The sequence below is a fragment of the Schistocerca americana genome, chromosome 6 (assembly GCF_021461395.2).
Source record: "Schistocerca americana isolate TAMUIC-IGC-003095 chromosome 6, iqSchAmer2.1, whole genome shotgun sequence".
Classification (NCBI taxonomy): Eukaryota; Metazoa; Arthropoda; class Insecta; order Orthoptera; family Acrididae; genus Schistocerca; species Schistocerca americana.
This window is the reverse complement of record NC_060124.1, coordinates 545,678,052-545,822,230: the sequence shown is the minus strand read 5'-3', so window position 1 is coordinate 545,822,230 and position 144,179 is coordinate 545,678,052.

The window sequence follows — 144,179 nt, the reverse complement described above, 5'->3', positions numbered from 1 at the left end:
TACAGTAAACCTGAAGTGAAGCATCGGAATCTAAAACTGGACTCACAGGAGAGGGTAAAATCATAGAACGTTAGAGTGTCAGTCCTCGTGTACTTATGTCGGCATTGTGCCTTTTGTATTAAATTCGGAGGTAATTTCTGTGTTTCATCGTCAATAAGAAGGTCCAAGGGATACAGTAAACCTGAAGTGAGGCTTCGGAATCTAAAACTGGACTCACAGGAGAGGTTCAAATCATAGAGAGTTAGAATGTCAGTGCTCTTGTACTTAAGTCGGTGTTGTGCCTTTTGTATTGAATTTGGAAGTAATTTCTGTGTTTCATCATCAATGAGAAGGTCCAAGGGATACAGTAAACCTGATGTGAAGCATCGGAATCTGAAACCCAACTCACAGGAGAGGTTCAAATCATAGAAAGTTAGAGTGTCAGTCCTCTTGTACTTAAGTCGGCATTGCGCTTTTTGTATTAGATTCGGATGCAATTTCTGTGTTTCATCGTCTATAAGAAAGTCCAAGGGATACAGTAAACCTGAAGTGAAGCATCGGAATCTAAAACTGGACTCACAGGAGAGGTTCAAATCATAGAGAGTTAGAGTGTCAGTCCTCTTGTACTTAAGTCGGCATTATTCCTTTTGTATTAAATTTGGAAGCAATTTCTGTGTTTCATCTTCAATAAGAAGGTCCAAGGGATACAGTAAACCTGAAGTAAAGCATCGGAATCTAAAACTAGACTCACAGGAGAGGTTCAAATCATAGAAATTTAGAGTGTCAGTCCTCTTGTTCTGAAGTCTGCATTGTGCCTTTTGTATTAAAATTGGATGCAATTTCTGTGTTTCATCGTCAATATGAAGGTCCAAGGGATACAGTAAACCTGAAGTGAAGCATCGGAATCTAAAGCTGGACTCACAGGAGAGATTCAAATCATACAGAGTTAGAGTGTCAGTCCTCTTGTACTTAAGTCGGCATTGTGCTTTTTGTATAAAATTCGGATGCAATTTCTGTGTTTAATCGTCAATAAGATGGTCCAAAGGGATACAGTAAACCTGAAGTGAAGCATCGGAATCTAAAACTGGACTAACAGGAGAGGTTCAAATCATCGAGAGTTAGAGTCAGTCCTCTTGTACTTTAGTCGGCATTGTGGTTTTTGTATTAAATTCGGATGCAATTTCTGTGTTTCATCGTCAATAAGAAGGTCCAAGGGATACAGTAAACCTGAAGTGAAGCATCGGAATCGAAATCTGGACTAACTGGAGAGGATCAAATCATAGAGAGTTAGAGTGTCAGTCCTCTTGTACTTAAGTCGGCTTTGTAACTTTTGTATTAAATTTGGATGCAATTTCTGTGTTTCATCTTCAATAAGAAGGTCCAAGGGATACAGTAAACCTGAAGTGAAGCATCGGAATCTAAAACTGGACTTAAAGGAGAGGTTCAAATCACAGAAAGTTAGTGTGTCAGTCCTCTTGTACTTAAGTCGGCATTGTGCCTTTTGTAATAAATTCGGATGCAATTTCTGTGTTTAATCGTCAATAAGAAGGTCCAAGGGAAACAGTAAACCTGAAGTGAAGCATCGGAATCTAAAACTGGACTCACAGGAGAGGTTCAAATCATAGAATGTTAGTGTGTCAGTCCTCTTGTACTTAAGTCGACATTGTGCCTTTTGTATTAAATTCGGATGCAATTTCTGTGTTTCATCGTCAATAAGAAGGTCCAAGGGAAACAGTGAACCTGTAGTGAAGCATCGGAACCGAAAACTGGACTCACGGGAGAGGTTCAAATCATAGAAAGATAGAGGGTCAGTCCTCTTGTACTTCAGCCAGCATTGTGCCTTTTGTATTATATTCGGATGTAATTTCTGTGTTTCATCGTCAATAAGAAGGTCCAAGGGAAACAGTAAACCTGAATTGAAGCATTGGAATCTAAAACTGGATTCACAGGAGAGGTTCAAATCATAGAATGTTAGTGTGTCAGTCCTCTGGTTCTTAAGACGGCATTGTGCCTTTTGCATTAAATTCCGATGCAATTTCTGTGTTTCATCGTCAATAAGAAGGTCCAAGGGATACAGTAAACCTGAAGTGAAGCATCGGAATCTAAAACTGTACTCACAGGAGAGGTTCAAATCACAGAAAGTTAGTGTGTCCGTCCTCTTGTACTTAAGTCGGCATTGTGCCTTTTGTATGAAATTCGGATGCAATTTCTGTGTTTCATCGTCAATAAGAAGGTCCAAGGGAAATAGCAAACCTGAAGTGAAGCATCGGAATCTAAAACTGGACTCACAGGAGAGGTTCATATCATAGCAAGTTATTGTGTCAGTTCTCTTTACTTAAGTGTGCATTGTGCCTTTTGTACTAAATTCAGATGCAATTTCTGTGATTCATCGTCAATAAGAAGGTCCAAGGTATAGAGTAAACCTGAAGTGAATAATCGGAACTTAAAACTGGACTCACAGGAGAGGTTCAAATCATAGAAAGTTAAGAGTGTCAGTCTTCTTGTACTTAAGTCGGCATTGTGGCTTATCGTCAATAAGAAGGTCCAAGGGATACAGTAAACCTGAAGTGAAGCATCGGAATTTAAAACTGGACTCACAGGAGAGGTTCAAATCACAGAAAGTTAGAGTGTCAGTCCTCTTGTACTTAACTCGGCATTGTGCCTTTTGTATAAAATTCGGATGCAATTTCTGTAATTCATCGTCAATCAGAAGGTCCAAGGGAAACAGTAAACCTGAAGTGAAGCAACGGAATCAAAAGCTGGACTCACATCAGAGGTTCAAATCATAGCAAGTTAGTGTGTCAGTTCTCTTGTACTTATGTCGGCATTGTGCCTTTTGTATTAAATTCGGATGCAATTTCTGTGTTTCATCGTCAATAAGAAGTTCCAAGGTATAGTGTGAACCTGAAGTGAAGGATCGGAACTTAAAGCTGGACTCACAGGAGAGGTTCAAATCATAGAAAGTTAGAGTGTCAGTCCTCTTGTACTTAAGTCGGCATTGTGCCTTATCGTCAATAAAAAGGTCCAAGGGATACAGTAAACTTGAAGTGAAGGTCCAAGGGATACAGTAAACCTGAAGTGAAGCATCGGAATCTAAAATAGGACTCACAGGAGAGGTTCAAATCATAGAATGTTTGTGTGTCAGTCCTCTTGTACTTAAGTCGGCATTGTGTATTTTGTATTGAATTCGGATTCAATTTCTGTGTTTCATTGTCAATAAGAAGGTCCAAGGGAAACAGTAAACCTGAAGTGAAGCATCGGAATCAAAAACTGGACTCACAGGAGAGGTTCAAATCATAGAAAGTTAGTGTGTCAGTCCTCTTGTACTTAAGTCGGCATTGTGCCTTTTGTATTAAATTCGGAGGCAATTTCTGTGTTTCATCGTCAATAAGAAGGTCCAAGGGATACAGTAAACCTGAAGTGAAGCATCGTAATCTAAAACTGGACTCACAGGAGAGGGCAAAATCATAGAAAGTTAGAGTGTCAGTCCTCGTGTACTTATGTCGGCATTGTGCCTTTTGTATTAAATTCGGAGGTAATTTCTGTGTTTCATCGTCAATAAGAAGGTCCAAGGGATACAGTAAACCTGAAGTGAGGCTTCGGAATCTAAAACTGGACTCACAGGAGAGGTTCAAATCATAGAGAGTTTGAATGTCAGTGCTCTTGTACTTAAGTCGGTGTTGTGCCTTTTGTATTGAATTTGGAAGTAATTTCTGTGTTTCATCAGCAATGAGAAGGTCCAAGGGATACAGTAAACCTGATGTGAAGCATCGGAATCTGAAACTGAACTCACAGGAGAGGTTCAAATCATAGAAAGTTAGAGTGTCAGTCCTCTTGTACTTAAGTCGGCATTGTGCTTTTTGTATTAAATTCGGATGCAATTTCTGTGTTTAATCGTCTATAAGAAAGTCCAAGGAATACAGTAAACCTGAAGTGAAGCATCGGAATCTAAAACTGGACTCACAGGAGAGGTTCAAATCATAGAGAGTTAGAGTGTCAGTCCTCATGTACTTAAGTCGGCATTATTCCTTTTGTATTAAATTTGGATGCAATTTCTGTGTTTCATCGTCAATATGAAGGTCCAAGGGATACAGTAAACCTGAAGTGAAGCATCGGAATCTAAAGCTGGACTCACAGGAGAGATTCAAATCATACAGAGTTAGAGTGTCAGTCCTCTTGTACTTAAGTCGGCATTGTGTTTTTTGTATAAAATTCGGATGCAATTTCTGTGTTTCATTGTCAATAAGATGGTCCAAAGGGATACAGTAAACCTGAAGTGAAGCATCGGAATCTAAAACTGGACTAACAGGAGAGGTTCAAATCATCGAGAGTTAGAGTGTCAGTCCTCTTGTACTTAAGTCGGCATTGTGCCTTTTGTATTAAATTCGGATGCAATTTCTGTGTTTCATCGTCAATAAGAAGGTCCAAGGGAAACAGTAAACCTGAAGTGAAGCATCGGAATCTAAAACTGTACTCACAGGGGAGGTTCAAATCATAGAATGTTAGTGTATCAGTCCTCTGGTTCTTAAGACGGCATTGTGCCTTTTGCATTAAATTCGGATGCAATTTCTGTGTTTCATCGTCAATAAGAGGGTCGAAGGGATACAGTAAACCTGAAGTGAAGCATCGGAATCTAAAACTGTACTCACAGGAGAGGTTCAAATCACAGAAAGTTAGAGTGTCTGTCCTCTTGTACTTAAGTCGGCATTGTGCCTTTTGTATTAAATTCGGATGCAATTTCTGTGTTTCGTCGTCAATAAGAAGGTCCAAGGGAAATAGTAAACCTGAAGTGAAGCATCGGAATCTAAAACTGGACTCACAGGAGAGGTTCAAATCATAGCAAGTTAGTGTGTCAGTCCTCTTGTACTTAAGTGTGCATTGTGCCTTTTGTATTAAATTCAGATGCAATTTCTGTGATTCATCGTCAATAAGAAGGTCCAAGGTATAGAGTAAACCTGAAGTGAAGGATCGGAACTTAAAACTGGACTCACAGGAGAGGTTCAAATCATAGAAAGTTAAGAGTGTCAGTCTTCTTGTACTTAAGTCGGCATTGTGCCTTATCGTCAATAAGAAGGTCCAAGGGATACAGTAAACCTGAAGTGAAGCATCGGAATTTAAAACTGGACTCACAGGAGAGGTTCAAATCACAGAAAGTTAGAGTGTCAGTCCTCTTGTACTTAAGTCGATGTTTTGCCTTTTGTATTGAATTTGGATGTAATTTCTGTGTTTCATCATCAATGAGAAGGTCCAAGGGATACAGTAAACCTGATGTGAAGCATCGGAATCAGAAACTGAACTCACAGGAGAGGTTCAAATCATAGAAAGTTAGAGTGTCAGTCCTCTTGTACTTAAGTCGGCATTGTGCTTTTTGTATTAAATTCGGATGCAATTTCTGTGTTTCATCGTCTATAAGAAAGTCCAAGGGATTCAGTAAACCTGAAGTGAAGCATCGGAATCAAAAACTGGACTCTCAGGAGAGGTTCAAAACATAGAGAGTTAGAGTGTCAGTCCTCTTGTACTTAAGTCGGCATTATTCTTTTTGTATTAAATTTGGATGCAATTTCTGTGTTTCATCTTCAATAAGAAGGTCCAAGGGATACAGTAAACCTGAAGTAAAGCATCGGAATCTAAAACTGGACTCACAGGAGAGGTTCAAATCATAGAAATTTAGAGTGTCAGTCCTCTTGTTCTGAAGTCTGCATTGTGCCTTTTGTATTAAAGTTGGATGCAATCTCTGTGTTTCATCGTCAATATGAAGGTCCAAGGGATACAGTAAACCTGAAGTGAAGCATCGGAATCTAAAACTGGACTAACAGGAGAGGTTCAAATCATCGGGAGTTAGAGTGTCAGTCCTCTTGTACTTAAGTCGGCATTGTGCCTTTTGTATTAAATTCGGATGCAATTTCTGTGTTTCATCGTCAATAAGGAGGTCCAAGGGATACAGTAAACCTGAAGTGAAGCATCGGAATCTAAAGCTGGACTCACAGGAGAGATTCAAATCATACAGAGTTGAGTGTCAGTCCTCTTGTACTTAAGTCGGCTTTGTAACTTTTGTATAAAATTTGGATGCAATTTCTGTGTTTCATCTTCTATAAGAAGCTCCAACGGATACAGTAAACCTGAAGTGAAGCATCGGAATCTAAAACTGGACTCACAGGAGAGGTTCAAGTCATAGAAAGTTAGAGTGTCAGTCCTCTTGTACTTCAGTCGGCATTGTGCCTTTTGTATTAAATTTGGATGCATTTTCTGTGTTTCATCGTCAAAAAGAAGGTCTAAGGGATACAGTAAACCTGAAGTGAAGCTTTGGAATCTACAAGTAGACTCACAGGAGAGGTTCAAATCATAGAGAGTTAGAGTGTCAGTCTCTTGCACTGAAGTCGGTATTGTGCTTTTGTATTAAATTCGGATGCAATTTCTGTGTTTCATCGTCAATAAGAAGGTCCAAGGTATACAGTAAACCATAAGTGAAACATCAGTATCTGAAACTGGACTCACAGGAGAGGTTCAAATCATAGAGAGATAGAATGTCAGTCCTCTTGTACTTAAGTCGGAATTGTGCTTTTTGTATTAAATTTGGATGCAATTTCTGTGTTTCATCGTCAATAAGAAGGTCTAAGGGATACAGTAAACTTGAAGTGAAGCATCGGAATCTCAAAGTGGACTCACAGGAGAGGTTCAAATCATAGAAAGTTAGAGTGTGAGTCCTCTTGTACTTATGTCGGCATTATGCCTTTTGTATTAAATTTGGATGCAATTTCTGTGTTTCATCGTCAATATGAAGGTATAAGTGATACAGTAAACCTGAAGTGGAGCATCGGAATCTAAAACTGGACTCACAGGAGAGGTTCAAATCATAGAGTGTTAGAGTGTCAGTCCTCTTGTACTTAAGTCGGCATTGTGCCTTTTGTATTAAATTTGGATGCAATTTTTGTGTTTCATCTACAATAAGAAGGCCCAATGGATACAGTAAACCTGAAGTGAAGCATCGGAACCTAAAACTGGATTCACAGGAGAGGTTGAAATCGTAGAGAGTTACAGTGTCAGTACTCTTATATTTAAATCGGCATTACGCCTTTTGTATTAAATTTGGGTGCAGTTTCTGTGATTCATCGTCAATAAGAAGGTCAAGGAATGGAGTAAACCTGAAGTGAAGCATCGGAATCTAAAACTGAACTCACAGGGGAGGTTCAAATCATAGAGAGTTAGAGTGTCAGTCCTCTTGTACTTAAGTCGGTATTGTGCCTTTTGTATTGATTTCGGATGTAATTTCTGTGTTTCATCATCTATAAGAAGGTCCATGGGATACAGTAAACCTGATGTGAACCATCGGAATCTAAAACTGGAATCACAAAAGAGGTTCAAATCATAGAAATTTAGAGTGTCAGTCCTCTTGTTCTTAAGTCGGCATTCTGCCTTTTGTATTAAATTAGGAGGTAATTTCTGTGTTTCATCGTCAATAAGAAGGTCCAAGGGATACAGTAAACCGGAAGTGAAGCATCGCAATCTAAAACTGGACTCACAGGAGAGGTTCAAATCATAGAGAGTTAGAGTGTCAGTCCTCCTGTACTTAAGTCGGCATTAAGCCTTTTATATTAAATTTGGATGCAATTTCTGTGTTTCATCGCCAATAAGAAGTTCTAAGGGATACAGTAAACCTGAAGTGAAGCAACGGAATCTAAAACTGGACTCACCGGAGAGGTTCAAATCGTAGAGAGTTAGAGTGTCAGTCCTCTTGTACTTAAGTCGGCTTTGTGCCTTTTGCACTAAATTTGGATGCAACTTCTGTGTTTCATCGTCAATAAGAATGTCCATGGGATACAGTAAACCTGAAGTGAAGCATCGGAATCTAAAACTGGACTCACAGGAGAGGTTCAAATCATAGAAAGTTAGAGTGTCAGTCCTCTTGTACTTAAGTCGGCATTGTGCCTTTTGTATTAAATTCGGATGCAATTTCTGTGTTTCATCGTCAATAAGAAGGTCCAAGGGATACAGTAAACCTGAAATGAAGCATCGGAATCTAAAACTGGACGCATAGGACAGGTTCAAATCAAAGAGAGTTAGAGTGTCAGTCCTCTTGTACTGAAGTCGGCATTGTGCCCTTTGTATTAAATTTGGATGCAATTTCTGTGTTTCATCTTCAATAAGAAGGTCCAAGGGATACAGAAAACCTGAAGTGAAGCATCGGAATCTAAAACTGGACTCACAGGAGAGGTTCAAATCATAGAAAGTTAGAGTGTGAGTCCTCTTGTACTTATGCCGGCATTGTGCCTTTTGTATTAAATTTGGATGCAATTTCTGTGTTTCATCGTCAATAAGAAGGTCCAAGGGATACAGTAAACCTGAAGTGAAGCATCGGAATCTAAAACTGGACTCACAGGAGAGGTTCAAATCATAGAAAGTTAGAGTGTGAGTCCTCTTGTACTTATGTCGGCATTGTGCCTTTTGTATTAAATTCGAATGCAATTTCTGCGTTTCATCGTCAATATGAAGGTATAAGGGATACAGTAAACCTGAAATGAAGCATCGGAATCTAAAACTGGACTCACAGGAGGGGTTCAAATCATAGAGAGTTAGAGTGTCAGTCCTCTCGTACTTAAGTCGGCATTGTGCTTTTTGTATAAAATTCGGATGCAATTTCTGTGTTTCATCGTCAATAAGAAGGTCCAAGGAATACAGTAAACCTGAAGTGAAGCATCGGAATCTAAAACTGGACTCAAAGGAGAGGTTCAAATCATAGAAAATTAGAGTGTCAGTCCTCTTGTACTTAAGTCGGCATTGTGCGTTTTGTATTAAATTCGGATGCAATTTCTGTGTTTAATCGTGAATAAGAAGGTCCAAGGGATACAGTAAACCTGAAGTGAAGCATCGGAATCTAAAACTGGATTCACAGGAGAGGTTCAAATCATAGAGAGTTAGAGTGTCAGTCCTCTTGTACTTATGTCGGTATTGTGCCTTTTGTATTGATTTCGGATGTAATTTCTGTGTTTCATCATCTATAAGAAGGTCCATGGGATACAGTAAACCTGATGTGAAGCATCGGAATCTAAAACTGGACTCACAAAAGAGGTTCAAATCATAGATATTTAGAGTGTCAGTCCTCTTGTTCTTATGTCGGCATTGTGCCTTTTGTATTAAATTAGGAGGTTATTTCTGTGTTTCATCGTAAATAAGAAGGTCCAAGGGATACAGTAAACTTGAAGTGAAGCAACGCAATCTAAAACTGGACTCACAGGAGAAGTTCAAATCATAGAGAGTTAGAGTGTCAGTCCTCTTGTACTTAAGTCGGCATTGTGCCTTTTGTATTAAATTCGGATGCTATTTCTGTGTTTCATCGTCAATAAGAAGGTCCAAGGGATACAGAAAACCTGAAGAGAAGCATCGGAATCCAGAACTGGACTCACAGGAGAAGTTCAAATCATAGAGAGTTAGAGTGTCAGTCCTCTGCTACGTAAGTCGGCATTGTGCCTTGTGTATTAAAGTTGGATGCAATTTCTGTGTTTCATCTTCAATAAGAAGGTCCAAGGGATACAGTAAACCTGAAGTGAAGCATCGGAATCTAAAACTGGACTCACAGGAGAGGTTCAAATCATTGAAAGTTAGAGTGTCAGTCCTCCTGTACTTAAGTCGGCATTAAGCCTTTTATATTAAATTTGGATGCAATTTCTGTGTTTCATCGCCAATAAGAAGTTCTAAGGGATACAGTAAACCTGAAGTGAAGCAACGGAATCTAAAACTGGACTCACCGGCGAGGTTCAAATCGTAGAGAGTTAGAGTGTCAGTCCTCTTGTACTTAATTCGGCTTTGTGCCTTTTGCATTAAATTTGGGTGCAACTTCTGTGTTTCATCGTCAATAAGAATGTCCATGGGATACAGTAAACCTGAAGTGAAGTATCGGAATCTAAAACTGCACTCACAGGAGAGGTTTAAATCATAGAGAGTTAGAGTGTCACTCCTCTTGTACTTAAGTCGGTGTTGTGCCATTTGTATTGAATTCGGATGTAATTTCTGTGTTTCATCATCAATGAGAAGGTCCAAGGGATACAGTAAACCTGATGTGAAGCATCGGAATCTGAAACTGGACTCACAGGAGAGGTTCAAATCATAGAAAGTTACAGTGTCACTCCTCTTGTACTTAATTCGGCATTGTGCCTTTTGTATTAAATTCGGATGCAATATCTGTGTTTCATCGTCAATAAGAAGGTCCAAGGGATACAGTAAACCTGAAGTGAAGCATCGGAATCTAAAACTGGACGCACAGGACAGGTTCAAATCAAAGAGAGTTAGAGTGTCAGTCCTCTTGTACTGAAGTCGGCATTGTGCCCTTTGTATTAAATTTGGATGCAATTTCTGTGTTTCATCTTCAATAAGAAGGTCCAAGGGATACAGAAAACCTGAAGTGAAGCATCGGAATCTAAAACTGGACTCACAAAAGAGGATCAAATCATAGAAATTTAGAGTGTCAGTCCTCTTGTACTTAAGTCGGCATTGTGCATTTTGTATTAAATTCGGAGGTAATTTCTGTGTTTCATCGTCAATAAGAAGGTCCACGGGATACAGTAAACCTGAAGTGAAGCATCGGAATCTAAAACTGGACTCACAGGAGAGGTTAAAATCCTAGAAAGTTAGAGTGTCAGTCCTCTTGTACTTATGTCGGCATTGTGCCTTTTGTATTAAATTCGGAGGTAATTTCTGTGTTTCATCGTCAATAAGAAGGTCCAAGGGATACAGTAAACCTGAAGTAAGGCTTCGGAATCTAAAACTGGACTCACAGGAGAGGTTCAAACCTTAGAGAGTTAGAGTGTCAGTCCTCTTGTACTTAAGTCGGTGTTGTGCCTTTTGTATTGAATTCGGATGTAATTTCTGTGTTTCATCATCAATGAGAAGGTCCAAGGGATACAGTAAACCTGATGTGAAGCATAGGAATCTGAAACTGAACTCAAAGGAGAGGATCAAATCGTAGAGAGTTAGAGTGTCAGTACTCTTGTATTTAAATCGGCATTGTGTCTTTTGTATTAAATTTGGATGCAACGTCTGTGATTCATCGTCAATAAGAAGGTCCAAGGAATAGAGTAAACCTGAAGTGAAGCATCGGAATCTAAAACTGGACTCACAGGAGAGGTTCAAATCGTAGAGAGTTAGCGTGTCAGTACTCTTGTATTTAAATCGGCATTGTGTCTTTTGTATTAAATTTGGATGCAATTTCTGTGTTTCATCTTCAATAAGAAGGTCTAAGGGATACAGTAAACCTGAAGTGTAGCATCGGAATCTAAAAGTGGACTCACAGGAGAGGTTCAAATCATAGAGAGTTAGAGTGTCAGACCTCTCGTACTTAAGTCGGCATTGTGCTTTTTGTATAAATTTCGCATGCAATTTCTGTGATTCATCGTCAATAAGAAGGTCCAAGGGATACAGTAAACCTGAAGTGAAGCATCGGAATCTAAACCTGGTCTCACAGGAGAGGTTCAAATCATAGAGAGTTAGAGTGTCACTCCTCTTGTACTTAAGTCGGTGTTGTGCCTTTTGTATTAAATTCGAATGCAATTTCTGTGTTTCATCGTCAATAAGAAGGTCCAAGGGATACAGTAAACCTGAAGTGAAGCATCGGAATCTAAAACTGGACTCACAGGAGAGGTTCAAATCGTAGAGAGTTAGCGTGTCAGTACTCTTGTATTTAAATCGGCATTGTGTCTTTTGTATTAAATTTGGATGCAATTTCTGTGTTTCATCGTCAATAAGAAGGTCTAAGGGATACAGTAAACCTGAAGTGTAGCATCGGAATCTAAAAGTGGACTCACAGGAGAGGTTCAAATCGCAGAGGGTTAGAGTGTCAGTCCTCTTGTACTTAAGTCGGCATTGTGCTTTTTGTATTAAATTCGGATGCAATTTCTGTGTTTCATCGTCAATAAGAAGGTCCAAGTGATACAGTAAACCTGAAGTGAAGCATCGGAATCTAAAACTGGACTCACAGGAGAGGTTCAAATCATAGAGAGTTAGAGTGTCAGACCTCTCGTACTTAAGTCGGCATTGTGCTTTTTGTATAAATTTCGCATGCAATTTCTGTGATTCATCGTCAATAAGAAGGTCCAAGGGATACAGTAAACCTGAAGTGAAGCATCGGAATCTAAACCTGGTCTCACAGGAGAGGTTCAAATCATAGAGAGTTAGAGTGTCACTCCTCTTGTACTTAAGTCGGTGTTGTGCCTTTTGTATTAAATTCGAATGCAATTTCTGTGTTTCATCGTCAATAAGAAGGTCCAAGGGATACAGTAAACCTGAAGTGAAGCATCGGAATCTAAAACTGGACTCACAGGAGAGGTTCAAATCGTAGAGAGTTAGCGTGTCAGTACTCTTGTATTTAAATCGGCATTGTGTCTTTTGTATTAAATTTGGATGCAATTTCTGTGTTTCATCTTCAATAAGAAGGTCCAAGGGATACAGTAAACCTGAAGTGAAGCATCGGAATCTAAAACTGGACTCACAGGAGAGGTTCAAATGGTAGAGAGTTAGAGTGTCAGTACTCTTGTATTTAAATCGGCATTGTGTCTTTTGTATTAAATTTGGATGCAATTTCTGTGATTCATCGTCAATAAGAACGTCCAAGGAATAGAGTAAACCTGAAGTGAATCGTCGGAATCTAAAACTGGACTCACAGGAGAGGTTCAAATCACAGAGAGTTAGAGTGTCAGTCTCTTGCACTTAAGTCGGTATTGTGCTTTTGTATTAAATTCGGATGCAATTTCTGTGTTTCATCGCCAATAAGAAGGTCCAAGGGATACAGTAAACCATTAGTGAAACATCGGTATCTAAAACTGGACTCACAGGAGAGGTTCAAATCATAGAGAGTTAGAGTGTCAGTCCTCTTGTACTTAAGTCGGCATTGTGCTTCCTGTATTAAATTTGGATGCAATTTCTGTGTTTCATCGTCAATAAGAAGGTCTAAGGGATGCAGTAAACCTGAAGTGAAGCATCGGAATCTAAAAGTGGACTCACAGGAGAGGTTCAAATCGCTGAGAGTTAGAGTGTCAGTCCTCTTGTACTTAAGTCGGCATTGTGCTTTTTGTATTAAATTCGGATGCAATTTCTGTGTTTCATCGTCAATAAGAAGGTCCAAGAAATACAGTAAACCTGAAGTGAAGCATCGGAATCTAAAACTGGACTCACAGGAGAGGTTCAAATCATAGAGAGTTAGAGTGTCAGTCCTCTTGTACTTAAGTCGGCATTGTGACTTTTGTATTAAATTTGGATGCAATTTCTAAGTTTCATCTTCAATAAGAAGGTCCAAGGGAAACAGTAAACCTGAATTGAAGCATCGGAATCTAAAACTGGACTCACAGGAGAGGTTCAAATCATAGAAAGTTAGAGTGTGAGTCGTCTTGTACTTATGTCGGCATTGTGCATTTTGTATTAAATTTGGATGCAATTTCTGTGTTTCATCGCAATATGAAGGTATAAGGGATACAGTAAACCTGAAGTGAAGCATCGGAATCTAAAACAGGACTCACAGGAGAGGTTCAAATCATAGAGAGTTAGAGTGTCAGTCCTCTCGTACTTAAGTCGGCATTGTGCTTTTTGTATAAAATTCGGATGCAATTTCTGTGTTTCATCGTCAATAAGAAGGTCCAAGGGATACAGTAAACCTGAAGTGAAGTATCGGAATCTAAAACTGGTCTCACAGGAGAGGTTCAAATCATAGAGAGTTAGAGTGTCAGTCCTCCTGTACTCAAGTCGGCGTTGTGCCTTATGTACTAAATTCGGATGCAATTTCTGTGTTTCATCGTCAATAAGAAGGTCCAAGGGATACAGTAAACCTGAAGCGAAGCATCGGAATCTAAAACTGCACTCACAGGAGAGGTTCAAATCGTAGAGAGTTAGCGTGTCAGTACTCTTGTATTTAAATCGGCATTGTGTCTTTTGTATTAAATTTGGATGCAATTTCTGTGTTTCATCGTCAATAAGAAGGTCCAAGGGATACAGTAAACCTGAAGTGAAGCATCGGAATCTAAAACTGGACTCACAGGAGAGGTTCAAATCGTAGAGAGTTAGAGTGTCAGTACTCTTGTATTTAAATCGGCATTGTGTCTTTTGTATTAAATTTGGATGCAATTTCTGTGATTCATCGTCAATAAGATGGTCCAAGGAATAGAGTAAACCTGAAGTGAAGCATCGGAATCTAAAACTGGACTCACAGGAGAGGTTCAAATCGTAGAGAGTTAGAATGTCAGTCCTCTTGTACTTAAGTCGGCATTGTGCCTTTTGTATTAAATTCGGATGCAATTTGTGTGTTTCTTCGTCAATAAGAAGGTCCAAGGGATACAGTAAACCTGAAGTGAAGCATCGGAATCTAAAATTGGACTCACAGGAGAGGTTCAAATCATTGAGAATTAGAGTGTCAGTCCTGTTTTACTTAGGTCGGCATTGTGACTTTCGGAATAATTTCGGATGCAATTTCTGTGTTTCATCGTCAATAAAAAGGTCCAAGGGTTACAGTAAACCTGAAGTAAAGCATCGGAATCTAAAACTGGACTCACAGAAGAAGTTCAAATCATAGAAAGTTAGAGTGTGAGTCCTCTTGTACTTATGTCGGCATTGTGCCTTTTGTATTAAATTAGGAGGTAATTTCTGTGTTTCATCATCAATAAGAAGGTCCAAGGGATAGAGTAAACCTGAAGTGAAGCATCGGAATCTAAAACTGGACTCACAGGAGAGGTTCAAATCATAGAAAATTAGAGTGTCAGTCCTCTTGTACTTAAGTCGGCATTGTGCGTTTTGTATTAAATTCGGATGCAATTTCTGTGTTTAATCGTGAATAAGAAGGTCCAAGGGATACAGTAAACCCGAAGTGAAGCATCGGAATCTAAAACTGGATTCACAGGAGAGGCTGAAATCGTAGAGAGTTAGAGTGTCAGTACTCTTATATTTAAATCGGCATTACGCCTTTTGTATTAAATTTGGATGCAATTTCTGTGATTCATCGTCAATAAGAAAGTCCAAGGAATAGAGTAAACCTGAAGTGAAGCATCGTAATCTGAAACTGAACTCACAAGAGAGGTTCAAATCATAGAGAGTTAGAGTGTCAGTCCTCTTGTACTTAAGTCGGTATTGTGCCTTTTGTATTGATTTCAAATGTAATTTCTGTGTTTCATCATCTATAAGAAGGTCCATGGGATACAGTAAACCTGATCTGAAGCATCGGAATCTAAAACTGGACTCACAAAAGAGGTTCAAATCATAGAAAGTTAGAGTGTCAGTCCTCCTGTACTTAAGTCGGCATTAAGCCTTTTATATTAAATTTGTATGCAATTTCTGTGTTTCATCGTCAATAAGAAGTTCTAAGGGATACAGTAAACCTGAAGTGAAGCAACGGAATCTAAAACTGTACTCACCGGAGAGGTTCAAATCGTAGAGAGTTAGAGTGTCAGTCCTCTTGTACTTAAGTCGGCTTTGTGCCTTTTGTATTAAATTTGGATGCACTTCTGTGTTTCATCGTCAATAAGAATGTCCAAGGGATACAGTAAACCTGAAGTGAAGCATCTGAATCTAAAACTGGACTCACAGGAGAGGTTCAAATCATAGAGAGTTAGAGTGTCAGTCCTCCTGTACTTAAGTCGGCATTGTGCCTTTTGTATTAAATTCGGATGCAATTTGTGTGTTTCATCGTCAATACGAACGTCCAAGGGATACAGTAAACCTGAAGTGAAGCATCGGAATCTAAAACTGGACTCACAGGAGAGGTTCAAATCATCGAAAGTTAGAGTGTCAGTCCTCTTGTACTTAAGTCGGCATTGTGCCTTTTGTATTAAATTCGGATGCAATTTCTGTGTTTCATCGTCAATAAGAAGGTCCAAGGGATACGGTAAACCTCAAGTGAAGCATCGGAATCTAAAACTGGACTCACAGGAGAGGTTCAAATCATAGAAAGTTAGAGTGTCAGTCCTCTTGTACGTAAGTCGGCATTGTGCCTTTTGTATAAATTTGGATGCAATTTCTGTGTTTCATCGTCAATAAGAAGGTCCAAGGGATAGAGTAAACCTGAAGTGAAGCATCGGAATCTAAAACTGGACTCACAGGAGAGGTTCAAATCGTAGAGAGTTAGAATGTCAGTCCTCTTGTACTTAAGCCGGCATTGTGCCTTTTGTATTAAATTCGGATGCAATTTGTGTGTTTCTTCGTCAATAAGAAGGTCCAAAGGATACAGTAAACCTGAAGTGAAGCATCGGAATCTAAAATTGGACTCACAGGAGACGTTCAAATCATTGAGAATTAGAGTGTCAGTCCTGTTTTACTTAGGTCGGCATTGTGCCTTTCGGAATAATTTCGGATGCAATTTCTGTGTTTCATCGTCAATAAGAAGGTCCAAGGGATACAGTAAATCTGAAGTGAAGCATCGGAATCTAATACTGGACTCACAGGAGAGGTTCAAATCATAGAAAATTAGAGTGTTAGTCCACTTGTACTTAAGTCGGCATTGTGCCTTTTGTAATAAAATTCGGATGCAATTTCTGTGTTTCATCGTCAATAAGAAGGTCCAAAGGATACAGTAAACCTGAAGTGAAGCATCGGAATCTAAAACTGGATTCACAGGAGAGGTTGAAATCGTAGAGAGTTAGAGTGTCAGTACTCTTATATTTAAATCGGCATTACGCCTTTTGTATTAAATTTGGATGCAATTTCTGTGATTCATCGTCAATAAGAAGGTCCAAGGAATAGAGTAAACCTGAAGTGAAGCATCGGAATCTGAAACTGAACTCACGGGAGAGGTTCAAATCATAGAGAGTTAGAGTGTCAGTCCTCTTGTACTTAAGTCGGTATTGTGCCTTTTGTATTGATTTCGGATGTAATTTCTGTGTTTCATCATCTATAAGAAGGTCCATGGGATACAGTAAACCTGATGTGAAGCATCGGAATCTAAAACTGGACTCAGAGGAGAGGTTCAAATCATAGAAATTTAGAGTGTCAGTCCTCTTGTTCTTTAGTCGGCATTGCGCCTTTTGTATTAAATTAGGAGGTAATTTCTGTGTTTCATCGTCAATAAGAAGGTCCAAGGGATACAGTAAACCTGAAGTGAAGCATCGCAATCTAAAACTGGACTCACAGGAGAGGTTCAAATCATAGAGAGTTAGAATGTCAGTCCTCTTGTACTTAAGTCAGCATTGTGCCTTTTGTATTAAATTCGGATGCTATTTCTGTGTTTCATCGTCAATAAGAAGGTCCAAGGGATACAGAAAACCTGAAGAGAAGCATCGGAATCTAAAACTGGACTCACAGGAGAGGTTCAAATCATAGAGAGTTAGAGTGTCAGTCCATTTCTACGTAAGTCGGCATTGTCCCTTTTGTATTAAATTTGGATGCAATTTCTGTGTTTCATCTTCAATAAGAAGGTCCAAGGGATACAGTAAACCTGAAGTGAAGCATCGGAATCTAAAACTGGACTCACAGGAGAGGTTCAAATCATAGAAAGTTAGAGTGTCAATCCTCCTGTACTTTAGAAAGCATTAAGCATTTTATATTAAATTTGGATGCAATTTCTGTGTTTCATCGTCAATAAGAAGTTCTAAGGGATACAGTAAACCTGAAGTGAAGCATCGGAATCTAAAACTGGACTCACAGGAGAGGTTCAAATCATAGAGAGTTAGAGTGTCAGTCCTCTTGTACTTAAGTCCGCATTGTGCCTTTTTTATTAAATTCGGATGCAATTTCTGTGTTTCATCGTCAATACGAAGGTCCAAGGGATACAGTAAACCTGAATGAAGCATCGGAATCTAAAACCGGACTTACAGGAGAGGTTCAAATCATCGAAAGTTAGAGTTTCAGTCCTCTTGTACTTAAGTCGGCATTGTGCCTTTTGTATTACATTTGGATGCAATTTCTGTGTTTCATCGTCAATAAGAAGGTCCAAGGGATAGAGTAAACCCGAAGTGAAGCATCGGAATCTAAAACTGAACTCACAGGAGAGGTTCGAATCATAGGGGTTTAGAGTGTCAGTCCTCTTGTACTTAAGTCGGTATTGTGCTTTTTGTATTGAATTCGGATGTAATATCTGTGCTTAATCATCAATATTAAGGTCCATGGGATATGGTACACCTGATGTGAAGCATCGGAATCAAAAACTGGACTCACAAGAGAGGCTAAAATCATAGAATGTTAGAGTGTCAGTCCTCTTGTACATGAGTCGGCATTGTGCCTTTTGTATTAAATTCGGAGGTAATTTCTGTGTTTCATCGTCAATAAGAAGGTCCAAGGGATACAGTAAACCTGAAGTGAGGCTTCGGAATCCAAAACTGGACTCACAGGAGAGGTTTAAATCATAGAGAGTTAGAGTGTCACTCCTCTTGTACTTAAGTCGGTGTTGTGCCTTTTGTATTGAATTCGGATGTAATTTCTGTGTTTCATCATCAATGGGAAGGACCAAGGGATACAGTAAACCTGAAGTGAAGCATCGGAATCTAAAACTGGATTCACAGGAGAGGTTGAAATCGTAGAGAGTTAGAGTGTCAGTACTCTTGTATTTACATCGGCATTACGCCTTTTGTACTAAATTTGGATGCAATTTCTGTGATTCATCGTCAATAAGAAAGTCCAAGGAATAGAGTAAACCTGAAGTGAAGCATCGGAATCTGAAACTGAACTCACAGGAGAGGTTCAAATCATAGAGAGTTAGAGTGTCAGTCCTCTTGTACTTAAGTCGGTATTGTGCCTTTTGTATTGATTTCGGATATAATTTCTGTGTTTCATCAACTATAAGAAGGTCCATGGGATACAGTAAACCTGATGTGAAGCATCGGAATCTAAAACTGGACTCACAGGAGATGTTCAAATCATAGAAATTTAGAGTGTCAGTCCTCTTGTTCTTTAGTCGGCATTGTGCCTTTTGTATTAAATTAGGAGGTAATTTCTGTGTTTCATCGTCAATAAGAAGGTCCAAGGGATACAGAAAACCTGAAGAGAAACATCGGAATCTAAAACTGGACTCACAGGAGAGGTTCAAATCATAGAGAGTTAGAGTGTCAGTCCTCTTCTACGTAAGTCGGCATTGTGCCTTTTGTATTAAATTTGGATGCAATTTCTGTGTTTCATCTTCAATAAGAAGGTCCAAGGGATACAGTAAACCTGAAGTGAAGCATCGGAATCTAAAACTGGACTCACAGGAGATGTTCAAATCATAGAAAGTTAGAGTGTCAGTCCTCCTGTACTTAAGTATGCATTAAGCCTTTTATATTAAATTTGGATGCAATTTCTGTGTTTCATCGTCAATAAGAAGTTCTAAGGGATACAGTAAACCTGAAGTGAAGCAACGGTATCTAAAACTGGACTCACCGGAGAGGTTCAAATCGTAGAGAGTTAGAGTGTCAGTCCTCTTGTACTTAAGTCGGCTTTGTGCCTTTTGTATTAAATTTGGATGCAACGTCTGTGTTTCATCGTCAATAAGAAAGTCCAAGGGATACAGTAAACCTGAAGTGAAGCATCGGAATCTAAAACTGGACTCACAGGAGAGGTTCAAATCATAGAGAGTTAAAGTGTCGGTCCTCTTGTACTTAAGTCCGCATTGTGCCTTTTTTATTAAATTCGGATGCAATTTCTGTGTTTCATCGTCAATACGAAGGTCCAAGGGATACAGTAAACCTGAAGTGAAGCATCGGAATCTAAAACTGGACTCACAGGAGAGGTTCAAATCATCGAAAGTTAGAGTGTCAGTCCTCTTGTACTTAAGTCGGCATTGTGCCTTTTGTATTAAATTCGGATGCAATTTCTGTGTTTCATCGTCAATAAGAAGGTCCAAGGGATACAGTAAACCTGAAGTGAAGCATCGGAATCTAAAACTGGACTCACAGGAGAGGTTCAAATCATAGAAAGTTAGAGTGTCAGTCCTCTTGTACTTAAGTCGGCATTGTGCCTTTTGTATTAAATTTGGATGCAATTTCTGTGTTTCATCGTCAATAAGAAGGTCCAAGGGATAGAGTAAACCTGAAGTGAAGCATCGGAATCTAAAACTGAACTCACAGGAGAGGTTCGAATCATAGGGATTTAGAGTGTCAGTCCTCTTGTACTTAAGTCGGTATTGTGCTTTTTGTATTGAATTCGGATGTAATATCTGTGCTTCATCATCAATATTAAGGTCCATGGGATATGGTATAACTGATGTGAAGCATCGGAATCAAAAACTGGACTCACAAGAGAGGTTAAAATCATAGTATGTTAGAGTGTAAGTCCTCTTGTACATAAGTCGGCATTGTGCCTTTTGTATTAAATTCGGAGGTAATTTCTGTGTTTCATCGTCAATAAGAAGGTCCAAGGGATACAGTAAACCTGAAGTGAGGCTTCGGAATCCAAAACTGGACTCACAGGAGGGGTTCAAATCATAGAGAGTTAGAGTGTCAGTCCTCTTGTACTTAAGTCGGCATTGTGCCTTTTGTATTAAATTCGGATGCAATTTCTGTGTTTCATCGTCAATACGAAGGTCCAAGGGATACAGTAAACCTGAAGTGAAGCATCGGAATCTAAAACTGGACTCACAGGAGAGGTTCAAATCATCGAAAGTTAGAGTGTCAGTCCTCTTGTACTTAAGTCGGCATTGTGCCTTTTGTATTAAATTCGGATGCAATTTCTGTGTTTCATCGTCAATAAGGAGGTCCAAGGGATACAGTAAACCTGAAGTGAAGCATCGGAATCTAAAACTGGACTCACAGGAGAGGTTCAAATCATAGAAAGTTAGAGTGTCAGTCCTCCTGTACTTAAGCCGGCATTGTGCGCTTTGTATTAAATTCGGATGCAATTTCTGTGTTTCATCGTCAGTAAGAAGGTCCAAGGGATACGGTAAACCTGAAGTGAAGCATCGGAATCTAAAACTGGACTCACAGGAGAGGTTCAAATCATAGAAAGTTAGGGTGTCAGTCCTCTTGTACGTAAGTCGGCATTGTGCCTTTTGTATAAATTTGGATGCAATTTCTGTGTTTCATCGTCAATAAGAAGGTCCAAGGGATAGAGTAAACCTGAAGTGAAGCATCGGAATCTAAAACTGGACTCACAGGAGAGGTTCAAATCGTAGAGAGTTAAAATGTCAGTCCTCTTGTACTTAAGCCGGCATTGTGCCTTTTGTATTAAATTCGGATGCAATTTGTGTGTTTCTTCGTCAATAAGAAGGTCCAAGGGATACAGTAAACCTGAAGTGAAGCATCGGAATCTAAAATTGGACTCACAGGAGAGGTTCAAATCATTGAGAATTAGAGTGTCAGTCCTGTTTTACTTAGGTCGGCATTGTGCCTTTCGGAATAATTTCGGATGCAATTTCTGTGTTTCATCGTCAATAAGAAGGTCCAAGGGATACAGTAAACCTGAAGTGAAGCATCGGAATCTAAAACTGGACTCACAGGAGAGGTTCAAATCATAGAAAGTTAGAGTGTGAGTCCTCTTGTACTTATGTCGGCATTGTGCCTTTTGTATTAAATTTGGATGCAATTTCTGTGTTTCATCGTCAATATGAAGGTATAAGGGATACAGTAAACCTGAAGTGAAGCATCGGAATCTAAAACTGGAGTCACAGGAGAGGTTCAAATCATAGAGAGTTAGAGTGTCAGTCCTCTCGTACTTAAGTCGGCGTTGTGCTTTTTGTATAAAATTCGGAGGTAATTTCTGTGTTTCATCGTCAATAAGAAGGTCCAAGGGATACAGTAAACCTGAAGTGAGGCTTCGGAATCCAAAACTGGACTCACAGGAGAGGTTTAAATCATAGAGAGTTAGAGTGTCACTCCTCTTGTACTTAAGTCGGTGTTGTGCCTTTTGTATCGAATTCGGATGTAATTTCTGTGTTTCATCATCAATGGGAAGGACCAAGGGATACAGTAAACCTGAAGTGAAGCATCGGAATCTAAAACTGGATTCACAGGAGAGGTTGAAATCGTAGAGAGTTAGAGTGTCAGTACTCTTGTATTTAAATCGGCATTACGCCTTTTGTATTAAATTTGGATGCAATTTCTGTGATTCATCGTCAATAAGAAAGTCCAAGGAATAGAGTAAACCTGAAGTGAAGCATCGGAATCTGAAACTGAACTCACAGGAGAGGTTCAAATCATAGAGAGTTAGAGTGTCAGTCCTCTTGTACGTAAGTCGGTATTGTGCCTTTTGTATTGATTTCGGATGTAATTTCTGTGTTTCATCAACTATAAGAAGGTCCATGGGATACAGTAAACCTGATGTGAAGCATCGGAATCTAAAACTGGACTCACAGGAGATGTTCAAATCATAGAAATTTAGAGTGTCAGTCCTCTTGTTCTTTAGTCGGCATTGTGCCTTTTGTATTAAATTAGGAGGTAATTTCTGTGTTTCATCGTCAATAAGAAGGTCCAAGGGATACAGTAAACCTGAAGTGAAGCATCGCAATCTAAAACTGGACTCACAGGAGAGGTTCAAATCATAGAGAGTTAGAATGTCAGTCCTCTTGTACTTAAGTCAGCATTGTGCCTTTTGTATTAAATTCGGATGCTATTTCTTTGTTTCATCGTCAATAAGAAGGTCCAAGGGATACAGAAAACCTGAAGAGAAGCATCGGAATCTAAAACTGGACTCACAGGAGAGGTTCCAATCATAGAGAGTTAGAGTGTCAGTCCTCTTCTACGTAAGTCGGCATTGTGCCTTTTGTATTAAATTTGGATGCAATTTCTGTGTTTCATCTTCAATAAGAAGGTCCAAGGGATACAGTAAACCTGAAGTGAAGCATCGGAATCTAAAACTGGACTCACAGGAGAGGTTCAAATCATAGAAAGTTAGAGTGTCAGTCCTCCTGTACTTAAGTATGCATTAAGCCTTTTATATTAAATTTGGATGCAATTTCTGTGTTTCATCGTCAATAAGAAGTTCTAAGGGATACAGTAAACCTGAAGTGAAGCAACGGTATCTAAAACTGGACTCACCGGAGAGGTTCAAATCGTAGAGAGTTAGAGTGTCAGTCCTCTTGTACTTAAGTCGGCTTTGTGCCTTTTGTATTAAATTTGGATGCAACTTCTGTGTTTCATCGTCAATAAGAAAGTCCAAGGGATACAGTAAACCTGAAGTGAAGCATCGGAATCTAAAACTGGACTCACAGGAGAGGTTCAAATCATAGAGAGTTAAAGTGTCAGTCCTCTTGTACTTAAGTCCGCATTGTGCCTTTTTTATTAAATTCGGATGCAATTTCTGTGTTTCATCGTCAATACGAAGGTCCAAGGGATACAGTAAACCTGAAGTGAAGCATCGGAATCTAAAACTGGACTCACAGGAGAGGTTCACATCATCGAAAGTTAGAGTGTCAGTCCTCTTGTACTTAAGTCGGCATTGTGCCTTTTGTATTAAATTCGGATGCAATTTCTGTGTTTCATCGTCAATAAGAAGGTCCAAGGGATACAGTAAACCTGAAGTGAAGCATCGGAATCTAAAACTGGACTCACAGGAGAGGTTCAAATCATAGAAAGTTAGAGTGTCAGTCCTCTTGTACTTAAGTCGGCATTGTGCCTTTTGTATTAAATTTGGATGCAATTTCTGTGTTTCATCGTCAATAAGAAGGTCCAAGGGATAGAGTAAACCTGAAGTGAAGCATCGGAATCTAAAACTGAACTCACAGGAGAGGTTCGAATCATAGGGATTTAGAGTGTCAGTCCTCTTGTACTTAAGTCGGTATTGTGCTTTTTGTATTGAATTCGGATGTAATATCTGTGCTTCATCATCAATATTAAGGTCCATGGGATATGGTATAACTGATGTGAAGCATCGGAATCAAAAACTGGACTCACAAGAGAGGTTAAAATCATAGTATGTTAGAGTGTAAGTCCTCTTGTACATAAGTCGGCATTGTGCCTTTTGTATTAAATTCGGAGGTAATTTCTGTGTTTCATCGTCAATAAGAAGGTCCAAGGGATACAGTAAACCTGAAGTGAGGCTTCGGAATCCAAAACTGGACTCACAGGAGAGGTTTAAATCATAGAGAGTTAGTGTGTCACTCCTCTTGTACTTAAGTCGGTGTTGTGCCTTTTGTATTGAATTCGGATGTAATTTCTGTGTTTCATCATCAATGGGAAGGACCAAGGGATACAGTAAACCTGAAGTGAAGCATCGGAATCTAAAACTGGATTCACAGGAGAGGTTGAAATCGTAGAGAGTTAGAGTGTCAGTACTCTTGTATTTAAATCGGCATTACGCCTTTTGTACTAAATTTGGATGCAATTTCTGTGATTCATCGTCAATAAGAAAGTCCAAGGAATAGAGTAAACCTGAAGTGAAGCATCGGAATCTGAAACTGAACTCACAGGAGAGGTTCAAATCATAGAGAGTTAGAGTGTCAGTCCTCTTGTACTTAAGTCGGTATTGTGCCTTTTGTATTGATTTCGGATGTAATTTCTGTGTTTCATCAACTATAAGAAGGTCCATGGGATACAGTAAACCTGATGTGAAGCATCGGAATCTAAAACTGGACTCACAGGAGATGTTCAAATCATAGAAATTTAGAGTGTCAGTCCTCTTGTTCTTTAGTCGGCATTGTGCCTTTTGTATTAAATTAGGAGGTAATTTCTGTGTTTCATCGTCAATAAGAAGGTCCAAGGGATACAGAAAACCTGAAGAGAAACATCGGAATCTAAAACTGGACTCACAGGAGAGGTTCAAATCATAGAGAGTTAGAGTGTCAGTCCTCTTCTACGTAAGTCGGCATTGTGCCTTTTGTATTAAATTTGGATGCAATTTCTGTGTTTCATCTTCAATAAGAAGGTCCAAGGGATACAGTAAACCTGAAGTGAAGCATCGGAATCTAAAACTGGACTCACAGGAGATGTTCAAATCATAGAAAGTTAGAGTGTCAGTCCTCCTGTACTTGAGTATGCATTAAGCCTTTTATATTAAATTTGGATGCAATTTCTGTGTTTCATCGTCAATAAGAAGTTCTAAGGGATACAGTAAACCTGAAGTGAAGCAACGGTATCTAAAACTGGACTCACCGGAGAGGTTCAAATCGTAGAGAGTTAGAGTGTCAGTCCTCTTGTACTTAAGTCGGCTTTGTGCCTTTTGTATTAAATTTGGATGCAACGTCTGTGTTTCATCGTCAATAAGAAAGTCCAAGGGATACAGTAAACCTGAAGTGAAGCATCGGAATCTAAAACTGGACTCACAGGAGAGGTTCAAATCATAGAGAGTTAAAGTGTCAGTCCTCTTGTACTTAAGTCCGCATTGTGCCTTTTTTATTAAATTCGGATGCAATTTCTGTGTTTCATCGTCAATACGAAGGTCCAAGGGATACAGTAAACCTGAAGTGAAGCATCGGAATCTAAAACTGGACTCACAGGAGAGGTTCAAATCATCGAAAGTTAGAGTGTCAGTCCTCTTGTACTTAAGTCGGCATTGTGCCTTTTGTATTAAATTCGGATGCAATTTCTGTGTTTCATCGTCAATAAGAAGGTCCAAGGGATACAGTAAACCTGAAGTGAAGCATCGGAATCTAAAACTGGACTCACAGGAGAGGTTCAAATCATAGAAAGTTAGAGTGTCAGTCCTCTTGTACTTAAGTCGGCATTGTGCCTTTTGTATTAAATTTGGATGCAATTTCTGTGTTTCATCGTCAATAAGAAGGTCCAAGGGATAGAGTAAACCTGAAGTGAAGCATCGGAATCTAAAACTGAACTCACAGGAGAGGTTCGAATCATAGGGATTTAGAGTGTCTGTCCTCTTGTACTTAAGTCGGTATTGTGCTTTTTGTATTGAATTCGGATGTAATATCTGTGCTTCATCATCAATATTAAGGTCCATGGGATATGGTATAACTGATGTGAAGCATCGGAATCAAAAACTGGACTCACAAGAGAGGTTAAAATCATAGTATGTTAGAGTGTAAGTCCTCTTGTACATAAGTCATCATTGTGCCTTTTGTATTAAATTCGGAGGTAATTTCTGTGTTTCATCGTCAATAAGAAGGTCCAAGGGATACAGTAAACCTGAAGTGAGGCTTCGGAATCCAAAACTGGACTCACAGGAGGGGTTCAAATCATAGAGAGTTAGAGTGTCAGTCCTCTTGTACTTAAGTCGGCATTGTGCCTTTTGTATTAAATTCGGATGCAATTTCTGTGTTTCATCGTCAATACGAAGGTCCAAGGGATACAGTAAACCTGAAGTGAAGCATCGGAATCTAAAACTGGACTCACAGGAGAGGTTCAAATCATCGAAAGTTAGAGTGTCAGTCCTCTTGTACTTAAGTCGGCATTGTGCCTTTTGTATTAAATTCGGATGCAATTTCTGTGTTTCATCGTCAATAAGGAGGTCCAAGGGATACAGTAAACCTGAAGTGAAGCATTGGAATCTAAAACTGGACTCACAGGAGAGGTTCAAATCATAGAAAGTTAGAGTGTCAGTCCTCCTGTACTTAAGCCGGCATTGTGCGCTTTGTATTAAATTCGGATGCAATTTCTGTGTTTCATCGTCAGTAAGAAGGTCCAAGGGATACGGTAAACCTGAAGTGAAGCATCGGAATCTAAAACTGGACTCACAGGAGAGGTTCAAATCATAGAAAGTTAGGGTGTCAGTCCTCTTGTACGTAAGTCGGCATTGTGCCTTTTGTATAAATTTGGATGCAATTTCTGTGTTTCATCGTCAATAAGAAGGTCCAAGGGATAGAGTAAACCTGAAGTGAAGCATCGGAATCTAAAACTGGACTCACAGGAGAGGTTCAAATCGTAGAGAGTTAGAATGTCAGTCCTCTTGTACTTAAGCCGGCATTGTGCCTTTTGTATTAAATTCGGATGCAATTTGTGTGTTTCTTCGTCAATAAGAAGGTCCAAGGGATACAGTAAACCTGAAGTGAAGCATCGGAATCTAAAATTGGACTCACAGGAGAGGTTCAAATCATTGAGAATTAGAGTGTCAGTCCTGTTTTACTTAGGTCGGCATTGTGCCTTTCGGAATAATTTCGGATGCAATTTCTGTGTTTCATCGTCAATAAGAAGGTCCAAGGGATACAGTAAACCTGAAGTGAAGCATCGGAATCTAAAACTGGACTCACAGGAGAGGTTCAAATCATAGAAAGTTAGAGTGTGAGTCCTCTTGTACTTATGTCGGCATTGTGCCTTTTGTATTAAATTTGGATGCAATTTCTGTGTTTCATCGTCAATATGAAGGTATAAGGGATACAGTAAACCTGAAGTGAAGCATCGGAATCTAAAACTGGAGTCACAGGAGAGGTTCAAACCATAGAGAGTTAGAGTGTCAGTCCTCTCGTACTTAAGTCGGCGTTGTGCTTTTTGTATAAAGTTCGGATGCAATTTCTGTGTTTCATCGTCAATAAGAAGGTCCAAGGGATACAGTAAACCTGAAGTGAAGCATCGGAATCTAAAACTGGACTCACAGGAGAGGTTCAAATCATAGAAAGTTAGAGTGTCAGTCCTCTTTACTTAAGTCGGCATTGTGCCTTTTGTAATAAAATTCGGATGCAATATCTGTGCTTCAACGTCAATAAGAAGGTCCAAGGGATACAGCAAACCTGAAGTGAAGAATCGGAATCTAAAACTGGATTCACAGGAGAGGTTGAAATCGTAGAGAGTTAGAGTGTCAGTACTCTTATATTTAAATCGGCATTACGCCTTTTGTATTAAATTTGGATGCAATTTCTGTGATTCATCGTCAATAAGAAGGTCCAAGGAATAGAGTAAACCTGAAGTGAAGCATCGGAATCTGAAACTGAACTCACAGGAGAGGTTCAAATCATAGAGTGTTAGTGTTTCAGTCCTCTTGTACTTAAGTCGGTATTGTGCCTTTTGTATTGATTTCGGATGTAATTTCTGTGTTTCATCATCTATAAGAAGGTTCATGGGATACAGTTAACCTGATGTGATGCATCGGAATCTAAAACTGGACCCACAAAAGAGGCTCAAATCATAGAAATTTAGAGTGTCAGTCAACTTGTTCTTAAGTCGGCATTGTGCCTTTTGTATTAAATTAGGAGGTAATTTCAGTGTTTCATCGTCAATAAGAAGGTCCAAGGGATACAGTAAACCTGAAGTGAAGCATCGCAATCTAAAACTGGACTCACAGGAGAGGTTCAAATCGTAGAGATTTAGAGTCTCAGTCCTCTTGTACTTAAGTCGGCATTGTGCGTTTTGTATTAAATTCGGATGCAATTTGTGTGTTTCTTCGTCAATAAGAAGGTCCAAGGGATACAGTAAACCTGATGTGAAGCATCGTAATCTAAAACTGGACTCACAAAAGAGGTGCACATCATAGAAATTTAGAGTGTCAGTCCTCTTGTTCTTAAGTCTGCATTGTGCCTTTTGTATTAAATTAGGAGGTAATTTCTGTGTTTCATCGTCAATAAGAAGGTCCAAGGGATACAGTAAACCTGAAGTGAAGCATCGCAATCTAAAACTGGACTCACAGGAGAGGTTCAAATCATAGAGAGTTAGAGTGTCAGTCCTCTTGTACTTAAGTCGGCATTGTGCCTTTTGTATTAAGTTCGGATGCTATTTCTGTGTTTCATCGTCAATAAGAAGGTCCAAGGGATACAGTAAACCTGAAGTGAAGCATCGGAATCTAAAACTGCACTCACAGGAGGGGTTCAAATCATAGAGAGTTAGAGTGTCAGTCCTCTTGTACTTAAGTCGGCATTGTGCCTTTTGTATTAAATTCGGATGCAATTTCTGTGTTTCATCGTCAATACGAAGGTCCAAGGGATACAGTAAACCTGAAGTGAAGCATCGGAATCTAAAACTGGACTCACAGGAGAGGTTCAAATCATCGAAAGTTAGAGTGTCAGTCCTCTTGTACTTAAGTCGGCATTGTGCCTTTTGTATTAAATTCGGATGCAATTTCTGTGTTTCATCGTCGATAAGAAGGTCCAAGGGATACAGTAAACCTGAAGTGAAGCATCGGAATCTAAAACTGGACTCACAGGAGAGGTTCAAATCATAGAAAGTTAAAGTGTCAGTCCCCTTGTACTTAAGCCGGCATTGTGCGTTTTGTATTAAATTCGGATCCAATTTCTGTGTTTCATCGTCAATAAGAAGGTCCAAGGGATACGGTAAACCTGAAGTGAAGCATCGGAATCTAAAACTGGACTCACAGGAGAGGTTCAAATCATAGAGCGTTTGAGTGTCAGTCCTCTTCTACGTAAGTCGGCATTGTGCCTTTTGTATTAAATTTATAAGCAATTTCTGTGTTTCATTTTCAATAAGAAGGTCCAAGGGATACAGTAAACCTGAAGTGAAGCATCGGAATCTAAAACTGGACTCACAGGAGAGGTTCAAATCATAGAGAGTTAGAGTGTCAGTCCTCTTGTACTTAAGTCCGCATTGTGCCTTTTTTTATTAAATTCGGATGCAATTTCTGTGTTTCATCGTCAATACGAAGGTCCAACGGATACAGTAAACCTGAATGAAGCATCGGAATCTAAAACTGGACTCACAGGAGAGGTTCAAATCATCGAAAGTTAGAGTGTCAGTCCTCTTGTACTTAAGTCGTCATTGTGCCTTTTGTATTAAATTCGGATGCAATTTCTGTGTTTCATCGTCAATAAGAAGGTCCAAGGGATACGGTAAACCTGAAGTGAAGCATCGGAATCTAAAACTGGACTCACAGGAGAGGTTCAAATCATAGAAAGTCAGAGTGTCAGTCCTCTTGTACTTAAGTCGGCATTGTGCCTTTTGTATTAAATTTGGATGCAATTTCTGTGTTTCATCGTCAATAAGAAGGTCCAAAGGATAGAGTAAACCTGAAGTGAAGCATCGGAATCTAAAACTGAACTCACAGGAGAGGTTCGAATCATAGGGATTTAGAGTGTCAGTCCTCTTGTACTTAAGTCGGTATTGTGCCTTTTGTATTGAATTCGGATGTAATATCTGTGCTTCATCTTCAATATTAAGGTCCATGGGATACGGTATACCTGATGTGAAGCATCGGAATCTAAAACTGGACTCACAAGAGAGGTTAAAATCATAGAATGTTAGAGTGTCAGTCCTCTTGTACATAAGTCGGCATTGTGCCTTTTGTATTAAATTCGGAGGTAATTTCTGTGTTTCATCGTCAATAAGAAGGTCCAAGGGATACAGTAAACCTGAAGTGAGGCTTCGGAATCCAAAACTGGACTCACAGGAGAGGCTCAAATCATAGAGAGTTAGGGTGTCACTCCTCTTGTTTTTAAGTCGGTGTTGTGCCTTTTGGATTGAATTCGGATGTAATTTCTGTGTTTCATCATCAATGAGAAGGACCAAGGGATACAGTAAACCTGAAGTGAAGCATCGGAATCTGAAACTGAACTCACAGGAGAGGTTCAAATCATAGAGAGTTAGAGTGTCAGTCCTCTTGTACTTAAGTCGGTATTGTGCCTTTTGTATTGATTTCGGATGTAATTTCAGTGTTTCATCAACTATAAGAAGGTCCATGGGATACAGTAAACCTGATGTGAAGCAACGGAATCTAAAACTGGACTCACAAAAGAGGTTCAAATCATAGAAATTTAGAGTGTCAGTCCTCTTGTTCTTAAGTCGGCATTGTGCCTTTTGTATTAAATTAGGAGGTAATTTCTGTGTTTCATCGTCAATAAGAAGGTCCAAGGGATACAGTATACCTGAAGTGAAGCATCGCAATCTAAAACTGGACTCACAGGAGAGGTTCAAATCATAGAGAGTTAGAGTGTCAGTCCTCTTGTACTTAAGTCGGCATTGTGCCTTTTGTATTAAATTCGGATGCTATTTCTGTGTTTCATCGTCAATAAGAAGGTCCAAGCGATACAGAAAACCTGAAGAGAAGCATCGGAATCTAAAACTGGACTCACAGGAGAGGTACAAATCATAGAGAGTTAGAGTGTCAGTCCTCTTCTACGTAAGTCGGCATTGTGCATTTTGTATTAAATTTGGATGCAATTTCTGTGTTTCATCTTCAATAAGAAGGTCCAAGGGATACAGTAAACCTGAAGTGAAGCATCGGAAACTAAAACTGGACTCACAGGAGAGGTTCAAATCATAGAAAGTTAGAGTGTCAGTCCTCCTGTACTTAAGTCGGCATTAAGCCTTTTATATTAAATTTGGATGCAATTTCTGTGTTTCATCGTCAATAAGAAGTTCTAAGGGATACAGTAAACCTGATGTGAAGCAACGGAATCTAAAACTGGACTCACCGGAGAGGTTCAAATCGTAGAGAGTTAGAGTGTCAGTCCTCTTGTACTTAAGTCGGCTTTGTGCCTTTTGTATTAAATTTGGATGCACTTCTGTGTTTCATCGTCAATAAGAATGTCCAAGGGATACAGTAAACCTGAGTGAAGCATCGGAATCAAAAACTGGACTCACAGGAGAGGTTCAAATCATAGAGAGTTAGAGTGTCAGTCCTCTTGTACTTAAGTCGGCATTGTGCCTTTTGTATTAAATTTGGATGCAATTTCTGTGTTTCGTCGTCAATAAGAAGGTCCAAGGGATACAGTAAACCTGAAGTGAAGCATCGGAATCTAAAACTGGACTCACAGGAGAGGTTCAAATCATAGAAAGTTAGAGTGTCAGTCCTCTTGTACATAAGCCGGCATTGTGCGTTTTGTATTAAATTCGGATGCAATTTCTGTGTTTCATCGTCAATAAGAAGGTCCAAGGGATACGGTAAACCTGAAGTGAAGCATCGGAATCTAAAACTGGACTCACAGGAGAGGTTCAAATCGTAGAGAGTTAGAATGTCAGTCCTCTTGTACTTAAGCCGGCATTGTGCCTTTTGTATTAAATTCGGATGCAATTTGTGTGTTTCTTCGTCAATAAGAAGGTCCAAGGGATACAGTAAACCTGAAGTGAAGCATCGGAATCTAAAATTGGACTCACAGGAGAGGTTCAAATCATTGAGAGTTAGAGTGTCAGTCCTGTTTTACTTAGGTCGGCATTGTGCCTTTCGGAATTATTTCGGATGCAATTTCTGTGTTTCATCGTCAATAAGAAGGTCCAAGGGATACAGTAAACCTGAAGTGAAGCATCGGAATCTAAAACTGGATTCACAGGAGAGGTTCAAATCATAGAAAGTTAGAGTGTGAGTAATCTTGTACATATGTCGGCATTGTGCCTTTTGTATTAAATTTGGATGCAATTTCTGTGTTTCATCGTCAATACGAAGGTATAAGGGATACAGTAAACCTGAAGTGAAGCATCGGTATCTAAAACTGGACTCACAGGAGAGGTTCAAATCATAGAGAGTTAGAGTGTCAGTCCTCTCGTACTTAAGTTGGCGTTGTGCTTTTTGTATAAAATTCGGATGCAATTTCTGTGTTTCATCGTCAATAAGAAGGTCCAAGGGATACAGTAAACCTGAAGTGAAGCATCGGAATCTAAAACTGGACTTACAGGAGAGGTTCAAATCATAGAAAGTTAGAGTGTCAGTCCTCTTGTACTTAAGTCGGCATTGTGCCTTTTGTAATAAAATTCGGATGTAATTTCTGTGTTTCATCGTCAATAAGAAGGTCCAAGGGATACAGCAAACCTGAAGTGAAGCATCGGAATCTAAAACTGGAATACAGGAGAGGTTGAAATCGTAGAGAGTTAGAGTGTCAGTACTCTTATATTTAAATCGGCATTACGCCTTTTGTATTAAATTTGGATGCAATTTCTGTGATTCATCGTCAATAAGAAGGTCCAAGGAATAGAGTAAACCTGAAGTGAAGCATCGGAATCTGAAACTGAACTCACAGGAGAGGTTCAAATCATAGAGAGTTAGTGTGTCAGTTCTCTTGTACTTAAGTCGGTATTGTGCCTTTTGTATTGATTTCGGATGTAATTTCTGTGTTTCATCATCTATAAGAAGGTCCATGGGATACAGTAAACCTGATGTGATGCATCGGAATCTAAAACTGGACTCACAAAAGAGGTTCAAATCATAGAAATTTAGAGCGTCAGTCAACTTGTTCTTAAGTCGGCATTGTGCCTTTGCAATTAAATTCGGATGCAATTTCTGTGTTTCATCGTCAATACGAAGGTCCAAGGGATACAGTAAACCTGAAGTGAAGCATCGGAATCTAAAACTGGACTCACAGGAGAGGTTCAAATCATCGAAAGTTAGAGTGTCAGTCCTCTTGTACATAAGTCGGCATTGTGCCTTTTGTATTAAATTCGGATGCAATTTCTGTGTTTCATCGTCAATAAGAAGGTCCAAGGGATACAGTAAACCTGAAGTGAAGCATCGGAATCTAAAACTGGACTCACAGGAGAGGTTCAAATCATAGAAAGTTAGAGTGTCAGTCCTCTTGTACTTAAGCCGGCATTGTGCGTTTTGTATTAAATTCGGATGCAATTTCTGTGTTTCATCGTCAATAAGAAGGTCCAAGGGATACGGTAAACCTGAAGTGAAGCATCGGAATCTAAAACTGGACTCACAGGAGAGGTTCAAATCATAGAAAGTTAGAGTGTCAGTCCTCTTGTACGTAAGTCGGCATTGTGCCTTTTGTATAAATTTGGATGCAATTTCTGTGTTTCATCGTCAATAAGAAGGTCCAAGGGATAGAGTAAACCTGAAGTGAAGCATCGGAATCTAAAACTGGACTCACAGGAGAGGTTCAAATCGTAGACAGTTAGAATGTCAGTCCTCTTGTACTTAAGCCGGCATTGTGCCCTTTGTATTAAATTAGGATGCAATTTGTGTGTTTCTTCGTCAATAAGAAGGTGCAAGGGATACAGTAAACCTGAAGTGAAGCATCGGAATCTAAAATTGGACTCACAGGAGAGGTTCAAATCATTGAGAATTAGAGTGTCAGTCCTGTTTTACTTAGGTCGGCATTGTGCCTTTCGGAATAATTTCGGATGCAATTTCTGTGTTTCATCGTCAATAAGAAGGTCCAAGGGATACAGTAAACCTGAAGTGAAGCATCGGAATCTAAAACTGGACTCACAGGAGAGGTTCAAATCATAGAAAGTTAGAGTGTGAGTCCTCTTGCACTTATGTCGGCATTGGGCCTTTTGTATTAAATTTGGATGCAATTTCTGTGTTTCATCGTCAATATGAAGGTATAAGGGATACAGTAAACCTGAAGTGAAGCATCGGAATCTCAAACTGGACTCACAGGAGAGGTTCAAATCATAGAGAGTTAGAGTGTCAGTCCTCTCGTACTTAAGTCGGCGTTGTGCTTTTTGTATAAAATTCGGATGCAATTTCTGTGTTTCATCGTCAATAAGAACGTCCAAGGGATACAGCAAACCTGAAGTGAAGCATCGGAATTTAAAACTGGACTCACAGGAGAGGTTCAAATCATAGAAAGTTAGAGTGTCAGTCCTCTTAAACCTAAGTCGGCATTGTGCCTTTTGTAATAAAATTCGGATGCAATTTCTGTGTTTCATCGTCAATAAGAAGGTCCAAGGGATACAGTAAACCTGAAGTGAAGCATCGGAATCTAAAACTGGACTCACAGGAGAGGTTCAAATCATAGAAAGTTAGAGTGTGAGTCCTCTGGCACTTATGTCGGCATTGGGCCTTTTGTATTAAATTTGGATGCAATTTCTGTGTTTCATCGTCAATATGAAGGTATAAGGGATACAGTAAACCTGAAGTGAAGCATCGGAATCTCAAACTGGACTCACAGGAGAGGTTCAAATCATAGAGAGTTAGAGTGTCAGTCCTCTCGTACTTAAGTCGGCGTTGTGCTTTTTGTATAAAATTCGGATGCAATTTCTGTGTTTCATCGTCAATAAGAACGTCCAAGGGATACAGCAAACCTGAAGTGAAGCATCGGAATCTAAAACTGGACTCACAGGAGAGGTTCAAATCATAGAGAGTTAGAGTGTCAGTCCTCTTGTACTTAAGTCCGCATTGTGCCTTTTTTTATTAAATTCGGATGCAATTTCTGTGTTTCATCGTCAATACGAAGGTCCAAGGGATACAGTAAACCTGAATGAAGCATCGGAATCTAAAACTGGACTCACAGGAGAGGTTCAAATCATCGAAAGTTAGAGTGTCAGTCCTCTTGTACTTAAGTCGTCATTGTGCCTTTTGTATTAAATTCGGATGCAATTTCTGTGTTTCATCGTCAATAAGAAGGTCCAAGGGATACGGTAAACCTGAAGTGAAGCATCGGAATCTAAAACTGGACTCACAGGAGAGGTTCAAATCATAGAAAGTCAGAGTGTCAGTCCTCTTGTACTTAAGTCGGCATTGTGCCTTTTGTATTAAATTTGGATGCAATTTCTGTGTTTCATCGTCAATAAGAAGGTCCAAGGGATAGAGTAAACCTGAAGTGAAGCATCGGAATCTAAAACTGAACTCACAGGAGAGGTTCGAATCATAGGGATTTAGAGTGTCAGTCCTCTTGTACTTAAGTCGGTATTGTGCCTTTTGTATTGAATTCGGATGTAATATCTGTGCTTCATCTTCAATATTAAGGTCCATGGGATACGGTATACCTGATGTGAAGCATCGGAATCTAAAACTGGACTCACAAGAGAGGTTAAAATCATAGAATGTTAGAGTGTCAGTCCTCTTGTACATAAGTCGGCATTGTGCCTTTTGTATTAAATTCGGAGGTAATTTCTGTGTTTCATCGTCAATAAGAAGGTCCAAGGGATACAGTAAACCTGAAGTGAGGCTTCGGAATCCAAAACTGGACTCACAGGAGAGGCTCAAATCATAGAGAGTTAGGGTGTCACTCCTCTTGTTTTTAAGTCGGTGTTGTGCCTTTTGGATTGAATTCGGATGTAATTTCTGTGTTTCATCATCAATGAGAAGGACCAAGGGATACAGTAAACCTGAAGTGAAGCATCGGAATCTGAAACTGAACTCACAGGAGAGGTTCAAATCATAGAGAGTTAGAGTGTCAGTCCTCTTGTACTTAAGTCGGTATTGTGCCTTTTGTATTGATTTCGGATGTAATTTCAGTGTTTCATCAACTATAAGAAGGTCCATGGGATACAGTAAACCTGATGTGAAGCAACGGAATCTAAAACTGGACTCACAAAAGAGGTTCAAATCATAGAAATTTAGAGTGTCAGTCCTCTTGTTCTTAAGTCGGCATTGTGCCTTTTGTATTAAATTAGGAGGTAATTTCTGTGTTTCATCGTCAATAAGAAGGTCCAAGGGATACAGTATACCTGAAGTGAAGCATCGCAATCTAAAACTGGACTCACAGGAGAGGTTCAAATCATAGAGAGTTAGAGTGTCAGTCCTCTTGTACTTAAGTCGGCATTGTGCCTTTTGTATTAAATTCGGATGCTATTTCTGTGTTTCATCGTCAATAAGAAGGTCCAAGCGATACAGAAAACCTGAAGAGAAGCATCGGAATCTAAAACTGGACTCACAGGAGAGGTACAAATCATAGAGAGTTAGAGTGTCAGTCCTCTTCTACGTAAGTCGGCATTGTGCATTTTGTATTAAATTTGGATGCAATTTCTGTGTTTCATCTTCAATAAGAAGGTCCAAGGGATACAGTAAACCTGAAGTGAAGCATCGGAAACTAAAACTGGACTCACAGGAGAGGTTCAAATCATAGAAAGTTAGAGTGTCAGTCCTCCTGTACTTAAGTCGGCATTAAGCCTTTTATATTAAATTTGGATGCAATTTCTGTGTTTCATCGTCAATAAGAAGTTCTAAGGGATACAGTAAACCTGATGTAAAGCAACGGAATCTAAAACTGGACTCACCGGAGAGGTTCAAATCGTAGAGAGTTAGAGTGTCAGTCCTCTTGTACTTAAGTCGGCTTTGTGCCTTTTGTATTAAATTTGGATGCACTTCTGTGTTTCATCGTCAATAAGAATGTCCAAGGGATACAGTAAACCTGAGTGAAGCATCGGAATCAAAAACTGGACTCACAGGAGAGGTTCAAATCATAGAGAGTTAGAGTGTCAGTCCTCTTGTACTTAAGTCGGCATTGTGCCTTTTGTATTAAATTTGGATGCAATTTCTGTGTTTCGTTGTCAATAAGAAGGTCCAAGGGATACAGTAAACCTGAAGTGAAGCATCGGAATCTAAAACTGGACTCACAGGAGAGGTTCAAATCATAGAAAGTTAGAGTGTCAGTCCTCTTGTACATAAGCCGGCATTGTGCGTTTTGTATTAAATTCGGATGCAATTTCTGTGTTTCATCGTCAATAAGAAGGTCCAAGGGATACGGTAAACCTGAAGTGAAGCATCGGAATCTAAAACTGGACTCACAGGAGTGGTTCAAATCGTAGAGAGTTAGAATGTCAGTCCTCTTGTACTTAAGCCGGCATTGTGCCTTTTGTATTAAATTCGGATGCAATTTGTGTGTTTCTTCGTCAATAAGAAGGTCCAAGGGATACAGTAAACCTGAAGTGAAGCATCGGAATCTAAAATTGGACTCACAGGAGAGGTTCAAATCATTGAGAGTTAGAGTGTCAGTCCTGTTTTACTTAGGTCGGCATTGTGCCTTTCGGAATTATTTCGGATGCAATTTCTGTTTTTCATCGTCAATAAGAAGGTGCAAGGGATACAGTAAACCTGAAGTGAAGCATCGGAATCTAAAACTGGATTCACAGGAGAGGTTCAAATCATAGAAAGTTAGAGTGTGAGTCCTCTTGTACATATGTCGGCATTGTGCCTTTTGTATTAAATTTGGATGCAATTTCTGTGTTTCATCGTCAATACGAAGGTATAAGGGATACAGTAAACCTGAAGTGAAGCATCGGTATCTAAAACTGGACTCACAGGAGAGGTTCAAATCATAGAGAGTTAGAGTGTCAGTCCTCTCGTACTTAAGTCGGCGTTGTGCTTTTTGTATAAAATTCGGATGCAATTTCTGTGTTTCATCGTCAATAAGAAGGTCCAAGGGATACAGTAAACCTGAAGTGAAGCATCGGAATCTAAAACTGGACTTACAGGAGAGGTTCAAATCATAGAAAGTTAGAGTGTCAGTCCTCTTGTACTTAAGTCGGCATTGTGCCTTTTGTAATAAAATTCGGATGTAATTTTTGTGTTTCATCGTCAATAAGAAGGTCCAAGGGATACAGCAAACCTGAAGTGAAGCATCGGAATCTAAAACTGGATTCACAGGAGAGGTTGAAATCGTAGAGAGTTAGAGTGTCAGTACTCTTATATTTAAATCGGCATTACGCCTTTTGTATTAAATTTGGATGCAATTTCTGTGATTCATCGTCAATAAGAAGGTCCAAGGAATAGAGTAAACCTGAAGTGAAGCATCGGAATCTGAAACTGAACTCACAGGAGAGGTTCAAATCATAGAGAGTTAGTGTGTCAGTTCTCTTGTACTTAAGTCGGTATTGTGCCTTTTGTATTGATTTCGGATGTAATTTCTGTGTTTCATCATCTATAAGAAGGTCCATGGGATACAGTAAACCTGATGTGATGCATCGGAATCTAAAACTGGACTCACAAAAGAGGTTCAAATCATAGAAATTTAGAGCGTCAGTCAACTTGTTCTTAAGTCGGCATTGTGCCTTTGCAATTAAATTCGGATGCAATTTCTGTGTTTCATCGTCAATACGAAGGTCCAAGGGATACAGTAAACCTGAAGTGAAGCATCGGAATCTAAAACTGGACTCACAGGAGAGGTTCAAATCATCGAAAGTTAGAGTGTCAGTCCTCTTGTACATAAGTCGGCATTGTGCCTTTTGTATTAAATTCGGATGCAATTTCTGTGTTTCATCGTCAATAAGAAGGTCCAAGGGATACAGTAAACCTGAAGTGAAGCATCGGAATCTAAAACTGGACTCACAGGAGAGGTTCAAATCATAGAAAGTTAGAGTGTCAGTCCTCTTGTACTTAAGCCGGCATTGTGCGTTTTGTATTAAATTCGGATGCAATTTCTGTGTTTCATCGTCAATAAGAAGGTCCAAGGGATACGGTAAACCTGAAGTGAAGCATCGGAATCTAAAACTGGACTCACAGGAGAGGTTCAAATCATAGAAAGTTAGAGTGTCAGTCCTCTTGTACGTAAGTCGGCATTGTGCCTTTTGTATAAATTTGGATGCAATTTCTGTGTTTCATCGTCAATAAGAAGGTCCAAGGGATAGAGTAAACCTGAAGTGAAGCATCGGAATCTAAAACTGGACTCACAGGAGAGGTTCAAATCGTAGACAGTTAGAATGTCAGTCCTCTTGTACTTAAGCCGGCATTGTGCCCTTTGTATTAAATTAGGATGCAATTTGTGTGTTTCTTCGTCAATAAGAAGGTCCAAGGGATACAGTAAACCTGAAGTGAAGCATCGGAATCTAAAATTGGACTCACAGGAGAGGTTCAAATCATTGAGAATTAGAGTGTCAGTCCTGTTTTACTTAGGTCGGCATTGTGCCTTTCGGAATAATTTCGGATGCAATTTCTGTGTTTCATCGTCAATAAGAAGGTCCAAGGGATACAGTAAACCTGAAGTGAAGCATCGGAATCTAAAACTGGACTCACAGGAGAGGTTCAAATCATAGAAAGTTAGAGTGTGAGTCCTCTTGCACTTATGTCGGCATTGGGCCTTTTGTATTAAATTTGGATGCAATTTCTGTGTTTCATCGTCAATATGAAGGTATAAGGGATACAGTAAACCTGAAGTGAAGCATCGGAATCTCAAACTGGACTCACAGGAGAGGTTCAAATCATAGAGAGTTAGAGTGCCAGTCCTCTCGTACTTAAGTCGGCGTTGTGCTTTTTGTATAAAATTCGGATGCAATTTCTGTGTTTCATCGTCAATAAGAACGTCCAAGGGATACAGCAAACCTGAAGTGAAGCATCGGAATTTAAAACTGGACTCACAGGAGAGGTTCAAATCATAGAAAGTTAGAGTGTCAGTCCTCTTAAACCTAAGTCGGCATTGTGCCTTTTGTAATAAAATTCGGATGCAATTTCTCTGTTTCATCGTCAATAAGAAGGTCCAAGGGATACAGCAAACCTGAAGTGAAGCATCGGAATCTAAAACTGGATTCACAGGAGAGGTTGAAATCGTAGAGAGTTAGAGTGTCAGTACTCTTATATTTAAATCGGCATTACGCCTTTTGTATTAAATTTGGATGCAATTTCTGTGATTCATCGTCAATAAGAAGGTCCAAGGAATAGAGTAAACCTGAAGTGAAGCATCGGAATCTGAAACTGAACTCACAGGAGAGGTTCAAATCATAGAGAGTTAGTGTGTCAGTCCTCTTGTACTTAAGTCGGCATTGTGCCTTTTGTATTGATTTCGGATGTAATTTCTGTGTTTCATCATCTATAAGAAGGTCCATGGGATACAGTAAACCTGATGTGATGCATCGGAATCTAAAACTGGACTCACAAAAGAGGTTCAAATCATAGAAATTTAGAGTGTCAGTCAACTTGTTCTTAAGTCGGCATTGTGCCTTTTGTATTAAATTAGGAGGTAATTTCTGTGTTTCATCGTCAATAAGAAGGCCAAGGGATACAGTAAACCTGAAGTGAAGCATCGCAATCTAAAACTGGACTCACAGGAGAGGTTCAAATCATAGAGATTTAGAGTGTCAGTCCTCTTGTACTTAAGTTGGCATTGTGCCTTTTGTATTAAATTCGGATGCTATTTCTGTGTTTCATCGTCAATAAGAAGGACCAAGGGATACAGAAAACCTGAAGAGAAGCATCGGAATCTAAAACTGCACTCACAGGAGAGGTTCAAATCATAGAAAGTTAGAGTGTCAGTCCTCCTGTATTTAAGTCGGCATTAAGCCTTTTATATTAAATTTGGATGCAAATTCTGTGTTTCATCGTCAATAAGAAGTTCTAAGGGATACAGTAAACCTGAAGTGAAGCAACGGAAACTAAAACTGGACTCACCGGAGAGGTTCAAATCGTAGAGAGTTAGAGTGTCAGTCCTCTTGTACTTAAGTCGGCTTTGTGCCTTTTGTATTAAATTTGGATGCAACGTCTGTGTTTCATCGTCAATAAGGAAGTCCAAGGGATACAGTAAACCTGAAGTGAAGCATCGGAATCTAAAACTGGACTCACAGGAGAGGTTTAAATCATAGAGAGTTAGAGTGTCAGTCCTCTTGTACTTAAGTCCGCATTGTGCCTTTTGTATTAAATTCGGATGCAATTTCTGTGTTTCATCGTCAATACGATGGTCCAAGGGATACAGTAAACCTGAAGTGAAGCATCGGAATCTAAAACTGGACTCACAGGAGAGGTTCAAATCATCGAAAGTTAGAGTGTCAGTCCTCTTGTACTTAAGTCGGCATTGTGCCTTTTGTATTAAATTCGAATGCAATTTCTGTGTTTCATCGTCAATAAGAAGGTCCAAGGGATACAGTAAACCTGAAGTGAAGCATCGGAATCTAAAACTGGACTCACAGGAGAGGTTCAAATCATAGAAAATTAGAGTGTCAGTCCTCTTGTACTTAAGCCGGCATTGTGCGTTTTGTATTAAATTCGGATGCAATTTCTGTGTTTCATCTACAATGAGAAGGTCCAAGGGATACGCTAAACCTGAAGTGAAGCATCGGAATCTAAAACTGGACTCACAGGAGAGGTTCAAATCATAGAAAGTTAGAGTGCCAGTCCTCTTGTACTTAAGATGGCATTTTGCCTTTTGTATTACATGCGGATGCAATTTCTGTGTTTCATCGTCAATAAGAAGGTCCAAGGGATAGAGTAAACCTGAAGTGAAGCATCGGAATCCAAATCTGTACTCACAGGAGAGGTTCGAATCATAGGGATTTAGAGTGTCAGTCCTCTTGTACTTAAGTCGGTATTGTGCTTTTTGTATTGAATTCGGACATAATTTCTGTGCTTCATCATCAATAAGAAGGTCCATGGGATACGGTATACCTGATGTGAAGCATCGGAATCTAAAACTGGACTCACAAGAGAGGTTAAAATCATAGAATGTTAGAGTGTCAGTCCTCTTGTACATATGTCGGCATTGTGCCTTTTGTATTAAATTCGGAGGTAATTTCTGTGTTTCATCGTCAATAAGAAGGTCCAAGGGATACAGTAAACCTGAAGTGAGGCTTCGGAATCCAAAACTGGACTCACAGGAGAGGTTCAAATCATAGAGAGTTAGAGTGTCACTCCTCTTGTACTTAAGTCGGTGTTGTGCCTTTTGTATTGAATTCGGATGTAATTTCTGTGTTTCATCATCAATGAGAAGGACCAAGGGATACAGTAAACCTGATGTGAAGCATCGGAATCTGAAACTGGACTCACAGGAGAGGTTCAAATCACACAAAGTTAGAGTGTCAGTCCTCTTGTACTTAAGTCGGCATTGTGCCTTTTGTATTAAATTCGGATGCAATTTCTGTGTTTCATCGTCAATAAGAAGGTCCAAGGGATACAGTAAACCTGAAGTGAAGCATCGGAATCTAAAACTGGACTCACAGGAGAGGTTCAAATCATAGAAAGTTAGAGTGTCAGTCCTCTTGTACTTAAGCCGGCATTGTGCGTTTTGTATTAAATTCGGATGCAATTTCTGTGTTTCATCGTCAATAAGAATTTCCAAGGGATACGGTAAACCTGAAGTCAAGCATCGGAATCTAAAACTGGACTCACAGGAGAGGTTCAAATCATAGAAAGTTAGAGTCTCAGTCCTCTTGCACGTAAGTCGGCATTGTGCCTTTTGTATAAATTTGGATGCAATTTCTGTGTTTCATCGTCAATAAGAAGGTCCAAGGGATAGAGTAAACCTGAAGTGAAGCATCGGAATCTAAAACTGGACTCACAGGAGAGGTTCAAATCGTAGAGAGTTAGAATGTCAGTCCTCTTGTACTTAAGCCGGCATTGTGCCTTTTGTATTAAATTCGGATGCAATTTGTGTGTTTCTTCGTAAATAAGAAGGTCCAAGGGATACAGTAAACCTGAAGTGAAGCATCGGAATCTAAAATTGGACTCACAGGAGAGGTTCAAATCATTGAGAATTAGAGTGTCAGTCCTGTTTTACTTAGGTCGGCATTGTGCCTTTCGGAATAATTTCGGATGCAATTTCTGTGTTTCATCGTCAATAAGAAGGTCCCAGGGATACAGTAAACCTGAAGTGAAGCATCGGAATCTAAAACTGGACTCACAGGAGAGGTTCAAATCATAGAAAGTTAGAGTGTCAGTCCTCTTGTACTTAAGCCGGCATTGTGCGTTTTGTATTAAATTCGGATGCAATTTCTGTGTTTCATCGTCAATAAGAAGGTCCAAGGGATACGGTAAACCTGAAGTGAAGCATCGGAATCTAAAACTGGACTCACAGGAGAGGTTCAAATCATAGAAAGTTAGAGTGTCAGTCCTCTTGTACTTAAGACGGCATTTTGCCTTTTGTATTAAATTCGGATGCAATTTCTGTGTTTCATCGTCAATAAGAAGGTCCAAGGGATAGAGTAAACCTGAAGTGAAGCATCGGAATCTAAAACTGAACTCAGTGGAGAGGTTCGAATCATAGGGATTTAGACTGTCAGTCCTCTTGTATTTAAGTCGGTATTGTGCTTTTTGTATTGAATTCGGATGTAATATCTGTGATTCATCATCAATAAGAAGGTCCATACCTGATGTGAAGCATCGGAATCTAAAACTGGACTCACAAGAGAGGTTAAAATCATAGAATGTTAGAGTGTCAGTCCTCTTATACATGAGTCGGCATTGTGCCTTTTGTATTAAATTCGGAGGTAATTTCTGTGTTTCATCGTCAATAAGGAGGTCCAAGGGATACAGTAAACCTGAAGTGAGGCTTCGGAATCCAAAACTGGACTCACAGGAGAGGTTCAAATCATAGAGAGTTAGAGTGTCACTCCTCTTGTACTTAAGTCGGTGTTGTGCCTTTTGTATTGAATTCGGATGTAATTTCTGTGTTTCATCGTCAATAAGAAGGTCCAAGGGATACAGTAAACCTGAAGTGAAGCATCGGAATCTAAAACTGCACTCACAGGAGAGGTTCAAATCATAGAAAGTTAGAGTGTCAGTCCTCCTGTATTTAAGTCGGCATTAAGCCTTTTATATTAAATTTGGATGCAAATTCTGTGTTTCATCGTCAATAAGAAGTTCTAAGGGATACAGTAAACCTGAAGTGAAGCAACGGAAACTAAAACTGGACTCACCGGAGAGGTTCAAATCGTAGAGAGTTAGAGTGTCAGTCCTCTTGTACTTAAGTCGGCTTTGTGCCTTTTGTATTAAATTTGGATGCAACGTCTGTGTTTCATCGTCAATAAGGAAGTCCAAGGGATACAGTAAACCTGAAGTGAAGCATCGGAATCTAAAACTGGACTCACAGGAGAGGTTTAAATCATAGAGAGTTAGAGTGTCAGTCCTCTTGTACTTAAGTCCGCATTGTGCCTTTTGTATTAAATTCGGATGCAATTTCTGTGTTTCATCGTCAATACGATGGTCCAAGGGATACAGTAAACCTGAAGTGAAGCATCGGAATCTAAAACTGGACTCACAGGAGAGGTTCAAATCATCGAAAGTTAGAGTGTCAGTCCTCTTGTACTTAAGTCGGCATTGTGCCTTTTGTATTAAATTCGAATGCAATTTCTGTGTTTCATCGTCAATAAGAAGGTCCAAGGGATACAGTAAACCTGAAGTGAAGCATCGGAATCTAAAACTGGACTCACAGGAGAGGTTCAAATCATAGAAAGTTAGAGTGTCAGTCCTCTTGTACTTAAGCCGGCATTGTGCGTTTTGTATTAAATTCGGATGCAATTTCTGTGTTTCATCTACAATGAGAAGGTCCAAGGGATACGCTAAACCTGAAGTGAAGCATCGGAATCTAAAACTGGACTCACAGGAGAGGTTCAAATCATAGAAAGTTAGAGTGCCAGTCCTCTTGTACTTAAGATGGCATTTTGCCTTTTGTATTACATGCGGATGCAATTTCTGTGTTTCATCGTCAATAAGAAGGTCCAAGGGATAGAGTAAACCTGAAGTGAAGCATCGGAATCCAAATCTGTACTCACAGGAGAGGTTCGAATCATAGGGATTTAGAGTGTCAGTCCTCTTGTACTTAAGTCGGTATTGTGCTTTTTGTATTGAATTCGGACATAATTTCTGTGCTTCATCATCAATAAGAAGGTCCATGGGATACGGTATACCTGATGTGAAGCATCGGAATCTAAAACTGGACTCACAAGAGAGGTTAAAATCATAGAATGTTAGAGTGTCAGTCCTCTTGTACATATGTCGGCATTGTGCCTTTTGTATTAAATTCGGAGGTAATTTCTGTGTTTCATCGTCAATAAGAAGGTCCAAGGGATACAGTAAACCTGAAGTGAGGCTTCGGAATCCAAAACTGGACTCACAGGAGAGGTTCAAATCATAGAGAGTTAGAGTGTCACTCCTCTTGTACTTAAGTCGGTGTTGTGCCTTTTGTATTGAATTCGGATGTAATTTCTGTGTTTCATCATCAATGAGAAGGACCAAGGGATACAGTAAACCTGATGTGAAGCATCGGAATCTGAAACTGGACTCACAGGAGAGGTTCAAATCACACAAAGTTAGAGTGTCAGTCCTCTTGTACTTAAGTCGGCATTGTGCCTTTTGTATTAAATTCGGATGCAATTTCTGTGTTTCATCGTCAATAAGAAGGTCCAAGGGATACAGTAAACCTGAAGTGAAGCATCGGAATCTAAAACTGGACTCACAGGAGAGGTTCAAATCATAGAAAGTTAGAGTGTCAGTCCTCTTGTACTTAAGCCGGCATTGTGCGTTTTGTATTAAATTCGGATGCAATTTCTGTGTTTCATCGTCAATAAGAATTTCCAAGGGATACGGTAAACCTGAAGTCAAGCATCGGAATCTAAAACTGGACTCACAGGAGAGGTTCAAATCATAGAAAGTTAGAGTCTCAGTCCTCTTGCACGTAAGTCGGCATTGTGCCTTTTGTATAAATTTGGATGCAATTTCTGTGTTTCATCGTCAATAAGAAGGTCCAAGGGATAGAGTAAACCTGAAGTGAAGCATCGGAATCTAAAACTGGACTCACAGGAGAGGTTCAAATCGTAGAGAGTTAGAATGTCAGTCCTCTTGTACTTAAGCCGGCATTGTGCCTTTTGTATTAAATTCGGATGCAATTTGTGTGTTTCTTCGTAAATAAGAAGGTCCAAGGGATACAGTAAACCTGAAGTGAAGCATCGGAATCTAAAATTGGACTCACAGGAGAGGTTCAAATCATTGAGAATTAGAGTGTCAGTCCTGTTTTACTTAGGTCGGCATTGTGCCTTTCGGAATAATTTCGGATGCAATTTCTGTGTTTCATCGTCAATAAGAAGGTCCCAGGGATACAGTAAACCTGAAGTGAAGCATCGGAATCTAAAACTGGACTCACAGGAGAGGTTCAAATCAAGAAAGTTAGAGTGTCAGTCCTCTTGTACTTTAGCCGGCATTGTGCGTTTTGTATTAAATTCGGATGCAATTTCTGTGTTTCATCGTCAATAAGAAGGTCCAAGGGATACGGTAAACCTGAAGTGAAGCATCGGAATCTAAAACTGGACTCACAGGAGAGGTTCAAATCATAGAAAGTTAGAGTGTCAGTCCTCTTGTACTTAAGACGGCATTTTGCCTTTTGTATTAAATTCGGATGCAATTTCTGTGTTTCATCGTCAATAAGAAGGTCCAAGGGATAGAGTAAACCTGATGTGAAGCATCGGAATCTAAAACTGAACTCAGTGGAGAGGTTCGAATCATAGGGATTTAGACTGTCAGTCCTCTTGTATTTAAGTCGGTATTGTGCTTTTTGTATTGAATTCGGATGTAATATCTGTGATTCATCATCAATAAGAAGGTCCATACCTGATGTGAAGCATCGGAATCTAAAACTGGACTCACAAGAGAGGTTAAAATCATAGAATGTTAGAGTGTCAGTCCTCTTATACATGAGTCGGCATTGTGCCTTTTGTATTAAATTCGGAGGTAATTTCTGTGTTTCATCGTCAATAAGGAGGTCCAAGGGATACAGTAAACCTGAAGTGAGGCTTCGGAATCCAAAACTGGACTCACAGGAGAGGTTCAAATCATAGAGAGTTAGAGTGTCACTCCTCTTGTACTTAAGTCGGTGTTGTGCCTTTTGTATTGAATTCGGATGTAATTTCTGTGTTTCATCGTCAATAAGAAGGTCCAAGGGATACAGTAAACCTGAAGTGAAGCATCGGAATCTAAAACTAAACTCACAGGAGAGGTTCAAATCAAAGAGAGTTAGAGTGTCAGTCCTCTTGTACTGAAGTCGCCATTGTGCCCTTTGTATTAAATTTGGATGCAATTTCTGTGTTTCATCTTCAATAAGAAGGTCCAAGGGATACAGTAAACCTGAAGTGAAGCATCGGAATCTAAAACTGGACTCACAGGAGAGGTTCAAATCATAGAGAGTTAGAGTGTCAGTCTTCTCGTCCTTAAGTCGGCATTGTGCTTTTTGTATAAAATTCAGATGCAATTTCTGTGTTTCATCGTCAATAAGAAGGTCCAAGGGATACAGTAAACCTGAAGTGAAGCATCGGAATCTAAAACTGGACTCACACGAGAGGTTCAAATCATAGAGAGTTAGAGTGTCAGTCCTCTTGTACTTAAGTCGGCATTGTGCCTTTTGTATTAAATTCGGATGCAATTTCTGTGTTTGATCGTCAATAAGAAGGTCCAAGGGATACAGTAAACCTGAAGTGATGCATCGGAATCTAAAGCTGGACTCACAGGAGAGGTTCGAATCGTAGAGAGTTAGAGTGTCAGTACTCTTGTATTTAAATCGGCATTGTGTCTTTTGTATTAAATTTGGATGCAATTTCTGTGATTCATCGTCAATAAGAAGGTCCAAGGAATAGAGTAAACCTGAAGTGAAGCATCGGAATCTAAAACTGAACTCACAGGAGAGGTTCAAATCATAGAGTGTTAGAGTGTCAGTCCTCATGTACTTAAGTCGGTATTGTGCCTTTTGTATTGAATTCGGATGTAATTTCTGTGTTTCATCATCTATAAGAAGGTCCATGGGATACAGTAAACCTGAAGTAAGGCTTCGGAATCTAAAACTGGACTCACAGGAGAGGTTCAAATCTTAGAGAGTTAGAGTGTCAATCCCCGTGTACTTAAGTCGGTGTTGTGCCTTTTGTATTGAATTCGGATGTAATTTCTGTGTTTCATCATCAATGAGAAAGTCTAAGGGATACAGTAAACCTGATGTGAAGCATCGGAATCTGAAACTGAACTCACAGGAGAGGTTCAAATCATAGAAAGTTAGAGTGTCAGTCCTCTTGTACTTAAGTAGGCATTGTGCTTTTTCTATTAAATTCGGATGCAATTTCTGTGTTTCATCGTCTATAAGAAGGTCCAAGGGATACAGTAAACCTGAAGTGAATCATCGGAATCTAAAACTGGACTCACAGGAGAGGTTCAAATTATAGAGAGTTAGAGTGTCAGTCCTCTTGTACTTAAGTCGGCATTATTCCTTTTCTATTAAAATTGGATGTAATTTCTGTGTTTCATCGTCAATATGAAGGTCCAAGGGATACAGTAAACCTGAAGTGAAGCATCGGAATCTAAAACTGGACTCACAGGAGAGGTTCAAATCATCGAGAGTTAGAGTGTCAGTCCTCATGTACTTAAGTCGGCATTGTGCCTTTTGTATTAAATTCGGATGCAATTTCTGTGTTTCATCGTCAATATGAAGGTATAGGGGATACAGTAAACCTGAAGTGAAGCATCGGAATCTAAAACTGGTCTCACAGGAGAGGTTCAAAACATAGAGAGTTAGAGTGTCAGTCCTCTCGTACTTAAGTCGGCATTGTGCTTTTTGTATAAAATTCGGATGCAATTTCTGTGTTTCATCGTCAATAAATAGGTCCAAGGGATACAGTAAACCTGATGTGAAGCATCGGAATCTAAAACTGGTCTCACACGAGAGGTTCAAATCATAGAGAGTTAGAGTGTCAGTCCTCTTGTACTTAAGTCGGCATTGTGCCTTTTGTATTAAATTCGGAGGTAATTTCTGTGTTTCATCGTCAATAAGAAGGTCCAAGGGATACAGTAAACCTGAAGTAAGGCTTCGGAATCTAAAACTGGACTCTCAGGAGAAGTTGAAATCTTAGAGAGTTAGAGTGTCAGTCCTCTTGTACTTAAGTCGGTGTTGTGCCTTTTGTATTGAATTCGGATGTAATTTCTGTGTTTCATCATCAATGAGAAGGTCCAAGGGATACAGTAAACCTGATGTGAAGCATCGGAATCTGAAAATGAACTCACAGGAGAGGTTCAAATCATAGAAAGTTAGAGTGTCAGTCCTCTTGTACTGAAGTAGGCATTGTGCTTTTTGTATTAAATTCGGATGCAAATTCTGTGTTTCATCGTCTATAAGAAGGTCCAAGGGATACAGTAAACCTGAAGTGAAGCATCGGAATCTAAAACTGGACTCACAGGAGAGGTTCAAATCATAGAGAGTTAGAGTGTCAGTCCTCTTGTTCTTAAGTCGGCATTATTCCTTTTGTATTAAAATTGGATGTAATTTCTGTGTTTCATCGTCAATACGAAGGTCCAAGGGATACAGTAAACCTGAAGTGAAGCATCGGAATCTAAAACAGGACTCACAGGAGAGGTTCAAATCATCGAGAGTTAGAGTGTCAGTCCTCTTGTACTTCAGTCGGCATTGTGCCTTTTGTATTAAATTCGGATGCAATTTCTGTGTTTCATCGTCAATAAGAAGGTCCAAGGGATACAGTAAACCTGAAGTGAAGCATCGGAATCGAAATCTGGGCTAACTGGAGAGGATCAAATCATAGAGAGTTAGAGTGTCAGTCCTCTTGTACTTAAGTCGGCTTTGTAACTTTTGTATTAAATTTGGATGCAATTTCTGTGTTTCATCTTCAATAAGAAGGTCCTAGGGATACAGTAAACCTGAAGTGAAGCATCGGAATCTAAAACAGGACTCACAGGAGAGGTTCAAATCATAGAAAATTAGAGTGTCAGTCCTCTTGTACTTAAGCCGGCATTGTGCGTTTTGTATTAAATTCGGATGCAATTTCTGTGTTTCATCGTCAATAAGAAGGTCCAAGGGATACGGTAAACCTGAAGTGAAGCATCGGAATCTAAAACTGGACTCACAGGAGAGCTTCAAATCATAGAAATTTAGAGTGTCAGTCCTCTTGTACTTAAGTCGGCATTGTGCCTTTTGTATTAAATTTGGATGCAATTTCTGTGTTTCATCGTCAATAAGAAGGTCCAAGGGATAGAGTAAACCTGAAGTGAAGCATCGGAATCTAAAACTGAACTCACAGGAGAGGTTCGAATCATAGGGATTTAGAGTGTCAGTCCTCTTGTACTTAAGTCGGTATTGTGCTTTTTGTATCGAATTCGGATGTAATATCTGTGCTTCATCATCAATAAGAAGGTCCATGGGATACAGTATACCTGATGTGAAGCATCGGAATCTAAAACTGGACTCACAAGAGAGGTTAAAATCATAGAATGTTAGAGTGTCAGTCCTCTTGTACTTAAGTCGGCATTGTGCCATTTGTATTAAATTCGGAGGTAATTTCTGTGTTTCATCGTCAATAAGAAGGTCCAAGGGATACAGTAAACCTGAAGTGAGGCTTCGGAATCCAAAACTGGACTCACAGGAGAGGTTCAAATCATAGAGAGTTAGAGTGTCACTCCTCTTGTACTTAAGTCGGTGTTGTGCCTTTTGTATTGAATTTGGATGTAATTTCTGTGTTTCATCATCAATGAGAAGGTCCAAGAGATACAGTAAACCTGATGTGAAGCATCGGAATCTGAAAATGAACTCACAGGAGAGGTTCAAATCATAGAAAGTTAGAGTGTCAGTCCTCTTGTACTGAAGTAGGCATTGTGCTTTTTGTATTAAATTCGGATGCAAATTCTGTGTTTCATCGTCTATAAGAAGGTCCAAGGGATACAGTAAACCTGAAGTGAAGCATCGGAATCTAAAACTGGACTCACAGGAGAGGTTCAAATCATAGAGAGTTAGAGTGTCAGTCCTCTTGTTCTTAAGTCGGCATTATTCCTTTTGTATTAAAATTGGAAGTAATTTCTGTGTTTCATCGTAAATATGAAGGTCCAAGGGATACAGTAAACCTGAAGTGAAGCATCGGAATCTAAAACTGGACTCACAGGAAAGGTTCAAATCATCGAGAGTTAGAGTGTCAGTCCTCTTGTACTTCAGTCGGCATTGTGCCTTTTGTATTAAATTCGGATGCAATTTCTGTGTTTCATCGTCAATAAGAAGGTCCAAGGGATACAGTAAACCTGAAGTGAAGCATCGGAATCGAAATCTGGACTAACTGGAGAGGATCAAATCATAGAGAGTTAGAGTGTCAGTCCTTTTGTACTTAAGTCGGCATTGTAACTTTTGTATTAAATTTTGATGCAATTTCTGTGTTTCATCTTCAATAAGAAGGTCCTAGGGATACAGTAAACCTGATGTGAAGCATCGGAATCTAAAACAGGACTCACAGGAGAGGTTCAAATCATAGAAAATTAGAGTGTCAGTCCTCTTGTACTTAAGCCGGCATTGTGCGTTTTGAATTAAATTCGGATGCAATTTCTGTGTTTCATCGTCAATAAGAAGGTCCAAGGGATACGGTAAACCTGAAGTGAAGCATCGGAATCTAAAACTGGACTCACAGGAGAGCTTCAAATCATAGAAATTTAGAGTGTCAGTCCTCTTGTACTTAAGTCGGCATTGTGCCTTTTGTATTAAATTTGGATGCAATTTCTGTGTTTCATCGTCAATAAGAAGGTCCAAGGGATAGAGTAAACCTGAAGTGAAGCATCGGAATCTAAAACTGAACTCACAGGAGAGGTTCGAATCATAGGGATTTAGAGTGTCAGTCCTCTTGTACTTAAGTCGGTATTGTGCTTTTTGTATCGAATTCGGATGTAATATCTGTGCTTCATCATCAATAATAAGGTCCATGGGATACAGTATACCTGAAGTGAAGCATCGGAATCTAAAACTGGACTCACAAGAGAGGTTAAAATCATAGAATGTTAGAGTGTCAGTCCTCTTGTACTTAAGTCGGCATTGTGCCATTTGTATTAAATTCGGAGGTAATTTCTGTGTTTCATCGTCAATAAGAAGGTCCAAGGGATACAGTAAACCTGAAGTGAGGCTTCGGAATCCAAAACTGGACTCACAGGAGAGGTTCAAATCATAGAGAGTTAGAGTGTCACTCCTCTTGTACTTAAGTCGGTGTTGTGCCTTTTGTATTGAATTTGGATGTAATTTCTGTGTTTCATCATCAATGAGAAGGTCCAAGAGATACAGTAAACCTGATGTGAAGCATCGGAATCTGAAAATGAACTCACAGGAGAGGTTCAAATCATAGAAAGTTAGAGTGTCAGTCCTCTTGTACTGAAGTAGGCATTGTGCTTTTTGTATTAAATTCGGATGCAAATTCTGTGTTTCATCGTCTATAAGAAGGTCCAAGGGATACAGTAAACCTGAAGTGAAGCATCGGAATCTAAAACTGGACTCACAGGAGAGGTTCAAATCATAGAGAGTTAGAGTGTCAGTCCTCTTGTTCTTAAGTCGGCATTATTCCTTTTGTATTAAAATTGGAAGTAATTTCTGTGTTTCATCGTCAATATGAAGGTCCAAGGGATACAGTAAACCTGAAGTGAAGCATCGGAATCTAAAACTGGACTCACAGGAGAGGTTCAAATCATCGAGAGTTAGAGTGTCAGTCCTCTTGTACTTCAGTCGGCATTGTGCCTTTTGTATTAAATTCGGATGCAATTTCTGTGTTTCATCGTCAATAAGAAGGTCCAAGGGATACAGTAAACCTGAAGTGAAGCATCGGAATCGAAATCTGGACTAACTGGAGAGGATCAAATCATAGAGAGTTAGAGTGTCAGTCCTCTTGTACTTAAGTCGGCTTTGTAACTTATGTATTAAATTTGGATGCAATTTCTGTGTTTCATCTTCAATAAGAAGGTCCTAGGGATACAGTAAACCTGAAGAGAAGCATCGGAATCTAAAACAGGACTCACAGGAGAGGTTCAAATCATAGAAAATTAGAGTGTCAGTCCTCTTGTACTTAAGCCGGCATTGTGCGTTTTGTATTAAATTCGGATGCAATTTCTGTGTTTCATCGTCAATAAGAAGGTCCAAGGGATACGGTAAACCTGAAGTGAAGCATCGGAATCTAAAACTGGACTCACAGGAGAGCTTCAAATCATAGAAATTTAGAGTGTCAGTCCTCTTGTACTTAAGTCGGCATTGTGCCTTTTGTATTAAATTTGGATGCAATTTCTGTGTTTCATCGTCAATAAGAAGGTCCAAGGGATAGAGTAAACCTGAAGTGAAGCATCGGAATCTAAAACTGAACTCACAGGAGAGGTTCGAATCATAGGGATTTAGAGTGTCAGTCCTCTTGTACTTAAGTCGGTATTGTGCTTTTTGTATCGAATTCGGATGTAATATCTGTGCTTCATCATCAATAAGAAGGTCCATGGGATACAGTATACCTGATGTGAAGCATCGGAATCTAAAACTGGACTCACAAGAGAGGTTAAAATCATAGAATGTTAGAGTGTCAGTCCTCTTGTACTTAAGTCGGCATTGTGCCATTTGTATTAAATTCGGAGGTAATTTCTGTGTTTCATCGTCAATAAGAAGGTCCAAGGGATACAGTAAACCTGAAGTGAGGCTTCGGAATCCAAAACTGGACTCACAGGAGAGGTTCAAATCATAGAGAGTTAGAGTGTCACTCCTCTTGTACTTAAGTCGGTGTTGTGCCTTTTGTATTGAATTCGGATGTAATTTCTGTGTTTCATCATCAATGAAAAGGTCCAAGGGATACAGTAAACCTGATGTGAAGCATCGGAATCTGAAACTGGACTCACAGGAGAGGTTCAAATCATAGAAAGTTAGAGTGTCAGTCCTCTTGTACTTAAGTCGGCATTGTGCCTTTTGTATTAAATTCGTATGCAATTTCTGTGTTTCATCGTCAATAAGAAGGTCCAAGGGATACAGTAAACCTGAAGTGAAGCATCGGAATCTAAAACTGGACTCACAGGAGAGGTTCAAATCAAAGAGAGTTAGAGTGTCAGTCCTCTTGTACTTAAGTCGGCATTGTGCCTTTTGTATTAAATTTGGATGCACTTTCTGTGTTTCATCTTCAATAAGAAGGTCCAAGGGATACAGTAAACCTGAAGTGTAGCATCGGAATCTAAGACTGGACTCACGGGAGAGGTTCAAATCATAGAAAGTTAGAGTGTGAGTCCTCTTGTAATTATGTCGGCATTGTGCCTTTTGTATTAAATTTGGATGCAATTTCTGTGTTTCATCGTCAATATGAAGGTATAAGGGATACAGTAAACCTGAAGTGAAGCATCGGAATCTAAAACTGGACTCACAGGAGAGGTTCAAATCATAGAGAGTTAGAGTGTCAGTCCTCTCGTACTTAAGTCGGCATTGTGCTTTTTGTATAAAATTCGGATGCAATTTCTGTGTTTCATCGTTAATAAGTAGGTCCAAGGGATACAGTAAACCTGAAGTGAAGCATCGGAATCTAAATCTGGTCTCACGCGAGAGGTTCAAATCATAGAGAGTTAGAGTGTCAGTCCTCTTGTACTTAAGTCGGCATTGTGCCTTTTGTATTAAATTCGGATGCAATTTCTGTGTTTGATCGTCAATAAGAAGGTCCAAGGGATACAGTAAACCTGAAGTGAAGCATCGGAATCTAAAACTGGACTCACAGGAGAGGTTCAAATCGTAGAGAGTTAGAGTGTCAGTACTCTTGTATTTAAATCGGCATTGTGTCTTTTGTATTAAATTTGGATGCAATTTCTGTGATTCATCGTCAATAAGAAGGTCCAAGGAATAGAGTAAACCTGATGTGAAGCATCGGAATCTAAAACTGGACTCACAAAAGAGGATCAAATCATAGAAATTTAGAGTGTCAGTCCTCTTGTACTTAAGTCGGCATTGTGCCTTTTGTATTAAATTCGGAGGTAATTTCTGTGTTTCATCGTCAATAAGAAGGTCCAAGGGATACAGTAAACCTGAAGTGAGGCTTCGGAATCCAAAACTGGACTCACAGGAGAGGTTCAAATCATAGAGAGTTAGAGTGTCACTCCTCTTGTACTTAAGTCGGTGTTGTGCCTTTTGTATTGAATTCGGATGTAATTTCTGTGTTTCATCATCAATGAAAAGGTCCAAGGGATACAGTAAACCTGATGTGAAGCATCGGAATCTGAAACTGGACTCACAGGAGAGGTTCAAATCATAGAAAGTTAGAGTCTCAGTCCTCTTGTACTTAAGTCGGCAATGTGCCTTTTGTATTAAATTCGAATGCAATTTCTGTGTTTCATCGTCAATAAGAAGGTCCAAGGGATACAGTAAACCTGAAGTGAAGAATCGGAATCTAAAACTGGACTCACAGGAGAGGTTCAAATCAAAGAGAGTTAGAGTGTCAGTCCTCTTGTACTTAAGTCGGCATTGTGCCTTTTGTATTAAATTTGGATGCACTTTCTGTGTTTCATCTTCAATAAGAAGGTCCAAGGGATACAGTAAACCTGAAGTGAAGCATCGGAATCTAAAACTGGACTTACAGGAGAGGTTCAAATCATAGAAAGTTAGAGTGTGAGTCCTCTTGTACTTATGTCGGCATTGTGCCTTTTGTATTAAATTTGGATGCAATTTCTGTGTTTCATCGTCAATATGAAGGTATAAGGGATACAGTAAACCTGAAGTGAAGCATCTGAATCTAAAACTGGACTCACAGGAGAGGTTCAAATCATAGAGAGTTAGAGTGTCAGTCCTCTCGTACTTAAGTCGGCATTGTGCTTTTTGTATAAAATTCGGATGCAATTTCTGTGTTTCATCGTCAATAAGTAGGTCCAAGGGATACAGTAAACCTGAAGTGAAGCATCGGAATCTAAAACTGGTCTCAACGAGAGGTTCAAATCATGCAGAGTTAGAGTGTCAGTCCTCTTGTGCTTAAGTCGGCATTGTGCCTTTTGTATTAAATTCGGATGCAATTTCTGTGTTTGATCGTCAATAAGAAGGTCCAAGGGATACAGTTAACCTGAAGTGAAGCATCGTAATCTAAAACTGGACTCACAGGAGAGGTTCAAATCGTAGAGAGTTAGAGTGTCAGTACTCTTGTATTTAAATCGGCATTGTGTCTTTTGTATTAAATTTGGATGCAATTTCTGTGATTCATCGTCAATAAGAAGGTCCAAGGAATAGAGTAAACCTGAAGTGAAGCATCGGAATCTAAAACTGAACTCACAGGAGAGGTTCGAATCATAGAGTGTTAGAGTGTCAGTCCTCTTGTACTTTAGTCGGTATTGTGCCTTTTGTATTGAATTCGGATGTAATTTCTGTGTTTCATCATCTATAAGAAGGTCCATGGGATACAGTAAACCTGATGTGAAGCATCGGAATCTAAAACTGGACTCACAAAAGAGGATCAAATCATAGAAATTTAGAGTGTCAGTCCTCTTCTACTTAAGTCGGCATTCTGCCATTTGTATTAAATTCGGAGGTAATTTCTGTGTTTCATCGTCAATAAGAAGGTCCAAGGGATACAGTAAACCTGAAGTAAGGCTTCGGAAACTAAAACTGGACTCTCAGGAGAGGTTCATATCTTAGAGAGTTAGTGTGTCAGTCCTCTTGTACTTAAGTCGGCATTGTGCCTTTTGTATTAAATTCGTATGCAATTTCTGTGTTTCATCGTCAATAAGAAGGTCCAAGGGATACAGTAAACCTGAAGTGAAGCATCGGAATCTAAAACTGGACTCACAGGAGAGGTTCAAATCAAAGAGAGTTAGAGTGTCAGTCCTCTTGTACTTAAGTCGGCATTGTGCCTTTTGTATTAAATTTGGATGCACTTTCTGTGTTTCATCTTCAATAAGAAGGTCCAAGGGATACAGTAAACCTGAAGTGTAGCATCGGAATCTAAAACTGGACTCACGGGAGAGGTTCAAATCATAGAAAGTTAGAGTGTGAGTCCTCTTGTAATTATGTCGGCATTGTGCCTTTTGTATTAAATTTGGATGCAATTTCTGTGTTTCATCGTCAATATGAAGGTATAAGGGATACAGTAAACCTGAAGTGAAGCATCGGAATCTAAAACTGGACTCACAGGAGAGGTTCAAATCATAGAGAGTTAGAGTGTCAGTCCTCTCGTACTTAAGTCGGCATTGTGCTTTTTGTATAAAATTCGGATGCAATTTCTGTGTTTCATCGTTAATAAGTAGGTCCAAGGGATACAGTAAACCTGAAGTGAAGCATCGGAATCTAAATCTGGTCTCACGCGAGAGGTTCAAATCATAGAGAGTTAGAGTGTCAGTCCTCTTGTACTTAAGTCGGCATTGTGCCTTTTGTATTAAATTCGGATGCAATTTCTGTGTTTGATCGTCAATAAGAAGGTCCAAGGGATACAGTAAACCTGAAGTGAAGCATCGGAATCTAAAACTGGACTCACAGGAGAGGTTCAAATCGTAGAGAGTTAGAGTGTCAGTACTCTTGTATTTAAATCGGCATTGTGTCTTTTGTATTAAATTTGGATGCAATTTCTGTGATTCATCGTCAATAAGAAGGTCCAAGGAATAGAGTAAACCTGATGTGAAGCATCGGAATCTAAAACTGGACTCACAAAAGAGGATCAAATCATAGAAATTTAGAGTGTCAGTCCTCTTGTACTTAAGTCGGCATTGTGCCTTTTGTATTAAATTCGGAGGTAATTTCTGTGTTTCATCGTCAATAAGAAGGTCCAAGGGATACAGTAAACCTGAAGTGAGGCTTCGGAATCCAAAACTGGACTCACAGGAGAGGTTCAAATCATAGAGAGTTAGAGTGTCACTCCTCTTGTACTTAAGTCGGTGTTGTGCCTTTTGTATTGAATTCGGATGTAATTTCTGTGTTTCATCATCAATGAAAAGGTCCAAGGGATACAGTAAACCTGATGTGAAGCATCGGAATCTGAAACTGGACTCACAGGAGAGGTTCAAATCATAGAAAGTTAGAGTCTCAGTCCTCTTGTACTTAAGTCGGCAATGTGCCTTTTGTATTAAATTCGAATGCAATTTCTGTGTTTCATCGTCAATAAGAAGGTCCAAGGGATACAGTAAACCTGAAGTGAAGAATCGGAATCTAAAACTGGACTCACAGGAGAGGTTCAAATCAAAGAGAGTTAGAGTGTCAGTCCTCTTGTACTTAAGTCGGCATTGTGCCTTTTGTATTAAATTTGGATGCACTTTCTGTGTTTCATCTTCAATAAGAAGGTCCAAGGGATACAGTAAACCTGAAGTGAAGCATCGGAATCTAAAACTGGACTCACAGGAGAGGTTCAAATCATAGAAAGTTAGAGTGTGAGTCCTCTTGTACTTATGTCGGCATTGTGCCTTTTGTATTAAATTTGGATGCAATTTCTGTGTTTCATCGTCAATATGAAGGTATAAGGGATACAGTAAACCTGAAGTGAAGCATCTGAATCTAAAACTGGACTCACAGGAGAGGTTCAAATCATAGAGAGTTAGAGTGTCAGTCCTCTCGTACTTAAGTCGGCATTGTGCTTTTTGTATAAAATTCGGATGCAATTTCTGTGTTTCATCGTCAATAAGTAGGTCCAAGGGATACAGTAAACCTGAAGTGAAGCATCGGAATCTAAAACTGGTCTCAACGAGAGGTTCAAATCAGAGAGAGTTAGAGTGTCAGTCCTCTTGTGCTTAAGTCGGCATTGTGCCTTTTGTATTAAATTCGGATGCAATTTCTGTGTTTGATCGTCAATAAGAAGGTCCAAGGGATACAGTTAACCTGAAGTGAAGCATCGTAATCTAAAACTGGACTCACAGGAGAGGTTCAAATCGTAGAGAGTTAGAGTGTCAGTACTCTTGTATTTAAATCGGCATTGTGTCTTTTGTATTAAATTTGGATGCAATTTCTGTGATTCATCGTCAATAAGAAGGTCCAAGGAATAGAGTATACCTGAAGTGAAGCATCGGAATCTAAAACTGAACTCACAGGAGAGGTTCGAATCATAGAGAGTTAGAGTGTCAGTCCTCTTGTACTTTAGTCGGTATTGTGCCTTTTGTATTGAATTCGGATGTAATTTCTGTGTTTCATCATCTATAAGAAGGTCCATGGGATACAGTAAACCTGATGTGAAGCATCGGAATCTAAAACTGGACTCACAAAAGAGGATCAAATCATAGAAATTTAGAGTGTCAGTCCTCTTCTACTTAAGTCGGCATTCTGCCATTTGTATTAAATTCGGAGGTAATTTCTGTGTTTCATCGTCAATAAGAAGGTCCAAGGGATACAGTAAACCTGAAGTAAGGCTTCGGAAACTAAAACTGGACTCTCAGGAGAGGTTCATATCTTAGAGAGTTAGTGTGTCAGTCCTCTTGTACTTAAGTCGGTGTTGTGCCTTTTGTATTGAATTCGGATGTAATTTCTGTGTTTCATCATCAATGAGAAGGTCCAAGGGATACAGTAAACCTGATGTGAAGCATCGGAATCTGAAACTGAACTCACAGGAGAGGTTCAAATCATAGAAAGTTAGAGTGTCAGTCCTCTTGTACTGAATAAGGCATTGTGCTTTTTGTATTAAATTCGGATGCAATTTCTGTGTTTCATCGTCTATAAGAAGGTCCAAGGGATACAGTAAACCTGAAGTGAGGCTTCAGAATCCAAAACTGGACTCACAGGAGAGGTTCAAATCATAGAGAGTTAGAGTGTCACACCTCTTGTACTTAAGTCGGTGTTGTGCCTTTTGTATTGAATTCGGATGTAATTTCTGTGTTTCATCATCAATGAAAAGGTCCTAGGGATACAGTAAACCTGAAGTGAAGCATCGGAATCTAAAACAGGACTCACAGGAGAGGTTCAAATCATAGAAAATTAGAGTGTCAGTCCTCTTGTACTTAAGTCGGCATTGTGCCTTTTGTATCGAATTCGGATGTAATATCTGTGCTTCATCATCAATAAGAAGGTCCATGGGATACAGTATACCTGATGTGAAGCATCGGAATCTAAAACTGGACTCACAAGAGAGGTTAAAATCATAGAATGTTAGAGTGTCAGTCCTCTAGTACTTAAGTCGGCATTCTGCCATTTGTATTAAATTCGGAGGTAATTTCTGTGTTTCATCGTCAATAAGAAGGTCCAAGGGATACAGTAAACCTGAAGTGAGGCTTCGGAATCCAAAACTGGACTCACAGGAGAGGTTCAAATCATAGAGAGTTAGAGTGTCACTCCTCTTGTACTTAAGTCGGTGTTGTGCCTTTTGTATTGAATTCGGATGTAATTTCTGTGTTTCATCATCAATGAAAAGGTCCAAGGGATACAGTAAACCTGATGTGAAGCATCGGAATCTGAAACTGGACTCACAGGAGAGGTTCAAATCATAGAAAGTTAGAGTGTCAGTCCTCTTGTACTTAAGTCGGCATTGTGCCTTTTGTATTAAATTCGTATGCAATTTCTGTGTTTCATCGTCAATAAGAAGGTCCAAGGGATACAGTAAACCTGAAGTGAAGCATCGGAATCTAAAACTGGACTCACAGGAGAGGTTCAAATCAAAGAGAGTTAGAGTGTCAGTCCTCTTGTACTTAAGTCGGCATTGTGCCTTTTGTATTAAATTTGGATGCACTTTCTGTGTTTCATCTTCAATAAGAAGGTCCAAGGGATACAGTAAACCTGAAGTGTAGCATCGGAATCTAAAACTGGACTCACGGGAGAGGTTCAAATCATAGAAAGTTAGAGTGTGAGTCCTCTTGTAATTATGTCGGCATTGTGCCTTTTGTATTAAATTTGGATGCAATTTCTGTGTTTCATCGTCAATATGAAGGTATAAGGGATACAGTAAACCTGAAGTGAAGCATCGGAATCTAAAACTGGACTCACAGGAGAGGTTCAAATCATAGAGAGTTAGAGTGTCAGTCCTCTCGTACTTAAGTCGGCATTGTGCTTTTTGTATAAAATTCGGATGCAATTTCTGTGTTTCATCGTTAATAAGTAGGTCCAAGGGATACAGTAAACCTGAAGTGAAGCATCGGAATCTAAATCTGGTCTCACGCGAGAGGTTCAAATCATAGAGAGTTAGAGTGTCAGTCCTCTTGTACTTAAGTCGGCATTGTGCCTTTTGTATTAAATTCGGATGCAATTTCTGTGTTTGATCGTCAATAAGAAGGTCCAAGGGATACAGTAAACCTGAAGTGAAGCATCGGAATCTAAAACTGGACTCACAGGAGAGGTTCAAATCGTAGAGAGTTAGAGTGTCAGTACTCTTGTATTTAAATCGGCATTGTGTCTTTTGTATTAAATTTGGATGCAATTTCTGTGATTCATCGTCAACAAGAAGGTCCAAGGAATAGAGTAAACCTGATGTGAAGCATCGGAATCTAAAACTGGACTCACAAAAGAGGATCAAATCATAGAAATTTAGAGTGTCAGTCCTCTTGTACTTAAGTCGGCATTGTGCCTTTTGTATTAAATTCGGAGGTAATTTCTGTGTTTCATCGTCAATAAGAAGGTCCAAGGGATACAGTAAACCTGAAGTGAGGCTTCGGAATCCAAAACTGGACTCACAGGAGAGGTTCAAATCATAGAGAGTTAGAGTGTCACTCCTCTTGTACTTAAGTCGGTGTTGTGCCTTTTGTATTGAATTCGGATGTAATTTCTGTGTTTCATCATCAATGAAAAGGTCCAAGGGATACAGTAAACCTGATGTGAAGCATCGGAATCTGAAACTGGACTCACAGGAGAGGTTCAAATCATAGAAAGTTAGAGTCTCAGTCCTCTTGTACTTAAGTCGGCAATGTGCCTTTTGTATTAAATTCGAATGCAATTTCTGTGTTTCATCGTCAATAAGAAGGTCCAAGGGATACAGTAAACCTGAAGTGAAGCATCGGAATCTAAAACTGGACTCACAGGAGAGGTTCAAATCAAAGAGAGTTAGAGTGTCAGTCCTCTTGTACTTAAGTCGGCATTGTGCCTTTTGTATTAAATTTGGATGCACTTTCTGTGTTTCATCTTCAATAAGAAGGTCCAAGGGATACAGTAAACCTGAAGTGAAGCATCGGAATCTAAAACTGGACTCACAGGAGAGGTTCAAATCATAGAAAGTTAGAGTGTGAGTCCTCTTGTACTTATGTCGGCATTGTGCCTTTTGTATTAAATTTGGATGCAATTTCTGTGTTTCATCGTCAATATGAAGGTATAAGGGATACAGTAAATCTGAAGTGAAGCATCTGAATCTAAAACTGGACTCACAGGAGAGGTTCAAATCATAGAGAGTTAGAGTGTCAGTCCTCTCGTACTTAAGTCGGCATTGTGCTTTTTGTATAAAATTCGGATGCAATTTCTGTGTTTCATCGTCAATAAGTAGGTCCAAGGGATACAGTAAACCTTAAGTGAAGCATCGGAATCCAAAACTGGTCTCACACGAGAGGTTCAAATCATAGAGAGTTAGAGTGTCAGTCCTCTTGTGCTTAAGTCGGCATTGTGCCTTTTGTATTAAATTCGGATGCAATTTCTGTGTTTGATCGTCAATAAGAAGGTCCAAGGGATACAGTAAACCTGAAGTGAAGCATCGTAATCTAAAACTGGACTCACAGGAGAGGTTCAAATCGTAGAGAGTTAGAGTGTCAGTACTCTTGTATTTAAATCGGCATTGTGTCTTTTGTATTAAATTTGGATGCAATTTCTGTGATTCATCGTCAATAAGAAGGTCCAAGGAATAGAGTAAACCTGAAGTGAAGCATCGGAATCTAAAACTGAACTCACAGGAGAGGTTCGAATCATAGAGAGTTAGAGTGTCAGTCCTCTTGTACTTTAGTTGGTATTGTGCCTTTTGTATTGAATTCGGATGTAATTTCTGTGTTTCATCATCTATAAGAAGGTCCATGGGATACAGTAAACCTGATGTGAAGCATCGGAATCTAAAACTGGACTCACAAAAGAGGATCAAATCATAGAAATTTAGAGTGTCAGTCCTCTTCTACTTAAGTCGGCATTCTGCCATTTGTATTAAATTCGGAGGTAATTTCAGTGTTTCATCGTCAATAAGAAGGTCCAAGGGATACAGTAAACCTGAAGTAAGGCTTCGGAATCTAAAACTGGACTCTCAGGAGAGGTTCATATCTTAGAGAGTTAGTGTGTCAGTCCTCTTGTACTTAAGTCGGTGTTGTGCCTTTTGTATTGAATTCGGATGTAATTTCTGTGTTTCATCATCAATGAGAAGGTCCAAGGGATACAGTAAACCTGATGTGAAGCATCGGAATCTGAAACTGAACTCACAGGAGAGGTTCAAATCATAGAAAGTTAGAGTGTCAGTCCTCTTGTACTGAATAAGGCATTGTGCTTTTTGTATTAAATTCGGATGCAATTTCTGTGTTTCATCGTCTATAAGAAGGTCCAAGGGATACAGTAAACCTGAAGTGAAGCATCGGAATCTAAAACTGGACTCACAGGAGAGGTTCAAATCATAGAGAGTTAGAGTGTCAGTCCTCTTGTTCTTAAGTCGGCATTATTCCTTTTGTATTAAAATTGGATGTAATTTCTGTGTTTCATCGTCAATATGAAGGTCCAAGGGTTACAGTAAACTTGAAGTGAAGCATCGGAATCTAAAACTGGACTCACATGAGAGGTTCAAATCATCGAGAGTTAGAGTGTCAGTCCTCTTGTACTTAAGTCAGCATTGTGCCTTTTGTATTAATTTCGGATGCAATTTCTGTGTTTCATCGTCAATAAGAAGGTCCAAGGAATACAGTAAACCTGAAGTGAAGCATCGGGATCGAAATGTGGACTAACTGGAGAGGATCAAATCATAGAGAGATAGAGTGACAGTCCTCTTGTACTTAAGTCGGCTTTGTAACTTTTGTATTAAATTTGGATGCAATTTCTGTGTTTCATCTTCAATAAGAAGGTATTAGGGATACAGTAAACCTGAAGTGAAGCATCGGAATCTAAAACAGGTCTCACAGGAGAGGTTCAAATCTTAGAAAATTAGAGTGTCAGTCCTCTTGTACTTAAGTCGGCATTGTGCCTTTTGTATTAAATTTGGAAGCAATTTCTGTGTTTCTTCGTCAATAAGAAGGTCCAAAGGATAGAGTAAACCTGAAGTGAAGCATCGGAATCTAAAACTGAACTCATAGGAGAGGTTCGAATCATAGGGATTTAGAGTGTCAGTCCTCTTGTACTTAAGTCGGTATTGTGCATTTTGTATTGAATTCGGATGTAATATCTGTGCTTCATCATCAATAAGAAGGTCCATGGGATACAGTATACCTGATGTGAAGCATCGGAATCTAAAACTGGACTCACAAGAGAGGTTAAAATCATAGAATGTTAGAGTTTCAGTCCTCTTGTACTTAAGTCGGCATTGTGCCTTTTGTATTAAATTCGGAGGTAATTTCTGTGTTTCATCGTCAATAAGAAGGTCCAAGGGATACAGTAAACCTGAAGTGAGACTTCGGAATCCAAAACTGGACTCACAGGAGAGGTTCAAATCATAGAGAGTTAGAGTGTCACTCCTCTTGTACTTAAGTCGGTGTTGTGCCTTTTGTATTGAATTCGGATGTAATTTCTGTGTTTCATCATCAATGAGAAGGTCCAAGGGATACAGTAAACCTGATGTGAATCATCGGAATCTGAAACTGGACTCACAGGAGAGGTTCAAACCATAGAAAGTTAGAGTGTCAGTCCTCTTGTACTTAAGTCGGCATTGTGCCTTTTGTATTAAATTCGAATGCAATTTCTGTGTTTCATCGTCAATAAGAAGGTCCAAGGGATACAGTAAACCTGAAGTGAAGCATCGGAATCGAAATCTGGACTAACTGGAGAGGATCAAATCATAGAGAGATAGAGTGACAGTCCTCTTGTACTTAAGTCGGCTTTGTAACTTTTGTATTAAATTTGGATGCAATTTCTGTGTTTCATCTTCAATAAGAAGGTCCTAGGGATACAGTAAACCTGAAGTGAAGCATCGGAATCTAAAACAGGTCTCACAGGAGAGGTTCAAATCTTAGAAAATTAGAGTGTCAGTCCTCTTGTACTTAAGCCGGCATTGTGCGTTTTGTATTAAATTCGGATGCAATTTCTGTGTTTCATCGTCAATAAGAAGGTCCAAGGGATACGGTAAACCTGAAGTTAAGAATCGGAATCTAAAACTGGACTCATAGGAGAGGTTCAAATCATAGAAAGTTAGAGTGTCAGTCCTCTTGTACTTAAGTCGGCATTGTGCCTTTTGTATTAAATTTGGATGCAATTTCTGTGTTTCATCGTCAATAAGAAGGTCCAAAGGATAGAGTAAACCTGAAGTGAAGCAATGGAATCTAAAACTGAACTCATAGGAGAGGTTCGAATCATAGGGATTTAGAGTGTCAGTCCTCTTGTACTTAAGTCGGTATTGTGTTTTTTGTACTGAATTCGGATGTAATATCTGTGCTTCATCATCAATAAGAAGGTCCATGGGATACAGTATACCTGATGTGAAGCATCGGAATCTAAAACTGGACTCACAAGAGAGGTTAAAATCATAGAATGTTAGAGTTTCAGTCCTCTTGTACTTAAGTCGGCATTGTGCCTTTTGTATTAAATTCGGAGGTAATTTCTGTGTTTCATCGTCAATAAGAAGGTCCAAGGGATACAGTAAACCTGAAGTGAGGCTTCGGAATCCAAAACTGGACTCACAGGAGAGGTTCAAATCATAGAGAGTTAGAGTGTCACTCCTCTTGTACTTAAGTCGGTGTTGTGCCTTTTGTATTGAATTCGGATGTAATTTCTGTGTTTCATCATCAATGAAAAGGTCCAAGGGATACAGTAAACCTGATGTGAATCATCGGAATCTGAAACTGGACTCACAGGAGAGGTTCAAACCATAGAAAGTTAGAGTGTCAGTCCTCTTGTACTTAAGTCGGCATTGTACCTTTTGTATTAAATTCGAATGCAATTTCTGTGTTTCATCGTCAATAAGAAGGTCCAAGGGATACAGTAAACCTGAAGTGAAGCATCGGAATCTAAAGCTGGACTCACAGGAGAGGTTCAAATCAAAGAGAGTTAGAGTGACAGTCCTCTTGTACTGAAGTCGGCATTGAGCCTTTTGTATTAAATTTGGATGCAATTTCTGTGTTTCATCTTCAATAGGAAGGGCCAAGGGATACAGTAAACCTGAAGTGAAGCATCGGAATCTAAAACTGGACTCACAGGAGAGGTTCAAATCATAGAAAGTTAGTGTGTGAGTCCTCTTGTACTTATGTCGGCATTGTGCCTTTTGTATTAAATTTGGATGCAATTTCTGTGTTTCATCGTCAATATGAAGGTATAAGGGATACAGTAAACCTGAAGTGAAGCATCGGAATCTAGAACTGGACTCACAGGAGAGGTTCAAATCATAGAGAGTTAGAGTGTCAGTCCTCTCGTACTTAAGTCGGCATTGTGTTTTTGTATAAAATTCGGATGCAATTTCTGTGTTTCATCGTCAATAAGTAGGTCCAAGGGATACAGTAAACCTGAAGGGAAGCATCGGAATCTAAAACTGGTCTCACACGAGAGGTTCAAATCATAGAGGGTTAGAGTGTCAGTCCTCTTGTACTTAAGTCGGCATTGTGCCTTTTGTATTAAATTCGGATGCAATTTATTTGTTTGATCGTCAATAAGAAGGTCCAAGGAATACAGTAAACCTGAAGTGAAGCATCGGAATCTAAAACTGGACTCACAGGAGGGGTTCAAATCGTAGAGAGTTAGAGTGTCAGTACTCTTGTATTTAAATCGGCATTGTGTCTTTTGTATTAAATTTGGATGCAATTTCTGTGATTCATCGTCAACAAGAAGGTCAAAGGAATAGAGGAAACCTGAAGTGAAGCATCGGAATCTAAAACTGAACTCACAGGAGAGGTTCAAATCATAGAGAGTTAGAGTGTCAGTCCTCTTGTACTTAAGTCGGTATTGTGCCTTTTGTATTGAATTCGGATGTAATTTCTGTGTTTCATCATCTATAAGAAGGTCCATGGGATTCAGTAAACCTGATGTGAAGCATCGGAATCTAAAACTGGACTCCAAAAGAGGATTAAATCATAGAAATTTAGAGTGTCAGTCCTCTTGTACTTAAGTCGGCATTGTGCCTTTTGTATTAAATTCGGAGGTAATTTCTGTGTTTCATCGTCAATAAGAAGGTCCAAGGGATACAGTAAGCCTGAAGTAAGGCTTCGGAATCTAAAACTGGACTCTCAGGAGAGGTTCAAATCTTTGAGAGTTAGAGTGTCAGTCCTCTTGTACTTAAGTCGGTGTTGTGCCTTTTGTATTGAATTCGGATGTAATTGTTGTGTTTCATCATCTATGAGAAGGTCCAAGGGATACATATAACCTGATGTGAAGCATCGGAATCTGAAACTTAACTCACAGGAGAGGTTCAAATCATAGAAAGTTAGAGTGTCAGTCCTCTTGTACTTAAGTAGGCATTGTGCTTTTTGTATTAAATTCGGATGCAATTTCTGTGTTTCATCGTCCATAAGAAGGTCCAAGGGATACAGTAAACCTGAAGTGAAGCATCGGAATCTAAAACTGGACTCACAGGAGAGGTTCAAATCATAGAGAGTTAGAGTGTCAGTCCTCTTGTTCTTAAGTCGGCATTATTCCTTTTGTATTAAAATTAGATGTAATTTCTGTGTTTCATCGTCAATATGAAGGTCCAAGGGACACAGTAAACCTGAAGTGAAGCATCGGAATCTAAAACTGGACTCACAGGAGATGTTCAGATCATCGAGAGTTAGAGTGTCAGTCCTCTTGTACTTAAGTCGGCATTGTTCCTTTTGTATTAAATTCGGATGCAATTTCTGTGTTTCATCGTCAATAAGAAGGTCCAAGGGATACAGTAAACCTGAAGTGAAGCATCGGAATCGAAATCTGGACTAACTGGAGAGGATCAAATCATAGAGAGTTAGAGTGTCAGTCCTCTTGTAGTTAAGTCGGCTTTGTAACTTTTGTATTAAATTTGGATGCAATTTCTGTGTTTCATCTTCAATAAGAAGGTCCTAGGGATACAGAAAACCTGAAGTGAAGCATCGGAATCTAAAACTGGACCCACAGGAGAGGTTCAAATCATAGAAAGTTAGAGTGTGAGTCCTCCCGTACTTAAGTCGGCATTGTGCTTTTTGTATAAAATTCGGATGCAATTTCTGTGTTTCATCGTCAATAAGTAGGTCCAAGGGATACAGTAAACTTGAAGTGAAGCATCGGAATCTAAAACTGGTCTCACACGAGAGGTTCAAATCATAGAGAGTTAGAGTGTCAGTCCTCTTGTACTTAAGTCGGCATTGTGCCTTTTGTATTAAATTCGGACGCAATTTCTGTGTTTGATCGTCAATAAGAAGGTCCAAGGGATACAGTAAACCTGAAGTGAAGCATCGGAATCTAAAACTGGACTCACAGGAGAGGTTCAAATCGTAGAGAGTTAGAGTGTCAGTACTCTTGCATTTAAATCGGCATTGTGCCTTTTGTATTAGATTTGGATGCAATTTCTGTGATTCATCGTCAATAAGAAGGTCCAAGGAATAGAGTAAACCTGAAGTGAAGCATCGGAATCTAAAACTGAACTCACAGGAGAAGTTCAAATCATAGAGAGTTAGAGTGTCAGTCCTCTTGTACTTAAGTCGGTATTGTGCCTTTTGTATTGAATTCGGATGTAATTTCTGTGTTTCATCACCTATAAGAAGGTCCATGGGATACAGTAAACCTGATGTGAAGCATCGGAATCTAAAACTGGAGTCACAAAAGAGGATTAAATCATAGAAATTTAGAGTGTCAGTCCTCTTGTACTTAAGTCTGCATTGTGCCTTTTGTATTAAATTCGGAGGTAATTTCTGTGTCTCATCGTCAATAAGAAGGTCCAAGGGATACAGTAAACCTGAAGTAAGGCTTCGGAATCTAAAACTGGACTCTCAGGAGACGTTCAAATCTTAGAGAGTTAGAGTGTCAGTCCTCTTGTACTTAAGTCGGTATTGTGCCTTTTGTAATGATTTCGGATGAAATTTCTGTGTTTCATCATCAATGAGAAGGTCCAAGGGATACAGTAAACCTGATGTGAAGCATCGGAATCTGAAACTGAACTCACAGGAGAGTTTCAAATCATAGAAAGTTAAAGTGTCAGTCCTCTTGTACTTAACTAGGCATTGTGCTTTTTGTATTAAATTCGGACGCAATTTCTGTGTTTCATCGTCTATAAGAAGGTCCAAGGGATACAGTAAAACTGAAGTGAAGCATCGGAATCTAAAACTGGACTCACAGGAGAGGTTCAAATCATAGAGAGTTAGAGTGTCAGTCCTCATGTTCTTATGTCGGCATTATTCCTTTTGTATTAAAATTGGATGTAATTTCTGTGTTTCATCGTCAATAAGAAGGTCCAAGGGATACAGTAAACCTGAAGTGAAGCATCGGAATCGAAATCTGGACTAACTGGAGAGGATCAAATCATAGAGAGTTAGAGTGTCAGTCCTCTTGTAGTTAAGTCGGCTTTGTAACTTTTGTATTAAATTTGGATGCAATTTCTGTGTTTCATCTTCAATAAGAAGGTCCTAGGAATACAGTAAACCTGAAGTGAAGCATCGGAATCTAAAACAGGACTCACAGGAGAGGTTCAAATCATAGAAAATTAGTGTCAGTCCTCTTGTACTTCAGTCGGCATTGTGCCTTTTGTATTAAATTTGGATGCAATTTCTGTGTTTCATCGTCAAAAAGAAGGTCTAAGTGATACAGTAAACCTGAAGTGAAGCATCGGAATCTAAAAGTGGACTCACAGGAGAGGTTCAAATCATAGAGAGTTAGAGTGTGAGTGTCTTGCACTTAAGTCGGTATTGTGCCTTTTGTATTACATTGGGATGCAATTTCTGTGTTTCATCGTCAATAAGAAGGTCCAAGGGATACAGTAAACCCGAAGTGAAGCATCGGAATCTAAAACTGGACTGACAGGAGAGGTTCAAATCATAGAGAGTTAGAGTGTCAGTCCTCTTGTACTTAAGTCGGCATTGTGCCTTTTGTATTGAATTTGGATGCAATGTCTGTGTTTCATCTTCAATAAGAAGGTCCAAGGGATACAGTAAACCTGAAGTGAAGCATCGGAATCTAAAACTGGACTCACAGGAGAGGTTCAAATCATAGAAAGTTAGAGTGTGACTCCTCTTGTACTTATGTCGGCATTGTGCCTTTTGTATTAAATTTGGATGCAATTTCTGTGTTTCATCGTCTATATGAAGGTATAAGGGATACAGTAAACCTGAAGTGAAGCATCGGAATATAAAACTGGACTCACAAGAGAGGTTAAAATCATAGAATGTTAGAGTTTCAGTCCTCTTGTACTTAAGTCGGCATTGTGCCTTTTGTATTAAATTCGGAGGTAATTTCTGTGTTTCATCGTCAATAAGAAGGTCCAAGGGATACAGTAAACCTGATGTGAATCATCGGAATCTGAAACTGGACTCAAAGGAGAGGTTCAAACCATAGAAAGTTAGAGTGTCAGTCCTCTTGTACTTAAGTCGGCATTGTGCCTTTTGTATTAAATTCGAATGCAATTTCTGTGTTTCATCGTCAATAAGAAGGTCCAAGGGATACAGTAAACCTGAAGTGAAGCATCGGAATCTAAAGCTGGACTCACAGGAGAGGTTCAAATCAAAGAGAGTTAGAGTGACAGTCCTCTTGTACTGAAGTCGGCATTGTGCCTTTTGTATTAAATTTGGATGCAATTTCTGTGTTTCATCTTCAATAGGAAGGGCCAAGGGATACAGTAAACCTGAAGTGAAGCATCGGAATCTAAAACTGGACTCACAGGAGAGGTTCAAATCATAGAAAGTTAGTGTGTGAGTCCTCTTGTACTTATGTCGGCATTGTGCCTTTTGTATTAAATTTGGATGCAATTTCTGTGTTTCATCGTCAATATGAAGGTATAAGGGATACAGTAAACCTGAAGTGAAGCATCGGAATCTAGAACTGGACTCACAGGAGAGGTTCAAATCATAGAGATTTAGAGTGTCAGTCCTCTCGTACTTAAGTCGGCATTGTGCTTTTTGTATAAAATTCGGATGCAATTTCTGTGTTTCATCGTCAATAAGTAGGTCCAAGGGATACAGTAAACCTGAAGTGAAGCATCGGAATCTAAAACTGGTCTCACACGAGAGGTTCAAATCATAGAGAGTTAGAGTGGCAGTCCTCTTGTACTTAAGTCGGCATTGTGCCTTTTGTATTAAATTCGGACGCAATTTCTGTGTTTGATCGTCAATAAGAAGGTCCAAGGGATACAGTAAACCTGAAGTGAAGCATCGGAATCTAAAACTGGACTCACAGGAGAGGTTCAAATCGTAGAGAGTTAGAGTGTCAGTACTCTTGCATTTAAATCGGCATTGTGCCTTTTGTATTAGATTTGGATGCAATTTCTGTGATTCATCGTCAATAAGAAGGTCCAAGGAATAGAGTAAACCTGAAGTGAAGCATCGGAATCTAAAACTGAACTCACAGGAGAAGTTCAAATCATAGAGAGTTAGAGTGTCAGTCCTCTTGTACTTAAGTCGGTATTGTGCCTTTTGTATTGAATTCGGATGTAATTTCTGTGTTTCATCACCTATAAGAAGGTCCATGGGATACAGTAAACCTGATGTGAAGCATCGGAATCTAAAACTGGACTCACAAAAGAGGATTAAATCATAGAAATTTAGAGTGTCAGTCCTCTTGTACTTAAGTCTGCATTGTGCCTTTTGTATTAAATTCGGAGGTAATTTCTGTGTCTCATCGTCAATAAGAAGGTCCAAGGGATACAGTAAACCTGAAGTAAGGCTTCGGAATCTAAAACTGGACTCTCAGGAGACGTTCAAATCTTAGAGAGTTAGAGTGTCAGTCCTCTTGTACTTAAGTCGGTATTGTGCCTTTTGTATTGATTTCGGATAAAATTTCTGTGTTTCATCATCAATGAGAAGGTCCAAGGGATACAGTAAACCTGATGTGAAGCATCGGAATCTGAAACTGAACTCACAGGAGAGTTTCAAATCATAGAAAGTTAAAGTGTCAGTCCTCTTGTACTTAACTAGGCATTGTGCTTTTTGTATTAAATTCGGACGCAATTTCTGTGTTTCATCGTCTATAAGAAGGTCCAAGGGATACAGTAAACCTGAAGTGAAGCATCGGAATCTAAAACTGGACTCACAGGAGAGGTTCAAATCATAGAGAGTTAGAGTGTCAGTCCTCATGTTCTTATGTCGGCATTATTCCTTTTGTATTAAAATTGGATGTAATTTCTGTGTTTCATCGTCAATATGAAGGTCCAAGGGATACAGTAAACCTGAAGTGAAGCATCGGAATCTAAAACTGGACTCACAGGACAGGTTCAAATCATCGAGAGTTAGAGTGTCAGTCCTCTTGTACTTAAGTCGGCATTGTGCCTTTTGTATTAAAGTCGGATGCAATTTCTGTGTTTCATCGTCAATAAGAAGGTCCAAGGGATACAGTAAACCTGAAGTGAAGCATCGGAATCGAAATCTGGACTAACTGGAGAGGATCAAATCATAGAGAGTTAGAGTGTCAGTCCTCTTGTAGTTAAGTCGGCTTTGTAACTTTTGTATTAAATTTGGATGCAATTTCTGTGTTTCATCTTCAATAAGAAGGTCCTAGGGATACAGTAAACCTGAAGTGAAGCATCGGAATCTAAAACTGGACCCACAGGAGAGGTTCAAATCATAGAAAGTTAGAGTGTGAGTCCTCCCGAACTTAAGTCGGCATTGTGCTTTTTGTATAAAATTCGGATGCAATTTCTGTGTTTCATCGTCAATAAGTAGGTCCAAGGGATACAGTAAACTTGAAGTGAAGCATCGGAATCTAAAACTGGTCTCACACGAGAGGTTCATATCATAGTGAGTTAGAGTGTCAGTCCTCTTGTACTTAAGTCGGCATTGTGCCTTTTGTATTAAATTCGGACGCAATTTCTGTGTTTGATCGTCAATAAGAAGGTCCAAGGGATACAGTAAACCTGAAGTGAAGCATCGGAATCTAAAACTGGACTCACAGGAGAGGTTCAAATCGTAGAGAGTTAGAGTGTCAGTACTCTTGCATTTAAATCGGCATTGTGCCTTTTGTATTAGATTTGGATGCAATTTCTGTGATTCATCGTCAATAAGAAGGTCCAAGGAATAGAGTAAACCTGAAGTGAAGCATCGGAATCTAAAACTGAACTCACAGGAGAAGTTCAAATCATAGAGAGTTAGAGTGTCAGTCCTCTTGTACTTAAGTCGGTATTGTGCCTTTTGTATTGAATTCGGATGTAATTTCTGTGTTTCATCACCTATAAGAAGGTCCATGGGATACAGTAAACCTGATGTGAAGCATCGGAATCTAAAACTGGACTCACAAATGAGGATTAAATCATAGAAATTTAGAGTGTCAGTCCTCTTGTACTTAAGTCTGCATTGTGCCTTTTGTATTAAATTCGGAGGTAATTTCTGTGTCTCATCGTCAATAAGAAGGTCCAAGGGATACAGTAAACCTGAAGTAAGGCTTCGGAATCTAAAACTGGACTCTCAGGAGACGTTCAAATCTTAGAGAGTTAGAGTGTCAGTCCTCTTGTACTTAAGTCGGTATTGTGCCTTTTGTATTGATTTCGGATAAAATTTCTGTGTTTCATCATCAATGAGAAGGTCCAAGGGATACAGTAAACCTGATGTGAAGCATCGGAATCTGAAACTGAACTCACAGGAGAGTTTCAAATCATAGAAAGTTAAAGTGTCAGTCCTCTTGTACTTAACTAGGCATTGTGCTTTTTGTATTAAATTCGGACGCAATTTCTGTGTTTCATCGTCTATAAGAAGGTCCAAGGGATACAGTAAACCTGAAGTGAAGCATCGGAATCTAAAACTGGACTCACAGGAGAGGTTCAAATCATAGAGAGTTAGAGTGTCAGTCCTCATGTTCTTATGTCGGCATTATTCCTTTTGTATTAAAATTGGATGTAATTTCTGTGTTTCATCGTCAATATGAAGGTCCAAGGGATACAGTAAACCTGAAGTGAAGCATCGGAATCTAAAACTGGACTCACAGGACAGGTTCAAATCATCGAGAGTTAGAGTGTCAGTCCTCTTGTACTTAAGTCGGCATTGTGCCTTTTGTATTAAAGTCGGATGCAATTTCTGTGTTTCATCGTCAATAAGAAGGTCCAAGGGATACAGTAAACCTGAAGTGAAGCATCGGAATCGAAATCTGGACTAACTGGAGAGGATCAAATCATAGAGAGTTAGAGTGTCAGTCCTCTTGTAGTTAAGTCGGCTTTGTAACTTTTGTATTAAATTTGGATGCAATTTCTGTGTTTCATCTTCAATAAGAAGGTCCTAGGGATACAGTAAACCTGAAGTGAAGCATCGGAATCTAAAACTGGACCCACAGGAGAGGTTCAAATCATAGAAAGTTAGAGTGTGAGTCCTCCCGTACTTAAGTCGGCATTGTGCTTTTTGTATAAAATTCGGATGCAATTTCTGTGTTTCATCGTCAATAAGTAGGTCCAAGGGATACAGTAAACTTGAAGTGAAGCATCGGAATCTAAAACTGGTCTCACACGAGAGGTTCAAATCATAGTGAGTTAGAGTGTCAGTCCTCTTGTACTTAAGTCGGCATTGTGCCTTTTGTATTAAATTCGGACGCAATTTCTGTGTTTGATCGTCAATAAGAAGGTCCAAGGGATACAGTAAACCTGAAGTGAAGCATCGGAATCTAAAACTGGACTCACAGGAGAGGTTCAAATCGTAGAGAGTTAGAGTGTCAGTACTCTTGCATTTAAATCGGCATTGTGCCTTTTGTATTAGATTTGGATGCAATTTCTGTGATTCATCGTCAATAAGAAGGTCCAAGGAATAGAGTAAACCTGAAGTGAAGCATCGGAATCTAAAACTGAACTCACAGGAGAAGTTCAAATCATAGAGAGTTAGAGTGTCAGTCCTCTTGTACTTAAGTCGGTATTGTGCCTTTTGTATTGAATTCGGATGTAATTTCTGTGTTTCATCACCTATAAGAAGGTCCATGGGATACAGTAAACCTGATGTGAAGCATCGGAATCTAAAACTGGACTCACAAAAGAGGATTAAATCATAGAAATTTAGAGTGTCAGTCCTCTTGTACTTAAGTCTGCATTGTGCCTTTTGTATTAAATTCGGAGGTAATTTCTGTGTCTCATCGTCAATAAGAAGGTCCAAGGGATACAGTAAACCTGAAGTAAGGCTTCGGAATCTAAAACTGGACTCTCAGGAGACGTTCAAATCTTAGAGAGTTAGAGTGTCAGTCCTCTTGTACTTAAGTCGGTATTGTGCCTTTTGTATTGATTTCGGATGAAATTTCTGTGTTTCATCATCAATGAGAAGGTCCAAGGGATACAGTAAACCTGATGTGAAGCATCGGAATCTGAAACTGAACTCACAGGAGAGTTTCAAATCATAGAAAGTTAAAGTGTCAGTCCTCTTGTACTTAACTAGGCATTGTGCTTTTTGTATTAATTTCGGCCGCAATTTCTGTGTTTCATCGTCTATAAGAAGGTCCAAGGGATACAGTAAACCTGAAGTGAAGCATCGGAATCTAAAACTGGACTCACAGGAGAGGTTCAAATCATAGAGAGTTAGAGTGTCAGTCCTCATGTTCTTATGTCGGCATTATTCCTTTTGTATTAAAATTGGATGTAATTTCTGTGTTTCATCGTCAATATGAAGGTCCAAGGGATACAGTAAACCTGAAGTGAAGCATCGGAAACTAAAACTGGACTCACAGGACAGGTTCAAATCATCGAGAGTTAGAGTGTCAGTCCTCTTGTACTTAAGTCGGCATTGTGCCTTTTGTATTAAAGTCGGATGCAATTTCTGTGTTTCATCGTCAATAAGAAGGTCCAAGGGATACAGTAAACCTGAAGTGAAGCATCGGAATCGAAATCTGGACTAACTGGAGAGGATCAAATCATAGAGAGTTAGAGTGTCAGTCCTCTTGTACTTAAGTCGGCTTTGTAACTTTTGTATTAAATTTGGATGCAATTTCTGTGTTTCATCTTCAATAAGAAGGTCCTAGGGATACAGTAAACCTGAAGTGAAGCATCGGAATCTAAAACAGGACTCACAGGAGAGGTTCAAATCATAGAAAATTAGTGTCAGTCCTCTTGTACTTCAGTCGGCATTGTGCCTTTTGTATTAAATTTGGATGCAATTTCTGTGTTTCATCGTCAAAAAGAAGGTCTAAGTGATACAGTAAACCTGAAGTGAAGCATCGGAATCTAAAAGTGGACTCACAGGAGAGGTTCAAATCATAGAGAGTTAGAGTGTGAGTGTCTTGCACTTAAGTCGGTATTGTGCCTTTTGTATTACATTCGGATGCAATTTCTGTGTTTCATCGTTAATAAGAAGGTCCAAGGGATACAGTAAACCTGAAGTGAAGCATCGGAATCTAAAACTGGACTGACAGGAGAGGTTCAAATCATAGAGAGCTAGAGTGTCAGTCCTCTTGTACTTAAGTCGGCATTGTGCCTTTTGTATTGAATTTGGATGCAATTTCTGTGTTTCATCTTCAATAAGAAGGTCCAAGGGATACAGTAAACCTGAAGTGAAGCATCGGAATCTAAAACTGGACTCACAGGAGAGGTTCAAATCATAGAAAGTTAGAGTGTGACTCCTCTTGTACTTATGTCGGCATTGTGCCTTTTGTATTAAATTTGGATGCAATTTCTGTGTTTCATCGTCTATATGAAGGTATAAGGGATACAGTAAACCTGAAGTGAAGCATCGGAATCTAAAACTGGACTCACAAGAGAGGTTAAAATCATAGAATGTTAGAGTTTCAGTCCTCATGTACTTAAGTCGGCATTGTGCCTTTTGTATTAAATTCGGAGGTAATTTCTGTGTTTCATCGTCAATAAGAAGGTCCAAGGGATACAGTAAACCTGAAGTGAGGCTTCGGAATCCAAAACTGGACTCACAGGAGGAGTTCAAATCATAGAGAGTTAGAGTGTCACTCTTCTTGTACTTAAGTCGGTGTTGTGCCTTTTGTATTGAATTCGGATGTAATTTCTGTGTTTCATCATCAATGAAAAGGTCCAAGGGATACAGTAAACCTGATGTGAATCATCGGAATCTGAAACTGGACTCACAGGAGAGGTTCAAACCATAGATAGTTAGAGTGTCAGTCCTCTTGTACTTAAGTCGGCATTGTGCCTTTTGTATTAAATTCGAATGCAATTTCTGTGTTTCATCGTCAATAAGAAGGTCCAAGGGATACAGTAAACCTGAAGTGAAGCATCGGAATCTGAAGCTGGTCTCACAGGAGAGGTTCAAATCAAAGAGAGTTAGAGTGACAGTCCTCTTGTACTGAAGTCGGCATTGTGCCTTTTGTATTAAATTTGGATGCAATTTCTGTGTTTCATCTTCAATAGGAAGGGCCAAGGGATACAGTAAACCTGAAGTGAAGCATCGGAATCTACAACTGGACTCACAGGAGAGGTTCAAATCATAGAAAGTTAGTGTGTGAGTCCTCTTGTACTTATGTCGGCATTGTGCCTTTTGTATTAAATTTGGATGCAATTTCTGTGTTTCATCGTCAATATGAAGGTATAAGGGATACAGTAAACCTGAAGTGAAGCATCGGAATCTAGAACTGGACTCACAGGAGAGGTTCAAATCATAGAGTGTTAGAGTGTCAGTCCTCTCGTACTTAAGTCGGCATTGTGCTTTTTGTATAAAATTCGGAAGCAATTTCTGTGTTTCATCGTCAATAAGTAGGTCCAAGGGATACAGTAAACCTGAAGTGAAGCATCGGAATCTAAAACTGGTCTCACACGAGAGGTTCAAATCATAGAGAGTTAGAGTGTCAGTCCTCTTGTACTTAAGTCGGCATTGTGCCTTTTGTATTAAATTCGGATGCAATTTATTTGTTTGATCGTCAATAAGAAGGTCCAAGGACTACAGTAAACCTGAAGTGAAGCATCGGAATCTAAAACTGGACTCACAGGAGAGGTTCAAATCGTAGAGAGTTAGAGTGTCAGTACTCTTGTATTTAAATCGGCATTGTGTCTTTTGTATTAAATTTGGATGCAATTTCTGTGATTCATCGTCAACAAGAAGGTAAAAGGAATAGAGGAAACCTGAAGTGAAGCATCGGAATCTAAAACTGAACTCACAGGAGAGGTTCAAATCATAGAGAGTTAGAGTGTCAGTCCTCTTGTACTTAAGTCGGTATTGTGCCTTTTGTATTGAATTCGGATGTAATTTCTGGGTTTCATCATCTATAAGAAGGTCCATGGGATTCAGTAAACCTGATGTGAAGCATCGGAATCTAAAACTGGACTCACAAAAGAGGATTAAATCATAGAAATTTAGAGTGTCAGTCCTCTTGTACTTAAGTCGGCATTGTGCCTTTTGTATTAATTTCGGAGGTAATTTCTGTGTTTCATCGTCAATAAGAAGGTCCAAGGGATACAGTAAGCCTGAAGTAAGGCTTCGGAATCTAAAACTGGACTCTCAGGAGAGGTTCAAATCTTTGAGAGTTAGAGTGTCAGTCCTCTTGTACTTAAGTCGGTGTTGTGCCTTTTGTATTGAATTCGGATGTAATTGTTGTGTTTCATCATCTATGAGAAGGTCCAAGGGATACATATAACCTGATGTGAAGCATCGGAATCTGAAACTTAACTCACAGGAGAGGTTCAAATCATAGAAAGTTAGAGAGTCAGTCCTCTTGTACTTAAGTAGGCATCGTGCTTTTTGTATTAAACTCGGATGCAATTTCTGTGTTTCATCGTCCATAAGAAGGTCCAAGGGATACAGTAAACCTGAAGTGAAGCATCGGAATCTAAAACTGGACTCACAGGAGAGGTTCAAATCATAGAGAGTTAGAGTGTCAGTCCTCTTGTTCTTAAGTCGGCATTATTCCTTTTGTATTAAAATTAGATGTAATTTCTGTGTTTCATCGTCAATATGAAGGTCCAAGGGACACAGTAAACCTGAAGTGAAGCATCGGAATCTAAAACTGGACTCACAGGAGATGTTCAGATCATCGAGAGTTAGAGTGTCAGTCCTCTTGTACTTAAGTCGGCATTGTTCCTTTTGTATTTAATTCGGATGCAATTTCTGTGTTTCATCGTCAATAAGAAGGTCCAAGGGAAACAGTAAACCTGAAGTGAAGCATCGGAATCGAAATCTGGACTAACTGGAGAGGATCAAATCATAGAGAGTTAGAGTGTCAGTCCTCTTGTAAGTAAGTCGGCTTTGTAACTTTTGTATTAAATTTGGATGCAATTTCTGTGTTTCATCTTCAATAAGAAGGTCCTAGGGATACAGTAAACCTGAAGTGAAGCATCGGAATCTAAAACTGGACCCACAGGAGAGGTTCAAATCATAGAAAGTTAGAGTGTGAGTCCTCCCGTACTTAAGTCGGCATTGTGCTTTTTGTATAAAATTCGGATGCAATTTCTGTGTTTCATCGTCAATAAGTAGGTCCAAGGGATACAGTAAACTTAAAGTGAAGCATCGGAATCTAAAACTGGTCTCACACGAGAGGTTCAAATCATAGAGAGTTAGAGTGTCAGTCCTCTTGTACTTAAGTCGGCATTGTGCCTTTTGTATTAAATTCGGACGCAATTTCTGTGTTTGATCGTCAATAAGAAGGTCCAAGGGATACAGTAAACCTGAAGTGAAGCATCGGAATCTAAAACTGGACTCACAGGAGAGGTTCAAATCGTAGAGAGTTAGAGTGTCAGTACTCTTGCATTTAAATCGGCATTGTGCCTTTTGTATTAGATTTGGATGCAATTTCTGTGATTCATCGTCAATAAGAAGGTCCAAGGAATAGAGTAAACCTGAAGTGAAGCATCGGAATCTAAAACTGAACTCACAGGAGAAGTTCAAATCATAGAGAGTTAGAGTGTCAGTCCTCTTGTACTTAAGTCGGTATTGTGCCTTTTGTATTGAATTCGGATGTAATTTCTGTGTTTCATCACCTATAAGAAGGTCCATGGGATACAGTAAACCTGATGTGAAGCATCGGAATCTAAAACTGGACTCACAAAAGACGATTAAATCATAGAAATTTAGAGTGTCAGTCCTCTTGTACTTAAGTCTGCATTGTGCCTTTTGTATTAAATTCGGAGGTAATTTCTGTGTCTCATCGTCAATAAGAAGGTCCAAGGGATACAGTAAACCTGAAGTAAGGCTTCGGAATCTAAAACTGGACTCTCAGGAGACGTTCAAATCTTAGAGAGTTAGAGTGTCAGTCCTCTTGTACTTAAGTCGGTATTGTGCCTTTTGTATTGATATCGGATGAAATTTCTGTGTTTCATCATCAATGAGAAGGTCCAAGGGATACAGTAAACCTGATGTGAAGCATCGGAATCTGAAACTGAACTCACAGGAGAGTTTCAAATCATAGAAAGTTAAAGTGTCAGTCCTCTTGTACTTAACTAGGCATTGTGCTTTTTGTATTAAATTCGGACGCAATTTCTGTGTTTCATCGTCTATAAGAAGGTCCAAGGGATACAGTAAACCTGAAGTGAAGCATCGGAATCTAAAACTGGACTCACAGGAGAGGTTCAAATCATAGAGAGTTAGAGTGTCAGTCCTCATGTTCTTATGTCGGCATTATTCCTTTTGTATTAAAATTGGATGTAATTTCTGTGTTTCATCGTCAATATGAAGGTCCAAGGGATACAGTAAACCTGAAGTGAAGCATCGGAATCTAAAACTGGACTCACAGGACAGGTTCAAATCATCGAGAGTTAGAGTGTCAGTCCTCTTGTACTTAAGTCGGCATTGTGCCTTTTGTATTAAAGTCGGATGCAATTTCTGTGTTTCATCGTCAATAAGAAGGTCCAAGGGATACAGTAAACCTGAAGTGAAGCATCGGAATCGAAATCTGGACTAACTGGAGAGGATCAAATCATAGAGAGTTAGAGTGTCAGTCCTCTTGTACTTAAGTCGGCTTTGTAACTTTTGTATTAAATTTGGATGCAATTTCTGTGTTTCATCTTCAATAAGAAGGTCCTAGGGATACAGTAAACCTGAAGTGAAGCATCGGAATCTAAAACAGGACTCACAGGAGAGGTTCAAATCATAGAAAATTAGTGTCAGTCCTCTTGTACTTCAGTCGGCATTGTGCCTTTTGTATTAAATTTGGATGCAATTTCTGTGTTTCATCGTCAAAAAGAAGGTCTAAGTGATACAGTAAACCTGAAGTGAAGCATCGGAATCTAAAAGTGGACTCACAGGAGAGGTTCAAATCATAGAGAGTTAGAGTGTGAGTGTCTTGCACTTAAGTCGGTATTGTGCCTTTTGTATTACATTCGGATGCAATTTCTGTGTTTCATCGTCAATAAGAAGGTCCAAGGGATACAGTAAACCTGAAGTGAAGCATCGGAATCTAAAACTGGACTGACAGGAGAGGTTCAAATCATAGAGAGTTAGAGTGTCAGTCCTCTTGTACTTAAGTCGGCATTGTGCCTTTTGTATTGAATTTGGATGCAATTTCTGTGTTTCATCTTCAATAAGAAGGTCCAAGGGATACAGTAAACCTGAAGTGAAGCATCGGAATCTAAAACTGGACTCACAGGAGAGGTTCAAATCATAGAAAGTTAGAGTGTGACTCCTCTTGTACTTATGTCGGCATTGTGCCTTTTGTATTAAATTTGGATGCAATTTCTGTGTTTCATCGTCTATATGAAGGTATAAGGGATACAGTAAACCTGAAGTGAAGCATCGGAATATAAAACTGGACTCACAGGAGAGGTTCAAATCATTGAATGTTAGAGTGTCAGTCCTCTTGTACTTAAGTCGGTATTGTGCTTTTTGTATAAAATTCGGATACAATTTCTGTGTTTCATCGTCAATACGAAGGTCCAAGGGATACAGTAAACCTGAAGTGAAGCATCGGAATCTAAAACTGGTCTCACAGGAGAGTTTCAAATCATAGAGAGTTAGAGTGTCAGTCCTCTTGTACTTAAGTCGGCATTGTGCCTTTTGTATTAAATTCGGATGCAATTTCTGTGTTTCATCGTCAATAAGGAGGTCCAAGGGATACAGTAAATCTGAAGTGAAGCATCGGAATCTAAAACTGGACTCACAGGAGAGGTTCAAAACGTAGAGAGTTAGAGTGTCAGTTCCCCTTTTATTTAAATCGGCATTGTGTCTTTTGGATTAAATTTGGATGCAATTTCTGTGATTCATCGTCATTAAGAAGGTCCAAGGAATGGAGTAAACCTGAAGTGAAGCATCGGAATCTAAAATTGAACTCACAGGAGAGGTTCAAATCATAGTGAGTTAGAGTGTCAGTCCTCTTGTACTTAAGTCGGTATTGTGCCTTTTGTATTGAATTCGGATGTAATTTCTGTGTTACATCATCTATAAGAAGGTCCATGGGATACAGTAAACCTGATGTGAAGCATCGGAATCTAAAAGTGGACTCACAAAAGCGGTTCAAATCATAGAAATTTAGAGTGTCAGTTCTCTTGTAATTAAGTCGGCATTGTGCCTTTTGTATTAAATTCGGAGGTAATTTCTGTGTTTCATCGTCAATACGAAGGTCCAAGGGATACAGTAAACCTGAAGTGACGCATCGGAATCTAAAACTGGACTCACAGGAGAGGTTCAAATCATCGAAAGTTAGAGTGTCAGTCCTCTTGTACTTAAGTCGGCATTGTGCCTTTTGTATTAAATTAGGTTGCAATTTCTGTGTTTCATCTTCAATAAGAAGGTCCAAGGGATACAGTAAACCTGAAGTGACGCATCGGAATCTAAAACTGGACTCTCAGGAGAGGTTCAAATCATAGAAAGTTAGAGTGTGACTCCTCTTGTACTTATGTCGGCAGTGTGCCTTTTCTATTAAATTTGGATGCAATTTCTGTGTTTCATCGTGTATATGAAGGTATAAGGGATACAGTAAACCTGAAGGAATGCATCGGAATATAAAAGTGGACTCACAGGAGAGGTTCAAATCATAGAGAGTTAGAGTGTCAGTCCTCTTGTACTTAAGTCGGCATTGTGCTTTTTGTTTAAAATTCGGATACAATTTCTGTGTTTCATCGTCAATACGAAGGTCCAAGGGATACAGTAAACCTGAAGTGAAGCATCGGAATCTAAAACTGGACTCACAAAAGAGGTCCAAATCATAGAAACTTAGAGTGTCAGTACTCTTGTACTTAAGTCGGCATTGTGCCTTTTGTATTAAATTCGGATGCAATTTCTGTGTTTCATCGTCAATAAGATGGTCCAAGGGATACAGTAAACCTGAAGTGAAGCATCGGAATCTTAAACTGGACTCACAGGAGAGGTTGAAATCATAGAAAGTTAGAGTGTCAGTCATCTTGTACTTAAGCCGGCATTGTGCGTTTTGTATTAAATTCGGATGCAATTTCTGTGTTTCATCGTCAATAAGAAGGTCCAAGGGATACTGTAAACCTGAAGTGAAGCATCGGAATCTAAAACTGGTCTCACAGGAGAGGTTCAAATCATAGAGAGTTAGAGTGTCAGTCCTCTTGTACTTTAGTCGGCATTGTGCCTTTTGTATTAAATTCGGATGCAATTTCTGTGTTTCATTGTCAATAAGAAGGTCCAAGGGATACAGTAAACCTGAAGTGAAGCATCGGAATCTAAAACTGGACTCACAGGAGAGGTTCAAATCGTAGAGAGTTAGAGTGTCAGTACTCTTGTATTTAAATCGGCATTGTGTCCTTTGTATTAAATTTGGATGCAATTTCTGTGATTCATCGTCATTAAGAAGGTCCAAGGAATAGAGTAAACCTGAAGTGAAGCATCGGAATCTAAAACTGAACTCACAGGAGAGGTTCAAATCATAGTGAGTTAGAGTGTCAGTCCTCTTGTACTTAAGTCGGTATTGTGCCTTTTGTATTGAATTCGGATGTAATTTCTGTGTTTCATCATCTATAAGAAGGTCCATGGGATACAGTGAACCTGATGTGAAGCATCGGAATCTAAAACTGGACTCACAAAAGAGGTCCAAATTATAGAAACTTAGAGTGTCAGTACTCTTGTACTTAAGTCGGCATTGTGCCTTTTGTATTAAATTCGGAGGTAATTTCTGTGTTTCATCGTCAATAAGAAGGTCCAAGGGATACAGTAAACCTGAAGTGAAGCATTGTAATCTAAAACTGGACTCACAGGAGAGGTTCAAATCATAGAGAGTTAGAGTGTCAGTCCTCTTGTACTTAAGTCGGCATTATTCCTTTTGTATTAAATTCGGAGGTAATTTCTGTGTTTCATCGTCTATAAGAAGGTCCAAGGGGTACAGTAAACCTGAAGTGAAGCATCGGAATCGAAATCTGGACTAACTGGAGAGGATCAAATCATAGAGAGTTAGAGTGTCAGCCCTCTTGTACTTAAGTCCGCTTTGTAACTTTTGTATTAAATTTGGATGCAGTTTCCGTGTTTCATCTTCAATAAGAAGGTCCAAGGACACAGTAAACCTGAAGTGAAGCATCGGAATCTACAACAGGACTCACAGGAGAGGTTGAAATCATAGAGAGTTAGAGTGTCAGTCCTCTTGTACTTAAGTCGGCATTGTGCCTTTTGTATTAAATTTGGATGCAATTTCTGTGTTTCATCTTCAATAAGAAGGTCCTAGGGATACAGTAAACTTGAAGTGAAGCATCGGAATCTAAAACTGGACTCACAGGAGAGGTTCAAATCATAGAAAGTCAGAGTGTGACTCCTCTTGTACTTATGTCGGCATTGTGCCTTTTGTATTAAATTTGGATGCAATTTCTGTGTTTCATCGTCAATATGAAGGTATAAGGGATACAGTAAACCTAAAGTGAAGCATCGGATTATAAAACTGGACTCACAGGAGAGGTTCAAATCATAGAGAGTTAGAGTGTCAGTCCTCTTGTACTTAAGTCGGCATTGTGCTTTTTGTATAAAATTCGAATACAATTTCTGGGTTTCATCGTCAATACGAAGGTCCAAGGGATACAGTAAACCTGAAGTGAAGCATCGGAATCTAAAACTGGTCTCACAGGAGAGGTTCAAATCATAGAGAGTTAGAGTGTCAGTCCTCTTGTACTTAAGTCGGCATTGTGCTTTTGTATTAAATTCGGACGCAATTTCTGTGTTTCATCGTCAATAAGGAGGTCCAAGGGATACAGTAAACCTGAAGGGAAGCATCGGAATCTAAAACTGGACTCACAGGAGAGGTTCAAACCGTAGAGAGTTAGAGTGTCAGTACTCTTGTATTTAAATCGGCATTGTGTCCTTTGTATTAAATTTGGATGCAATTTCTGTGATTCATCGTCAATGAGAAGGTCCAAGGAATAGAGTAAACCTGAAGTGAAGCATCGGAATCTAAAACTGAACTCACAGGAGAGGTTCAAATCATAGTGAGTTAGAGTGTCAGTTCTCTTGTACTTATGTCGGCATTGTGCCTTTTGTATTAAATTTGGATGCAATTTCTGTGTTTCATCGTCAATATGAAGGTATAAGGGATACAGTAAACCTGAAGTGAAGCATCGGATTATAAAACTGGACTCACAGGAGAGGTTCAAGTCATAGAGAGTTAGAGTGTCAGTCCTCTTGTACTTAAGTCGGCATTGTGCTTTTTGTATAAAATTCGGATACAATTTCTGGGTTTCATCGTCAATACGAAGGTCCAAGGGATACAGTAAACCTGAAGTGAAGCATCGGAATCTAAAACTGGTCTCACAGGAGAGGTTCAAATCATAGAAAGTTAGAGTGTCAGTCCTCTTGTACTTAAGTCGGCATTGTGCCTTTTATATTAAATTCGGACGCAATTTCTGTGTTTCATCGTCAATAAGGAGGTCCAAGGGATACAGTAAACCTGAATTGAAGCATCGGAATCTAAATCTGGACTCACAGGAGAGGTTCAAAACGTAGGGAGTTAGAGTGTCAGTACTGTTGTATTTAAATCGGCATTGTGTCCTTTGTATTAAATTTGGATGCAATTTCTGTGATTCATCGTCAATAAGAAGGTCAAAGGAATAGAGTAAACCTGAAGTGAAGCATCGGAATATAAAACTGAACTCACAAGAGAGGTTCAAATCATAGAGAGTTAGAGTGTCAGTCCTCTTGTACTTAAGTGGGTATTGTGCCTTTTGTATTGAATTCGGATGTAATTTCTGTGTTACATCATCTATAAGAAGGTCCATGGGATACAGTAATCCTAATGTGAAGCATCGGAATCTAAAACTGGACCCACAAAAGAGGTTCAAATCATAGAAATTTAGAGTGTCAGTTCTCTTGTACTTAAGTCGGCATTGTGCCTTTTGTATTAAAATCGGAGGTAATTTCTGTGTTTCACCGTCAATACGAAGGTCCAAGGGATACAGTAAACCTGAAGTGAAGCATCGGAATCTAAAACTGGACTCACAGGAGAGGTTCAAATCATCGAAAGTTTGAGTGTCAGTCCTCTTGTACTTAAGTCGGCATTGTGCCTTTTGTATTAAATTCGGATGCAATTTCTGTGTTTCATCGTCAATAAGAAGGTCCAAGGGATACAGTAAACCTGAAGTGAAGCATCGGAATCTAAAACTGGACTCACAGGAGAGGTTCAAATCATAGAGAGTTAGAGTGTCAGTCCTCTTGTACTTAAGCCGGCATTGTGCGTTTTGTATTAAATTCGGATGCAATTTCTGTGTTTCATCGACAATAAGAAGGTCCAAGGGATACAGTAAACCTGAAGTGAAGCTTCGGAATCTAAAACTGGACTCACAGGAGAGGTTCAAATCATAGAAAGTTAGAGTGTCAGTCCTCTTGTACTTAAGTCGGCATTGTGCCTTTTGTATTAAATTCGGATGCAATTTCTGTGTTTCATCGTCAATAAGAAGGTCCAAGGGATACAGTAAACCTGAAGTGAAGCATCGGAATCTTAAACTGGACTCACAGGAGAGGTTGAAATCATAGAAAGTTAGAGTGTCAGTCCTCTTGTACTTAAGCCGGTATTGTGCCTTTTGTATTAAATTTGGATGCAATTTCTGTGTTTCATCTTCAATAAGAAGGTCCTAGGGATACAGTAAACCTGAAGTGAAGCATCGGAATCTAAAACTGGACTCACAGGAGAGGTTCAAATCATAGAAAGTCAGAGTGTGACTCCTCTTGTACTTATGTCGGCATTGTGCCTTTTGTATTAAATTTGGATGCAATTTCTGTGTTTCATCGTCAATATGAAGGTATAAGGGATATAGTAAGCCTGAAGTGAAGCATCGGAATATAAAACTGGACTCACAGGAGAGGTTCAAGTCATAGAGAGTTAGAGTGTCAGTCCTCTTGTACTTAAGTCGGCATTGTGCTTTTTGTATAAAATTCGGATACAATTTCTGGGTTTCATCGTCAATACGAAGGTCCAAGGGATACAGTAAACCTGAAGTGAAGCATCGGAATCTAAAACTGGTCTCACAGGAGAGGTTCAAATCATAGAGGGTTAGAGTGTCAGTCCTCTTGTACTTAAGTCGGCATTGTGCCTTTTGTATTAAATATGGACGCAATTTCTGTGTTTCATCGTCAATAAGGAGGTCCAAGGGATACAGTAAACCTGAAGTGAAGCATCGGAATGTAAAACTGGACTCACAGGAGAGGTCCAAATCGTAGAGAGTTAGAGTGTCAGTACTGTTGTATTTAAATCGGCATTGTGTCTTTTGTATTAAATTTGGATGCAATTTCTGTGATTCATCGTCAATAAGAAGGTCCAAGGAATAGAGTAAACCTGAAGTGAAGCATCGGAATCTAAAACTGAACACACAGGAGAGGTTCAAATCATAGAGAGTTAGAGTGTCAGTCCTCTTGTACGTAAGTGGGTATTGTACCTTTTGTATTGAATTCGGATGTAATTTCTGTGTTACATCATCTATAAGAAGGTCCATGGGATACAGTAATCCTGATGTGAAGCATCGGAATCTAAAACTGGACTCACAAAAGAGGTTCAAATCATAGAAATTTGGAGTGTCAGTTCTCTTGTACTTAAGTCGGCATTGTGCCTTTTGTATTAAATTCGGAGGTAATTTCTGTGTTTCATCGTCAATACGAAGGTCCAAGGGATACAGTAAACCTGAAGTGAAGCATCGGAATCTAAAACTGGACTCACAGGAGAGGTTCAAATCATCGAAAGTTTGAGTGTCAGTCCTCTTGTACTTAAGTCGGCATTGTGCCTTTTGTATTAAATTCGGATGCAATTTCTGTGTTTCATCGTCAATAAGAAGGTCCATGGGATACAGTAAACCTGAAGTGAAGCATCGGAATCTAAAACTGGACTCACAGGAGAGGTTCAAATCATAGAGAGTTAGAGTGTCAGTCCTCTTGTACTTAAGCCGGCATTGTGCGTTTTGTATTAAATTCGGATGCAATTTCTGTGTTTCATCGTCAATAAGAAGGTCCAAGGGATACAGTAAACCTGAAGTGAAGCTTCGGAATCTAAAACTGGACTCACAGGAGAGGTTCAAATCATAGAAAGTTAGAGTGTCACTCCTCTTGTACTTAAGTCGGCATTGTGCATTTCTATTAAATTTGGATGCAATTTCTGTGTTTCATCGTCAATAAGAAGGTGCAGGGGATAGAGTAAACCTGAAGTGAAGCATCGGAATCTAAAACTGGACTCACAGGAGAGGTTCAAATCATAGATAGTTAGAGTGTGAGTCCTCTTGTACTTATGTCGGCATTGTGCCTTTAGTATTAAATTTGGATGCAATTTCTGTGTTTCATCGTTAATATGAAGGTATAAGGGATACAGTAAACCTGAAGTGAAGCATCGGAATCTAAAACTGGACTCACACTAGAGGTTCAAATCATAGAGAGTAAGAGTGTCAGTCCTCTCGTACTTAAGTCGGCATTGTGCTTTTTGTATGACATTCTGATGCAATTTCTGTGTTTCATCGTCAATAAGAAGGTCCAAGGGATACAGTAAACCTGAAGTGAAGCATCGGAATCTAAAACTGGTCTCACAGGAGAGGTTCAAATCATAGAGAGTTAGAGTGTCAGTCCTCTTGTACTTAAGTCGGCATAGTGCCTTTTGTATTTAATTCGGATGCAATTTCTGTGTTTCATTGTCAATAAGAAGGTCCAAGGGATACAGTAAATCTGAAGTGAAGCATCGGAATCTAAAACTGGACTCACAGGAGAGGTTCAAATCGTAGAGAGTTAGAGTGTCAGTACTCTTGTATTTAAATCGGCATTGTGTCCTTTGTATTAAATTTGGATGCAATTTCTGTGATTCATCGTCAATAAGAAGGTCCAAGGAATAGAGTAAACCTGAAGTGAAGCATCGGAATCTAAAACTGAACTCACAAGAGATGTTCAAATCATAGAGAGTTAGAGTGTCAGTCCTCTTGTACTTAAGTCGGTATTGTGCGTTTTGTATTGAATTCGGATGTAATTTCTGTGTTTCATCATCTATAAGAAGGTCCATGGGATACAGTAAACCTGATGTGAAGCATCGGAATCTAAAACTGGACTCACAAAAGAGGTCCAAATCATAGAAATTTAGAGTGTCAGTCCTCTTGTACTTAAGTCGGCATTGTTCCTTTTGTATTAAATTCGGAGGTAATTCCAGTGTTTCATCGTCAATTAGAAGGTCCACGGGATACAGTAAACCTGAAGTGAAGCATCGTAATCTAAAACTAGACTCACAGGAGAGGTTCAAATCATAGAGAGTTAGAGTGTCAGTCCTCTTGTACTTAAGTCGGCATTATTCCTTTTGTATTAAATTCGGAGGTAATATCTGTGTTTCATCGTCAATAAGAAGATCCAAGGGATTCAGTAAACCTGAAGTGAAGCATCGGAATCGAAATCTGGACTAACTGGAGAGGATCAAATCATAGAGAGTTAGAGTGTCAGTCCTCTTGTACTTAAGTCGGCTTTGTAACTTTTGTATTAAATTTGGATGCAATTTCTGTGTTTCATCTTCAATAAGAAGGTCCAAGGGATACAGTAAACCCGAAGTGAAGCATCGGAATCTAAAACAGGACTCACAGGAGAGGTTCAAATCATTGAAAATTTGATTGTCAGTCCTCTTGTACTTCAGTCGGCATTGTGCCTTTTGTATTAAATTTGGATGCAATTTCTGTGTTTCATCGTCAAAAAGAAGGTCTAAGTGATACAGTAAACCTGAAGTGAAGCATCGGAATCTAAAAGTGGACTCACAGGAGAGGTTCAAATCATAGAGAGTTGGAGTGTCAGTCTCTTGCACTTAAGTCGGTATTGTGCCTTTTGTATTAAATTCGGATGCAATTTCTGTGTTTCATCGTCAATAAGAAGGTCCAAGGGATGCAGTAAACCTGAAGTGTGGCTTCGGAATCTAAAACTGGACTCACAGGAGAGTTTCAAATCATAGAGAGTTAGAATGTCAGTCCTCTTGTACTTAAGTCGGTGTTGTGCCTTTTGTATTGAATTCGGATGTAATTTCTGTGTTGCATCATCAATGAGAAGGTCCAAGGGATACAGTAAACCTGATGTGAAGCATCGGAATCTGAATCTGAACTCACAGGAGAGGTTCAAATCATAGAAAGTTAGGGTGTCAGTCCTCTTGTACTTAAGTCGGCATTGTGCTTTTTGTATTAAATTCGGATGCAATTTCTGTGTTTCATCGTATATAAGAAGGTCCAAGGGATGCAGTAAACCTGAAGTGATGCATCGGAATCTAAAACTGGACTCACAGGAGAGGTTCAAATCATAGAAATTTAGAGTGTCAGTCCTCTGGTACTGAAGTCTGCATTGTGCCTTTTGTATTAAAATTGGATGCAATTTCTGTGTTTCATCGTCAATATGAAGGTCCAAGGGATACAGTAAACCTGAAGTGAAGCATCGGAATCTAAAAATGGACTCACAGGAGAGGTTCAAATCGCAGAGGGTTAGAATGTCAGTCCTCTTGTACTTAAGTCGGCATTGTGCTTTTTGTATTAAATTCGGATGCAATTTCTGTGTCTCATCGTCAATAAGAAGGTCCAAGGGATGCAGTAAACCTGAAGTGAAGCATCGGAATCTAAAACTGGACTCACAGGAGAGGTTCAAATCATAGAGAGTTAGAGTGTCAGTCCACTTGTACTTAAGTCGGCATTGTGCTTTTTGTATTAAATTTGGATGCAATTTCTGTGTTTCATCGTCAATATGAAGGTGTAAGGGATACAGTAAACCTGAAGTGAAGCATCGGAATCTAAAACTGGACTCACAGGAGAGGTTCAAATCATAGAGAGTTAGAGTGTCAGTCCTCTCGTACTTAAGTCGGCATTGTGCTTTTTGTATAAAATTCGGATGCAGTTTCTGTGTTTCATCGTCAATAAGAAGGTCCAAGGGATACAGTAAACCTGAAGTGAAGCATCGGAATCTAAAACTGGTCTCACAGGAGAGGTTCAAATCATAGAGAGTTAGAGTGTCAGTCCTCTTGTACTTAAGTCGGCATTGTGCCTCTTGTATTAAATTCGGATGCAATTTCTGTGTTTCATCGTCAATAAGAAGGTCCAAGGGATTCAGTAAACCTGAAGTGAAGCATCGGAATCTAAAACTGGACTCACAGGAGAGGTTCAAATCGTAGAGAGTTAGAGTGTCAGTACTCATGTATTTAAATCGGCATTGTGTCTCTTGTATTAAATTTGGATGCAATTTCTGTGATTCGTCGTCAATAAGAAGGTCCAAGGAATAGAGTAAACCTGAAGTGAAGCATCGGAATCTAAAACTGAACTCACAGGAGAGGTTCAAATCATAGAGAGTTAGAGTGTCAGTCCTCTTGTACTTAAGTCGATATTGTGCCTTTTGTATTGAATTCGGATGTAATTTCTGTGTTTCATCATCTATAAGAAGGTCCATGGGATACAGTAAACCTGATGCGAAGCATCGGAATCTAAAATTGGACTCAAAAAATAAGTTCAAATCATAGAAATTTAGAGTGTCAGTCCTCTTGTACTTAAGTCGGCATTGTGCTTTTTGTATTAAATTTGGATGCAATTTCTCTGTTTCGTCGTCAATAAGAAGGTCTAAGGGATACAGTAAACGTGAAGTGAAGCATCGGAATCTAAAACTGGACTCACAGGAGAGGTTCAATTCATTGAAAATTAGAGTGTCAGTCCTCTTGTACTTCAGTCGGCATTGTGCCTTTTGTATTAAATTTGGATGCAATTTCTGTGTTTCATCGTCAAAAAGAAGGTCTAAGGGATACAGTAAACCTGAAGTGAAGCATCGGAAACTAAAAGTGGACTCCCAGGAGAGGTTCAAATCATAGAGAGTTAGAGTGTCAGTCACTTGCACTTAAGTCGGTATTGTGCTTTTGTATTAAATTCGGATGCAATTTCTGTGTTTCATCGTCAATAAGAAGGTCCAAGGGATACAGTAAACCTGATGTGAAGCATCGGAATCTAAAACTGGACTCACAAAAGAGGTCCAAATCATAGAAATTTAGAGTGTCAGTCCTCTTGTACTTAAGTCGGCATTGTTCCTTTTGCATTAAATTCGGAGGTAATTCCAGTGTTTCATCGTCAATTAGAAGGTCCACGGGATACAGTAAACCTGAAGTGAAGCATCGTAATCTAAAACTAGACTCACAGGAGAGGTTCAAATCATAGAGAGTTAGAGTGTCAGTCCTCTTGTACTTAAGTCGGCATTATTCCTTTTGTATTAAATTCGGAGGTAATATCTGTGTTTCATCGTCAATAAGAAGGTCCAAGGGATTCAGTAAACCTGAAGTGAAGCATCGGAATCGAAATCTGGACTAACTGGAGAGGATCAAATCATAGAGAGTTAGAGTGTCAGTCCTCTTGTACTTAAGTCGGCTTTGTAACTTTTGTATTAAATTTGGATGCAATTTCTGTGTTTCATCTTCAATAAGAAGGTCCAAGGGATACAGTAAACCCGAAGTGGAGCATCGGAATCTAAAACAGGACTCACAGGAGAGGTTCAAATCATTGAAAATTTGAGTGTCAGTCCTCTTGTACTTCAGTCGGCATTGTGCCTTTTGTATTAAATTTGGATGCAATTTCTGTGTTTCATCGTCAAAAAGAAGGTCTAAGTGATACAGTAAACCTGAAGTGAAGCATCGGAATCTAAAAGTGGACTCACAGGAGAGGTTCAAATCATAGAGAGTTGGAGTGTCAGTCTCTTGCACTTAAGTCGGTATTGTGCCTTTTGTATTAAATTCGGATGCAATTTCTGTGTTTCATCGTATATAAGAAGGTCCAAGGGATACAGTAAACCTGAAGTGATGCATCGGAATCTAAAACTGGACTCACAGGAGAGGTTCAAATCATAGAAATTTAGAGTGTCAGTCCTCTGGTACTGAAGTCTGCATTGTGCCTTTTGTATTAAAATTGGATGCAATTTCTGTGTTTCATCGTCAATATGAAGGTCCAAGGGATACAGTAAACCTGAAGTGAAGCATCGGAATCTAAAAATGGACTCACAGGAGAGGTTCAAATCGCAGAGGGTTAGAATGTCAGTCCTCTTGTACTTAAGTCGGCATTGTGCTTTTTGTATTAAATTCGGATGCAATTTCTGTGTCTCATCGTCAATAAGAAGGTCCAAGGGATACAGTAAACCTGAAGTGAAGCATCGGAATCTAAAACTGGACTCACAGGAGAGGTTCAAATCATAGAGAGTTAGAGTGTCAGTCCACTTGTACTTAAGTCGGCATTGTGCTTTTTGTATTAAATTTGGATGCAATTTCTGTGTTTCATCGTCAATATGAAGGTGTAAGGGATACAGTAAACCTGAAGTGAAGCATCGGAATCTAAAACTGGACTCACAGGAGAGGTTCAAATCATAGAGAGTTAGAGTGTCAGTCCTCTCGTACTTAAGTCGGCATTGTGCTTTTTGTATAAAATTCGGATGCAGTTTCTGTGTTTCATCGTCAATAAGAAGGTCCAAGGGATACAGTAAACCTGAATTGAAGCATCGGAATCTAAAACTGGTCTCACAGGAGAGGTTCAAATCATAGAGAGTTAGAGTGTCAGTCCTCTTGTACTTAAGTCGGCATTGTGCCTCTTGTATTAAATTCGGATGCAATTTCTGTGTTTCATCGTCAATAAGAAGGTCCAAGGGATACAGTAAACCTGAAGTGAAGCATCGGAATCTAAAACTGGACTCACAGGAGAGGTTCAAATCGTAGAGAGTTAGAGTGTCAGTACTCATGTATTTAAATCGGCATTGTGTCTCTTGTATTAAATTTGGATGCAATTTCTGTGATTCGTCGTCAATAAGAAGGTCCATGGAATAGAGTAAACCTGAAGTGAAGCATCGGAATCTAAAACTGAACTCACAGGAGAGGTTCAAATCATAGAGAGTTAGAGTGTCAGTCCTCTTGTACTTAAGTCGATATTGTGCCTTTTGTATTGAATTCGGATGTAATTTCTGTGTTTCATCATCTATAAGAAGGTCCATGGGATACAGTAAACCTGATGCGAAGCATCGGAATCTAAAATTGGACTCAAAAAAGAAGTTCAAATCATAGAAATTTAGAGTGTCAGTCCTCTTGTACTTAAGTCGGCATTGTGCTTTTTGTATTAAATTTGGATGCAATTTCTCTGTTTCGCCGTCAATAAGAAGGTCTAAGGGATACAGTAAACGTGAAGTGAAGCATCGGAATCTAAAACTGGACTCACAGGAGAGGTTCAATTCATTGAAAATTAGAGTGTCAGTCCTCTTGTACTTCAGTCGGCATTGTGCCTTTTGTATTAAATTTGGATGCAATTTCTGTGTTTCATCGTCAAAAAGAAGGTCTAAGGGATACAGTAAACCTGAAGTGAAGCATCGGAAACTAAAAGTGGACTCCCAGGAGAGGTTCAAATCATAGAGAGTTAGAGTGTCAGTCACTTGCACTTAAGTCGGTATTGTGCTTTTGTATTAAATTCGGATGCAATTTCTGTGTTTCATCGTCAATAAGAAGGTCCAAGGGATACAGTAAACCTGAAGTGAAGCATCGGAATCTAAAACAGGACTCACAGGAGAGGTTCAAATCATAGAAAATTTGAGTGTCAGTCCTCTTGTACTTCAGTCGGCATTGTGCCTTTTGTATTAAATTTGGATGCAATTTCTGTGTTTCATCGTCAAAAAGAAGGTCTAAGTGATACAGTAAACCTCAAGTGAAGCATCGGAATCTAAAACTGGACTGACAGGAGAGGTTCAAATCATAGAGAGTTAGAGTGTCAGTCCTCTTGTACTTAAGTCAGCATTGTGACCTTTTGTATTAAATTTGGATGCAATTTCTGTGTTTCATCTTCAATAAGAAGGTCCTAGGGATACAGTAAACCTGAAGTGAAGCATCGGAATCTAAAACTAGACTCACAGGAGAGGTACAAATCATAGAGAGTTAGAGTGTCAGTCCTCTTGTACTTAAGTCGGCATTGTGCTTTTTGTATAAAATTCAGATACAATTTCTGGGTTTCATCGTCAATACGAAGGTCCAAGGGATACAGTAAACCTGAAGTGAAGCATCGGAATCTAAAACTGGTCTCACAGGAGAGGTTCAAATCATTGAGAGTTAGAGTGTCAGTCCTCTTGTACTTAAGTCGGCATTGTGCCTTTTGTATTAACTTCGGACGCAATTTCTGTGTTTCATCGTCAATTAGGAGGTCCAAGGGATACAGTAAACCTGAAGTGAAGCATCGGAATCTAAAACTGGACTCACAGGAGAGGTTCAAATCGTAGAGAGTTAGAGTGTCAGTACTGTTGTATTTAAATCGGCATTGTGTCTTTTGTATTAAATTTGGATGCAATTTCTGTGATTCATCGTCAATAAGAAGGTCCAAGGAAAAGAGTAAACATGAAGTGAAGCATCGGAATCTAAAACTGAACTCACAGGAGAGGTTCAAATCATAGAGAGTTAGAGTGTCAGTCGTCTTGTACTTAAGTGGGTATTGTGCCTTTTGTATTGAATTCGGATGTAATTTCTGTGTTACATCATCTATAAGTAGGTCCATGGGATACAGTAATCCTGATGTGAAGCATCGGAATCTAAAACTGGACTCACAAAAGAGGTTCAAATCATAGAAATTTAGAGTGTTAGTTCTCTTGTACTTAAGTCGGCATTGTGCCTTTTGTATTAAATTCGGAGGTAATTTCTGTGTTTCATCGTCAATACGAAGGTCCAAGGGATACAGTAAACCTGAAGTGAAGCATCAGATTCTAAAACTGGACTCACAAGAGAGGTTCAAATCATAGAAATTTAGAGTGTCAGTCCTCTTGTACTTAAGTCGGCATTGTGCCTTTTGTATTAAATTCGGAGGTAATTTCTGTGCTTCATCGTCAATAAGAAGGTCCAAGGGATACAGTAAACCTGAAGTGAAGGATCGTAATCAAAAACTGGACTCACAGGAGAGGTTAAAATCACAGAAAGTTAGAGTGTCAGTCCTCTTGTACTTATGTCGGCATTGTGGCTTTTGTATTAAATTCGGAGGTAATTTCTGTGTTTCATCGTCAATAAGAAGGTCCAAGGGATGCAGTAAGCCTGAAGTGTGGCTTCGGAATCTAAAACTGGACTCACAGGAGAGTTTCAAATCATAGAGAGTTAGAATGTCAGTCCTCTTGTACTTAAGTCGGTGTTGTGCCTTTTGTATTGAATTCGGATGTACTTTCTGTGTTGCATCATTAATGAGAAGGTCCAAGGGATACAGTAAACCTGATGTGAAGCATCGGGATCTGAATCTGAACTCACAGGAGGGGTGCAAATCATAGAAAGTTAGGGTGTCAGTCCTCTTGTACTTAAGTCGGCATTGTGCTTTTTGTATTAAATTCGGATGCAATTTCTGTGTCTCATCGTCAATAAGAAGGTCCAAGGGATACAGTAAACCTGAAGTGAAGCATCGGAATCTAAAACTGGACTCACAAGAGAGGTTCAAATCATAGAGAGTTAGAGTGTCAGTCCACTTGTACTTAAGTCGGCATTGTGCTTTTTGTATTAAATTTGGATGCAATTTCTGTGTTTCATCGTCAATATGAAGGTGTAAGGGATACAGTAAACCTGAAGTGAAGCATCGGAATCTAAAACTGGACTCACAGGAGAGGTTCAAATCATAGAGAGTTAGAGTGTCAGTCCTCACGTACTTAAGTCGGCATTGTGCTTTTTGTATAAAATTCGGATGCAGTTTCTGTGTTTCTTCGTCAATAAGAAGGTCCAAGGGATACAGTAAACCTGAAGTGAAGCATCGGAATCTAAAACTGGTTTCACAGAAGAGGTTCAAATCATAGAGAGTTAGAGTGTCAGTCCTCTTGTACTTAAGTCGGCATTGTGTCTTTTGTATTAAATTCGGATGCAATTTCTGTGTTTCATCGTCAATAAGAAGGTCCAAGGGATACAGTAAACCTGAAGTGAAGCATCGGAATCTAAAACTGGACTCACAAGAGAGGTTCAAATCGTAGAGAGTTAGAGTGTCAGTACTCATGTATTTAAATCGGCATTGTGTATCTTGTATTAAATTTGGATGCAATTTCTGTGATTCATCGTCAATAAGAAGGTCCAAGGAATAGAGTAAACCTGAAGTGAAGCATCGGAATCTAAAACTGAACTCACAGGAGAGGTTCAAATCATAGAGAGTTAGAGTGTCAGTCCTCTTGTACTTAAGTCGATATTGAGCCTTTTGTATTGAATTCGGAAGTAATTTCTGTGTTTCATCATCTATAAGAAGGTCCATGGGATACAGTAAACCTGATGTGAAGCATCGGAATCTAAAATTGGACTCAAAAAAGAAGTTCAAATCATAGAAATTTAGAGTGTCAGTCCTCTTGTACTTATGTCTGCATTGTGCTTTTTGTATTAAATTTGGATGCAATTTCTGTGTTTCGTCGTCAATAAGAAGCTCTAAGGGATACAGTAAACGTGAAGTGAAGCATCGGAATCTAAAACTGGACTCACAGGAGAGGTTCAAATCATTGAAAATTAGAGTGTCAGTCCTCTTGTACTTCAGTCGGCATTGTGCCTTTTGTATTAAATTTGGATGCAATTTCTGTGTTTCATCGTCAAATAGAAGGCCTAAGGGATACAATAAACCTGAAGTGAAGCATCGGAAACTAAAAGTGGACTCACAGGAGAGGTTCAAATCATAGAGAGTTAGAGTGTCAGTCACTTGCACTTAAGTCGGTATTGTGCTTTTGTATTAAATTCGGATGCAATTTCTGTGTTTCATCGTCAATAAGAAGGTCCAAGGGATACAGTAAAGCATAAGTTGAGCATCGGAATCTAAAACTGGACTCAGAGGAGAGGTTCAAATCATTTAGAGTTAGAGTGTCAGTCCTCTTGTACTTAAGTCGGCATTGTGCCTTTTGTATTAAATTTGGATGCAATTTCTGTGTTTCATCTTCAATAAGAAGGTCCAAGGGATACAGTAAACCTGAAGTGAAGCATCGGAATCTAAAACTGGACTCACAGGAGAGGTTCAAATCATAGAGAGTTAGAGTGTCAGTCCTCTCCTACTTAAGTCTGCATTGTGCTTTTTGTATAAAATTCGGATGCAATTTCTGTGTTTCATCGTCAATAAGAAGGTCCAAGGGATACAGTAAACCTGAAGTGAAGCATCGGAATCTAAAACTGGTCTCGCAGAAGAGGTTCAAATCATAGAGAGTTAGAGTGTCAGTCCTCTTGTACTTAAGTCGGCATTGTGCCTTTTGTATTAAATTCGGATGCAATTTCTGTGTTTCATCGTCAATAAGAAGGTCCAAGGGATACAGTAAACCTGAAGTGATGCATCGGAATCTAAAACTGGACTCACAGGAGAGGTTAAATCGTAGAGAGTTAGAGTGTCAGTACTCTTGTATTTAAATCGGCATTATGTCTTTTGTATTAAATTTGGATGTAATTTCTGCGATCCATCGTCAATAAGAAGGTTCCAGGAATTGAGTAAACCTGAAGTGAAGCATCGGAATCTAAAACTGAACTCACAGGAGAGGTTCGAATCATAGAGAGTTAGACTGTCAGTCCTCTTGTACTTGAGTCGGTGTTGTGCCTTTTGTATTGAATTCGGATGTATTTTCTGTGTTTCATAATCAATGAGAAGGTCCTTGGGATACAGTAAACCTGATGTGAAGCATCGGAATCTAAAACTGGACTCAGAAAAGAGGTTCAAATCATATAAATTTAGAGTGTCAGTCCTCTTGTAGTTAAGTCGGCATTGTGCCTTTTGTATTAAATTCGGAGGTAATTTCTGTGCTTCATCGTCAATAAGAAGGTCCAAGGGATACAGTAAACCTGAAGTGAAGCATCGTAATCAAAAACTGGACTCACAGGAGAGGTTAAAATCACAGAAAGTTAGAGTGTCAGTCCTCTTGTACTTATGTCGGCATTGTGGCTTTTGTATTAAATTCGGAGGTAATTTCTGTGTTTCATCGTCAATAAGAAGGTCCAAGGGATACAGTAAACCTGAAGTGATGCATCGGAATCTAAAACTGGACTCACAGGAGAGGTTCAAATCGTAGAGAGTTAGAGTGTCAGTACTCTTGTATTTAAATCGGCATTATGTCTTTTGTATTAAATTTGGATGTAATTTCTGCGATCCATCGTCAATAAGAAGGTTCCAGGAATTGAGTAAACCTGAAGTGAAGCATCGGAATCTAAAACTGAACTCACAGGAGAGGTTCGAATCATAGAGAGTTAGACTGTCAGTCCTCTTGTACTTGAGTCGGTGTTGTGCCTTTTGTATTGAATTCGGATGTATTTTCTGTGTTTCATAATCAATGAGAAGGTCCTTGGGATACAGTAAACCTGATGTGAAGCATCGGAATCTAAAACTGGACTCAGAAAAGAGGTTCAAATCATAGAAATTTAGAGTGTTAGTTCTCTTGTACTTAAGTCGGCATTGTGCCTTTTGTATTAAATTCGGAGGTAATTTCTGTGTTTCATCGTCAATACGAAGGTCCAAGGGATACAGTAAACCTGAAGTGAAGCATCAGATTCTAAAACTGGACTCACAAGAGAGGTTCAAATCATAGAAATTTAGAGTGTCAGTCCTCTTGTACTTAAGTCGGCATTGTGCCTTTTGTATTAAATTCGGAGGTAATTTCTGTGCTTCATCGTCAATAAGAAGGTCCAAGGGATACAGTAAACCTGAAGTGAAGCATCGTAATCAAAAACTGGACTCACAGGAGAGGTTAAAATCACAGAAAGTTAGAGTGTCAGTCCTCTTGTACTTATGTCGGCATTGTGGCTTTTGTATTAAATTCGGAGGTAATTTCTGTGTTTCATCGTCAATAAGAAGGTCCAAGGGATGCAGTAAGCCTGAAGTGTGGCTTCGGAATCTAAAACTGGACTCACAGGAGAGTTTCAAATCATAGAGAGTTAGAATGTCAGTCCTCTTGTACTTAAGTCGGTGTTGTGCCTTTTGTATTGAATTCGGATGTACTTTCTGTGTTGCATCATCAATGAGAAGGTCCAAGGGATACAGTAAACCTGATGTGAAGCATCGGAATCTGAATCTGAACTCACAGGAGGGGTGCAAATCATAGAAAGTTAGGGTGTCAGTCCTCTTGTACTTAAGTCGGCATTGTGCTTTTTGTATTAAATTCGGATGCAATTTCTGTGTCTCATCGTCAATAAGAAGGTCCAAGGGATACAGTAAACCTGAAGTGAAGCATCGGAATCTAAAACTGGACTCACAGGAGAGGTTCAAATCATAGAGAGTTAGAGTGTCAGTCCACTTGTACTTAAGTCGGCATTGTGCTTTTTGTATTAAATTTGGATGCAATTTCTGTGTTTCATCGTCAATATGAAGGTGTAAGGGATACAGTAAACCTGAAGTGAAGCATCGGAATCTAAAACTGGACTCACAGGAGAGGTTCAAATCATAGAGAGTTAGAGTGTCAGTCCTCACGTACTTAAGTCGGCATTGTGCTTTTTGTATAAAATTCGGATGCAGTTTCTGTGTTTCTTCGTCAATAAGAAGGTCCAAGGGATACAGTAAACCTGAAGTGAAGCATCGGAATCTAAAACTGGTTTCACAGAAGAGGTTCAAATCATAGAGAGTTAGAGTGTCAGTCCTCTTGTACTTAAGTCGGCATTGTGTCTTTTGTACTAAATTCGGATGCAATTTCTGTGTTTCATCGTCAATAAGAAGGTCCAAGGGATACAGTAAACCTGAAGTGAAGCATCGGAATCTAAAACTGGACTCACAAGAGAGGTTCAAATCGTAGAGAGTTAGAGTGTCAGTACTCATGTATTTAAATCGGCATTGTGTATCTTGTATTAAATTTGGATGCAATTTCTGTGATTCATCGTCAATAAGAAGGTCCAAGGAATAGAGTAAACCTGAAGTGAAGCATCGGAATCTAAAACTGAACTCACAGGAGAGGTTCAAATCATAGAGAGTTAGAGTGTCAGTCCTCTTGTACTTAAGTCGATATTGAGCCTTTTGTATTGAATTCGGATGTAATTTCTGTGTTTCATCATCTATAAGAAGGTCCATGGGATACAGTAAACCTGATGTGAAGCATCGGAATCTAAAATTGGACTCAAAAAAGAAGTTCAAATCATAGAAATTTAGAGTGTCAGTCCTCTTGTACTTATGTCTGCATTGTGCTTTTTGTATTAAATTTGGATGCAATTTCTGTGTTTCGTCGTCAATAAGAAGCTCTAAGGGATACAGTAAACGTGAAGTGAAGCATCGGAATCTAAAACTGGACTCACAGGAGAGGTTCAAATCATTGAAAATTAGAGTGTCAGTCCTCTTGTACTGCAGTCGGCATTGTGCCTTTTGTATTAAATTTGGATGCAATTTCTGTGTTTCATCGTCAAATAGAAGGCCTAAGGGATACAATAAACCTGAAGTGAAGCATCGGAAACTAAAAGTGGACTCACAGGAGAGGTTCAAATCATAGAGAGTTAGAGTGTCAGTCACTTGCACTTAAGTCGGTATTGTGCTTTTGTATTAAATTCGGATGCAATTTCTGTGTTTCATCGTCAATAAGAAGGTCCAAGGGATACAGTAAAGCATAAGTGAAGCATCGGAATCTAAAACTGGACTCAGAGGAGAGGTTCAAATCATTTAGAGTTAGAGTGTCAGTCCTCTTGTACTTAAGTCGGCATTGTGCCTTTTGTATTAAATTTGGATGCAATTTCTGTGTTTCATCTTCAATAAGAAGGTCCAAGGGATACAGTAAACCTGAAGTGAAGCATCGGAATCTAAAACTGGACTCACAGGAGAGGTTCAAATCATAGAGAGTTAGAGTGTCAGTCCTCTCCTACTTAAGTCTGCATTGTGCTTTTTGTATAAAATTCGGATGCAATTTCTGTGTTTCATCGTCAATAAGAAGGTCCAAGGGATACAGTAAACCTGAAGTGAAGCATCGGAATCTAAAACTGGTCTCACAGAAGAGGTTCAAATCATAGAGAGTTAGAGTGTCAGTCCTCTTGTACTTAAGTCGGCATTGTGCCTTTTGTATTAAATTCGGATGCAATTTCTGTGTTTCATCGTCAATAAGAAGGTCCAAGGGATACAGTAAACCTGAAGTGATGCATCGGAATCTAAAACTGGACTCACAGGAGAGGTTCAAATCGTAGAGAGTTAGAGTGTCAGTACTCTTGTATTTAAATCGGCATTATGTCTTTTGTATTAAATTTGGATGTAATTTCTGCGATCCATCGTCAATAAGAAGGTTCCAGGAATTGAGTAAACCTGAAGTGAAGCATCGGAATCTAAAACTGAACTCACAGGAGAGGTTCGAATCATAGAGAGTTAGACTGTCAGTCCTCTTGTACTTGAGTCGGTGTTGTGCCTTTTGTATTGAATTCGGATGTATTTTCTGTGTTTCATAATCATTGAGAAGGTCCTTGGGATACAGTAAACCTGATGTGAAGCATCGGAATCTAAAACTGGACTCAGAAAAGAGGTTCAAATCATATAAATTTAGAGTGTCAGTCCTCTTGTAGTTAAGTCGGCATTGTGCCTTTTGTATTAAATTCGGAGGTAATTTCTGTGTTTCATCGTCAATAAGAAGGTTCAAAGGATACAGTAAACCTGAAGTGAAGCATCGTAATCTAAAACTGGACTCACAGGAGAGGTTAAAATCATAGAAAGTTAGAGTGTCAGTCCTCTTGTACTTATGTCGGCATTGTGACTTTTGTATTAAATTCGGAAGTAATTTCTGTGTTTCATCGTCAATAAGAAGGTCCAAGGGATACAGTAAACCTGAAGTGAGGCTTCGGAATCTAAAACTGGACTCACAGGAGAGGTTCAAATCATAGAGAGTTAGACTGTCAGTCCTCTTGTACTTAAGTCGGTGTTGTGCCTTTTGTATGGAATTCGGATGTATTTTCTGTGTTTCATCATCAATGAGAAGGTCCTAGGGAAACAGTAAACCTGATGTGAAGCATCGGAATCTGAAACTGAACTCACAGGAGAGGTTCAAATCATAGAAATTTAGTGTGTCAGTCCTCTTGTACTTAAGTCGGCATTGTGCTTTTTGTATTAAATTCGGATGCAATTTCTGTGTTTCGTCGTCCATAAGAAGGTCCTAGGGATATAGTGAACCTAAAGTGAAGCATCGGAATCTAAAACTGGACTCACAGGAGAGGTTCAAATCACAGAGAGTTAGAGTGTCAGTCCTCTTGTACTTAAGTCGGCATTATTCCCTTTGTATTAAATTTGGATGCAATTTCTGTGTTTCATCTTCAATAAGAAGGTCCAAGGGATACAGTAAACCTGAAGTGAAGCATCGGAATCTAAAACTGGTTTCACAGGAGAGGTTCAAATCATAGGGTCTTAGAGTGTCAGTCCTCTTGTACTTAAGTCGGCATTGTGCCTTTTGTATTAAATTCGGATGTAATTTCTGCGTTTCATCGTCAATAAGAAGGTCCAAGGGATACAGTAAACCTGAAGTGAGGCATCGGAATCTAAAACTGGACTCACAGGAGAGGTTCGAATCATAGAGAATCACAGTGTCAGTCCTCTTGTACATAAGTCGGTATTGTGCCTTTTTTATTGAATTCGGGTGTAATTTCTGTGTTTCATCATCAATGAGAAGGTCCAAGGGATACAGTAAACCTGATGTGAAGCATCGGAATCTAAAACTGGACTCACAGGAGAGGTTCAAATCATAGAATGTTAGAGTATCAGTCCTCTTGTACTTAAGTCGGCATTGGGCCTTTTGTATAAAATTCGGATGCAATTTCTTTGTTTCATCGTCAATAAGAAGGTCTGAGGGATAAAGTAAACCTGAAGTGAAGCATCGGAATCTAAAACTGGACCCATAGGAGAGGTTCAAATCATAGAGAGTAAGAGTGCCAGTCCTCTTGTACTTAAGTCGGCATTGTGCCTGTTGTATTAATTTCGGATGCAATTTCTGTGTTTCATCGTCAATAAGAAGGTCCAAGGGATACAGGAAACCTGAAGTGAAGCATCGGAATCTAAAACTGGACTCACAGGAGAGGTTCATATCATAGAGAGTTAGAGTGTCAGCCCTCTTGTACTTAAGTCCGCATTGTGGCTGTTCTATTAAATTCGGATGCAATTTCTGTGTTTCATCGTCAATAGGAAGGTCGAAGGGGTAAAGTAAACCTGAAGTGAAGCATCGGAATCTAAAACTGAACTCACAGGAGAGGTTCAAATCATAGAGAGTTAGAGTGTCAGTCCTCTTGTACTTAAGTCGGTATTGTGCCTTTTGTATTGAATTCGGATGTAATTTCCGTGTTTCATCATCTATAAGAAGGTCCATGGGATACAGTAAAACTGATGTGAAGCATCGGAATCTAAAACTGGACTCACAAAAGAGGTTCAAATCATAGATATTTAGAGTGTCAGTCCTCTTGTACTTAAGTCGGCATTGTGCCTTTTGTATTAAATTCGGAGGTAATTTCTGTGTTTCATCGTCAATAAGAAGGTCCAAGGGATACAGTAAACCTGAAGTGAGGCTTCGGAATCTAAAACTGGACTCACAGGATAGGTTCAAATCATAGAGAGTTAGACTGTCAGTCCTCTTGTACTTAAGTCGGTGTTGCGCCTTTTGTATTGAATTCGGATGTATTTTCTGTGTTTCATCATCAATGAGAAGGTCCAAGGGAAACAGTAAACCTGATGTGAAGCTTCGGAATCTGAAACTGGACTCACAGGAGAGGTTCAAATCATTGAAAGTTTCAGTGTCAGTCCTCTTGTACTGAAGTCTGCATTGTGCCTTTTGTATTAAAATTGGATGCAATTTCTGTGTTTCATCGTCAATATGAAGGTCCAAGGGATACAGTAAACCTGAAGTGAGCATCGGAATCTAAAGCTGGACTCACAGGAGAGATTGATATCATACAGAGTTAGAGTGTCAGTCCTCTTGTACTTAAGTCGGCATTGTGCTTTTTGTATAAAATTCGGATGCAATTTCTGTGTTTCATCGTCAATAAGAAGGTCCAAGGGATACAGTAAACCTGAAGTGAAGCAACGGAATCTAAAACTGGACTCACAGGAGAGGTTCAAATCATCGAGAGTTAGAGTGTCAGTCCTCTTGCACTTAAGTCGGCATTGTGCCTTATGTATTAAATTCGGAGGCAATTTCTGTGTTCCATCGTCAATAAGATGGTCCAAGGGATACAGTAAACCTGAAGTGAAGCATCGGAATTGAAATCTGGACTAACTGGAGAGGAACAAATCATAGAGAGTTAGAGTGCCAGTCCTCTTGTACTTAAGTCGGCTTTGTAACTTTTGTATTAAATTTGGATGCAATTTCTGTGTTTCATCTTCAATAAGAAGGTCCAAGGGATACAGTAAACCTGAAGTGAAGCATCGGAATCTAAAACTGGACTCTCAGGAGAGGTTCAAATCATAGAAAGATAAAGTGTTAGTCCTCTTGTACTTCAGTCGGCATTGTGCCTTTTGTATTAAATTTGGATGCAATTTTTGTGTTTCATCTTCAATAAGAAGGTCCAAGGGATACAGTAAACCTGAAGTGAAGCATCGGAATCTAAAAGTGGACTCACAGGAGAGGTTCAAATCATAGAGAGTTAGAGTGTCAGTCTCTTGCACTTAAGTCGGTATTGTGCCTTTTGTATTAAATTCGGATGCAATTTCTGTGTTTCATCGTCAATAAGAAGGTCCAAGGGATACTGTAAACCTGAAGTGAGGCATCGGTATCTAAAACTGGACTCACAGGAGGGGTTCAACTCATAGAGAGTTAGAGTGTCAGTCCTCTTGTACTTAAGTCGGCATTGGGCCTTTTGTATAAAATTCGGATGCAATTTCTGTGTCTCATCGTCAATAAGAAGGTCTAAGGGATAAAGTAAACCTGAAGTGAAGCATCGGAATCTAAAACTGGACCCATAGGAGAGGTTCAAATCATTGAGAGTAAGAGTGCCAGTCCTCTTGTACTTAAGTCGGCATTGTGCCTGTTGTATTAATTTTGGATGCAATTTCTGTGTTTCATCGTCAATAAGAAGGTCCAAATGATACAGGAAACCTGAAGTGAAGCATCGGAATCTAAAACTGGACTCACAGGAGAGGTTCAAATCATAGAGAGTTAAAGTGTCAGCCCTCTTGTACTTAAGTCCGCATTGTGGCTGTTGTATTAAATTCGGATGCAATTTCTGTGTTTCATCGTCAATAGGAAGGTCGAAGGGGTAAAGTAAACCTGAAGTGAAGCATCGGAATCTAAAACTGAACTCACAGGAGAGGTTCAAATAATAGAGAGTTAGAGTGTCAGTCCTTTTGTACTTAAGTCGGTATTGTGCCTTTTGTATTGAATTCGGATGTAATTTCTGTGTTCCATCATCTATAAGAAGGTCCATGGGATACAGTAAACCTGATGTGAGCATCGGAATCTAAAACTGGACTCACAAAAGAGGTTCAAATCATAGAAATATAGAGTGTCAGTCCTCTTGTACTTAAGTCGGCATTGTGCCTTTTGTATTAAATTCGGAGGTAATTTCTGTGTTTCATCATCAATAAGATGGTCCAAGGGATACAGTAAACCTGAAGTGAAGCATCGTAATCTAAAACTGGACTCACAGGAGAGGTTAAAATCATAGAAAGTTAGAGTGTCAGTCCTCTTGTACTTATGTCGGCATTGTGCCTTTTGTATTAAATTCGGAGGTAATTTCTGTGTTTCATCGTCAATAAGAAGGTCCAAGGGATACAGTAAACCTGAAGTGAGGCTTCGGAATCTAAAACTGGACTCACAGGAGAGGTTCAAATCATAGAGAGTTAGACTGTCAGTCCTCTTGTACTTAAGTAGGTGTTGTGCCTTTTGTATTGAATTCGGGTGTATTTTCTGTGTTTCATCATCAATGAGAAGGGCCAAGGGAAACAGTAAACCTGATGTGAAGCATCGGAATCTGAAACTGAACTCACAGGAGTGGTTCAAATCATAGAAAGTTTGTGTGTCAGTCCTCTTGTACTTAAGTCGGCATTGTGCTTTTTGTATTAAATTCGGATGCAATTTCTGTGTTTCATCGTCTATAAGAAGGTCCAAGGAATATAGTGAACCTGAAGTGAAGCATCGGAATCTAAAACTGGACTCACAAAAGAGGTTGAAATCATAGAAATTTAGAGTGTCAGTCCTCTTGTACTTAAGTCGGCGTTATTCCCTTTGTATTAAATTTGGATGCAATTTCTGTGTTTCATATTCAATAAGAAGGTCCTAGGGATACAGTCAACCTGAAGTGAAGCATCGGAATCTAAAACTGGACTCACAGGAGAGGTTCAAATCATAGAAAGTTACAGTGTCAGTCCTCTGGTACTGAAGTCTGCATTGTGCCTTTTGTATTAAAATTGGATGCAATTTCTGTGTTTCATCGTCAATATGAAGGTCCAGGGGATACAGTAAACCTGAAGTGAAGCATCGGAATCTAAAGCTGGACTCACAGGAGAGATTGAAATCATACAGAGTTAGAGTGTCAGTCCTCTTGTACTTAAGTCGGCATTGTGCTTTTTGTATAAAATTCGGATGCAATTTCTGTGTTTCATCGTCAATAAGAAGGTCCAAGGGATACAGTAAACCTGAAGTGAAGCATCGGAATCTAAAACTGGACTCGCAGGAGAGGTTCAAATCATCGAGAGTAAGAGTGTCAGTCCTCTTGTACTTAAGTCGGCATTGTGCCTTTTGTATTAAATTCGGATGCAATTTCTGTGTTCCATCGTCAATAAGATGGTCCAAGGGATACAGTAAACCTGAAGTGAAGCATCGGAATCGAAATCTGGACTAACTGGAGAGGATCAAATCATAGAGAGTTAGAGTGTCAGTCCTCTTGTACTTATGTCGGCTTTGAACTTTTGTATTAAATTTGGATGCAATTTCTGTGTTTCATCTTCAATAAGAAGGTCCAAGGGATACAGTAAACCTGAAGTGAAGCATCGGAATCTAAAACTGGACTCACAGGAGAGATTCAAATCATAGAAAATTAGAGTGTCAGTCCTCTTGTACTTCAGTCGGCATTGTGCCTTTTGTATTAAATTTGGATGCAATTTTTGTGTTTCATCTTCAGTAAGAAGGTCCAAGGGATACAGTAAACCTGAAGTGAAGCATCGGAATCTAAAAGTGGACTCACAGGAGAGGTTCAAATCATAGAGAGTTAGAGTGTCAGTCTCTTGCACTTAAGTCGGTATTGTGCCTTTTGTATTAAATTCGGATGCAATTTCTGTGTTTCATCGTCAATAGGAAGGTCCAAGGGATACTGTAAACCATAAGTGAGGCATCGGTATCTAAAACTGGACTCACAGGAGAGGTTCAAATCATAGAAAGTTAGAGTGTCAGTCCTCTTGTACTTAAGTCGGCATTGGGCCTTTTGTATAAAATTCGGATGCAATTTCTGTGTTTCATCGTCAATAAGAAGGTCTAAGGGATAAAGTAAACCTGAAGTGAAGCATCGGAATCTAAAACTGGACCCATAGGAGAGGTTCAAAGCATAGAGAGTTAGAGTGCCAGTCCTCTTGTACTTAAGTCGGCATTGTGCCTGTTGTATTAATTTCGGATGCAATTTCTGTGTTTCATCGTTAATAAGAAGGTCCAAGGGATACAGGAAACCTGAAGTGAAGCATCGGAATCTAAAACTGGACTCACAGGAGAGGTTCAAATCATTGAGAGTTAGAGTGTCAGCCCTCTTGTACTCAAGTCCGCATTGTGGCTGTTATATTAAATTCGGATGCAATTTCTGTGTTTCATCATCAATAAGATGGTCGAAGGGGTAAAGTAAACCTGAAGTGAAGCATCGGAATCTAAAACTGGACTCACCGGAAAGGTTCAAATCAACGAAAGTTAGAGTGTCAGTCCTCTTGTGCTTAAGTCGGCATTGTGCCTTTTGTATTAAATATGGATGCAATTTCTGTGTTTCATCGTGAATACGAAGGTCCAAGGGATACAGTAAACCTGAAATGAAGCATCGGAACCTAAAACTGGACTCACAGGAGATGTTCAAATCATAGAGAATCAGAGTGTCAGTCCACTTGTACTTAAGTCGGTATTTTGCCTTTTGTATTGAATTCGGATGTAATTTCTGTGTTTCATCATCAATGAGAAGGTCCAAGGGATACAGTAAACCTGAAATGAAGCATCGGAAACTAAAACTGGACTCACAGGAGAGGTTCAAATCATAGAGAATCAGAGTGTCAGTCCACTTGTACTTAAGTCGGTATTGTGCCTTTTGTATTGAATTCGGATGTAATTTCTGTGTTTCATCATCAATGAGAATCTCCAAGGGATACAGTAAACCTGATGAGAAGCATCAGAATCTAAAACTGGACTCACAGGAGAGGTTCAAATCATAGAAAGTTAGAGTGTCAGTCCTCTTGTACTTAAGTCGGCATTGTGCCTTTTGTATTAAATTCGGATGCAATTTCTGTGTTTCATCGTCAATAAGAAGGTCCAAGGTATACAGTAAACCTGAAGTGAAGCGTTGGAATCTTAATCTGGAATCTCAGGAGTGATTCAGATCATAGAAAGTTAGAATGTCAGACCTCTTCTACATACGTCGGCATTGTGCCTTAAGTATTAAATTCGGATGCAATTTCTGTGTTTCATCGTCAATAAGAAGGTCCAAGGGAAACAGGAAACCTGAAGTGAAGCATCGGAATCTAAAACTGGACTCACAGGAGAGGTTCAAATCATAGAGAGTTAGAGTGTCAGCCCTCTTGTACTTAAGTCCGCATTGTGTCTGTTGTATTAAATTCGGATGCAATTACTGTGTTTCATCGTCAATAAGAAGGTCCAAGGGGTAAAGTAAACCTGAAGTGAAGCATGGGAATCTAAAACTGGACTCACAGGAGAGGTTCAAATCATTGAAAGTTAGAGTGTCAGTCCTCTTGTACTTAAGTCGGCATTGTGCCATTTGTATTAAATTCGGATGCAATTTCTGTGTTTCATCGACAATAAGAAGGTCCAAGTGATACAGTAAACCTGAATTGAAGCATCGGAATCTAAAACTAAACTCACAGGAGAGGTTCAAATCATCGCAAGTTAGAGTGCCAGTCCACTTGTGCTTAAGTCGGCATAGCGCTTTTTGTATTAAATATGAATGCAATTTCTGTGTTTCATCGTGAATACGAAGGTCCAAGGGATACAGTAAACCTGAAGTGAAGCATCGGAATATAAAACTGGACTCACAGGAGAGGTTCAAATCATAGAGAGTTAGAGTGTCAGTCCTCTTGTACTTAAGTCGGCATTGTGCCTTTAGTATTGAATTCGGATGTAGTTTCTGTGTTTCATCATCAATAAGAAGGTCCAAGAGATACAGTAAACCTGATGTGAAGCATCGGAATCTAAAACTGGACTCACAGGAGAGGTTCAAATCGCAGAGTGTTAGAGTGTCAGTCCTCTTGTACTTAAGTCGGCATTGTGCCTTTTGTATTAAATTCGGATGCAATTTCTGTGTTTGATCGTCATTAAGAAGGTCCAAGGGATACAGTAAACGTGAAGTGAAGCATCGGAATCTAAAACTAGACTCACAGGAGAGGTTCAAATCATAGAGAGTTAGGGTGTCAGTCCCCTTGTACTTAAGTTGGTATTGTGCCTTTTGTTTGAATTCGGTTGTAATTTCTGTGTTTCATCATCAATGAGTTGGTCCAAGGGATACAGTAAACCTGATGTGAAGCATCGGAATCTAAAACTGGACTCACAGGCGAGGTTCAAATCATAGAGAGTTAGAGTGTCAGTCCTCTTGTACTTAAGTTGGCATTGTGCCTGTTGTAATAATTTCGGATTCAATTTCTGTGTTTCATCGTCAATAAGAAGGTCCAAGGGATACAGTAAACCTGAAGTGAAGCATCGGAATCTAAAACTGGACTCACAGGAGAGGTTCAAATCATAGAGAGTTAGAGTGTCAGTCCTCTTGTACTTATGTATGCATTGTGCCTTTTATATTACATTTGGATGCAGTTTCTGTGTTTCATCTTCAATAAGAAGGTCCACGGGATACAGTAAACCTGAATTTAAGCATCGGAATCTAAAACTGGACTCACAAGAGAGGTTCAAGTCATAGAAAGTTAGAGTGTCAGTCCTCTTGTACTTAAGTCACCATTGTGCCTTTTGTATTAAATTTGGATGCAATTTCTGTGTTTCATGGTCAATTAGAAGGTCTAAGGGATACAGTAAACCTGAAGTGAAGCATCGGAATCTAAAACTGGACTCACAGGAGAGTTTCAAATCATAGAGGGTTAGAGTGTCAGTCCTCTTGTACTTTAAGTCATCATTGTGCCTGTTGTATTAAATTCGGATGCAATTTCTGTCTTTCATCGTCAATAAGAAGGTCTTAGGGATACAGTAAACCTGAAGTGAAGCATCGGAATCTAAAACTGGACTCACAGGAGAGGTTCAAATCACAGAGAGTTAGAGTGACAGTCCTCTTGTACTTAAGTCGGCATTGTGCTTTTTGTATAAAATTCGGATGCAATTTCTGTGTTTCATCGTCAATAAGAAGGCCCAAGGGATACAGTAAACCTGAAGTGAAGCATCGGAATCTAAAACTGGACTCACAGGACAGGTTCAAATCATCGAGAGTTAGAGTTTCAGTCCTCTTGTACTTAAGTCGGCATTGTGCCTTTTGTATTAAATTCGGATGCAATTTCTGTGTTTCATCGTCAATAAGATGGTCCAAGGGATACAGTAAACCTGAAGTGAAGCATCGGAATCGAAATCTGGACTAACTGGAGAGGATCAAATCATAGAGAGTTAGAGTGTCAGTCCTCTTGTACTTAAGTCGGCTTTGTAACTTTTGTATTAAATTTGGATGCAATTTCTGTGTTTCATCTTCAATAAGAAGGTCCAAGGGATACAGTAAAACTGAAGTGAAGCATCGGAATCTAAAACTGGACTCACAGGAGAGGTGCAAATCATAGAAAATTAGAGTGTCAGTCCTCTTGTACTTAAGTCAGAATTGTGCCTTTTGTATTAAATTCAGATGCAATTTCTGTGTTTTATCGTCAATAAGAAGGTCCAAGGGATACAGTAAACCTGAAGTTAAGCATCGGTATCTAAAACTGGACTCACAGGAGAGGTTCAAATCATAGAGAGTTAGAGTATCAGTCCTCTTGTACTTAAGTCGGCATTGTGCCTTTTGTATTAAATTGGGATGCAATTTCTGTGTTTCATCGTCAATAAGAAGGTCCAAGGTATACAGTAAACCTGAAGTGCAGCGTTGGAATCTTAATCTGGACTCTCAGGAGAGATTCAAATCATAGAAAGTTAGAATGTCAGACCTCTTCTACATACGTCGGCATTGTGCCTTAAGTATTAAATTCGGATGCAATTTCTGTGTTTCATCGTCAATAAGAAGGTCCAAGGGATACAGGAAACCTGAAGTGAAGCATCGGAATCTAAAACTGGACTCACAGGAGAGGTTCAAATCATAGAGAGTTAGAGTGTCAGCCCTCTTGTACTTAAGTCGGTGTTGTGCCTTTTGTATTGAATTCGGATGCAATTTCTGTGTTTCATCGTCAATAAGAAGGTCCAAGGGGTAAAGTAAACCTGAAGTGAAGCATCGGAATCTAAAACTGGACTCACAGGAGAGGTTCAAATCATAGAAAGTTAGAGTGTCAGTCCTCTTGTACTTAAGTCGGCATTGTGCCATTTGTATTAAATTCGGATGCAACTTCTGTGTTTCATCAACAATAAGAAGGTCCAAGTGATACAGTAAACCTGAATTGAAGCATCGGAATCTAAAACTAAACTCACAGGAGAGGTTCAAATCATCGCAAGTTAGAGTGTCAGTCCACTTGTGCTTAAGTCGGCATAGCGCTATTTGTATTAAATATGGATGCAATTTCGTGAATACGAAGGTCCAAGGGATACAGTAAACCTGAAGTGAAGCATCGGAATCGAAATCTGGTCTAACTGGAGAGGATCAAATCATAGAGAGTTAAAGTGTCAGTCCTCTTGTACTTAAGTCGGCTTTGTAACTTTTGTATTAAATTTTGATGCAATTTCTGTGTTTCATCTTCAATAAGAAGGTCCAAGGGATACAGTAAACCTGAAGTGAAGCATCGGAATCGAAATCTGGACTAACTGGTGAGGATCAAATCATAGCGAGTTAGAGTGTCAGTCCTCTTGTACTTAAGTCGGCTTTGTAACTTTTGTATTAAATTCGGATGTAGTTTCTGTGTTTCATCATCAATAAGAAGGTCCAAGAGATACAGTAAACCTGATGTGAAGCATCGGAATCTAAAACTGGACTCACAGGAGAGGTTCAAATCATAGTGAGTTAGGGTGTCAGTCCCCTTGTACTTAAGTCGGTATTGTGCCTTTTGTTTGAATTCGGTTTTAATTTCTGTGTTTCATCATCAATGAGTTGGTCCAAGGGATACAGTAAACCTGATGTGAAGCATCGGAATCGAAAACTGGACTCACAGGAGAGGTTCAAATCATAGAGAGTTAGAGTGTCAGTCCTCTTGTAGTTAAGTCGGCATTGTGCCTGTTGTATTAATTTCGGATTGAATTTCTGTGTTTCATCGTCACTAAGAAGGTCCAAGGGATACAGTAAACCTGAAGTGAAGCATCGGAATCTAAAACTGGACCCACAGGAGAGGTTCAAATCATACAGAGTTAGAGTGTCAGTCCTCTTGTACTTATGTATGCATTGCGCCTTTTATATTACATTTGGATGCAGTTTCTGTGTTTCATCTTCAATAAGAAGGTCCACGGGATACAGTAAACCTGAAGTCAAGCATCGGAATCAAAAACTGGACTCACAAGAGAGGTTCAAGTCATAGAAAGTTCGAGTGTCAGTCCTCTTGTACTTAAGTCGGCATTGTGCCTTTTGTATTAAATTTGGATGCAATTTCTGTGTTTCATCGTCAATAAGAAGGTCCAAGGGATACAGTAAACCATAAGTGAAGCATCGGTATCTAAAACTGGACTCACAGGAGAGGTTCAAATCATCGAGAGTTAGAGTGTCAGTCCTCTTGTACTTAAGTCGGCATTGTGCCTTTTGTATTAAATTCGGATGCAATTTCTGTGTTTCATCTTCAATAAGAAGGTCCAAGGGATACAGTAAACCTGAAGTGAAGCATCGGAATCGAAATCTGGTCTAACTGGAGAGGATCAAATCATAGAGAGTTAAAGTGTCTGTCCTCTTGTACTTAAGTCGGCTTTGTAACTTTTGTATTAAATTTGGATGCAATTTCTGTGTTTCATCTTCAATAAGAAGGTCCAAGGGATACAGTAAACTTGAAGTGAAGCATCGGAATCTAAAACTGGACTCACAGGAGAGGTGCAAATCATAGAAAATTAGAGTGTCAGTCCTCTTGTACTTCAGTCGGCATTGTGCCTTTTGTACTAAATTTGGATGCAATTTCTGTGTTTCATCGTCAAAAAGAAGGTCTAAGGGATACAGTAAACCTGAAGTGAAGCATCGGAATCTAAAAGTGGACTCACAGGAGAGGTTCAAATCATAGAGAGTTAGAGTGTCAGTCTCTTGCACTTAAGTCTGAATTGTTCCTTTTGTATTAAATTCGGATGCAATTTCTGTGTTTCATCGTCAGTAAGAAGGTCCAAAGGATACAGTAAACCATAAGTGAAGCATCGGTATCTAAAACTGGACTCACAGGAGAGGTTCAAATCATAGAGAGTTAGAGTGTCAGTCCTCTTGTACTTAAGTCGGCATTGTGCTTTTTGTATTAAATTTGGATGCAATTTCTGTGTTTCATCGTCAATAAGAAGGTCTAAAGGATAGAGTAAACCTGAAGTGAAGCATCGGAATCTAATAGTGGACTCACAGGAGAGGTTCAAATCGCAGAGGGTTAGAGTGTCAGTCCTCTTGTACTTAAGTCGGCATTGTGCCTTTTGTATTAAATTCGGATGCAATTTCTGTGTTTCATCGTCAATAAGAAGGTCCAAGGTATACAGTAAACCTAAAGTGAAGCGTTGGAATCTTAATCTGGACTCTCAGGAGTGATTCAAATCATAGAAAGTTAGAATGTTAGACCTCTCCTACATACGTCAGCATTGTGCCTTAAGTATTAAATTCGGATGCAATTTCTGTGTTTCATCGTCAATAAGAAGGTCCAAGGGATACAGGAAACCTGAAGTGAAGCATCGGAATCTATAACTGAACTCACAGGAGAGGTTCAAATCATAGAGAGTTAGAGTGTCAGTCCTCTTGTACTTAAGTCGGCATTGTGCAATTTCTATTAAATTCGGATGCAATTTCTGTGTTTCATCGTCAATAAGAAGGTCCAAGGGATAAAATTAACCTCAAGTGAAGCATCGGAATCTAAAACTGGACTCACAGGAGAGTTTCAAATCATAGAGAGTTAGAGTGTCAGTCCTCTTGTACTTAAGTCAGCATTGTGCCTGTTGTATTAAATTCGGATGCAAATTCTGTGTTTCATCGTCAATAAGAAGGTCTTAGGGATACAGTAAACCTGAAGTGAAGCATCGGAATCTAAAACTGGACTCACAGGAGAGGTTCAAATCATAGAGAGTTAGAGTGACAGTCCTCTTGTACTTAAGTCGGCATTAAGACTTTTGTATTAAATTCGGATGCAATTTCTGTGTTTCATCGTCAATAATAAGGTCCAAGGGATACAGTAAACCTGAAGTCAAGCATCGGAATCTAAAACTGGACTCACAGGAGCGGTTAAAATCATAGAGAGTTAGAGTGTCAGTCCTCTTGTACTTAAGTCGGCATTGTGCCTTTTGTATTAAATTCGGATGCAATTCCTGTGTTTCATCGTCAATAAGAAGGTCCAAGGGATACAAGAAACCTGAAGTGAAGCATCGGAATCTAAAACTGGACTCACAGGAGACGTTCAAATCATAGAGAGTTAGAGTGTCAGTCCTTTTGTACTTAAGTCGGCATTGTGCCTTTTGTATTAAATTCGGATGCAATTTCTGTGTTTCATCGTCAATAAGAAGGTCCGAGGTATACAGTAGACCTGAAGTGAAGCGTTGGAATCTTAATCTGGACTCTCACGAGTGATTCAAATCATAGAAAGTTAGAATGTCAGACCTCTTCTACATACGTCAGCATTGTGCCTTAAGTATTAAATTCGGATGCAATTTCTGTGTTTCATCGTCAATAAGAAGGTCCAAGGGATAAAGGAAACCTGAAGTGAAGCATCTCAATCTAAAACTGAACTCACAGGAGAGGTTCAAATCATAGAGAGTTAGAGTGTCAGTCCTCTTGTACTTAAGTCGGCATTGTGCCTTTTGTATTAAAATCGGATGCAATTTCTGTGTTTCATCATCAATAAGAAGGTCCAAGGGATACAGTAAACCTGAATTGAAGAATCGGAATCTAAAACTGGACTCACAGGAGAGGTTCAAATGATCGCAAGTTAGAGTGTCAGTCCACTTGTGCTTAAGTCGGCATTGTGCTTTTTGTGTTAAATATGGATGCAATTTCTGTGTTTCATCGTGAATACGAAGGTCCAAGGGATACAGTAAACCTGAAGTGAAGCATCGGAATTTAAAACTGGACTCACAGGAGAGGTTCAAATCATAGAGAGTTAGAGTGTTAGTCCTCTTGTACTTAAGTCGGCATTGTGCCTTTTGTATTAAATTCGGATGTAATTTCTGTGTTTCAACATCAAAGAGAAGGTCCAAGGGATACAGTAAACCTGATGTGAAGCATCGGAATCTAAAACTGGACTCACAGGAGAGGTTCAAATCATAGAAAGTTAGAGTGTCAGTCCTCTTGTACTTAAGTCGCCATTGGGCCTTTTGTATAAAATTCGGATGCAATTTCTGTGTTTCATCGTCAATAAGAAGGTCTAAGGGATAAAGTAAACCTGAAGTGAAGCATCGGAATCTAAAACTGGACCCATAGGAGAGGTTCAAATCATAGTGAGTTAGAGTGTCAGTCCTCTTGTACTTAAGTCGGCATTGTGCCTTTTGTATTAAATTCGGATGCAATTTCTGTGTTTCATCGTCAATAAGAAGGTCCAAGGTATACAGTAAACCTAAAGTGAAGCGTTGGAATCTTAATCTGGACTCTCAGGAGTGATTCAAATCATAGAAAGTTAGAATGTTAGACCTCTCCTACATACGTCAGCATTGTGCCTTAAGTATTAAATTCGGATGCAATTTCTGTGTTTCATCGTCAATAAGAAGGTCCAAGGGATACAGGAAACCTGAAGTGAAGCATCGGAATCTATAACTGAACTCACAGGAGAGGTTCAAATCATAGAGAGTTAGAGTGTCAGTCCTCTTGTACTTAAGTCGGCATTGTGCCATTTCTATTAAATTCGAATGCAATTTCTGTGTTTCATCGTCAATAAGAAGGTCCAAGGGATAAAATTAACCTCAAGTGAAGCATCGGAATCTAAAACTGGACTCACAGGAGAGTTTCAAATCATAGAGAGTTAGAGTGTCAGTCCTCTTGTACTTAAGTCAGCATTGTGCCTGTTGTATTAAATTCGGATGCAAATTCTGTGTTTCATCGTCAATAAGAAGGTCTTAGGGATACAGTAAACCTGAAGTGAAGCATCGGAATCTAAAACTGGACTCACAGGAGAGGTTCAAATCATAGAGAGTTAGAGTGACAGTCCTCTTGTACTTAAGTCGGCATTAAGACTTTTGTATTAAATTCGGATGCAATTTCTGTGTTTCATCGTCAATAATAAGGTCCAAGGGATACAGTAAACCTGAAGTCAAGCATCGGAATCTAAAACTGGACTCACAGGAGTGGTTAAAATCATAGAGAGTTAGAGTGTCAGTCCTCTTGTACTTAAGTCGGCATTGTGCCTTTTGTATTAAATTCGGATGCAATTCCTGTGTTTCATCGTCAATAAGAAGGTCCAAGGGATACAAGAAACCTGAAGTGAAGCATCGGAATCTAAAACTGGACTCACAGGAGACGTTCAAATCGTAGAGAGTTAGAGTGTCAGTCCTTTTGTACTTAAGTCGGCATTGTGCCTTTTGTATTAAATTCGGATGCAATTTCTGTGTTTCATCGTCAATAAGAAGGTCCGAGGTATACAGTAGACCTGAAGTGAAGCGTTGGAATCTTAATCTGGACTCTCACGAGTGATTCAAATCATAGAAAGTTAGAATGTCAGACCTCTTCTACATACGTCAGCATTGTGCCTTAAGTATTAAATTCGGATGCAATTTCTGTGTTTCATCGTCAATAAGAAGGTCCAAGGGATAAAGGAAACCTGAAGTGAAGCATCGGAATCTAAAACTGAACTCACAGGAGAGGTTCAAATCATAGAGAGTTAGAGTGTCAGTCCTCTTGTACTTAAGTCGGCATTGTGCCTTTTGTATTAAAATCGGATGCAATTTCTGTGTTTCATCATCAATAAGAAGGTCCAAGGGATACAGTAAACCTGAATTGAAGAATCGGAATCTAAAACTGGACTCACAGGAGAGGTTCAAATGATCGCAAGTTAGAGTGTCAGTCCACTTGTGCTTAAGTCGGCATTGTGCCTTTTGTATTAAATTCGGATGCAATTCCTGTGTTTCATCGTCAATAAGAAGGTCCAAGGGATACAAGAAACCTGAAGTGAAGCATCGGAATCTAAAACTGGACTCACAGGAGACGTTCAAATCGTAGAGAGTTAGAGTGTCAGTCCTTTTGTACTTAAGTCGGCATTGTGCCGTTTGTATTAAATTCGGATGCAATTTCTGTGTTTCATCGTCAATAAGAAGGTCCAAGGGATACAGTAAACCTGAAGCGAAGCATCGGAATCTAAAACTGGACTCACAGGAGAGGTTCAAATCATAGAGAGTTAGAGTGTCAGTCCCCTTGTACTTAAGTCGGTATTGTGCGTTTTGTTTGAATTACGATGTAATTTCTGTGTTTCATCATCAATGAGTAGGTCCAAAGGATACAGTAAATCTGATGTGAAGCATCGGAATCTAAAACTGGACTCACAGGAGAGTTTCAAGTCATAGAAAGTTAGAGTGTCGGTCCTCGTGTACTTAAGTCGGCATTGTGGCTTTTGTATTACATTTGGATGCAGTTCCTGTGTTTCATCTTCAATAAGAAGGTCCAAGGGATACAGTAAACATTAAGTGAAGTATCGGAATCGAAAACTGGACTCACAAGAGAGGTTCAAGTCATAGAAAGTTAGAGTGTCAGTCCTCTTGTACTTAAGTCGGCATTGTGCCTTTTGTATTAAATTTGGAAGCAATTTCTGTGTTTCATCGTCAATAAGAAGGTCTAAGGGATACAGTTAACCTGAAGTGAAGCATCGGAATCTAAAACTGGACTCACAGGATAGTTTCAAATCATAGAGAGTTAGAGTGTCAGTCCTCTTTTACTTAAGTCGGCATTGTGCCTGTTGTATTAAATTCGGATGCAATTTCTGTGTTTCATCGTCAATAAGAAGGTCTTAGGATACAGTAAACCTGAAGTGAAGCATCGGAATCTGACACTGGACTCACCGGAGAGGTTCAAATCATAGAGAGTTAGAGTGACAGTCCTCTTGTACTTAAGTCGGCATTGTGCCATTTGTAATAATTCGGATGCAATTTCTGTGTTTCATCGTCAATAAGAAGGTCCAAGGGATACAGTAAACCTGAAGTGAAGCATCGGAATCTAAAACTGGACTCACAGGAGAGGTTCAAATCATAGAGAGTTAGAGTGTCAGTCCCCTTGTACTTAAGTCGGTATTGTGCGTTTTGTTTGAATTACGATGTAATTTCTGTGTTTCATCATCAATGAGTAGGTCCAAAGGATACAGTAAATCTGATGTGAAGCATCGGAATCTAAAACTGGACTCACAGGAGAGTTTCAAGTCATAGAAAGTTAGAGTGTCAGTCCTCGTGTACTTAAGTCGGCATTGTGCCTTTTGTATTAAATTCGGATGCAATTCCTGTGTTTCATCGTCAATAAGAAGGTCCAAGGGATACAGTAAACCTGAAGCGAAGCATCGGAATCTAAAACTGGACTCACAGGAGACGTTCAAATCGTAGAGAGTTAGAGTGTCAGTCCTTTTGTACTTAAGTCGGCATTGTGCCGTTTGTATTAAATTCGGATGCAATTCCTGTGTTTCATCGTCAATAAGAAGGTCCAAGGGATACAAGAAACCTGAAGTGAAGCATCGGAATCTAAAACTGGACTCACAGGAGACGTTCAAATCGTAGAGAGTTAGAGTGTCAGTCCTTTTGTACTTAAGTCGGCATTGTGCCGTTTGTATTAAATTCGGATGCAATTTCTGTGTTTCATCGTCAATAAGAAGGTCCAAGGGATACAGTAAACCTGAAGCGAAGCATCGGAATCTAAAACTGGACTCACAGGAGAGGTTCAAATCATAGAGAGTTAGAGTGTCAGTCCCCTTGTACTTAAGTCGGTATTGTGCGTTTTGTTTGAATTACGATGTAATTTCTGTGTTTCATCATCAATGAGTAGGTCCAAAGGATACAGTAAATCTGATGTGAAGCATCGGAATCTAAAACTGGACTCACAGGAGAGTTTCAAGTCATAGAAAGTTAGAGTGTCGGTCCTCGTGTACTTAAGTCGGCATTGTGGCTTTTGTATTACATTTGGATGCAGTTCCTGTGTTTCATCTTCAATAAGAAGGTCCAAGGGATACAGTAAACATTAAGTGAAGTATCGGAATCGAAAACTGGACTCACAAGAGAGGTTCAAGTCATAGAAAGTTAGAGTGTCAGTCCTCTTGTACTTAAGTCGGCATTGTGCCTTTTGTATTAAATTTGGAAGCAATTTCTGTGTTTCATCGTCAATAAGAAGGTCTAAGGGATACAGTTAACCTGAAGTGAAGCATCGGAATCTAAAACTGGACTCACAGGATAGTTTCAAATCATAGAGAGTTAGAGTGTCAGTCCTCTTTTACTTAAGTCGGCATTGTGCCTGTTGTATTAAATTCGGATGCAATTTCTGTGTTTCATCGTCAATAAGAAGGTCTTAGGATACAGTAAACCTGAAGTGAAGCATCGGAATCTGACACTGGACTCACCGGAGAGGTTCAAATCATAGAGAGTTAGAGTGACAGTCCTCTTGTACTTAAGTCGGCATTGTGCCATTTGTAATAATTCGGATGCAATTTCTGTGTTTCATCGTCAATAAGAAGGTCCAAGGGATACAGTAAACCTGAAGTGAAGCATCGGAATCTAAAACTGGACTCACAGGAGAGGTTCAAATCATAGAGAGTTAGAGTGTCAGTCCCCTTGTACTTAAGTCGGTATTGTGCGTTTTGTTTGAATTACGATGTAATTTCTGTGTTTCATCATCAATGAGTAGGTCCAAAGGATACAGTAAATCTGATGTGAAGCATCGGAATCTAAAACTGGACTCACAGGAGAGTTTCAAGTCATAGAAAGTTAGAGTGTCAGTCCTCGTGTACTTAAGTCGGCATTGTGGCTTTTGTATTACATTTGGATGCAGTTCCTGTGTTTCATCTTCAATAAGAAGGTCCAAGGGATACAGTAAACATTAAGTGAAGTATCGGAATCTAAAACTGGACTCACAAGAGAGGTTCAAGTCATAGAAAGTTAGAGTGTCAGTCCTCTTGTACTTAAGTCGGCATTGTGCCTTTTGTATTAAATTTGGAAGCAATTTCTGTGTTTTATCGTCAATAAGAAGGTCTAAGGGATACAGTAAACCTGAAGTGAAGCATCGGAATCTAAAAGTGGACTCACAGGAGAGTTTCAAATCATAGAGAGTTAGAGTGTCAGTCCTCTTGTACTTAAGTCGGCATTGTCCCTGTTGTATTAAATTCGGATGCAATTTCTGTGTTTCATCGTCAATAAGAAGGTCTTAGGATACAGTAAACCTGAAGTGAAGCATCGGAATCTAACACTGGACTCACAGGAGAGGTTCAAATCATAGAGAGTTAGAGTGACAGTCCTCTTGTACTTAAGTCGGCATTGTGCCATTTGTATTTAATTCGGATGCAATTTCTGTGTTTCATCGTCAATAAGAAGGCCAAAGGGATACAGTAAACCTGAAGTGAAGCATCGGAATCTAAAACTGGACTCACATTAGTGGTTCAAATCATAGAGAGTTAGAGTGTCAGTCCTCTTGTACTTAAGTCGGCATTGTGCCTTTTGTATTACATTTGGATGCAATTTCTGTGTTTCATCGTCAAAAAGAAGGTCCAAGGGATACAGTAAACCTGAAGTGAAGCATCGGAATCTAAAGCTGGACTCACAGGAGAGATTCCAATCATACAGAGTTAGAGTGTAAGTCCTCTAGTACCTAAGTCGGCATTGTGCTTTTTGTATAAAATTCGGATGCAATTTCTGTGTTTCATCGTCAATAAGAAGGTCCAAGGGATACAGTAAACCTGAAGTGAAGCATCGGAATCTAAAACTGGACTCACAGGAGAGGTTCAAATCATCGAAAGTTAGAGTGTCAGCCCTCTTGTACTTAAGTCGGCATTGTGCCTTTTGTATTAAATTTGGATGCAATTTCTGTGTTTCATCGTCAATAAGATGGTCCAAGGGATACAGTAAACCTGAAGTGAATCATCGGAATCGAAATGTGGACTAACTGGAGAGGATCAAATCATAGAGAGTTAGAGTGTCAGTCCTCTTGTACTTAAGTCGGCTTTGTAACTTTTGTATTAAATTTGGATGCAATTTCTGTGTTTCATCGTCAAAAAGAAGGTCTAAGGGATACAGTAAACCTGAAGTGAAGCATCGGAATCTAAAAGTGGACTCACAGGAGAGGTTCAAATCATAGAGTGTTAGAGTGTCAGTCTCTTGCACTTAAGTCGGTATTGTGCCTTTTGTATTAAATTCGGATGCAATTTCTGTGTTTCATCGTCAATAAGAAGGTCCAAGGGATACAGTAAACCTGAAGTGAAGCATCGGAATCTAAAACTGGATTCACAGGAGAGGTTCAAATCATAGGGGCTTAGAGTGTCAGTCCTCTTGTACTTAAGTCGGCATTGTGCCTTTTGTATTAAATTCGGATGTAATTTCTGCGTTTCATCGTCAATAAGAAGGTCCAAGGGATACAGTAAACCTGAAGTGAAGCATCGGAATCTAAAACTGGACTCACAGGAGAGGTTCGAATCCTAGAGAATCACAGTGTCAGTCCTCTTGTACTTAAGTCGGTATTGTGCCTTTTGTATTGAATTCGGGTGTAATTTCTGTGTTTCATCATCAATGAGTAGGTCCAAGGGATACAGTAAACCTGATGTGAAGCATCGGAATCTAAAACTGGACTCACAGGAGAGGTTCAAATCATAGAAAGTTAGAGTGTCAGTCCTCTTGTACTTAAGTCGGCATTGGCCCTTTTGTATAAAATTCGGATGCAATTTCTGTGTTTCATCGTCAATAAGAAGGTCTAAGGGATACAAGAAACCTGAAGTGAAGCATCGGAATCTAAACCTGGACCCATGGGAGAGGTCCAAATCATAGAGAGTTAGAGTGCCAGTCCTCTTGTACTTAAGTCGGCATTGTGCCTGTTGTATTAAATTCGGATGCAATTTCTGTGTTTCATCGTCAATAAGAAGGTCCAAGGGATACAGGAAACCTGACGTGAAGCATCGGAATCTAAAACTGGACTCACAGGAGAGGTTCAAATCATAGAGAGTTAGAGTGTCAGCCCTCTTGTACTTAAGTCCGCATTGTGGCTGTTGTATTAAATTCGGATGCAATTTCTGTGTTTCATCGTCAATAAGAAGGTCGAAGGGGTAAAGTAAACCTGAAGTAAAGCATCGGAATCTAAAACTGGACTCACAGGAGAGGTTCAAATCATCGAAAGTTAGAGTGTCTGTTATCTTGTGCTTAAGTCGGCATTGTGCCTTTTGTATTAAATATGGATGCAATTTATGTGTTTCATCGTGAATACGAAGGTCCAAGGGATACAGTAAACCTGAAATGAAGCATCGGAACCTAAAACTGGACACACAGGAAAGGTTCAAAACTTAGAGAATCAGAGTGTCAGTCCACTTGTACTTAAGTCGGTATTGTGCCTTTTGTATTGAATTCGGATGTAATTTCAGTGTTTCATCATCAATGAGAATGTCCAAGGGATACAGTAAACCTGATGTGAAGCATCGGAATCTAAAACTGGACTCACAGGAGAGGTTCAAATCGCAGAGTGTTAGAGTGTCAGTCCTCTTGTACTTAAGTCGGCATTGTGCCTTTTGTATTAAATTCGGATGCAATTTCTGTGTTTCATCGTCAATAAGAAGGTCTAAGGGATACAGTAAACCTGAAGTGAAACATCGGAATCTAAAACTGGACTCACAGGAGAGGTTCAAATCATAGAGAGTTAGAGTGTCAGTCCTCTTGTACTTATGTATGCTTTGTGCCTTTTATATTACATTTGGATGCAGTTTCTGTGTTTCATCTTCAATAAGAAGGTCCACGGGATACAGTAAACTTGAAGTCAAGCATCGGAATCTAAAACTGGACTCACAAGAGAGGTTCAAGTCATAGAGAGTTAGAGTGTCAGTCCTCTTGTACTTAAGTCGGCATTGTGCCTTTTGTATTAAATATGGATGCAATTTCTGTGTTTCATCGTCAATAAGACGGTCTAAGGGTTACAGTAAACCTGAAGTGAAGCATCGGAATCTAAAACAGGACTCACAGGAGAGTTTCAAATCATAGAGAGTTAGAGTGTCAGTTCTCTTGTACTTAAGTCAGCATTGTGCCTGTTGTATTAAATTCGGATGCAATTTCGGTGTTTCATCGTCAATAAGAAGGTCTTAGGGATACAGTAAACCTGAAGTGAAGCGTCGGAATCTAAAACTGGACTCACAGGAGAGGTTCAAATCATAGAGAGTTAGAGTGACAGTCCTCTTGTACTTAAGTCGGCATTGTGCTTTTTGTTTAAAATTCGGATGCAATTTCTAAGTTTCATCGTCAATAAGAAGGTCCAAGGGATCCAGTAAACCTGAAGTGAAGCATCGGAATCTAAAACTGTACTCACAGGAGAGGTTCAAATCATCGAGAGTTAGTGTGTCAGTGCTCTTGTACTTAAGTCGGCATTGTGATTTTGTATTAAATTCGGATGCAATTTCTGTGTTTCATCGTCAATAAGATGGTCCAAGGGATACAGTAAACCTGAAGTGAAGCATCGGAATCGAAATCTGGACTAACTGGAGAGGATCAAATCATAGAGAGTTAGACTGTCAGTCCTCTTGTACTTAAGTCGGCTTTGTAACTTTTGTATTAAATTTGGATGCAATTTCTGTGTTTCATCTTCAATAAGAAGGTCCAAGGGATACAGTAAACCTGATGTGAAGCATCGGAATCTAAAACTGGACTCACAGGAGAGGTTCCAATCATAGAAAATTAGAGTGTCAGTCCTCTTGTACTTCAGTAGGCATTGTGCCTTTTGTATTAAATTTGGATGCAATTTCTGTGTTTCATCGTCAAAAAGAAGGTCCAAGGGATACAGTAAACCTGAAGTGAAGCATCGGAATCTAAAACTGGATTCACAGGAGAGGCTCAAATCATAGGGGCTTAGTGTGTCAGTCCTCTTGTACTTAAGTCGGCATTGTGCCTTTTGTATTAAATTCGGATGTAATTTCTGCGTTTCATCGTCAATAAGAAGGTCCAAGGGATACAGTAAGCCTGAAGTGAAGCATCGGAATCTAAAACTGGACTTACAGGAGAGGTTCGAATCCTAGAGAATCACAGTGTCAGTCCTCTTGTACTTAAGTCGGTATTGTGCCTTTTGTATTGAATTCGGGTGTAATTTCTGTGTTTCATCATCAATGAGTAGGTCCAAGGGATACAGTAAACCTGATGTGAAGCATCGGAATCTAAAACTGGACTCACAGGAGAGGTTCAAATCATAGAAAGTTAGAGTGTCAGTCCTCTTGTACTTAAGTCGGCATTGGGCCTTTTGTATAAAATTCGGATGCAATTTCTGTGTTTCATCGTCAATAAGAAGGTCTAAGGGATAAAGTAAACCTGAAGTGAAGCATCGGAATCTAAACCTGGACCCATGGGAGAGGTTCAAATCATAGAGAGTTAGAGTGTCAGCCCTCTTGTACTTAAGTCCGCATTGTGGCTGTTGTATTAAATTCGGATGCAATTTCTGTGTTTCATCGTCAATAAGAAGGTCGAAGGGGTAAAGTAAACCTGAAGTAAAGCATCGGAATCTAAAACTGGACTTACAGGAGAGGTTCGAATCCTAGAGAATCACAGTGTCAGTCCTCTTGTACTTAAGTCGGTATTCTGCCTTTTGTATTGAATTCGGGTGTAATTTCTGTGTTTCATCATCAATGAGTAGGTCCAAGGTATACAGTAAACCTGATGTGAAGCATCGGAATCTAAAACTGGACTCACAGGAGAGGTTCAAATCGTAGAAAGTTAGAGTGTCAGTCCTCTTGTACTTAAGTCGGCATTGGGCCTTTTGTATAAAATTCGGATGCAATTTCTGTGTTTCATCGTCAATAAGAAGGTCTAAGGGATAAAGTAAACCTGAAGTGAAGCATCGGAATCTAAACCTGGACCCATGGGAGAGGTTCAAATCATAGAGAGTTAGAGTGTCAGCCCTCTTGTACTTAAGTCCGCATTGTGGCTGTTGTATTAAATTCGGATGCAATTTCTGTGTTTCATCGTCAATAAGAAGGTCGAAGGGGTAAAGTAAACCTGAAGTAAAGCATCGGAATCTAAAACTGGACTCACAGGAGAGGTTCAAATCATCGAAAGTTAGAGTGTCAGTCCTCTTGTGCTTAAGTCGGCATTGTGCCTTTTGTATTAAATATGGATGCAATTTATGTGCTTGATCGTGAATACGAAGGTCCAAGGGATACAGTAAACCTGAAATGAAGCATTGGAACCTAAAACTGGTCTCACAGGAAAGGTTCAAAACTTAGAGAATCAGAGTGTCAGTCCACTTGTACTTATGTCGGTATTGTGCCTTTTGTATTGAATTCGGATGTAATTTCAGTGTTTCATCATCAATGAGAAGGTCCAAGGGATACAGTAAACCTGATGTGAAGCATCGGAATCTAAAACTGGACTCACAGGAGAGGTTCAAATCGCAGAGTGTTAGAGTGTCAGTCCTCTTGTACTTAAGTCGGCATTGTGCCCTTTGTATTAAATTCCGATGCAATTTCTGTGTTTCATCGTCAATAAGAAGGTCCAAGGGATACAGTAAACCTGAAGTGAAGCATCGGAATCTAAAACTGGACTCACAGGAGAGGTTAAAATCATAGAGAGTTAGAGTGTCAGTCCTCTTGTACTTATGTATGCTTTGTGCCTTTTATATTACATTTGGATGCAGTTTCTGTGTTTCATCTTCAATAAGAAGGTCCACGGGATATAGTAAACTTGAAGTCAAGCATCGGAATCTAAAACTGGACTCACAAGAGAGGTTGAAGTCATAGAAAGTTAGAGTGTCAGTCCTCTTGTACTTAAGTCGGCTTTGTAACTTTTGTATTAAATTTGGATGCAATTTCTGTGTTTCATCTTCAATAAGAAGGTCCAAGGTATACAGTAAACCTGATGTGAAGCATCGGAATCTAAAACTGGACTCACAGGAGAGGTTCCAATCATAGAAAATCAGAGTGTCAGTCCTCTTGTACTTCAGTAGGCATTGTGGATTTTGTATTAAATTTGGATGCAATTTCTGTGTTTCATCGTCAAAAAGAAGGTCTAAGGGATACAGTAAACCTGAAGTGAAGCATCGGAATCTAAAAGTGGACTCACAGGAGAGGTTCAAATCATAGAGAGTTAGAGTGTCAGTCCTCTTGTACTTAAGTCGGTATTGTCCTTTTTGTATTATATTTGAATGCAATTTCCGTGTTTCATCGTCAATAAGAAGGTCTAAGGGATACAGTAAACCTGAAGTGAAGCATCGGAATCTATAACTGGGTTCACAGGAGAGGTTCAAAACATAGGGACTTAGAGTGTCAGTCCTCTTGTACTTAAGTCGGCATTGTGCTTGTTGTATTAAATTCGGATGCAATTTCTGTGTTTCATCGTCAATAAGAACGTCCAAGGGGTACAGGAAACCTAAAATGAAGCATCAGAATCTAAAACTGGACTCACAGGAGAGGTTCAAATCATAGAGAGTTAAAGTGTCAGCCCTTTTGTACTTAAGTCCGCATTGTGGCTGTTGTATTAAATTCGGATGCAATTTCTGTGTTTCATCGTCAATAAGAAGGTCGAAGGGGTAAAGTAAACCTGAAGAGAGGCATCGGAATCTAAAACTGGACTCACAGGAGAGGTTCAAATCATCGAAAGTTAGAGTGTCAGTCCTCTTGTGCTTAAGTCGGCATTGTGCCTTTTGTATTAAATATGGATGCAATATCTGTGTTTCATCGTGAATACGAAGGTCCAAGGGATACAGTGAACCTGAAATGAAGCATCGGAACCTAAAACTGGGCTCACAGGAGAGGTTCAAATCATAGAGAATCAGAGTGTCAGTCCTCTTGTACTTAAGTCGGTATTGTGCCTTTTGTATTGAATTCGGATGTAATTTCTGTGTTTCATCATCAATGAGATGGTCCAAGGGTTACAGTAAACCTGATGTGAAGCATCGGAATCTAAAACTGGACTCACAGGAGAGGTTCAGGTCATAGAAAGTTAGAGTGTCAGTCCTCTTGTACTTAAGTCGGCATTGTGCCTTTTGTATTAATTTCGGATGCAATTTCTGCGTTTCATCGTCAATAAGAAGGTCCAAGCGATACAGTAAACCTGAAGTGAAGAATCGGAATCTAAAACTGGACTCACAGGAGAGGTTCAAATCATAGAGAGTTGGAGTGTCAGCCCTCGTGTACTTATGTCCGCATTGTGTCTGTTGTATTAAATTCGGATGCAATCTCTGTGTTTCATCGACAATAAGAAGGTCCAAGTGATACAGTATCCCTGAATTGAAGCATCGGAATCTAAAACTGGACTCACAGGAGAGGTTCAAATCATCGCAAGTTAGAGTGTCAGTCCACTTTTGCTTTATTCGGCATAGCGCTTTTTGTATTAAATATGGATTCAATAGCTGTGTTTCATCGTCAATAAGAAGGTCCAAGGGATACAGTATACCTGAAGTGAAGCATCGGAATCTAAGACTGGACTCACAGGAGAGGTTCAAATCATAGAGAGTTAGAGTGTCAGTCCTCTTGTACTTATGTATGCATTGTGCCTTTTATATTACATTTGGATGCAGTTTCTGTGTTTCATCTTCAATAAGAAGGTCCACGGGATACAGGAAACCTGAAGTCAAGCATCAGAATCTAAAACTGGACTCACAAGAGAGGTTCAAGTCATAGAAAGTTAGAGTGTCAGTCCTCTTGTACTTAAGTCAGCATTGTGCCTTTTGTATTAAATTTCGATGCAATTTCTGTGTTTCATCGTCAATAAGAAGGTCTAAGGGATACAGTAAACCTGAAGTGAAGCATCGGAATCTAAAACTGGACTCACAGGAGAGGTTCAAAACATAGAGAGTTAGAGTGTCAGTCCTCTTGCACTTAAGTCGGCATTGTGCCTTTTGTATTGAATTCGGATGTAATTTCTGTGTTTCATCATCATTATGAAGGTCCAAGATATACAGTAAACCTGAAAGGAAGCATCGGAATCTAAAACTGGACTCACAGGAGAGGTTCAAATCGCAGAGTGTTAGAGTGTCAGTCCTCTTGTACTTAAGTCGGCATTAAGCCTTTTGTATTAAATTCGGATGCAAATTCTGTGTTTCTTGTACTCAAGTCCGCATTGTGCCTGTCGTAATAAACTCGGATGCAGTTTCTGTGTTTCATCGTCAATAAGAAGGTCCAAGAGGTAAAGTAAACCTGAAGTGAAGCATCGGAATCTAAAACTGGACTCACAGGAGAGGTTCAAATCATAGAAAGTTAGAGTGTCAGTCCTCTTGTGCTTAAGTCGGCATTGTGCTTTTTGTGTTAAATATGGATGCAATTTCTGTGTTTCATCGTGAATACGAGGGTCCAAGGGATACAGTGAACCTGAAGTGAAGCAGCGGAATCTAAAACTGGACTCACAGGAGAGGTTCAAAACATAGAGAGTTAGAGTGTCAGTCCTCTTGCACTTAAGTCGGCATTGTGCCTTTTGTATTGAATTCGGATGTAATTTCTGTGTTTCATCATCATTATGAAGGTCCAAGTTATACAGTAAACCTGAAAGGAAGCATCGGAATCTAAAACTGGACTCACAGGAGAGGTTCAAATCGCAGAGTGTTAGAGTGTCAGTCCTCTTGTACTTAAGTCGGCATTGTGCCTTTTGTATTAAATTCGGATGCAATTTCTGTGTTTCATCGTCAATAAGAAGGTCCAAGGGATACAGTAAACCTGAAGTGAAGCATCGGAATCTAAAACTGGACTCACAGGAGAGGTTCAAATCGCAGAGTGTTAGAGTGTCAGTCCTCTTGTACTTAAGTCGGCATTGTGCCTTTTGTATTAAATTCGGATGCAATTTCTGTGTTTCATCGTCAATAAGAAGGTCCAAGGGATACAGTAAACCTGAAGTGAAGCATCGGAATCTAAAACTGGACTCACATTAGAGGTTCAAATCATAGAGAGTTAGAGTGTCAGTCCTCTTGTACTTAAGTCGGCATTGTGCATTGTGTATTAAATTCGGATGCAATTTCTGTGTTTCATCGTCAATAAGAATATCCAAGGGATACAGGAAACCTGAAGTGAAGCATCGGAATCTAAAACTGGACTCACAGGAGACGTTCAAATCATAGAGAGTTAGAGTGTCAGTCCTCTTGTACTTAAGTCGGCATTGTGCATTTTGTATTAAATTCGGATGCAATTTCAGTGTTTCATCATCAATAAGAAGGTCCAAGGGATACAGTAAACCCGAAGAGAAGCATTGGAATCTTAAACTGGACTCACAGGAGTGATTCAAATCATAGAAAGTTAGAGAGTCAGACCTCTTCTACTTCAGTTGGCATTGTGCCTTTTGTAGTAAATTTGGATGCAATTTCTGTGTTTCATCGTCAATAAGAATGTCCAAGGGATACAGTAAACCTGAAGTGAAGCATCGGAATCTAAAACTGGACTCACAGGAGAGGTTCAAATCAAAGAGAGTTAGAGTGTCAGTCCTCGTGTACTTAAGTCGGCATTGTGCCTTTTGTATTACTTTTGGATGCAGTTTCTGTGTTTCATCTTCAATAAGAAGGTCCAAGGGATACAGTAAACGTGAAGTGAAGCAACTGAATCTAAAACTGGACTCACAAGAGTGGTTTAAGACATAGAAAGTTAGAGTGTCAGTCCTCTTGTACTTAAGTCGGCATTGTGCCTTTTGTATTAAATTTGGATGCAATTTCTGTGTTTTATCGTCAATAAGAAGGTCTAAGGGATACAGTAAACCTGAAGTGAAGCATCGGAATCTAAAACTGGACTCACATTAGTGGTTCAAATCATAGAGAGTTAGAGTGTCAGTCCTCTTGTACATAAGTCGGCATTGTGCCTTTTGTATTAAATTCGGATGCATTTTCTGCGTTTCATCGTCAATAAGAAGGTCCAAGGGATACAAGAAACCTGAAGTGAAGCATCGGAATCTAAAACTGGACTCACAGGAGCGGCTCAAATCATAGAGAGTTAGAGTGTCAGTCCTCTTGTACTTAAGTCGGCATTATGCCTGTTGTATTAATTTCGGATTCAATTTCTGTGTTTCATCGACATTAAGAAGGTCCAAGGGATACAGTAAACCTGAAGTGAAGCATCGGAATCTAAAACTGGACTCACAGGAGAGGTTCAAATCATAGAGAGTTAGAGTGTCAGTCCTCTTGTACTTATGTATGCATTGTGCCTTTTGTATTAAATTTGGATGCAATTTCTGTGTTTTATCGTCAATAAGAAGGTCTAAGGGATACAGTAAACCTGAAGTAAAGCATCGGAATCCAAAACTGGACTCACAGGAGAGTTTCAAATCATAGAGAGTTAGAGTGTCAGTCCTCTTGTACTTAAGTCAGCATTGTGCCTGTTGTATTAAATTCGGATGCAATTTCTGTGTTTCATCGTCAATAAGAAGGTCCAAGGGATACAGTAAACCTGAAGTCAAGCATCGGAATCTAAAACTGGACACACACGAGTGGTTAAAATCATAGAGAGTTAGAGTGTCAGTCCTCTTGTACTTAAGTCGGCATTGTGCCTTTTGTATTAATTTCGGATGCATTTTCTGCGTTTCATCGTCAATAAGAAGGTCCAAGGGATACAAGAAACCTGAAGTGAAGCATCGGAATCTAAAACTGGACTCACAGGAGACGTTCAAATCATAGACAGTTAGAGTGTCAGTCCTCTTGTACTTAAGTCGGCATTGTGCCTTTTGTATTAAATTCAGATGCAATTTCTGTGTTTCATCGTCAATAAGAAGGTCCAAGGGATACAGTAAACCTGAAGACAAGCATTGGAATCTTAAACTGGACTCACAGGAGTGATTCAAATCATAGAAAGTTAGAGAGTCAAACCTCTTCTACTTAAGTCGGCATTGTGCCTTTGGATTAAATTTGGATGCAATTTCTGTGTTTCATCGTCAATAAGAAGGTCCAAGGGATACAGTATACCTGAAGTGAAGCATCGGAATCTAGAACTGGACTCACAGAAGAGGTTCAAATCATAGAGAGTTAGAGTGTCAGTCCTCGTGTACTTAAGTCGGCATTGTGACTTTTGTATTACATTTGCGTGCAGTTTCTGTGTTTCATCTTCAATAAGAAGGTCCAAGGGATACAGTAAACCTGAAGTGAAGCATCGGGATCTAAAACTGGACTCACAGGAGAGGTTCAAATCATAGAGAGTTAGAGTGTCAGTCCTCTTGTACTTAAGTCAGCATTGTGCCTGTTGTATTAAATTCGGATGCAATTTCTGTGTTTCATCGTCAATAAGAAGGTCCAAGGGATACAGTAAACCTGAAGTGAAGCATCGGAATCTAACACTGGACTCACAGGAGAGGTTCAAATCATAGAGAGTTAGAGTGACAGTCCTCTTGTACTTAAGTCGGCATTGTGCCTTTTGTATTAAATTCGGATGCAATTTCTGTGTTTCATCGTCAATAAGAAGGTCAAAGGGATACAGTAAACCTGAAGTGAAGCATCGGAATCTAAAACTGGACTCACATTAGAGGTTCAAATCATAGAGAGTTAGAGTGTCAGTCCTCTTGTACTTAAGTCGGCATTGTGCATTGTGTATTAAATTCGGATGCAATTTCTGTGTTTCATCGTCAATAAGAATATCCAAGGGATACAGGAAACCTGAAGTGAAGCATCGGAATCTAAAACTGGACTCACAGGAGACGTTCAAATCATAGAGAGTTAGAGTGTCAGTCCTCTTGTACTTAAGTCGGCATTGTGCATTTTGTATTAAATTCGGATGCAATTTCAGTGTTTCATCATCAATAAGAAGGTCCAAGGGATACAGTAAACCCGAAGAGAAGCATTGGAATCTTAAACTGGACTCACAGGAGTGATTCAAATCATAGAAAGTTAGAGAGTCAGACCTCTTCTACTTCAGTTGGCATTGTGCCTTTTGTAGTAAATTTGGATGCAATTTCTGTGTTTCATCGTCAATAAGAATGTCCAAGGGATACAGTAAACCTGAAGTGAAGCATCGGAATCTAAAACTGGACTCACAGGAGAGGTTCAAATCAAAGAGAGTTAGAGTGTCAGTCCTCGTGTACTTAAGTCGGCATTGTGCCTTTTGTATTACTTTTGGATGCAGTTTCTGTGTTTCATCTTCAATAAGAAGGTCCAAGGGATACAGTAAACGTGAAGTGAAGCAACTGAATCTAAAACTGGACTCACAAGAGTGGTTTAAGACATAGAAAGTTAGAGTGTCAGTCCTCTTGTACTTAAGTCGGCATTGTGCCTTTTGTATTAAATTTGGATGCAATTTCTGTGTTTTATCGTCAATAAGAAGGTCTAAGGGATACAGTAAACCTGAAGTGAAGCATCGGAATCTAAAACTGGACTCACATTAGTGGTTCAAATCATAGAGAGTTAGAGTGTCAGTCCTCTTGTACATAAGTCGGCATTGTGCCTTTTGTATTAAATTCGGATGCATTTTCTGCGTTTCATCGTCAATAAGAAGGTCCAAGGGATACAAGAAACCTGAAGTGAAGCATCGGAATCTAAAACTGGACTCACAGGAGCGGCTCAAATCATAGAGAGTTAGAGTGTCAGTCCTCTTGTACTTAAGTCGGCATTATGCCTGTTGTATTAATTTCGGATTCAATTTCTGTGTTTCATCGACATTAAGAAGGTCCAAGGGATACAGTAAACCTGAAGTGAAGCATCGGAATCTAAAACTGGACTCACAGGAGAGGTTCAAATCATAGAGAGTTAGAGTGTCAGTCCTCTTGTACTTATGTATGCATTGTGCCTTTTGTATTAAATTTGGATGCAATTTCTGTGTTTTATCGTCAATAAGAAGGTCTAAGGGATACAGTAAACCTGAAGTAAAGCATCGGAATCCAAAACTGGACTCACAGGAGAGTTTCAAATCATAGAGAGTTAGAGTGTCAGTCCTCTTGTACTTAAGTCAGCATTGTGCCTGTTGTATTAAATTCGGATGCAATTTCTGTGTTTCATCGTCAATAAGAAGGTCCAAGGGATACAGTAAACCTGAAGTCAAGCATCGGAATCTAAAACTGGACACACACGAGTGGTTAAAATCATAGAGAGTTAGAGTGTCAGTCCTCTTGTACTTAAGTCGGCATTGTGCCTTTTGTATTAATTTCGGATGCATTTTCTGCGTTTCATCGTCAATAAGAAGGTCCAAGGGATACAAGAAACCTGAAGTGAAGCATCGGAATCTAAAACTGGACTCACAGGAGACGTTCAAATCATAGACAGTTAGAGTGTCAGTCCTCTTGTACTTAAGTCGGCATTGTGCCTTTTGTATTAAATTCAGATGCAATTTCTGTGTTTCATCGTCAATAAGAAGGTCCAAGGGATACAGTAAACCTGAAGACAAGCATTGGAATCTTAAACTGGACTCACAGGAGTGATTCAAATCATAGAAAGTTAGAGAGTCAAACCTCTTCTACTTAAGTCGGCATTGTGCCTTTGGATTAAATTTGGATGCAATTTCTGTGTTTCATCGTCAATAAGAAGGTCCAAGGGATACAGTATACCTGAAGTGAAGCATCGGAATCTAGAACTGGACTCACAGAAGAGGTTCAAATCATAGAGAGTTAGAGTGTCAGTCCTCGTGTACTTAAGTCGGCATTGTGACTTTTGTATTACATTTGCGTGCAGTTTCTGTGTTTCATCTTCAATAAGAAGGTCCAAGGGATACAGTAAACCTGAAGTGAAGCATCGGGATCTAAAACTGGACTCACAGGAGAGGTTCAAATCATAGAGAGTTAGAGTGACAGTCCTCTTGTACTTAAGTCGGCATTAAGCCTTTTGTATTAAATTCGGATGCAAATTCTGTGTTTCTTGTACTCAAGTCCGCATTGTGCCTGTCGTAATAAACTCGGATGCAGTTTCTGTGTTTCATCGACAATAAGAAGGTCCAAGGGGTAAAGTAAACCTGAAGTGAAGCATCGGAATCTAAAACTGGACTCACAGGAGAGGTTCAAATCATGGAAAGTTAGAGTGTCAGTCCTCTTGTGCTTAAGTCGGCATTGTGCTTTTTGTGTTAAATATGGATGCAATTTCTGTGTTTCATCGTGAATACGAGGGTCCAAGGGATACAGTAAACCTGAAGTGAAGCAGCGGAATCTAAAACTGGACTCACAGGAGAGGTTCAAAACATAGAGAGTTAGAGTGTCAGTCCTCTTGCACTTAAGTCGGCATTGTGCCTTTTGTATTGAATTCGGATGTAATTTCTGTGTTTCATCATCATTATGAAGGTCCAAGATATACAGTAAACCTGAAAGGAAGCATCGGAATCTAAAACTGGACTCACAGGAGAGGTTCAAATCGCAGAGTGTTAGAGTGTCAGTCCTCTTGTACTTAAGTCGGCATTGTGCCTTTTGTATTAAATTCGGATGCAATTTCTGTGTTTCATCGTCAATAAGAAGGTCCAAGGGATACAGTAAACCTGAAGTGAAGCATCGGAATCTAAAACTGGACTCACAGGAGAGGTTCAAATCATAGAGAGTTAGAGTGTCAGTCCCCTTGTACTTAAGTCGGTATTGTCCCTTTTGTTTGAATTACGATATAATTTCTGTGTTTCATCATCAATGAGTAGGTCCAAGGGAGGTTCAAATCATAGAAAGTTGGAGTGTCAGTCCTCTTGTACTTAGGTCGGCATTGTGCCTTTTGTATAAAATTCTGATGCAATTTCTGTGTTTCATCGTCAATAAGAAGGTCCAAGGGATACAGTAAACTTAAGTGAAGCATCGGAATCTAAAACTGGACTCACAGGAGAGGTTGAAATCATAGAGAGTTAGAGTGTCAGTCCTCGTGTACTGAAGTCGGCATTGTTGCTTTTGTATTACATTTGGATGCAATTCCTGTGTTTCATCTTCAATAAGAAGGTCCAAGGGATACAGTAAACCTGAAGTGAAGTATCGGAATCTAAAACTGGACTCACAAGAGAGGTTCAAGTCATAGAAAGTTAGAGTGTCAGTCCTCATGTACTTAAGTCGGCATTGTGCCTTTTGTATTAAATTTGGAAGCAATTTCTGTGTTTCATCGTCAATAAGATGGTCTAAGGGATACAGTAAACCTGAAGTGAAGCATCGGAATCTAACACTGGACTCACAGGAGAGGTTCAAATCATAGAGAGTTAGAGTGACAGTCCTCTTGTACTTAAGTCGGCATTGTACCATTTGTATTTAATTCGGATGCAATTTCTGTGTTTCATCGTCAATAAGAAGGTCAAAGGGATACAGTAAACCTGAAGTGAAGCATCGGAATCTAAAACTGGACTCACATTAGAGGTTCAAATCATAGAGAGTTAGAGTGTCAGTCCTCTTGTACTTAAGTCGGCATTGTGCATTGTGTATTAAATTCGGATGCAATTTCAGTGTTTCATCGTCAATAAGAATGTCCAAGGGATACAGGAAACCTGAAGTGAAGCATCGGAATCTAAAACTGGACTCACAGGAGACGTTCAAATCATAGAGAGTTAGAGTGTCAGTCCTCTTGTACTTAAGTCGGCATTGTGCCTTTTGTATTAAATTCGGATGCAATTTCAGTGTTTCATCGTCAATAAGAAGGTCCAAGGGATACAGTAAACCTGAAGAGAAGCATTGGAATCTTAAACTGGACTCACAGGAGTGATTCAAATCATAGAAAGTTAGAGAGTCAGACCTCTTCTACTTCAGTTGGCATTGTGCCTTTTGTATTAAATTTGGATGCAATTTCTGTGTTTCATCGTCAATAAGACTGTCCAAGGGATACAGCAAACCTGAAGTGAAGCATCGGAATCTAAAACTGGACTCACAGGAGAGGTTCAAATCAAAGAGAGTTAGAGTGTCAGTCCTCGTGTACTTAAGTCGGCATTGTGCCTTTTGTATTACTTTTGGATGCAGTTTCTGTGTTTCATCTTCAATAAGAAGGTCCAAGGGATACAGTAAACGTGAAGTGAAGCAACTTAATCTAAAACTGGACTCACAAGAGTGGTTTAAGACATAGAATGTTAGAGTGTCAGTCCTCTTGTACTTAAGTCGGCATTGTGCCTTTTGTATTAAATTTGGATGCAATTTCTGTGTTTTATCGTCAATAAGAAGGTCTAAGGGATACAGTAAACCTGAAGTGAAGCATCGGAATCTAAAACTGGACTCACATTAGTGGTTCAAATCATAGAGAGTTAGAGTGTCAGTCCTCCTGTACATAAGTCGGCATTGTGCCTTTTGTATTAATTTCGGATGCATTTTCTGCGTTTCATCGTCAATAAGAGGGTCCAAGGGATACAAGAAGCCTGAAGTGAAGCATCGGAATCTAAAACTGGACTCACAGGAGAGGTTCAAATCATAGAGAGTTAGAGTGTCAGTCCTCTTGTACTTAAGTCGGCATTGTGCCTGTTGTATTAATTTCGGATTCAATTTCTGTGTTTCATCGACATTAAGAAGGTCCAAGGGATACAGTAAACCTGAAGTGAAGCATCGGAATCTAAAACTGGACTCACAGGAGAGGTTCAAACCATAGAGAGTTAGAGTGTCAGTCCTCTTGTACTTATGTATGCATTGTGCCTTTTGTATTAAATTTGGATGCAATTTCTGTGTTTCATCGTCAATAAGAAGGTCTAAGGGATACAGTAAACCTGAAGTAAAGCATCGGAATCCAAAACTGGACTCACAGGAGAGTTTCAAATCATAGAGAGTTAGTGTCAGTCCTCTTGTACTTAAGTCAGCATTGTGCCTGTTGTATTAAATTCGGATGCAATTTCTGTGTTTCATCGTCAATAAGAAGGTCCAAGGGATACAGTAAACCTGAAGTCAAGCATCGGAATCTAAAACTGGACACACACGAGTGGTTAAAATCATAGAGAGTTAGAGTGTCAGTCCTCTTGTACTTAAGTCGGCATTGTGCCTTTTGTATTAAATTCGGATGCATTTTCTGCGTTTCATCGTCAATAAGAAGGTCCAAGGGATACAAGAAACCTGAAGTGAAGCATCGGAATCTAAAACTGGACTCACAGGAGACGTTCAAATCATAGACAGTTAGAGTGTCAGTCCTCTTGTACTTAAGTCGGCATTGTGCCTTTTGTATTAAATGCGGATGCAATTTCTGTGTTTCATCGTCAATAAGAAGGTCCAAGGGATACAGTAAACCTGAAGACAAGCATTGGAATCTTAAACTGGACTCACAGGAGTGATTCAAATCATAGAAAGTTAGAGAGTCAAACCTCTTCTACTTAAGTCGGCATTGTGCCTTTGGATTAAATTTGGATGCAATTTCTGTGTTTCATCGTCAATGAGAAGGTCCAAGGGATACAGTATACCTGAAGTGAAGCATCGGAATCTAGAACTGGACTCACAGAAGAGGTTCAAATCATAGAGAGTTAGAGTGTCAGTCCTCGTGTACTTAAGTCGGCATTGTGACTTTTGTATTACATTTGCATGCAGTTTCTGTGTTTCATCTTCAATAAGAAGGTCCAAGGGATACAGTAAACCTGAAGTGAAGCATCGGAATCTAAAACTGGACTCACAAGAGAGGTTCAAGTCATAGAAAGTTAGAGTGTCAGTCCTCTTGTACTTAAGTCGGCATTGTGCCTTTTGTATTAAATTTGGATGCAAATATTGTGTTTCATCGTCAATAAGAAGGTCTAAGGGATACAGTAAACCTGAAGTGAAGCATCGGAATCGAAAACTGGTCTCACAGGAGAGTTTCAAATCATAGAGAGTTAGAGTGCCATTCCTATTGTACTTAAGTCGGCATTGTGGATTTTGTATTAAATTCGGATGCAATTTCTGTGTTTCATCGCCAACAAGAAGGTCTTAGGGATACAGTAAACCTGAAGTGAAGCATCGGAATCTAAAACTGGACTCACAGGAGAGGTTCAAATCATAGAGAGTTAGAGTGTCAGTCCCCTTGTACTTAAGTCGGTATTGTGCCTTTTGTTTGAATTACGATATAATTTCTGTGTTTCATCATCAATGAGTAGGTCCAAGGGATACAGTAAATCTGATGTGAAGCATCGGAATCTAAAACTGGACTCACAGGAGAGGTTCAAATCATAGAAAGTTGGAGTGTCAGTCCTCTTGTACTTAGGTCGACATTGTGCCTTTTGTATAAAATTCGGATGCAATTTCTGTGTTTCATCGTCAATAAGAAGGTCCAAGGGATACAGTAAACTTAAAGTGAAGCATCGGAATCTAAAACTGGACTCACAGGAGAGGTTCAAATCATAGAGAGTTAGAGTGTCAGTCCTCGTGTACTTAAGTCGGCATTGTTGCTTTTGTATTACATTTGGATGCAGTTCCTGTGTTTCATCTTCAATAAGAATTTCCAAGGGATACAGTAAACCTGAAGTGAAGTATCGGAATCTAAAACTGGACTCACAAGAGAGGTTCAAGTCATAGAAAGTTAGAGTGTCAGTCCTCTTGTACTTAAGTCGGCATTGTGCCTTTTGTATTAAATTTGGAAGCAATTTCTGTGTTTCATCGTCAATAAGATGGTCTAAGGGATACAGTAAACCTGAAGTGAAGCATCGGAATCTAAAACTGGACTCACAGGAGAGGTTCAAATCAAAGAGAGTTAGAGTGTCAGTCCTCGTGTACTTAAGTCGGCATTGTGCCTTTTGTATTACTTTTGGATGCAGTTTCTGTGTTTCATCTTCAATAAGAAGGTCCAAGGGATACAGTAAACGTGAAGTGAAGCAACTGAATCTAAAACTGGACTCACAAGAGAGGTTTAAGACATAGAAAGTTAGAGTGTCAGTCCTCTTGTACTTAAGTCGGCATTGTGCCTTTTGTATTAAATTTGGATGCAATTTCTGTGTTTTATCGTCAATAAGAAGGTCTAAGGATACAGTAAACCTGAAGTGAAGCATCGGAATCTAAAACTGGACTCACATTAGTGGTTCAAATCATAGAGAGTTAGAGTGTCAGTCCTCTTGTACATAAGTCGGCATTGTGCCTTTTGTATTAAATTCGGATGCATTTTCTGCGTTTCATCGTCAATAAGAAGGTCCAAGGGATACAAGAAACCTGAAGTGAAGCATCGGAATCTAAAACTGGACTCACAGGAGAGGTTCAAATCATAGAGAGTTAGAGTGTCAGTCCTCTTGTACTTAAGTCGGCATTGTGCCTGTTGTATTAATTTCGGATTCAATTTCTGTGTTTCATCGACATTAAGAAGGTCCAAGGGATACAGTAAACCTGAAGTGAAGCATCGGAATCTAAAACTGGACTCACAGGAGAGGTTCAAACCATAGAGAGTTAGAGTGTCAGTCCTCTTGTACTTATGTATGCATTGTGCCTTTTGTATTAAATTTGGATGCAATTTCTGTGTTTCATCGTCAATAAGAAGGTCTAAGGGATACAGTAAACCTGAAGTAAAGCATCGGAATCCAAAACTGGACTCACAGGAGAGTTTCAAATCATAGAGAGTTAGTGTCAGTCCTCTTGTACTTAAGTCAGCATTGTGCCTGTTGTATTAAATTCGGATGCAATTTCTGTGTTTCATCGTCAATAAGAAGGTCCAAGGGATACAGTAAACCTGAAGTCAAGCATCGGAATCTAAAACTGGACACACACGAGTGGTTAAAATCATAGAGAGTTAGAGTGTCAGTCCTCTTGTACTTAAGTCGGCATTGTGCCTTTTGTATTAAATTCGGATGCATTTTCTGCGTTTCATCGTCAATAAGAAGGTCCAAGGGATACAAGAAACCTGAAGTGAAGCATCGGAATCTAAAACTGGACTCACAGGAGACGTTCAAATCATAGACAGTTAGAGTGTCAGTCCTCTTGTACTGAAGTCGGCATTGTGCCTTTTGTATTAAATTCGGATGCAATTTCTGTGTTTCATCGTCAATAAGAAGGTCCAAGGGATACAGTAAACCTGAAGACAAGCATTGGAATCTTAAACTGGACTCACAGGAGTGATTCAAATCATAGAAAGTTAGAGAGTCAAACCTCTTCTACTTAAGTCGGCATTGTGCCTTTGGATTAAATTTGGATGCAATTTCTGTGTTTCATCGTCAATGAGAAGGTCCAAGGGATACAGTATACCTGAAGTGAAGCATCGGAATCTAGAACTGGACTCACAGAAGAGGTTCAAATCATAGAGAGTTAGAGTGTCAGTCCTCGTGTACTTAAGTCGGCATTGTGACTTTTGTATTACATTTGCATGCAGTTTCTGTGTTTCATCTTCAATAAGAAGGTCCAAGGGATACAGTAAACCTGAAGTGAAGCATCGGAATCTAAAACTGGACTCACAAGAGAGGTTCAAGTCATAGAAAGTTAGAGTGTCAGTCCTCTTGTACTTAAGTCGGCATTGTGCCTTTTGTATTAAATTTGGATGCAAATTCTGTGTTTCATCGTCAATAAGAAGGTCTAAGGGATACAGTAAACCTGAAGTGAAGCATCGGAATCGAAAACTGGTCTCACAGGAGAGTTTCAAATCATAGAGAGTTAGAGTGCCATTCCTATTGTACTTAAGTCGGCATTGTGGATTTTGTATTAAATTCGGATGCAATTTCTGTGTTTCATCGCCAACAAGAAGGTCTTAGGGATACAGTAAACCTGAAGTGAAGCATCGGAATCTAAAACTGGACTCACAGGAGAGGTTCAAATCATAGAGAGTTAGAGTGTCAGTCCCCTTGTACTTAAGTCGGTATTGTGCCTTTTGTTTGAATTACGATATAATTTCTGTGTTTCATCATCAATGAGTAGGTCCAAGGGATACAGTAAATCTGATGTGAAGCATCGGAATCTAAAACTGGACTCACAGGAGAGGTTCAAATCATAGAAAGTTGGAGTGTCAGTCCTCTTGTACTTAGGACGACATTGTGCCTTTTGTATAAAATTCGGATGCAATTTCTGTGTTTCATCGTCAATAAGAAGGTCCAAGGATACAGTAAACTTAAAGTGAAGCATCGGAATCTAAAACTGGACTCACAGGAGAGGTTCAAATCATAGAGAGTTAGAGTGTCAGTCCTCGTGTACTTAAGTCGGCATTGTTGCTTTTGTATTACATTTGGATGCAGTTCCTGTGTTTCATCTTCAATAAGAATTTCCAAGGGATACAGTAAACCTGAAGTGAAGTATCGGAATCTAAAACTGGACTCACAAGAGAGGTTCAAGTCATAGAAAGTTAGAGTGTCAGTCCTCTTGTACTTAAGTCGGCATTGTGCCTTTTGTATTAAATTTGGAAGCAATTTCTGTGTTTCATCGTCAATAAGATGGTCTAAGGGATACAGTAAACCTGAAGTGAAGCATCGGAATCTAAAACTGGACTCACAGGAGAGGTTCAATTCAAAGAGAGTTAGAGTGTCAGTCCTCGTGTACTTAAGTCGGCATTGTGCCTTTTGTATTACTTTTGGATGCAGTTTCTGTGTTTCATCTTCAATAAGAAGGTCCAAGGGATACAGTAAACGTGAAGTGAAGCAACTGAATCTAAAACTGGACTCACAAGAGAGGTTTAAGACATAGAAAGTTAGAGTGTCAGTCCTCTTGTACTTAAGTCGGCATTGTGCCTTTTGTATTAAATTTGGATGCAATTTCTGTGTTTTATCGTCAATAAGAAGGTCTAAGGGATACAGTAAACCTGAAGTGAAGCATCGGAATCTAAAACTGGACTCACATTAGTGGTTCAAATCATAGAGAGTTAGAGTGTCAGTCCTCTTGTACATAAGTCGGCATTGTGCCTTTTGTATTAAATTCGGATGCATTTTCTGCGTTTCATCGTCAATAAGAAGGTCCAAGGGATACAAGAAACCTGAAGTGAAGCATCGGAATCTAAAACTGGACTCACAGGAGAGGTTCAAATCATAGAGAGTTAGAGTGTCAGTCCTCTTGTACTTACGTCGGCATTGTGCCTGTTGTATTAATTTCGGATTCAATTTCTGTGTTTCATCGACATTAAGAAGGTCCAAGGGATACAGTAAACCTGAAGTGAAGCATCGGAATCTAAAACTGGACTCACAGGAGAGGTTCAAATCATAGAGAGTTAGAGTGTCAGTCCTCTTGTACTTATGTATGCATTGTGCCTTTTGTATTAAATTTGGATGCAATTTCTGTGTTTCATAGTCAATAAGAAGGTCTAAGGGATACAGTAAACCTGAAGTAAAGCATCGGAATCCAAAACTGGACTCACAGGAGAGTTTCAAATCATAGAGAGTTAGAGTGTCAGTCCTCTTGTACTTAAGTCAGCATTGTGCCTGTTGTATTAAATTCGGATGCAATTTCTGTGTTTCATCGTCAATAAGAAGGTCCAAGGGATACAGTAAACCTGAAGTCAAGCATCGGAATCTAAAACTGGACACACACGAGTGGTTAAAATCATAGAGAGTTAGAGTGTCAGTCCTCTTGTACTTAAGTCGGCATTGTGCCTTTTGTATTAAATTCGGATGCATTTTCCGCGTTTCATCGTCAATAAGAAGGTCCAAGGGATACAAGAAACCTGAAGTGAAGCATCGGAATCTAAAACTGGACTCACAGGAGAGGTTCAAATCATAGAGAGTTAGAGTGTCAGTCCTCTTGTACTTATGTATGCATTGTGCCTTTTGTATTAAATTTGGATGCAATTTCTGTGTTTCATCGTCAATAAGAAGGTCCAAGGGATACAGTATACCTGAAGTGAAGCATCGGAATCTAGAACTGGACTCACAGAAGAGGTTCAAATCATAGAGAGTTAGAGTGTCAGTCCTCGTGTACTTAAGTCGGCATTGTGACTTTTGTATTACATTTGCATGCAGGTT